Raw genomic sequence first — 144,179 nt, forward strand, 5'->3', positions numbered from 1 at the left:
CTCTAAGTCTTTGAAAATTGAGACATTATTTATATTAGTCAGGGTCCCAGCAGGAAACAGATGGCACACTAAAATTAGCATAATTAGTAGAAAGTTTAACAAAAGGACTATCTACAAAGGTATGGGTAGGGTGTAGGAAAACCAAGAGAGACAGAGTGCAGTAACCTGGGGCTGTTACCACCTCTATACCCAAACGGATAAGTGGAAGGACAGAAATCAGAAAAAGGAAAATGTAATATAGAAAGTATTCCCTTGACAGGAGCTGTGACCTTTAGTTAAGGGACAGCAGCCAGCCTGATGTGATACTATAAGGAGGAAGCCAGGAATAAACACCATGGCCACAGTTTCTTCATTCTTTTTGATATATGGCCAGGGATCTCCACTGCACAAACCCTACCAGAAACCAAGAGGGGAAGGGAACTCACTGATGTAATCCATATAGGTTAACTTCCCGGGGCACAGAGCATGCTATAAAAGGGTGGAGAGTGGATCCCGAGGGATAGCAGAAAATCTCTGGTACAACTGGTACACTATCAATGACACATATATTCAACCAAAATACCATCCAAACCAGTTACTTATGTATGAGTATTTTGGGGTACAGGTTTTCTAGCAGTTGCTTGAATTACATTATGCATAAGTAACTTATCACAGTCTACTAATGTCAATATTTTAACCTCTGTGAAGCTTTCAGCCATTACTTCTTCAAATACTTTTCAGCCCATAGTCTTTCCTCTCTTTTTCTGAGACTCCAACTGTATGAATGTCCTGTTCTTTTTCTTTTTCTTTTTTTTCATTTTCTCACAGGGTCCTGACACTCCGTTCATTTCTTTTCAGTTACTGTTGAGAGCGGGTAGAAGTTCATCTTCCTGCTATGCAGAACCCATTCCTGTACATGTCTAGGAAGAAAAATAATAAATCATTAATTGACATGAATAACCAAGGCAACAAGACAGCTGAGATAGAAAATGAAAAGTCTCCAGAAAATGAACTTAAAGATATAGAAATAAGTGACTTAAATGACAGAGAATTCAAGATTGCAGTTCTTAAAAGCTCAATGAGATGCAAGAAAACACAGACAGGCACTTTAAAGAACTCAGAAACACAATCAAAGAACAAAATGAACATTGTACCAAAGAGATTGAAATTTTAAAAAAGAACCAAATAGAATTTCTGGAGATTAAGAGCTCAATAGAACAAATGAAGAATGAAATAGCCAGCTTAGGTAGTAGAGTTGACCAGATGGAGGAAAGAATCAGTGAAATTGAAGATAGAATCCTGGGAATGACACGGATGGAAGAAGAAACAAACTTGAGACTTAAAAGAAATGAAAGAACTCTACAAGAACTTTCTGACTCCATCAGAAAGAGCAATATAAGAATAATGGTCATACCGGAAGGAGAAGAAAGAGAGAAGGGAACAGAGAGTATATTCAAACAAATAGTCGATGAGAACTTCCCAAACTTGTAGAGAGAAGTGGATCCTCAAATCCAAGAAGCAAATAAAACACCTAATTACCTCAACCCCAACAGGCCATCTCCAAGGCACATTGTATTGAAGCTGTCTACAATTAGTGACAAAGAAAGAATCCTCAAGGCAGCCAGGGAAAAGAAGAGGGTAACCTACAAAGGAAAGCCCATTAGAATATCATCAGATTTATTTAGCAGAAACCCTACAAGCCAGGAGGCAGTGGAACCAAATATTCAAACTATGGAAAGAGAGAAATCATCAGCCAAGAATAATATACCCAGCAAAAATATCCTGTAGATATGAAGGAGGAATAAAGATATTTCCAGACATACATAAGCTGAGGGAATTGTCTAACACGCGACCTGCACTACAAGAAATAATAAAGGAGGCTATTCGACCACCATAAACAGGGATAATTTATGGCAACCAAAACATAAAAAGTGGGGGACTAGAGGCCTGAACTGGAACATGGGGATGGAGAAAGTAGGCATTCTGAAGAAAACGGAATACTCTAAATATCATACTTTAGTTTACATAAACTTAAGGGTAACCACTCAAAAAAAATACAGAACTGAAATATATACTGTAATAAAAGAAGAAACAGAGTGAAACATCATAGAATACCACCACACAGAAATAACAGACAACAACAAAAATGCAAAGGAACAATGGAGACACAGCCTTACCAGAAAACTAAAGATAGAATGATAGGAAATCATCACATATGAATAATCACCTGAAATGTAAATGGACTAAACTGACAAAAAAAAAAAAAAAGGCACAGAGTAGCAGATTGGATCAAAACACTAAACCCAACCATATGCTTTCTCCAAGAGACACATCTCAGCTACAAGGACAAACACAGACTCAAAGTAAAAGGGTGGAAATTGACACTCCAAGCAAATGGAATCCAGAAAAAATAAGGTGTACCAAGACTGACAGCAGATGAAACAGACTACAGGGGGGGAAATGTAACACGTTACAAAGATGGACATTTCATAATGGGAAAGGGACTATACAACAATAAGACATAACAGTCATCAATATTTATGCCCCCAATCAGAAAGCACCGAAATACACCAAGCAACTACTAACAAAACTAAAGGGAGAAATTGACCAATACACAATTATACTAGGGGACCTAAATACAATATTGACAGCTACGGACAGATCATCCAAACAGAAAATAAATAATGAAACAGCAGCCCTAAATGACACATTACATGAAATGGACATAATTGACATATATAGAGTACTTCATCTTAAAACATCAGACTATACATCCTTTTCTAGTGTACATGGAACATTCCCAAGGATACACCATATATTGGGACATAAAAGTAGCCTCAGCAAATTTAAGAAGATTGAAATCATACCAAGCATATTCTCTGATCACAAGGCTTTGAAATTGGATATCAACTGCAAAAAGAAAGCAGGAAAAACTACAAATACATGAAGATTAAACAACATAATTTTGAAGAACGACCGGGTCAAAGAAGAAATAAGACGAGAGATCAAAAGATACACAGAAACAAATGAGAATGAAAACATGTCCTACCAAAATTTTGGGGATGCAGCAAAAGCAGTTTTAAGAGGGAAATTTCCATCATTACAGGCCTATCTCAAAAAATAAGAAAAATCCCAAATAAATAACCTCATGTTACACCTTAAAGAACTAGAAAAAGAAGAACAAATGAAACCCAGCAGAAGAAAGGAAATAATAAAAATCAGAGCTGAACTAAATGAAATAGAGAAAAAAAGACAATAGAAAATTTGAAAAGATTAACAAAATTGACAAACCCTTAGCTAGACTCACTAAGATAAAAACAGAAAAGACACTAACAAACAAAATCAGAAATGAAAGAGGGGAAGTTATCAGGGACACCACAGAAATAGAAAGGATCATCCAAGAATACTATGAAGTACTATACGCCACCAAATTCAATAATCTAGAAGAAATGGACAAGTTCTTAGAAACATATAGACTTCCTAGGCTGAACCATGAAGAACTAGAAAATCTAAACAGACCGATAACCAGTAACAAAATTGAATCAGTCATCCAAAACCTTCCCACAAGCAAAAGTCCGGGACCAGATGGCTTCACTAGTGATTCTTACCAAACCTTCAAAGAGGATCTAATACCAGTCCTGTTCAAACTCTTCTAAAATATTGGAGAAGAGGCAGTACTCCCTGACTCACTTTATGAGGCCAACATTACCCTGATACCAAAATCTGGTGAGGAAAACACAAAAAAAGAAAACTACAGACCAGTATCTCCGATGAATACAGATGCAAAAATCCTAAATAAAATTCCAGCAAATCGAATGCAACAATGCATTAAACAGATTATTCATCACAACCAAGTGGGGTTTATGCCAGGCATACAAGGATGGTTCAACATATGCAAATCCATCAATGTGATACATCACATAAACAAAATAAAGGACAAAAATCATAAAATTATATCAATTGATGAAGAAAAAGCATTTGACAAGATACAACATCATTTATGATTAAAACACTTAATAAAATAGGTATAGAAGGAAAGTACCTTAACATAATGAAGGCCATATATGACAGACCATCAGCTAATCTCATAATTAACGGTGAAAACTGAAGCCCTTTGCTCTATATTCAGGAACACGACAGGGCTGTCCCCTATCACCTCTGCTTTTCAACATAGTGTTGGAAGTCCTCGCCAGAGCAATCAGGAAAGAGAAAGAAATGAAAGGCATCCTAATTGGGAATGAAGAAGTTAAATTGTCACTCTTGCAGATGACATGATGCTATATATAGAAAACTAAAGACTCCACCAAGGGACGGCCCGGTGGCTCAGGCGGTTAGAGCTCCATGCTCCTAACTCCGAAGGCTGCCGCTTTGAACCCACATGGGCCAGTGGGCTCTCAAGCACAAGGTTGCCAGTTCAATTCCTCGAGTCCGGCAAGGGATGGTGGGCTCTGCCCCCTGCAACTAAGATTGAGCACGGCACCTTGAGCTGAGCTGCCACTGAGCTCCCATATGGCTCAGTTGGTTGGAGTGCATCCTCTCAACCACAAGATTGCTGGTTTGACTCCCGCAAGGGATGGTGGCTGTGCCCCCTGCAACTAGAAAACGGCAACTGGACGTGGAGCTGAGCTGCGCCCTTCACAACTAAGACTGAAAGGACAACAACTTGAAGCTGAACGACACCCTCCACAACTAAGATTGAAAGGACAACTTGACTTGGAAAAAAGTCCTGGAAGTACACACTGTTCCCCAATAAAGTCCGGTTCCCCTTCCCCAATAAAATCTTAAAAAAAAAAAAAAAAAAAACAGACTCCACCAAAAAGCTATTAGAAACAATAAATGAATACAGTATAGTTGCCAGCTACAAAATCAACGTACCAAAGTCCATTGCCTTCCTATATACTAACAATGAAATCTCAGAAAAAGAAATACAAAAAACAATTCCTTTTGCAATTGCAGCAAAAAGAATAAAATACATAGGAATAAACTTAACAAAGGATGTGAAAGATCTATATGCTGAAAACTGTAAGACATTTTTGAAAGAAATTGAAGAAGACACAAAGAAATGGAAAGACATTCCGTGCTCATGGATTGGAAGAATCAACATAGTTAAAATGGCCATATTACCCAAAGCAATATACAGATTCAATGCAATCCCCATCAAAATCCCAATGGCATTTTTTAAAGAAATAGAACAAAAAATCATCAGATTTGTTTGGATCCACAAAAGACCCCGAATAGCCAAAGCAATCTTAAGAAAAAAGAACAATAATGGAGGTATCACACTTCCTGACTTTGGCTTGTCCTACAGGGCTAGAATAATCAAAACAGCATGGTATTGGCAGAAAAACAGACACATAGACCAATGGAATAGAATTGAGAACCCAGAAATAAAACCACATAAATATGGACAGATAATTTTTGACAAAGAAGCTAAAAACATACAATGGAGGAAAGACAGCCTCTTCAATAAATGGTCCTGGGAGAATTGGATAGCCACATGCAAAAGAATGGAACTGGACTGCTATTTGTCACCATGTACCAAAGTTAATTCAAAATGGATCAAAGACTTAAGCATAAGACCTGATACAATAAACTGCATAGAAGAAAACATAGGTACTAAACTTATGGACGTTGGGTTCAAAGAGCATTTTATGAATTTGACTCCAAAGGCAATGGAAGTAAAAGCTAAAATAAACGAATGGGACCATATGAAACTTAAAAGCTTCTGCACAGCAAAAGAAACCATCCACAAAATAAAGAGGCCACCAACTGAATGGGAGAAGATTTTTGCAAATAGTGCCTCTGATAAGGGGCTAATATCCAGAATATACAAGGAACTCATGCAACTCAACAACAAAAAAACAAACAACCCAATTGAAAAATGGGCAGAGGACTTGAAGAGACATTTCTCCAAAGAGGACATACAAATGGCAAATAGACATATGAAAAAATGCTCAACATCACTAATCATCAGAGAAATGCAAATCAAAACCACTATGAGATATCACCTCACCCCAGTCAGAATGGCTATCATCAACAAGACAAATAGTAACAAGTGTTGGAGAGGCTATGGAGAAAAAGAAACCCTCATGCATTGTTGATGGGAATGCAGACTGGTGCAGCCGTTATGGAAGGCAGTGTGGAGGTTCCTCAAAAAATGACGAATAGAATTACCATATGACCCAGCAATCCCTCTCCTGGGTATCTACCCAAAAAATCTGAAAACATTTATACATAAAGACATGTGTGCTCCAATGTTCATTGCAGCTTTATTTATGGTGGCCAAGACATGGAAACAACCAAAATGTCCTTCGATAGATGAATGAATAAAGAAGTTGTGGTATACGATTCGGCGGTAAGAAAAGATGAAATACGACACTTTGTGACAACATGGATGGATCTTGAGATTATAATGCTAAGCGAAGTAAGTCAGACAGAAAAAGCAGAGAACCATATAATTTCACTGACATTTGGTATGTAAATCGAAAACAGCTAAAGAACAAGAGAAACAAATGAGAAACAAAAACTCATAGACAAAGACAATAGTGGTTACCAGAGGGTAAGGGGGGTGGGGGGTGGTAGATGAGGGTAAGGGGGATCAAATATATGGTGATGGAAGGAGAACTGACTCTGGGTGGTGAACACACAATGTGATTTATAGATGATGTAATACAGAAGTGTATACCTGAAATTTATGTAACTTTACTAAAAATTGTCACCCCAATAAACTTTAATCTGAAAAAAATAATGTAATGTTGTAAAGGTGGTAAATTAATCACTTAATAAAGCTAGTAGGATGGTTAAAGGACAAAAGTAGTAAAAATATCTATAACCACAATAATTTGTTAATGAATACCCAAGATAAAAAATGTAAATTGTGACATCAAAAACCTAAATTGTATGTGTGTGGGGGGACAAAAGTGTAGAGTTTTAAATGTGTTCAAAGTTGCTATCAATTAAAATAAACTGTTATAAATATAAGTTGTTTTATGTAAGCCTTATGGTAACCACAAAGCAAAAACTCATAGTAAATACTCAAAAGATATAGACATGAAACCTAAGCATATCAATACAGAAAAATCATTAAATCACAAAGGAAGAATGCAAGAGAAGAAGGAACAGAGGAACTACAAATCAGCCAGAAAAGAATTAACAAAAGGGCAGTAAATACATAACTATCAGCAATTACTTTATTTTTTAAATTATTTCAGTTACAGGTGACATTCAATATTGTTTTATATTAGTTTCAGATGTACAAAATAGTGGTGAGACATCTTTATAATTTATGCAGTGATTCCCCCCCCCCATTAGTCTAGTACACCCGTGGCACTATATATAGTTGTTGCAACATTGACTATTCTCTAAACTGTACTTTACATCCCCGTGACTATTTTGTAACTACCAATTTGTATTTCTTTATCCCTTCACCTTTTTCACCCAGCTCCCAACCCTTCTCTTCTGACAACTATCAGTTTGTTTCTTGTATCGGAGTCTGTTTCTGTTTTGTTTGTTCATTTTGTTCTTTAGATTCCATATAGAAATGAGATCATATGGTCTTTGTCTTTCCAAGTCTGACTTATTTCATTATAATAATACCCTGTAGGTCCATTTATGTTGTCACAGCTGGTAAGATTTCATTCTTTTTTATGGCCGAGTAATACTGCATTGTATATAGGTACTATTTCTTTATCCAATTGTCTATTGATGGGCACTCGGGTTGCTTCCATATCTTGGCTATTGTAAATAGTGTGTGATGAACATAGGTGTGCATATATCTTTTTTTAAAAGATTTTTATTGGGGAAGGGGAACAGGACTTTATTGGGGAACAATGTGTACTTCCAGGACTTTTTTTTCCAAGTCAAGTTGTTGTCCTTTCAATCTTAGTTGTGGAGGGCGCAGCTCAGCTCCAGGTCCAGTTGCCGTTGCTAGTTGCAGGGGGCACAGCCCACCATCCCTTGCGGGAGTTGAACTGTCAACCTTGTGGTTGAGAAGACGTGCTCCAACCAACTGAGCCATTCAGGAGCTCAGCGGCAGCTCAGCTCAAGGTGCCATGTTCAATCTTAGTTGCAGGGGGCGCTGCCCACCCTCCCTTGCGGGACTCGAGGAATTGAACTGACAACCTTGTGGTTGAGAGCCCACTGGCCCATGTGGGAATCAAACCGGCAGCCTTCGGAGTCGGCCCCTACATATATCTTTTTGAATTAGTGTTTTGGATTTCTTCAGATAAATACCCAGAAGTGGAATTGCTGGGTCATAAGGTAGTTCTATTTTTAATTTTTTGAGGTACCTCCATACTGTTTTCCATAGTGGCTACACCAATTTGCAATCCCACAGTGGGATTGGTTTCCCTTTTTTCTGCATCCTCCCCAACACTTGTTTGTTGATTTATCAATAATAGCCATTCTGACAGGTGTGAGGTGATAGCTCACTGTGGTTTTAATTTGTATTTCCCTGATGATTAGTGTTCTTGACCATTTTTTCATATATCTTTTGGCCATGTGTATGTCCTATTTAGAGAAACATCTGCTTTGGTCCTCTGTCCCTTTGTTAATTGGATTATTTAGGTTTTTGTTTGTTTGTTTGCTTGTTTGTTTTTGGTGTTGAGTTGTATGAGTTCTTTTTTTTTCTTTTTTTTTAAATTTTATTTTATTAAATTTATTGGGGTGACAATTGTTAGTAAAATTACATAGATTTCAGGTGTACAATTCTGTATTACATCATCTATAAATCCCATTGTGTGTTCATCACCCAGAGTCAGTTCTCCTTCCATCACCATATATTCGATCCCCCTTACCCTCATCTCCCACCCCCCACCCCCCACCCCCCTTACCCTCTGGCAACCACTAAACTATTATCTGTTGTGGCTATTAACCTTTAATCACATGTATCATTAGTAAATATCTTCTTCCATTCAGTAGGCTGCCTTTTCTTTTGTGATGGTTTCCTTTGCTGTGCAAAGTTTAGTTTGATGTAGTCTCACTTGTTTATTTTTTTGTTTTGTTTCCCCAAGGAGATATACCAGAAAAAAAATATCACTAAAAGCAATGTCAGAACTTTACTGCCTATGTTTTCTTCTAGGAGTTTCATGGTTTTCTGTCTTACATTTAAGTCTCTAATCCATTTTGAGTTTATTCTTGTATACGGTGTAAGGAGGTGGTCCAGTTTTATTTTTTGCATGTATCTGTCCAGTTTTCCCAACACCGTTAATTGAATAGACTGTCTTTACCCCACTGTATGTTCTTGCCTCCTTTGTAATAGACTAAATGGCCATATAGCCGTGGGTTTGTTTTGGAGCTCTCTATATTGTTCCATTGATCTCTGTGTCTGTTTTTATGCCAGCACAATGCTGTTTTGATTACTGTACCCTTGTAGTATAGTTTGATATCAGGTATTGTGATACCTCCAATTTTGTTCTTCTTTCTCAAGATTGCTGTGGCTATTCGAGGTCTTTTGTGGTTGCATATAAATTTTAGGATTATTTGTTGTAGTTCTGTGAAAAACGACATTGGTATTTTGAAAGGGATTCCAATGAATGTATACATTGTTTTGGGTAGTATGCACACTTTAACATCAGTAATTCTTTCTATGCATGAGCATGATATATGCTTCCATTTACTTGTACCTTCTTCAATTTCTTTATTCAGTGTCTCATATTTTTCCAAGTACAGGTCTTTCATCTCCTTGGTTAAATATTCCCCTAGGCTTTGGGTTTTTTTTATTTTATGCAATTGTAAATGGGATTATTCTCTTAATTTCTCTTTCTGACAGTTCGTTATTAGTGTAGTTATTAGTGTACAAAATGTAACTGATTTCTGAATACTAATGTTGTATCCTGCTACTTTACTAAATTCATTTATCAATTCTAATAGTATTTGGTAGAATCTTTAGGGTTCTCTATATACCCAGTACCATGTCATCTGCAAATAATGACAGATTCACTTATTCCTTTCCAATTTTGATGCAATTTTTCTTTCTTTCTTTCTTTCTTTTTTTAAGAGATGTTACCTATGTATTACTTTTTTAAAAAAATTATTGGGGTAACAATTGTTAGTAAAATTACATAGATTTCAGGTGTACAATTCTGTATTACATCATTTATAAATCCTATTGTGTGTTCACCACCCAGAGTCAGTTCTCCTTCCATCACCATATATTTGATCCCCCTTACCCTCATCTCCCAAACCCCACACTCCTTAACCTCTGGTAACCACTAAACTATTGTCTGTGTCTATGAGTTTTTGTTTCTCATGTGTTTGTCTTGTTCTTTTGTTGTTTTTGGTTTATATACCACATATCAGTGAAATCATATGGTTCTCTGCTTTCTCTGTATGACTTAGTTCGCTTAGCATTATACTCTCAAGATCCATCCATGTTGTCACAAATGTTCCTATATCATCTTTTCTTACCGCTGAATAGTATTCCATTGTGTATATATACCACAACTTCTTTATCCATTCATCTATTGAAGGACATTTTGGTTGTTTCCATGTTTTGGCCACCGTAAATAAAGCTGCAATGAACATTGGAGCACACGTGTCTTTATCTCTAAATGTTTTCAGATTTTTTGGGTAGATACCCAGGAGAGGGATTGCTGGGTCATATGGTAATTCTATTCGTCATTTTTGAGGAACCTCCACACTGCCTTCCATAACGGCTGCACCAGTCTGCATTCCCACCAACAGTGTATGAGGGTTCCTTTTTCTCCACAGCCTCTCCAACACTTGTTACTATTTGTCTTGTTGATGATAGCCATTCTGACTGGGGTAGGGGATATCTCATTGTGGTTTTTATTTGCATTTCTCTGATGATTAGTGATGTTGAGCATTTTTTCATATGTCTATTTGCCATTTGTATGTCCTCTTTGGAAAAATGTCTCTTCAGGTCATCTGCCAATTTTCAATTGGGTTGTTTGTTTTTTTGTTGTTGAGTTTCATGAGTTCCTTGTATATTTTGGATATTAGCCCCTTATCGGAGGCACTGTTTGCAAAAATCTTCTCCCATTCAGTTGGTGGCCTCTTTATTTTGTGGATGGTTTCTTTTGCTGTGCAGAAGCTTTTAAGTTTCATATGGTCCCATTCGTTTATTTTAGCTTTTACTTCCCTTGCCTTTGGAGTCAAATTCATAAAATGCTCTTTGAACCCAAGGTTCATAAGTTTAGTATCTATGTTTTCTTCTATGCAGCTTATTGTTTCAGGTCTTATGCTTAAGTCTTTGATCCATTTTGAATTAATTTTGGCACATGGTGACAGATAGCAGTCCAGTTTCCTTCTTTTCCATGTGGCTATCAAATTCTCCCAGCACCATTTATTGAAGAGGCTGTCTTTCCTCCATTGTATGTTTTTTGCTTCTTTGTCAATAATTATCTGTCCATATTTATGTGGATTTATTGCTGGGATTTCAATTCTATTCCATTGGTCTATGTGTCTGTTTTTCTGCCAATTACATGCTATTTTGATTATTCTAGCCCTGTAGTACAAGGTAAAGTCAGGGAGTGAGATACCTCCATTATTGTTCTTTTTTCTTAAGATTGCTTTGGCTATTCGGGATCTTTTGTGGATCCAAACAAATCTGATGATTTTTTGTTCTATTTCTTTAAAAAAAATGCCATTGGAATTTTGATGGGGATTGCATTAAATCTGTATATTGCTTTGGGTAATATGGCCATTTTAACTATGTTGATTCTTCCAATCCATGAGCACAGAATGTCTTTCCATTTCTTTGTGTCTTCTACAATTTCTTTAAAAAATGTCTTATAGTTTTCAGCATTAAGGTCTTTCACATCCTTGGTTATGTTTATTCCTATGTATTTTATTATTTTTGCTGCAATTGCAAAAGGAATTGTTTTTTGTATTTCTTTTTGCGAGATTTCATTGTTAGTATAAGGAATGCAATGGACTTTTGTACGTTGATTTTGTAGCTGGCAACTTTACTGTATCCGTTGATTGTTTCTAACAGCTTCTTGGTGGAGTTTTTAGGGATTTCTATATATAGCATCATGTCATCTGCCACGAGTGACAATTTAACTTCTTCATTCCCAATTTGGATGCCTTTTCTTTCTTTTTGATTGCTCTGGCAATGCCTGATTGCTCTGGCAAGGACTTCCAGCACTATGTTGAAAAGCAGAGGTAATAGGGGACAGCCCTGTCGTGTTCCTGAAGATAGAGCAAAGGGCTTCAGTTTTCACCGTTAATTATTAGATTAGCTGAGGGTTTGTCATACATGGCCTTTATTACGTTAAGTTATTTTCCTTTTATACCTATTTTATTAAGTGTTTTAATCATAAATGGATGTTGTATCTTGTCAAATGCTTTTTCTGTATCAACTGATATAATCGTATGATTTTTGTCCTTTATTTTGTTTATGTGATGTATCACATTGATGGATTTGCGGATGTTGAACCATCCTTGTTCCCCGGGGATGAACCTCACTTGGTCGTGATGAATAATCTTTTTAATCCATTGTTGTATTCGATTTGCTAGAATTTTGTTTAGGATTTTTGCATCTGTATTCATCAGAGATATTGGTCTGTAGTTTTCTTTTTTTGTGTTGTCCTTACCAGGTTTTGGTATCAGGGTAGTGTTGGCCTCATAAAATGGGTTAGGGAATACTGTCTCTTCTTCAATTTTTTCGCAGAGTTTGAGCAGGACTGGTATTAGATCCTCTTTGAAGGTTTGGTAGAATTCACTAGTGAAGCCATCTGGTCCCGGACTTTTGCTTTTGGGAAGGTTTTGGATGACTGATTCAATTTCGTTACTGGTGATCGGTCTGTTTAGATTTTCCTGTTCATGGTTCAGCCTAGGAAGGCTACATGTTTCTAAGAACTTGTGCATTTCTTCTATGTGATTGAATTTGGTGGCATATAGTCCTTCATAGTATTCTTGGATGATCCTTTCTATTTCTGTGGTGTCCGTGATAACTTCTCCTTTTTCATTTTTGATTTTGTTAATTAGTATCTTCTCTCTTTTTATCTTAGTGAGTCTAGCCAAGAGTTTGTCAATTTTGTAAATCTTTTGAAAGAACCAGCTCTTTGTGACATTAAGTTTTCTATTGTCTTTTTGTTCTCTATTTCATTTAGTTCTGCTCTGATTTTTGTTATTTCCTTTCTTCCGCTGACCTTGGGTTTCATTTGTTCTTCTTTTTCTAGTTCTTTAAGGTGTAACATGAGGTTATTTATTTGGGATTTTTCTTGTTTATTGAGACAGACCTGTAATGATATAAATTCCCCTCTTAAAACTGCTTTTGCTGCATCCCAAAAATTTTGGCAGGACGTATTTTCATTGTCATTTGTTTCTATGTATCTTTTGATCTCTCCTCTAATTTCTTCTTAGACCCAGTCGTTCTTTAAAAGTATGTTGCTTAATCTCCATGTATTTGTGTTGCTTCCTCCTTTCTTTTTGCAGTTGATATCCAATTTCAAAGCCTTGTGATCAGAGAATATGCTCGGTATGATTTCAGTCTTCTTAAATTTGCTGAGGTTGATTTTGTGTCCCAATATATGGTTTATCCTTGAGAATGTTCCTTGTACACTAGAAAAAAATGAATAGTCTGATGTTTTAGGATGAAGTACTCTATATATGTCAATTATGCCCATTTCATCTAATGTGTCATTTAGAGCTGCTATTTCGTTATTTATTTTCTGTTTGGATGATCTATCCATAGCTGTCAATGATGTATTTAAGTCCCCTATTATAATTGTGCTTTCCTCAATTTCTCCCTTTAGTTCTGTTAGTAGTTGCTTGGTATATTTCGGTGCTCCCTGATTGGGGGCATAAATGTTGATGACTGGTATGTCTTCTTGTTGTATAGTCCCCTTTATCATTATCTAATGTCCATCTTTGTCTCTTGTTACCTTTTCATCCTGAAGTATGTTTCATCTGATAGCAGTATTGCTACACCTGATTTTCTCTGGATACCATTTGCTTAGAGTGTCAATTTCCACCCTTTCACTTTGAGTCTATGCTTGTCCTTGTAGCTGAGATGTGTCTCTTGGAGACAGCACATGGTTGGATCTAGTTTTTGGATCCCATCTGCTACTCTGCCTTTTTATTGGTGAGTTCAGTCCATTTACAGTTAGGTGATTATTGATATGTGAGGATTTCCTGTCATTCTATCTTTAGTTTTCTGGTAAGACTGTGTCTCCATTGTTTCTTCGCCTTTTTGTTGTTGTCTATTATTTCTGTGTGGTGGTATTCTATGATGTTTCCCTCTGTTTCTTCCTTTATTACAGTATATATTTCAGTTCTGGATTTTTTTTGAGTGGTTACCCTTAAGTTTATGTAAACTAAAGTATGATATTTAGAGTATTCCATTTTCTTCAGTACGCTTACTTTCTCCATTCCCATATTCTGGTTTCAGGCCTTTACTCTCCCCCTTTTTAAGTTTTGGTTGCCACAAATTGTCCCTGTTGATGGTGGTCGAATAACCTCCTTTAGGATTTCTTGTAGTGCATGTCATGTATTAGAAAATTTCCTCAGCTTCTGTATGTCTGGAAAGGTCTTTATTCCTCCTTCATATCAAAAGGACATCTTTAGTGGATATATTATTCTTGGCTCATAATTTCTCTCTTTCAATAGTTTGAATATTTGGTTCCACTCCCTCCTGGCTTGTAGAGTTTCTGCTGAAAAATCTGATGATAATCTAATGGGTTTTTCTTTGTAGGTTACCGTCTTCATTTCCCTGGCTGCCTTGAGGATTCTTTCTTTTGTTGTTGATTTTAGACAGCTTCAATACAATGTGCCTCGGAGAAGGCTTGTTCGGGGTTGTGGTAATTAGGTGTTCTATTCGCTTCTTGGATTCAAGGATCCAGTTCTGTCCACAAGTTTGGAAAGTTCTCACCAACAATTTGTTTGAATATATTCTCTATTCCCTTCTTTCTTTCTTCTCCTTCTGGTATGCCCATTATTCTTATATTGCTCTTTCTGATGGAGTCAGAAAGTTCTTGTAGAATTCTTTCATTTCTTTTAAGTCTCAAGTCTCTGTCTTCTTCCGTTCGTGTCATTTTCCAGGTTTCTATCTTCGATGTCACTGATTCTTTCCTCCATCTGGTCAACTCTACTACCTAAGCTGGCTATTTCATTCGTAATTTCTTCTACTGAGTTCTTAATCTCCAGAAATTCTATTTCGTTCTTTTTAAAAGTTTCAATCTCTTTCGTAAAAGGCTCATGCTCTTCTTTGATTGTGTTTCTGAGTTCATTAAACTGCCTTTCTGTGTTTTCTTGCATCTCATTGAGTTTTTTTCATAACTGCAATCTTGAATTCTCTGTCATTTAAGTCACATATTTCTATATCTTTCACGTCTTTTTCTAGAGACTTTTCACTTTCTTTCTGAGCTGTCTTGTTGCCTTGATTATTCATGGCAATTACTGATTTATTATTTCTCTTCCTAGACATATACAGAAGTGGCTTTTGCAACAGGTTGATAGGAAGAGGTATTTCTTTTGTTTTCCCGTACTTGTTGGTAGAATGTTTTATTTTTTTCACCGACTGCAGCCTTTTTCTCTCTCTCATACGGTAGTAGTATGTTTTCTCTGCACTATTCCAGCTTCTCAGACAATGGGGGGATTCCCTGGTAGACGGGCTTCTCCTCTGTTAATAGTTCATTTGGGTCACAGGGCGCAGTGTCCAAGTGGGTATGCAGAGAGCTTCTGAAGTTCCAAAGCTCTTCCTGCACCAGTTTCAGAGCCTGTATGTTTCAGCAGTTTTGTTTACTCCTGCAGGTATCCACCCAGAAAGGTGGGGCCAGGGGCGGGGTTAGTTGTGAGAGGTGGCCCAGAGCAATGGCAGCAACCACCACCACAGCATGCCCTGCTTCCACAGCTCCCTCCCCTTTGCCAGAACTAGTTGGGCTGCAAATCTGTGTCTGCGGTCCATAGTTCTCAGATCAGCAAATATTCTGTTCTCTTGATCTGACACTGCTACTGTTCTGCTTCTAGCACCTGGCATGTGGGGGCGGGGCGAGCTCTGGGAGGGTAGGGAGGGGGCGGCTAGTCTCAGTTCCTAAGTCTTCCGTTCTCTGCTGGGCAGTGAGGGCTTAAACAACCGTTTTCAGCCTTCTTCCCTCAGTCTTTTCTCCGAGGTCTCTGCCGTGAGTGTTGGGTTCAGCCATGTTATATGCTGCCCTCTTAGCCCTGTGGGCCATAAACTGAGCCCTAGCAGTCCGAGTTCTTCCCTCTCCTGCAGCTGTGGTAGTTCCAGGATGCAGCGAGCTCAGAGCACTGAGCTAGGTCTGCGTCCTGCGCCCATGCAGCTCCGTCTCTGCACTTCTCCCTTCCCTTCTCCCCCGCTCATGCGATTCGCCCACCTTTAGGTGAATTCAGTAGTGGGCCTCTTCGTCTTGCCTGTCTGCTGTGCAGGGAGTCCTTTGTGGACTTATAGGTGTTCAATTAGTTGTAAATTCCAGGGGAGATTTACAGAGGCTCACCTCACGTAGCCATTTTGATGACGTCTCTCTCTTTTTTCTTGATGAGTCAGGTTAAACATTTATCAATTCTGTTTATCTTTTCAAAGAACCACCTCTTTGTTTCATTAACATTTTTGTTGTTTTTTAGAACTATTTATTTCCACTCTGATCTTTTTTATTTTCTTCGTTCTCACTTTGGGCTTTGGTTTTTCTTCTTCCATGTTTCCCCGTAATAATACCTAGCCAGACAATCAGCTCTAATGCGTCATTTGGAGCAAAAATTAATATAAGACTCGGTCTTATAGTAAAATATTTATATTATGTTATATTATATTATATATTATATTGTATTATATTATAAAGACCCGGTATTATATTATAGTAAAATAAGACCAGGTCTTATATTAATTTTTGCTCCAAAAGTTGCATTAGAGCTGATTCTTCGGCTGGGTCTTATTTTCAGGGAAATGCGGTTTTTCTAGTCCCTTTATGTGTAATGCTATTAGGTTGGTGCAAAAATAATTGCAGTTTTTGCAATCATTTTTAACCTGTTGAACTACAATTACTTTTGCACCAACCTAATAGATTGCATGAGATTTTTCTTTTTCATGACATAGGCTTGTATTGCTATGAATTTTCCCCCTTAGAACTAGTTTGGCTGCGTCCCATAGATTTTGGGTCACTGTGGTTTCATTTGCATTTGTCTCAAGGTATCTTTTTATTTCTTCCTTGAGCTCATTGAATTGTTCAGGTATTCATTGTTTACTAGCATGTTATTTAGCCTTCATGTGTTTGTGTGTTTTTCATTTTTATTCTTGTAATTGATTTCTAGTTTCATACCATTGTGCTCAGAGAAGATGCTTGATATAATTTCCATCTTCTTAAATTTATTGAGACTCGTTTTGTGTCCTAATGTCATCTTTCTTGGAAAAATGTGCACTTGAAAAAAAATGTGTATTCTGCTGCTTTTGGTTGAAATGCTCTAAAACTATCAATTAAATCCATCTGGTCAAGTGTGTCCTTTAAGTCCCCTGTTTCTGTGATTTTCTGTCTGAAAGATCTGTCCATTGATATCAGTGGGATGTGAAAGTCCCCTACTGTGATTGTGTTACTGTTGATCTCTGCCTTTATGTTAGTCAATATTTGCTTTATATATTTAGGTGCTCCAATGTCGGGTGTATAAATGTTTACTGCAGTGATGTCCTCTTCTTGGATTGATCCCTTTAACATTATGTAATGTCCTTCTTTGTCTCTTCTTATAGTCTTCATTTTAAAGTCCATTTTGTGTAATTTAAGTATTGCTTCTCCAGCTTTTCTCTTGTGTTTTATTTGCATGAAATATCTTTTTCTATCCCTTTACTTTCACTGTGTCTTTTGATCTGAGGTGAGTCATTTATAGGAAGGATATGTATGGGTCTTGTTTTCTTATCCATTCAGGCATATTTGATTGGAGCATTTAACCCATTTACATTTCAAGTAATTATTGATAGTTATATAGTTGTCATTTTGTTGACTGTTTTCTAATTGTTTTTGCTGTTCTCTGTTCCTTTCTTATTCTCTCGCTCTCTTCTCATATATTTGGATGATTTTCTGTAGTGTTGCATTTGGGTTCCTTTCCCTTTAATCCTTGTCTATCTCTTATAGATTTTTGGTTTGCTGTTACCATGTGCTTCACATGTACCCAGCTATGTTTATAGCAGTCTATTTTAAGTTGATGATCACTTAAATTCGAACACATTCTAAAATCACTACCATTTTTACTCACCCCTTCCATGTTTATGATTTTGTCATTATTTTTTTACTTCTTGTGTGTTTGTATGTATCCCTTAATTAACTGTTGTAATTACACATGATCTTTCTACTTTTGTCTTTTAATGCCTGTACTAGCATTATAGTTGAGTTGCTCCACTGCTATTATTATCTGTTTGCCTTGTCAGTGAGAATATTTTTTTCCTTAGCTATATTCTTATTTATATTTTGATCTTTTTTTGATCATCATCATCACTTTGAATATTCCATGCCAGTCTTTTCTGGCCTGCAAGTTTCTGTTCAGAAATCTGCTAACCATCTTATGGGAGCTCCTTTGTAGGTAATTAACTGCTTTTTTCTTGCTGCTTTTAAGATTCTCTGTCTTCAACCTTTGGCATTTTAATTATGACAGGTCTTGGTATGGTCCTCTTTGGGTTCATCTTGTTTTGAACTCTCTGCCCTTTCTGGGCTTGTATGATTATTTCCTTTGTAGGTTAGGGAAGTTTTCAGTCACTATTTATTCAAATAGGTTTCATTTCCTTGGTCTTTCTCTTCTCCTTCTGTTACCCCTGTGTAAATGTTGTTATACTTTATGTTGTCCCTGAGATCCCTTAAACTATGCTCAATTTTGATTATTTTTTCTTTTTGCTGATTGGGTGTTTTCTGCTATCTTGTCATCCAAGTCACTGAGATGGTCCTCTACTTCATCTAATCAGCTCTTGATTCCATCTAATATATTCATTTCAGTTATTGTATTTTTCATTTCTGACTGGTCTTTTATCTTTTCTGTCTCTTTGTGTAAGTTCTCACTAGGTTCATCTATCCTTGTCCTAATTTAATTGAGCAACCTTACAACCAGTGTTTCAACTCTGTATCTGGTAGGTTGCTTACCTCCATTTCATTTAGTTCTTTTTCTGGAGTTTTCTTCTTTTCTTTCATTTGGGACATGTTACTTTGTCTCTTCATTTTGGCTGCCTCTTTGTGTTTCTTTCTCAGTGTTAGGTAGATCTGCTATGTCTCCCAGTCTTGGGAGAGTGGCCTATGTACTAGGTGTCCTGTGGGGCCCTGTGGCAGTTTCCCTGGTCACCTGAGCCACGTGCTCCAGGAGTGTCCTTGTGTATGCCCTCCTGTTGTAATTGAACCTTACTTGTTGTTGGCACGTCAGTGGGTGGGACTGACTCTCAAGCTGACTGAATGTGAGGACTGACCCTGACTACAGTAGATTAACTGTTGTGTGGGGGCTGACCCCATGGAGCAGTATTTGCTTTAGTGGTCTCTGGTGCCTGGCATGTCCACCCTTTGGGTGTGTCATTTGTGGAGCTAATTGGGTGCTGTTCTAGTTACTCTAAAGATGGCCATAGGCTGTGTTGTTTGTTGGGCCTCTTTGGAGCGGCTCCATTGCAGGCCAAGATTAGCTGCTACCAGTGCGTGGCTCAGGGACACCTGATAGAAGCTACAAAGTGATCTGTGATTAGTAACTGCCCATGCTTGGCTTGGAGCTGCCTGGGAGAGGCTATGCTGCAAACCAAGGCTGGCTGCCACTAGTGGCAGGCTTGGGGACACTAAGCAAGATGTACAGGGCACATCAAGTCCAGCCACTACTTGTTTGGGGTTTGTGGACCTTTGCGAGATTTTAGGAAATCTGCAGTCTGGGCTGGGGTGGGCTGCTTGTCTGAACAGTCAAAAAGAGGTTCCGGCCAGTGAGTTGGGTGTGGCAGGTTCTCAGGGAATGACCCAGGTGAGGAAAGCAGTGTTAGCCAGGTTAATGAAAAATCAGATTTGGTGCCTGCCTGTGCCTGCTATCTGTTTGGGGAGGGCTCAACAAAGGAAAAATGGCTCCTGCTAGCACTTCTGCCTGCACCTGCCAGTTGCGTGGGGGGAGTGCTCAACGAAAGAACAATGGCACCTGTCAGCACTTCTCTCCCAGAGAGAGTTGTCCCTCCAGCCCTGGCTCAGAAGCCAGACAATTCATTTACTTCCCATACATCCCTGTCACTTTTGAACTGCTGCCCATTCAATGGAGCATAGACTGACTGAGTCTGTAACTCAGGCCCTTTAAGGGGATGCCTTGGTCTACAGCAGCCCTCTGTCTCACCTGGAGAAAGTGCCCTCTGATTTTCACAGCAAGATGTTGTGGGAACTCCTATTTTTGCCCTCGTACTCCAGGTTAGGGAGTTGGATGTGGGGCTGGGACCAATGGCTCCTCAGAGGAGACCTCTGCAGCTGAGCTATCCCGCCTGATTCTTAACCACCACACGTGGGTTAGGGACCAGTCTGTTTTGTGTCTCTGCCCCTCTTACCAGTCTTAATGTGTCTTCTGCTTTATATTCCTAGTTATAGAAGTTCTGTTCAGCTAGTCTTCAGGTTGTTTTGAAGTGTAGTTGTTCTATAATTTAGTCGTAATTTTGATGTGGTCATGGGAGGAGGCAAGCAGTGTTTATCTACTCCATCATCTTGACCAGAAGTCTCAAATAATGTCATTTTTGTTCAATATTGTTTCTTTATAACATTGACGAGATGCCATAGGAAATTCACTCTTTTTATAGCAGTTATCCTATGGTAAAATTGGTTTCATTATATGTCATTTTGACACAGTTCCAAGAACCTATCGATGATGTTATGTGAGGACTTACTGTAATTGTTCATATTCCAGCAATAGGGCGTGTGTGTGCGCGCGCACACAGATTTATTGTAAGGTATTCACTCATGCAATTTTGGAGTCTGGCAAGTCCCAAGATCTGCAGGGTGAACTGGCAAACTAGAGACTCAGGAGAATTGATGGTGTAGTACTAGTCTGAAGGCAGCAGGCTTGAGACCCAGGAAGAAGCACTGTTTCAGTTTGAGTCTGAAGGCAGGAAAAAAGCCAATGTCCCATTCTAATGCAGTCAGGCAGAAAGAATTCTCCTCAGGGGAGGGCCAGACATTTTGTTCTACTCAGGTCTTCAACTGACTGGATGAGGCCTACATATCAGAGACAGTAATGTTCTTTACGTAGTCTATTTAAATGTTAATCTCATCCAACAACACCCTCACAGAAACACCCAGAATAATGTTTGACCAAATATTTGCGCATCCTATGGTCCAGTCAATTTGACACATAAAATTAACTTATCACAGTTTCTCTATTACAAATGTATGAAACGATTTCACAGAAGGAGGTAGTATAAGTGTGCTGACCCAAGTAACTTTGGAAATAAGTGGAGTCTGTAACACTAAAGGCAAAAGGAAATGTACACAGCACTACACTCTAGCTAATAAAGTCGCTTCCCATGGGGGTATATGAGTTAACAATTCTAATACTGCTACACATATATACTGGAATTGAGCAATCAAGTAAATAGACTGTGGATGGTGGAAGCCAGGTTTCTCATTGTTGGAGTGGGAGATTACAGACAAGCAAAGTGAGAAGGCTAGAATAATCCACAGGGTGATGGGTTAGAGTTGGAAACATCACTATGATTTCATGTTTGGTTCAATATAGAAAAACATGGTCACATAAATGTTTATAGATAGATACATGCATATAAACAAGTTAGTACATACATATATTTCCTTGCCCTGTCATCTGAGAGGGCCTAGAAGCAATGGCACTCCAGTAGCAGTGAGCACAAGTAATACCTAATCTTGGTTTCTAAGGCCATTCTCTAATGAAAAGATCCAGGGATCCTTGGAGAAACAGCTGGTTCTAAGACTAGGGCAGGAAATATAGATGAGCCTGAAGCCTCTCACAGTGCCAGAAAAAAGGATGTGCTAAAAAGAAACAAACAAAAACCACAACAATGGAGGTACGTCAAACGGATACAGGACTCAGCTGAAAGAACTCCCAATACCAAAGTTGGAATAAATTGAGCAAGTAGTATTGGATTATAACTCAAAGTAGAAAATAAATATCCATTAGTCCATACTGTATTAATGATTTAATAAACAAATGGATGAGAGTAGACAAACCTCCCCTACAGAAGAATCCTAAATAATTTATATAGATACTCCACTCTCCAGGAGGTAGAGCACAACTCCCCATTCCTTAAGTGTTGGTTGACTTCCTTCCAAAGAGTACAGCACTGAAAGGGGGGAATATAATGACTTTACAGTGGAAAGACCTGACAAACACGACCTCAGCCAAGTGATCAAAGTCAACATCATCAGTGATAAGTCATGTTGATATCATGTACTCATGATATGATGTGATGAGAAGGGCGTTTACCTCTGTGGTTTTCCTCCCAAGAACATATAACTCCAATTTAATCATGAGAAAAATATCAGACAAACACCATGTGAGGGGTGTTCAACAAAATGCTTGACCAGTACTCCTGTCTAAGTCATCAAAAACAAAGTCTGAGCAACTGTCACAACCAAAAGGAGTCTAAGGAGACTTGACAACTAAATTTACTGTGGTAACTTAGGTGTGATTTTCAAACAGAAAAAAGGACATTAAATAAAAACTAAGGAAATGTGAATAAAGCATGGACATCAGTTAATCATAATGTATCAACACTGGTTCATAAAAATAAATTATGAAAAAAAAATAATGTATCAACACTGGTTCATTAATTCCAGCAAATGAATCATATGATATTAAGAATAGGGGAAACCGGGTGTGAGGTATATGGGAACTCTCTGTACTATCTTTGTAATTTTTCTGTATATCTAAAACCATTCCTAAAAATAAAGTTTATTTTTAAAAAGTTCACTAAACATTGTAATAAGTTTGTACAGTGACAGATGGTTACTAGACTTATTGTGGTGATCACATCACAGGGTATATAAATGTTTAATCACTATGTTGTATACCTGAAACTAATATAATATTGCATGTCAACTTGCTTTAATAAAAAAAAAAGTTCACTAAAAAAGGAATAAGTACAGTACAGTTTGGCTAGAAGAGACGGAGATGTCCAGAGAAGGACAGTTTCTCTGGTGCCCGAGGTCTTCTCACATAGCTTGTGAGACCCTTCACCTAATATACAGACTTTGAAGCCAGACTTCCTGGGTTTGAATTCTGATTTACCACTTACTAGCTGGGTAATCTTGGGCAAGTTATTTAACCTCTTTGTGAACCTCATCTCTTTATGAACCTCAAGTAGGAATTATAGTCCCTACTTTTTTTCATTTTATAATAAAAATTAAATGAGTTAATATGTATAAGTGCTTAAATGAGTGTTGGCACACTGTAAGTTCTATACAAATAGTTTGTGAACTAAAAAAAAATGACTAAAAATTCATTTAGTAATCATTTGTAATCATACAAGGTAGGGTGATGTAGGTTTGGTTGCTATGAACCAGGCAGTGGTTGCCATAGATATATTAGAACCTTGAAAGCCATTGTTAGGACGTTGTCATGCCCTTATAAGTAGGCAGTTGAGCTGTGTTAATCTGGCACTAAGGCTAGAAATCTCAGTACACCTTCCTATCCCTCTACGTATCTTTCATCCATAAAGAACCAACTTCTATCAGATAATTAACCACCTCAGGTAAGTAAACTATATCATTATCTGCATTCTACAGATAGAAAATCTGAAAACGGTAAGTTGAATTTAGGTGATTTCATCCCAGGGTAACCAGGAAAGGCACTGGAAATGAAAGCAAGGACCAGTAATCCTTAGTCCAATTATCTTCCTCCTCAGTTATCTTACTTACCCTTCCTTGGGGAAGTTTTTAAGGAGGAACTTGTGTGATGCCAGTTTGACCTTTCTTGGTGGCACCAACTAATACAGAGAGCCTGAGCTCAAGCTAGGAAACTCTGCCAATTACCAGGAAATAGACATGAAGCTGCTACAGGCCTTATCTCAAAGGGAGATAGCTATCATGGAATCCAGACAATTAGGCTCTGGTGTTTCAAGCTCCAGGTCTTATCAGCTTTATGAACAAAGCTGGAGGAAGGCTGGTTTTGATCATAGGCCATACATAAGGTTTCCCTTTTGTCTGGCATAAGCCAGAGCCATTCTCCAGAAGGTCCTTATGGGAAGCCAAATGATTTCCTAGGAAACAAAATGTGCTCTAACATGAAATATGAAATATGAGTCTCTATTTGGGAATAGCAATTCTCCAAAACAGTGGATGACTCTGCAGAAACCTTTTAAGTTAACCATTGATAAGAGGGCACATATACTGTTCTCATCAGATAGCTAAGCAAAGCCCATCTGAGTATCAGCCCAAATACTTTGCTAACCCAACCAGAGCTTCCCCCAGCTCTAGGCTTCAATATAATCAGTCTTTAGGAAAATGTAAATCAAAACCACAATTAGATACCACTTCGCACCCAGAAGGATGGCTATAAACAAAAAGAGAACAACATATGTTGGTGAGGAGGTAGAAAATTGGAACCCTCCTACACTGTTAGCGGGAATATAAAACGTTGCAGCCACTTGGGAAAACAGTCTGGCAGTTCCTTGAATGGTTAAACATAGAGTTATCACATGACCCAGCAATTACACTCCTTGGTATCTACCCAAGAGAACAGAAAACCTATGTCCACGAAGAAATTTGTACAAAAATGTCTATAGCATTACTCACACGAGCCAAAAATTAGAAACAAGCCAAATGTCCATCAACTGATGAATGAAGAAACAAAATGTGGTCTATCCATACAATGGAATATCATTCAGCCTTAAAAAGGAACAAAATACTAATACATACAACATGGATGAACCTTGAAGTGATTGTCTAAATTATCCTTTTTACTTAGGCTATCACTTCCAAATATGGCTACATTTTGAAATCTCCTGGAGAGCTTATGCAGCTCCCTGGGAATCTTTGAGAGTCGGGTATCTAAACTGATGTTTGAACTCTATTAGACTAGATGATCTCTATGGTCCCTTTACAGTTCTAGGAATTGTATGAAATTTATGACAGTGGATCACCAAAACCCACATTTTTGAAGCAGAGGCAGTAAGAGAACCAAGCCCAGTGGATAGTTGTTCCTTAGAACAAGTCTCCCAATAGGTCCTTCTTGAAATCTAAGCTGGTTATTCTCCAAGCATCATCCCACCCCAAACCCAAGTTTGAATGAAGATATCCCTAACAGGGATGATCTGTGGCTGAAAGGATAGGCCACACCTGATGCCACTATGCCTGTGTGGGTAGCTTTAATAAGAAATCACCCTATTTTGCAGGAATCTGCCACTGGAATTAAGGATCACCAGTCCCTCCCTCTATGGCATTTATAAACAGATGAAGTAATGGTGTCATGCAGGGTGGTATGCAGGGTCTCTGGTCCCACTCCCCACATAAGAACGCAGGACATGGTGAGGCCAAAAAGGAACACCCACGGAGCCATAGGTAGGGGAATCATACCCATATACTCTCGCTGGGTTGGAGACACAGGAAGCAGGAGCCACAGAATCCACAATCCACACTGCCACACTCTGCCGCTTGCTAGCTCAGCCACCATCTTCTTGCTAGCCCCCATATTCCGCTAGCGTAGCCACAGCAGTTATATTAGTGGCCACTGGCTCACTGGTTACAGCTGATGGTCAACTAGCCACAGTTGATGGCCAAGTGAGCACCTTTCCACATGAGTGCAAGAGCCAAAAAACTGCACTCCTGGCTCTGTCTCCACACTCCACCCCTACAGGGTCTCGTCTCACAATCTACGCGACAAGCATCTTCCATGAGGGGCCCTGTGCGAGGAGCCTGGAGGTGAACACAATATCCTACACACAGCCAGGCTGTCTGGGCACAGCCAGGGTTATTCAGGGCACCACCAGTCCTTCTGGGCACAGCCAGACTTCCTGGGCTTCTTAGGGTACCACCACTCTCCCTGGGCACAGCCAGGGCCTCTCAGGGCACTGCCACTCTCTCTGGGCACAGCCAGACTTCCTGGGCTCAGCCAGGGCTCTCAGGGCAACGCCACTCTTTCTGGGCACAGCCAGACTTCCTGGACTCAGCCAGGGCCTCTCAGGGCACTGCCACTCTCTCTGGGCACAGCCAGACTTCCTGGGCTCAGCCAGGGCTCTCAGGGCACTGCCACTGTCTTTGGGCCTCTCAGGGTACCGTGCTGGAACAACAGTGACTCACAGTCAAGGTGCTTACATATTCTTGATGGTGGCCAGTCAAGACACAAAAGCAAACATCTGCCAGTTTCACTACAGGGTGCTATGTTCCCAAGCAAACAGTCTAGCGGTTCATTAAATTAGGGATAGAAGGCAATTCCCCATAGTCCATAGTCATTCGCCAGGGCTGGCCTGGGGGTGAGGGATGACCTTGACCTCACCCTCAGCTCCCACGGAGGACTCAGCAAGCGTTTCCTCCTGGGACTACAAGTCCTGCATCCGGGCTGCCTCAGCAAGCACTTCCCAGCCCACAGGGCCACAACGACCTTCGCTTTCTCTGGCCTCTGCTGGTTGGGGAACCGTCCACATCTTCCCACCCCTCCACGAGGGTCCAGCTCTCCAGCAGCTGCTCCTCCTGGTCTTCTTGAGACTGAGTGTTCATAACGCACAAACTGCTCCACTGCCCTTTGGAGGGCTTTGGCTGGCACCATACCCTGCTCGCTGCGCCATGTGTCATGCAGGGTGGGATGTGGGGTCTCTGGTCCCGCTCCCTACATAAGAACGCAGGATATGGTGTGGCCAAAAAGGAGCACCCACGGAGCCGTAAGTAGGGGAGTCATACCACTATACTCTCGCTGGCTGCTGGGTTGGAGACTCAGGAAGCATGAGCCACAGAATCCACAATCCACACTCCGCCACACTCCGCCGCTTGCTAGCTCAGCCACCATCTTCCTGCTAGCCCCCCATTTTTCTGCTAGCATAGCCACAGCAATTATATTAGCGGCCAATGGCTCACTGGTTACAGCTGACGGCCAACTAGCCACAGCTGATGGCCATCCAATCACAGTTGATGGCCATTTACTACCCGAGTGAGCACCTTTCCACATGAGGCCAAGAGCCTGGAAACTGCACTCCTGGCTCTGTCCTCACAAATGAACTTCTGACAGTCCCAGACTTTCTGTTTGTCAGCACCTATGTAGTCATAAACTGACAGGTTCAGTTTTAATAATGGGGCTGTTTTCTTGTTTACTTATTTCCCTTAATATTACAGAACTAAGTTGAACCATGTTCCGGCTGCTGACCTCCTGCTGGTCTCGACTAAAGACAACTGAAGAGACACGAAGGTAATGTTGTAATTATTTCTCTAGACCTACTTCACTATTTCCTCCAATGTATCTGCCCACACTCCTCAAGGCACAAATGGCTCATTTTTCTTTTCCATGTCTAGGATTGCAACCATCATCATCATCGGATTGAACAATTCAGGCAAAACTGTTCTTATGGAGGCCTTCCAAAGATGTAAGAGCTTAGATACTGGTTTAAGTTTTCCATGGGCCCCAGAGACCAAGAGAAAGAATCATTCCTTCCTAGCCTTACTTTATGGCCCTGAGGTTCCTTCTTTTGAAGATAAGCACTTCTCAACACATACACACACTCCTCTCATCGGGTGTTATCAGCCTGTTTATGTAATGAATGCCACCCTCTCCCTTTACAAGATATCCTAATTGAAGCTCCTCTCATAGTGTCAGTATGAATGAACTCAAACTATGGAAAGCACTGCAGTCAATTAGGAAGGGTAGCATGTTTAAAACAGTGTCTAGTTTCATAGCTCAATAAAAGTAGAATTTAGTCTAGATAAGAGAGACAAGTGTGGATGATGAAGAAGTTTAATAACATGAAACTCTTTGTGACAGTTAATCTAGAGGGTTAGAGCTTGAGAAATGTTGTCAGTTCAGAGACATACAAATTTAATACCAGATCTCCAGTTTAATACTTTGACATTTCAAGAAGCAGTTACACAGAATTTCAGGGAGCTACTATTCTATTTGTGAAGACCCAGCTGACAGCCAGCCAATGAAAGAGCCCAGAAGAGTGGCTGGCGTAGCATGCCCTCCATTGATGTTTATTAAATAAAAGTGGGGGTAGGATGATGTGGCCAAGTTTTATAAAACCTGGGAGCCCTCAGCAAAGTCCAGGAAAGGGCTAACCTGACTCCTCTGGCACTGGCCTACTTGAAAACTGCATCAATTCCTTGAACTATAGCATCAGCCTACTGGGTGATCGGGCCATCTCTAGTTGTCCCCCCAGCAACAGGTCCACACAGTTGCCGGGAGGACTTTATACAAAAATCTGATCATGGCACTTTCCTGCTCAAAGCCATTCAATCCCTCCCCATTGTCATCAAAACACAACCTAAGATCCTTAGTAGCACACAGTGTTCTCCATGATTTGGTCTCTGACTTCTCTTTCAGCTTCATTTCTGATAGTGTCTACATGTGACCATATAAAGCCAAAACAAATGACTCACCATTCCTCTACCATCATACTGATCTAGTTCACATGCTGTCCCACCACCTAGCATTTCATCCTCTCCATTATCTACCTGCATAACCAAATACCGCTCGACACAGTCTAAATTTGACCTCAGGAAAGCCATCCCTAACGCCTAACCCTCCTTCCTAGTTCCCACTCTATGCTGTGCCGCTCTCTATCATGCACTTATCACATCATTGCAAAACTGCAAGTCATCCCCTAGACCGTGAGCCCCTTGAGGAAAAGTAATGGATCTTTTCAGCTCTGAATTTTTAGCCTCTACACTTCTAGTACCTTCAGGTAGGTACTCAGTAAATATTTGTGGAATGAATGTTCTCCCCTAATCTACCACTTTCCTCAGGCCACATGTTGCCTCTTTACAATTTCTCTCTCCCTTCCACCCCCACCCCCAGAGTGGCAGCCCCAAGCACCACATTTTATCCAATGGTTCAGCCTAGTATCTCACCTTATAAATAGCAAACTTGGCTCTTTGCCTTTCCCAATTCTCTGATAAGCAGAAATGGTGAAGAGGTAAACAGCAGGAAAACCAAAGAGCCAGGATAAATCACAAGAGTAGTGATAAAAGTGGGGATAATTTTTAGAGCTCCCACGTGGCCCTGCCTCTAGATTCCCATGCATTCTGGGTGGGGCCTGGGAATCTGTATTTTAAGAACTCTCCAGGTGTTTATAACGGCCAGCCAGCTTTGAGAAGCACTCATCTGCAGTTAGCCATATACTACTTCGTCTGTGAGAACAGTGTCTGCTTTCCATCCTAATTTCTAGAGGGTAGAGCTTGGAGTCTATTTCATTTGCTACTGTAACACTTGTCTCGTGCTTAGTGAATAACTTGGAGCTGAATCATAAGCCCATAGGTCTATGATTGTAACTTCATTCGCAGAGAAGTTTCTAATGGCCAAGAAGCAAAGTGCCACTGATATCACATTCTGAAGAATGTCTCAGGCCACCGCCATCCATGCAAGACTATCACAGTCAATCTAGTAGTAGGTTGTTCTGTACCCAAAATGCAATAGCTCACCCCCACTTCTACCGCAAATGTTTATGAGTGCCAAGAACAGATAATAGCCTAGGAAGGAAATTCCAATCTACAAGTAGTAACTCATGTGAACATCTGAAGATTCCGGCTATAAAATATTTGGGGACATAAGCCATTATTCTCGATGACACCATTCTTTATAACTGTTTTGTCTGGCATGGTCACATGGGGTGAAAAATCCAAGCATGACCACAAGCAGGTACCCTAAACGAGGGCATTTAGAGCAGTCGCTCTCACACCTGGGTATACATTTCAATCACTTGGGGAGCTTTAAAAAGATAGCCATGATGCTTGAGCCCTACACCAGACCTGGGGCATCCAACCCTCAGAGACTGAGGCCTACTGTCATAGTTTTAAAAAATTCCATAGGTGATCCTGGAGCATAGTGAGTGCTGAGACCCAAACAATCAGAATCACCTGGGGAGCTTTCACACCTACTGACCCGGGAGCAGGAGTCTCAGATACTTTGGTCTGGGGAGAGACCATGGAATCAAAATCTTAACAAGTGGCACCAGATGACACTGAGGCACAATAGACATGAGTTTCATTGTTCTCTAGAGCAGTGGTTCTCAAGCTTAAAAGTGCAGAAGAATCACCTGGAGATTTTGTTAAATATAGGGGTTTGTTAAACATGCAAATGGTTGGGTCCCAAGTGTAGAGATTCTAATTCATTTGGTGTAGGGTAGGACTTAATCACACATCCATGTAACTCTGAAGCCGACAGTCCCCAGACTGTGCTTTATGAAACACTCCACTAGGGATACAGAGAAATATAAAGTATCAGGGAACAACTTCTCGTGGCTTATGGTGTTCACCAACAATAGATTACATTTTTGAAGGAACTAGTATGGTTTCAAGTAAAGAGAAAAAAATAACTAGGGAAAATGTTTTGCTCTGACAGGAAAAAATAATATAAAGCTTGCTTGCCTCGATGCAGGAAACAAGATTTTAAAATTACCTTTAGAGTTTTAACTTATTCACTTATTATTTTTAAGTAGCTTAATACAGACATAGCAAATATCACATCAAAGTTGTGACTGGAAATTATGTTACTCAAAAGCTATAATTAGCTGTATTTTAATAAAAATCTTTTTAAAAAGACACACACACACAAAAGATCACTTGCTAACATGAAAACAGGAGTTATAAGAGCACATTAAAACCTAATAATAATTGGATAAAGAAGTTATGGTATATATACACAGAATACTATTCTGCCATAAGAAAAGATGAAGTACTGCCATTTGTGACAACATGGATGGATCTTGAGATTATAATGCTAAGCGAAATAAGTCAGACAGGAAAAGCAGAGAACCATATGATTTCACTGATATGTGGTATATAAACCAAAAACAACAAAAGAAAAAGAAAAACAAAGGAAGAAACAAAAACTCATAGACACAGACAATAGTTTAATGGTTACCAGAGGGTAAGGGGGGTGGGATGTGAGAGATGAGGGTAAGGGGGATCAAATATATGGTGATGGAAGGAGAACTGACTCTGGGTGGTGAACACACAATGTGATATACAGATGATGTATTACAGAGTTGTACACCTGAAATCTTGGTAGCTTTGCTAACAATTGTCACCCCGATAAACTTTAATTAAAAAAAAAGATAATATATACATATATACACATAGATATATATGTATACACATAAATGTGTGTATAATCATACATTTCCAAAGATCTGAAAGCATCTTACTAACTTCTCAGCTAAACAGCTCATTCTGGCAATCCTATGGAAAATGTCATAGGTAGATCTGAGACTAGAAATAAGAAGCTGCTGATTCTGGCCTTAGAACTCCCAGGTATGAGTATAGAAAACCTACAAAGTCATTTTGCTATTTATGTGGGCAGAGAGCTAGGCCAGAACTGTCAGTTCACCAACATGGAATGTATATAAAAACTGTCCTTTTGAGCTGCATTTCTATGGGAGCTGAAGGAGGTATGGGATGCTCTATGGGACTATGCTCTGGCCATGGACTTGAAAGGGCAAATGTATCCTATGAGATAGGAAGAGGAGTTCATACTCTCATCCACAATAACAGGCACCACAAACATTTACTGAACACTTACTGTGTGTAAGCTAATGCAGAGTCCCTCCCTCACAGAGCTTCTATTTTAGTTGGGAAGACATGACATGCACAGAATGAGGTGAAGGACAAGTTTAACAGACCATATGCTCAAAGAGAGAGAGAAAGTGAGAGCTGAGCAGGTCAGAGAGGCTTCCTCAAGAAGCCTTCCGAAGCCTTGAAGAAAGGGTGGGAAAGAAGGGCCTCCTGTTCATCCACTCACTCATTCACTTATCAAATTCATTCAACAAATATGTACTGAGCACCTATATACCAGCTTCTATGCTTGGCATCATGAATATAATGGTGAATAAAACTGGAAGGGTTCCTGTCCTGTTGCATTTTATAACCCAGATAAGTAAATTATTGCATTTATAACTCTGTAATATGTGTTATGACAGTGGTAAGCCCAGAAGAAAGGCACCTTATCCAGACTGGGGGATGGTGATGGAAGTTAGGGAAAAATTTCTAGAGGAAACGAGATCTAAATGGATATGTTTTGTTTTTTTTAAAATAGGTATTGACCAAAGAAAGGGTAGTGAAAGAGTGCTCTAAGCAATGGGAATAATGCCCTGTGAAGGCCCAGGGCAAGAGAGCAAGCCATTCTTGTGGACTGGGGGGAGCGTGAACCAAGGAGCAGAGGGAGGAAGAGGCTGGGTGCGTACCAGGGACACTGTGGACACCAGACAGGAGAGAGATAGGTCTGGCAGGATAGAAGGGCACTCACTGAAGGTTACTGAGCCAGGAGATAGTAGCCTAGGCACAGTGCTGGTTTAGGAAGATGAATCCATGAGCATGGGCAGGATGGCAGTATGCCTCAGCAGGATTTCTGAGGGCAGGCTCTAGTCAATGTCTGTTTAACAAATTCTTCCGTCTAACTATATCCTCGTGCTTTGTGGTTGCTTCTCTTCTCTTCCCCTATGTACAGTGCTCCCGAGTAGGATGGGCAGTTGTGTGACACCTGAACTGACAACACTCCTGCTAGATGAATATGAAGTTTCCATCTATGACCTAAATGGAGATATGAAGGGCCGAGAAATCTGGCCCAACTACTATGCACAGGCGCATGGGCTTGTTTTTGTCCTGGATTCCAGTGACTTGGCACGCATGCACGAAGTGAAGATCATCTTAACACATCTGCTGTCTGATCAGAGAGTGGCAGGAAAACCTATCCTAGTGTAAGCCTCCGACTTTGTGCTCAATTTCCCCTTCCCATTTTGAGCCTTCAAAAAACAAGTAGACAGAGGAAGGCCTCGGTGGTCCCTTTGTCACATCCAGTTAGACCTCCTCATCCCTTTGGCTCAGTGAGGGCGGGGAGTGGCCCAGTCCTCTAGGGGCTGTTTTCAAAAGCCACTTCCTCCCAAGCATCACCATGTTACCTATTTGTGCAAAGGTAATTTTGAAGACAAGCATCAAAGGGAAATGGAGAATAATATCTAGATCTCCTACCCCCATCCCTCAACTTCTCCTGAAGACTGCCTTTCTGAATCTGCTTCTTTTCTGGCATTAGCTTCTGACCCTAAGTTGGTGGCAGAAAGCTACCCCTATTTTGCATAATTTATGCCAATGGCTTCCTCCCTTGGCAGACTACCCAAGAGTTACATAACTAGGACTGATTCCAGGGTGATACTTCAGGTGACCCATTGATTCCCCACTCCCTTTTCGCCATTTTTGTTCCTCATTAGCACCCTCAACTCAAGCATGAACAGAGTTTGGGAGAGCATGTGAAAATTCCAAATCTGTTCATTTCCCAGTTAGCAATTCTAATTAAAGATTGATGGTGTAGCGTAGAAGTGAGAAATGAGGTCTGGGGATGATCTTCGATTCAAACTATTTGTGCTATTCTTTCTTCCACTGAGTTGGCTGGGGAAACTTCTGGCTCATCTCATTGGAAATGTCTTTAAAGATACTTTGGATATATAGCAGTTGTACCAGGATTGGTTCTCCCCTTTTCCCTTCTTTTCTTGCCCTTGGCCTCTATTTCTCTCACTCTTCCTCTCTTCTTCCCACCCTCTCTCCTATGTCATGCTCTAGCCTGGCAAACAAACAAGACAAAATGAATGCCCTGCTACCTTGTGACATTATTAAATATCTACTCCTGGAAAGGCTAGTAAACGAGAACAAGTCCCTGTGCCGAGTGGTAAGTGTCAACCCCTCCCCTCCCTCACCCTCTCGAGCCCAGCCGATGCATCCCTTGGCCCATTCCATAATCAGCCCCATATGCTGGGTCTCAGGCAAAGCCTCTCCCAACTAGGCAGTATCTACAGTAATGATTTCCAACTTGACGGTGATAATACATATCACACTCTTAACACTCTCACATCTGTTTTCTCATTAGGCCTTTAAAATTGCTCTGTAAAGTTGGAAGTTTCAATATCCTCACTTTATGGATAAGAAAGTTAAAGCACAGAGACTCTGGGTGACTTGCCCAAGGTTGTATATTTAACACATTACATACCACAACCACCTTATTAAACAAGCTTAGCTTTTGCAGCGTTCATTTACCTTCTTAGGTGTGAATGCTGAGAGTCTCTTAGGAAGTCTTAGAGCCTCTCTAGGTACAGCAAAGCTTTTGGGTACCTCTGCTCCTTGGCTGAGCATGGTAGGGACTATGGCCCCAAGCATCCCTGGTTCCTGGGCTAGAGCCTTCCCTTCTCTTTTTGTCACAGGAACCATGTTCAGCCATCCAAAACATCCAAGGAAGGAACCACCAGCACATAATTGAAGGACTGCGCTGGCTGTTAGCTGCCACTGGGGCTAAATATGAAGAGCTGTGTCCTCACCAACAGCCACTCACCTCGAGCATCCCAATGTCCAACAGAGTCTTGGGGGAAACATGCTCATCAGGGAGGTACTGAGCTGTCTCTATTACATATACTGATAAGAACACATGCAGCAGTCAATCTTCAACATAAGCAGGGAGTTTTGGGAGGTGCTTGGATTCTGTGTGGTTTCAATCAAATCTCTCAAGATCAGTTGGCCCAAACGGGGCTAAGGCAGTGACCACAAATGTTCCAGCATTATTAAGTACACCCTCTTCTGAGCACAACTGGAGTGGTCACATTAGAGGGATGAGTTGTATAAAGGTAAAGTCAACCTATCAACATTAGAGCTTCTCCAAAATAGGGTTTCTATTCCCTGGTTTGCCTCATGGAGGAGAAAAGGAACATGAGCACCTTAAGAAGCTTATAGGCAATATTCTCTGGATAAATGTCCTGAAGCTACTCCACATTCTCCACTTCCAGTTCTCTGATCCAATAATAAGGAAAGGTGGGAGAGAACAGGAATATGGAAAATTAGAAGAAAATAAAACCGAGATGATCAAGATTTTGAGGAGTAAAGGCTTAAATGTCCTCTTGCTCTATTATCCCTTTCATTGTCCAAAGGCATATGTCAGGAATGGGGTAATAGGTGCATTCAGTTAAGGACCCTGAAGTGTGAGCTTTCACAATTGTGTTGTCTTTTCAATCCCCCAGATTCTCTACCAGAATTGGAATGTCCAAACTAAAAAGACAGCCTGTAGGACAACAGTCCACGGAAGCTAGGCCCCTAAAGCCAATCCTACGGGTAAATGGTTCTTTAAATGTTACTGTTCCAGGGACCAATCTCTAAACTCTTGGGCATCAAATGACTTTTTTTTCTCCATCTTCTCGCTGTACAGAAAGAAGGTTTAAGATTAAGGCCTAAAAAGAATGTATCAGTGACATTTGCTTTAGATGAGCCCATGGAGAAAGGTGAATGTTCTGGGGAAACTGGAGCTCAAAACACCACTAAGCTTAACTACAGTCAGAATCCTGACTTGCAGCCCCCAGCAACTTACGATGATGATGACGACGACGATGACGATGATGATCTTTTTGAAGGTAATGCTGGATCAGTGGTTAGTCAGAGAAGAAAAAATACCTAGGCCTTCCCTCACAATTTATAAAATAGTATTCTTATTTTGAGTCTGAAATTCTTTTCTCATGCTATGGTTGGTGGTCAGGAGAAGTGGATAAAGTGCAGGGAGAATACTTGGGGACCACCATCTGGTAGCCCAGTATGATGCCCCAGCACTAGCTGATACAAGATCTTTGTTTGAATGGTTATAAGGTTATCTTAAAGGTTATGATTTCCAGTGGTGGCAGTACAAATTGGTACAACCTTTCTGGAGAATAGTTTGGTTGGCTGTCTCCCTCTTGCTTGCCCTCTCTCAATATACTGGGGGTGCAAAGTAAATGTATACAAGTGGACACTTTGGTCAACATTGCTCAAGCAGTAGTTCGCTGTAATCAGAAGTGTCTGGATGCTGATGGTAACCACTTTGAGCACCTCTTGTAATTGCAGAAGTCAAACATGACTTGTATTCATCTTTTGTTATCGGTGTATATTGAGTATTACAATTTTAACACAGTTTTTATTTCTTAAAATGTGTATACATTTTTGGCACCCTCTATATATACTGAGAACTCTAAAAATGTAGAAACCCTATGATCAAATCATTTCATTTCTTGAACTGTACAAAAATAATTACACACGTATCCAATAAATGGATTCTTATGGTTGTTCAATCACAGCACTGTGTACCACAGCTAAAAGTTAGGAACAAGCTAAATGTCTAACAATGGGAAATGACTAAATAAATTATGGTGAATCCACACAATGGAATACTATGCAGGCATTAAAAGGGCTATTGTTGACTTATATTTACTGATGTGGAAAATTTTCCACAATCTGATGTTTAGTTAGAGAAAATGGCAAGTCAGAGTATAGCACGTACAGCATGGTGTGTATATATGCATAGAACATCTGGAGGGAAAACACTAAAACATTAGTAGTGGTTTTCTCTATGGGTTAGATACTACATGATTTTGAGAAGTAAACAGCCTAGGTGCCTTCCTATGAATTTTTTGGGCTTTTTTGGAATTTTTCTTTTTTATAATAAGCATACATGATTTCTCCCAATACAATAAAGGCCTTAAAGAAAAAAAGTTGTGAGAACTTGAAGGCCAATTGTTTTTAATGGCCACACCTTCTCAGTGTTCCTTGGGACCCCAGTCGGGGCGATGGTCAACTGTCAATATTATAATGTTACCTCTGCTCTCCAAGGAATCTGGCCATTAAGACTACCCGAGCCTTGGGTTGTTACACCTATATGGCGGGGCCTGGACGTGGCCAGGGGCACTGAGGAGGAGAGAGGGGCTGTTCTGGGGATGAGGGGTGAATATGAGAGTTGAGTGGAAAGAATCTGGTAGAAGAGTAGAGGAGGTGTTTTCTAGATATCAGAAATTACCCCCTAAATCTCTGTTCAAAATTGCAATCCATTTTTCTTTTCTATAACCTCAGAACCCAGGGCAAAAAAGAGACTAGATACCTGGGACGTAGAGAAGATGATGCTGGAAGATGCCTGTGAAGACATCTTTGAATCCTGTGGTTAGTATTCCTTAAACGAAGGGGGGAGGGGAGATAGCAAGAGTTAGAGAAAGTATGAGGCCAGGGCTGAGTGGGGGTTCTGGTGGGGTGCAATCTACACTCCCTTAGAAAGTGGCCTCCTAACCTGGAGTGGTCTGGGAAGGACAAGAAACCCGGAGGTTAGCTTTGCTTGCAGTAACTGGCTGTTTTCTTTCTCTTTAACTTTTAACAGAGTACTAAAGAGAAAAATGGAGGGCAGTCCAAAGAAACATCTAATATCCCTCCCTCCATAAATGGGCTCATCTCTAGAACCATCAGGACTATTTCATTTTTTTTTCCAATTTCTACTTCCTAATACTTCTACAGTCCCCTACATATCCACCTACTCTAACATTGCATCCCTTAGAACTCCCGTTGTTCCTGTACATCTGCATTCTAGCAATCAAATGAATCTTACACCCACCAAGAGGCTCGAGACGACCTTGGCAAAGAAGAACAGAGACCTTACATCTTAGCGTCCAGATGATGCTCCTGATGAAGCCTGTGAGCAATATGTCATGGGCGACCAACTGAAATTGAGCCTCAGAAGTACAAGGCCAGTTTAGAATTACATTTCCTCCCCTAAGGTTCTTGGGTGTAAGGGGACTGGCAGAAATAAATATGACTTTTCTTGTGAGAATTATGGTCTGCTGAATCATTTTCAATTGTGCCTCTAAAAACAACTCAGTTTTAAACTCCCAGCCACTGTCAGTGAAGTCTGGTGGCAATTTCTAACACTTTGGTTAGGTATGCAAAAACTGTACAAACTTGAACACATTCAAACCTCCATCCCAATGATGGTAGCAGTAGTGGAGGCAGTCATTTATTCTTATAGCAATGATTAATTTCACTATCAGTACCACAGCCACCATCTCTTTAGTGGCTCCGGGATGTCAAGCACAGCACTAAGTTCTTCACATTGATTATAATATTCACAACGACGCTTGGGGGGAGGCAATATGCCTGCCTGCATTTTACAGATGAGGTAACTAAGGGGCAGAGAAGTTAAATAATTTGTCCAAGGTCCCAGAGCCTGTAAGAAGCAGAGCAGGAAACTGAATCCAGATCTGACTCTAGAGCTGCTTTAAGCCAGCAAGATCTGCTTATGCTTTCCTCACATTCCATCCAGAAAGAGAAAGCTACATCCAGGAAAAAATGCTGAAGCTTAGCCACGCCCCTGTCAGGAGAATTATGCTGATAGCAGTAAGCGCACCAATAGTAGTAGCAGACACGGTTGACTGAGCACTTCCATTCTGCCAGGTGTTGGGCTAAGGGCTTTACACAGACTACTGCATTTCCTTTTCACAAGCCTATCCAAGAGGTCAGTTCTATTATCTTACAGAGGCAGAAACTGATATTCATAGAGGTCAAATCGTTTGTTCCAGGGCACCCACTAGGAAGCAATGGAACTGGTTTCAAACTAAGGTCCTACTCCATAAGTCATGATCTTAACTCCTACCCTATACAGTCTCACCAGGCAGTATAAACCAAGTAGCTCGTAATTGTTTCTGAGAGATAGAAACCTTGCACAGAAAGGTCAGACTTACAACCATATCTGGAGGGTATGACACTGTCTAAGGCTGAGTCATCTGCTATTACGCATTGCATGTGGCCTCGTCTCCAAGGGAAGCACCTCAGGCACCTTGTGGGTCTGACAGGATTCTGACTGAGACTCAGCTTATTAGTCATGGAACCAGAAGGAACCTTACAGAGTCTCTAGTCCAACCCAGTTATTAAACAGATGATGAACTTGGGGGCACAGAGAGGTTAAGTGACTTGCCCAAGACTTTACAGCTGATCACTGACAGCTGCTCATAAAATGCAGATGTTCTGTGTACCTGAGCCAGGACTCTATTTTCCTTGTCCAAACACAGTCATGCATTGCTCAATGATGTGGATACATTCTGAGAAATGCACAATTAGGCAATTTCGTCATTGTGGACATTGTGGACATCACAGAGTGCACTTCCACAAACCCAGATGACATAGCCCACCATACATCTATGATGCAGCCTATTGCTCCTAGGCTACAAACCTTTACGGCACGTGACTATACTGAATACGTAGGCAACTGTAATATGGTGGTAAGTATTTGTATATCTAAACATAGCTAAACATAGAAAAGATACAGTAAAAATATGGTATAAAAGATAAAGCACATATGTGCACACACATGCACACACACATTGTGGGGGACTGGAGGAAGGCTGTGGAGGGCTGCACTGTCTAAGGGAGAAGAGACATCAGAAGAAGGGAAGGAGTAAGGGAGAGAGGGAAGAAAGAGAAGAGGGGGCACAGATCAAAAGAGACCCAGAGAGATAAAGCCTGAGATGAGAAATTTAAAAAAGGGAGAATGGGAGGAGAGAGAGGGAGGGAGGGAGAAACTGGACTGGGAAGAAACAGAGAGAGACACAAAATAAAAACCGGAAATTGAGTTTGAGAGAGAGAGAGAGAGAGAGAGAGAATGTATATGTGCAGGGGTTGGCTTGGGCGGGCTCCCAGGCCCCCTTCCTCCCCAACCCACTCCTTTCAATCCCTGGCCAACTCCAGGCCCCAGCCTGGGGCAGGCACATGGTGGGAAGAAAGCACGCCGAGCCTCTTAATTTATTTAAACCACCCAGAGCTAGCAGTAAATTCAACATCTCAGTAGGGTCCAGCCTTTTCTTTCAACATTGCAAACAAACTTTTTGTTTATAATCCATTATAATCACATGGGACCACCGTTGTATACACGGTACATCACTGACAGAAACATCATTATGCAGCACATGACCATAAGCTACATCCTCCCTGGGTCTCCTCTGGCCGCTTTTGACCCACCTTCTTTCCTCCAATTTACCTGATAAATATCACTGGAGGATTCTGCTGACAATCATTCTCACTCAGGGATGCAGCAAATATCTCGACTGAAGAAGAATTTTATCAGGCAGCAGACTGTAATTCAACAAACCAAGGTTCTCAAGAAAATTGGATCATCCACATTTCTTTTTATGGCATGTGTGTTTATGAAGCAGGCATATTTTTTCAACCCAGAGGGAAGGGGAAGTGTGACTAAAATGGGGTGGGAGTGCCACCTATGAATGTGGGCAGGGTGCAGAATTTAGCTTGAAAAAAACCTGACAAAATTGAATTTCAGAAACTGGCACACTTTTCTTTGTACAATATATGTGTTTCTGGGTGTCAACCAAATTTTTCTACATAGAATTCACCAATCACAAGAAGTTATTTAAAGAATATCCTCCCAATACTGCCAGCACACCCTCATTTATTGTTGAAAGAATCTTAATTTTGTTACTATAGGCTATCACTATACTTTTCAAACCTCTTATCAAGCTGGGTGACCTAACAATTTCTCCCAGTGAAGACAGGTATAAGGGTACCTGCCTCACAAGCTTGTTGTGAGGATCAAAGGGGACAATCCATATAAAAATGCTTTGCATAGTGCCCGACACATAATCAATAGATCACTAAATGTTAGCTGCTATTATGATTAGGGGAAGAACTTAAGAGGTCTGACAATTAAGTTCGCAAACTTGTTGCAACGATGTTGCTAACTTTTTTTGACACCAGAGGGATTATTCATTATGAATTTGTACAAACTGGACAGTTAACCAAGTTTATTATTTGGAAGTGCTGAAAAGGCTGCATGAAAAAGTTAGACGACCTGAGCTTTTCACCAACAACTCATGGCTCTTGCATCACGACAATGTACCAACTCACACGGCACTGTCTGTGAGGGAGTTTTTAGCCAGTGAACAAATAACTGTACTGGAACACCCTCCCTACTCACCTGGTCTCACCCCCAATGACTTCTTTCTTTACCGAAAGATAAAGGAACTATTGAAAGGAAGACATTTTGATGACATTCAGGACTTCAAGGGTAATACGACAGCTCTGATGGCCATTCCAGAAAGAGTTCCAAAATTGCTTTGAAGGGTGGACTAGGCACTAGCATCAGTGCATAGCTTCCCCAGGGGAGTACTTCGAAGGTGACTATAGTGATATTTAGGAATGAGGTATGCAGCACTTTCTCTAGGATGAGTTCTCAAACTTAATTGTCCGACCTTGTAGATCATTACACAGCTATATCCCTCTTCTGGGAGAGGTACCCCCTTTTCTGCAAAGAACAACACAAAGAGAGATATCTTAGATTCTAAAGTACAAAGAGCATAGAGAATCTAGAGTAACTATAACCACTATCAACCACTGCCTCCCATAGCCTTGTCTGAGAATCCCAAAGCTGCCAAAGAGGTCTTACAAATCTATCTCAGTGCGTGGCAGCCCAGGGATCAAGATTAAGGATAGTTTCTTGAGCCTATAGGGCAAATTTTCTTTTAGGCAAGGAAGTGCTTGCCTTGGAATTTCTCTCCTTCCATTGTCAAGGTTTTAGCTTCCCTCCTTCAGGACTTTTAGAGCCTAGCTCTCAGAGGCACTTCAAGCATATGACCCTGGCCCATCATTCAAGAAGTCCCACGAGGCTTTGGATACTTGTCCATTTTGTCTTGCAAGACAGGCCTGGGCTTTCTGACTAGAGAATTCGATTTGCATAGGTAGAAGGGTCTCTCTGCTCTGAATGGTTTTTCAATTCCTGAAATCTGGTCACTACTCTTCATTCTTATGTTGTTTCTACCTACCCTGTGGTACCCTACCAGCAGGGCAGGCATCCACTGTGATCTGTAGGACACGGGTCATATAGTTAGTCCACAGTAAGAGGTAAAGGAGAATCATGGCAATTTAGGGCTGGAGCATGGAAACCAGTAGTAACTAACTTAGCTATACATACCCTGGAGATTTGAGCAGTACGTAGCCCATACCAGTTGTATTTTAAATATTACTCTTCCTTCCCAGTAACCTACTAGAATCACTCATTTCCAAGGCAGTTGCTACTCGCAAGAAGTAACCAAGTGCACCGAATACCATACCACTCTTCTCAGGAGAATAATGCCAACTAGCATTCTTAACAATGAAATGCCATTGGCCATGGGTGGGGTAGGGGTCAAGCCTGGGCTCATTGCTTTGTCACTCACCACTATAAACCTTTATTGGATGGCCACAACTTGGATTTTTGACAGGAAGGGGTGTAGAGAAGGAGCGCTATCACCCAGCTTTCCAGGCCTTGAAATCATCCCCTCATCCCACTTCATTTTTACAGGTGCACCTAAAAGAACTATAGCCATGACACCCCTGACCTGTACCTTATTTCTTTAGTATAATAATCCATCCTCCCACTCCTCTTGCCTTTTCTTTCGTATCGATCTCTGTGGGAAAAACAAGTGGAGTTGTTATGCCAGGCGAGAGAGAAAGAAGCAGGAATTTCCTGCTGTTTAGCCTGGAGATAGTATCAGGTTAGGGTCGTGGGAGTCAGGGGGCTTGTACTTCTGTCCTTGGGCACATGAACTGGCCGGAAGGCTCTACTGTTGGGTGGTGGGCAGAGCGATGTTTAACAAAGCACTCCAACTGTGCTGTGCAATGATGACTCAAGGAATCCCACGCAATCCCACATTCATGCTAGTTACCACTTCCAGGAACTGTTATGAAATAGAACTCTGGTGCTAAGAGACAGCAGTCGTTTTATATCTGCTCAGAAAAATTAGCCCAGTCCTAAGAACTGTCATGCCATTCGATACAATGGAATGTTACACCACCACTAAAGATGACAATTATGTGCACTGTGCAGGTGAGAACCAGAATGTGAAATAATGTTAAGTGAAAACAGCAAAATAGAAAATAGCAGGCACACATGCTGATCACAGCTATGGAAAACATACCTAGAAGGGTTCGTCCTTAAAGCATCTAAGAGAATGAAGAGCGCCAGAGTCCTATTTTAGATTTTACCCCCCTCTGCCAATACCTTTTGTAATAATATTTATTTTTAATTGTCATGCTGATTACACTACGTTACTAAGACACCTGCCTTTTAACTGACACAGGAGTTACCTCTGCAGGTCATCTGATTCAGGGAATGGAGAACAGAATGCAAAGGGGGATGGCGCTTTAAAGTGGGCTGGATCCTTCCACTTCCCACTCCCTGTCTCATGTTCAGGGCACAATTACCATTTCAGGTTTAGCACTATAATGAGAAATTCCTTTCAAACACCTAACCGATCAAACTCTAAGATGGGAGTTAAGAAAACTTACATATTTGGACCTCTTTTAAATCAGGCTGCTATGTTTTCAACCAGGTTAGCTTGTATGGAGAGAAAGGAACTGTTTTTGGATAGGCTGCCAGAAGTTCCTTTTTGTAAAAGAATTGCCACATGCTACACCGTCCCCCTTCTCACCTTGTCAAAGACAGTGCTTTCGGTGAGTCAAACATCTAGCACATATCTGGGTATCTGGATGAGCACAACTCTTGTTGTGCGGGAGACCCTGCTCACTGCGCCATTTGTCGTGCACGGAGGCCTGCTCACCGCGCCATTTTTCAGGCAGGCCGGCCTGCGGGGTCTCTGCTCCCGCTCCCCACACAAGAATGCAGGATATGGTGAGGCCAAAAAGGAACACCCACGGAGCCATAGGTAGGGGAGCCATACCACCACAGTCTCAGGACGCGGGACCTGCCGTCCGCCTTTCCGCCAACCGACCGACCGACTCTCCTCCACTCTCTCGACACTGTTCCTCTCCTCTCTTCCACTCTCTACGGCTCTGCTCAGCTCTTCGGCAATCCTCGGCAATCCTCGGCAGTCCTCGGCTCCCCTCCATAGCAGCAGCAGCCACACCAGCAGCCAATCGGCCAACCGGCCACAGCTGACAGCCAATCAGCCACAGCCAAGCCAGCACCTTTCCACGTGAGGCCGAGAGCCTGTAAACTACTTTCTGGGGCTCTGTCCCCATAGCTCTCTTCCTGGAGCCCTGGCCTCAACATCTGCCCAGACTTGGTTTTCCTAGAATTAGCTTTCAATGAGTACAATTAGTTTTTAAAAGACTATGTTTAGTATTTTTAACTTCATATTTTGAGATAATTTTAAATGTACAGAAGAGTGGTAAATATAGCACAGAGTTCCCATCTCCCCTTCACCCAGCTTCCCTAACGTTGACATGACATCTAACCCTGGTACACTGATCAAAACTATGACATAACATTAGCACAATGCTGTTTACTAAATGACAGACTTTATTCAGATTTTACCAGTTTTTCCCACTAGTGTCCTTTTTCTGTTCAGAATCTAATCGAGGATCCCAGGTAGCATTTACAGTATGTTTAGTTACAAAAAAAAAAAAAAAAAAAAAATGAAAACCCACCCCTAGAAACAAGTTTCCTTTTAGGAGATGGAAAGGGTAATATTACTAGATGTTCTGGGCAATTTATGATCCTGAGTATAAGGCACGGTCTCAGCTCCTGCTCCCCGCACAAGAACGCAGGACATGGTGAGGATGAAAAGGAACACAAATGGAGCCCTGGATAGGGGAGTCATACCACTATATTCTCGCTGGTGGCTGGGTTGGAGACACAGGAAGCAAACATCCACCAGTATCCCAATGAGGGGTCTTCCTGCACCCCAGTCTTGCTGGTGGCCAGGCGAGACACAGGAAGTAGGATCCACATGACCTGCAATCTACCATCCACACTTGCTAACCCCACTTGCTAGCCACAATCCTCCACCAGCTTCTCTGTCAACCAACCAACACCACTAGTGTAGCCACACTAGTGTAGTCAGTTATATTAGTGGCTAATGGCTAACCAGTAACAGCTGATGGCCAACTAGTCACAGCTGATGGCCATCTACAACCCGAGCCAGCACCTTTTCATGTGAGGTCGAGAGCCTGGAAATTGCTCTCTGGGACTCTGTCCCCACACTGAGCTATGCTACTCAAAAGGGAACCCCAACACTTCAGTACCAAAGCCCTTCATTCATGACACCTCATCACGGTTATTTTCAGAAAACATGTCTTACATTAGCACTTCTCATAGTAGTACAAAGGGAGTTGACAAGCGAGCTATTTTAGCAACCAATATTACGAGGGTGACAAAATGATAGGGATGGCCTTATCTCTTTTCCATGCCTCATTTTCCTTTAAGCTGTATTTAAACTTTTTACTTGAAGCTGTGCTATTTGACTGGAACATAAATGCTGAGAAACTCCCACATCAACCGGGAAGGGACTCTTTCCAATGTGTGTTTGGTTTTTGTTTGCCTGAAATTTAGTATTGAAATCATATAGAAAACAACTTGATTAGGTTCTTTTCGTTTGCTAATCTCAAGAGAGGGAAGGAAAAGCAGGTCATGGTGTCACCGGAGGCCAAAGGAGTCTGGGGCTTGTGCTGCCTGCGCCACTCAGCCAACAGACCAACACAGGAGTTGGATCATAGAATAAGCGTTTATTGTCAGAGCACCGGTGGTCTGAGAAGGCAGTGGGTTAACACCTCCAAAAACTGCCTTCACATCCTCAAACCGGCTGGGGGTATTTAAGGGAAAATCAGGGCATTCTCCCAGAGGCTGCATGATGTCGCAGAGGTCTGATCTCCTTTCATGATGCCCCCTCTGTCCCTCTGTCATCATATCTCTTGTGCACCAGTGGTCAGGGAACGGTGGGGGAGTAATGTGGAAAAATGCTAAGTGATAGAATTTGTAATTAGCAAGCATCTACAAGGTGATCTTCTAAGACAAGGAGCCAGAACCGGGACAGGGCCTCCTGGAGGCATTCTGAGCTCAGCCACAGGGGTGTGAAGCCCACCTGGATGAGGGTGGGGCATCCCAGAGCATTCTGAGTACAGGGGGCCCAGCTGGGCCCTGCTTCAATGGCATCCATTTATTCCTTCAACAAATAACCAGATTATTAAGAATAACCCCCACTTAACGGATACCTACTATGTTACAGGCAGCTTGCAACATGCTTTACATATACTGGTTCACTGAATGAGTCATAACAATCCCGTGAGGTAAACACTACTATTACCCCTTTTTTATAGGGAGTGGGGTAAGGAACAGAGGGTTGGAGAGGTAGCTAGCCCTAGGTCACACAGCATGTAAGTGAAGGAGCCAGGATTGAAGGCCAGGTCAGCCTGATTCCAAAGCTGCTCTTCTTGGTCAGTATGCTTGTATGGATGGAGTCCCAGAGAGCAGTTTCCAGGCTCTTGACCTCTCGTGGAAAGGTGCTGGCTCGGGTAGTAGATGGCCATCAGCTGTGATCAGAGTACCATCAGCTGTAACTAGTTGGCCATCAGCTGTAAACAGTTAGCCATTAGCCACTAATATAACTGCTGTGGCTACGCTAGCAAGCATGGTTAGCAAGCAGATTGCAGGTGGCGCAGATCTTGTTGATCCTACTTCCTGTGTCTCGCCCGGCCGCCAGCGAGACTGGGGTGCAGGAAGACCCCTCATTGGGGTACTGGCACATGTCCGCTTTTGTGTCTCGACCAGCCGCCATCGAGAATATAGTGGTATGACTCCCCTATTTATGGCTCCATTGGTGTTCCTTTTTGGCCTCACCATATCCTGCATTCTGGTACGGGGAGCGGGAGTTGAGTCCCTGCATTACAATGCTATACTGCCACTCTGAGAACCTGCCACATTTCAGATACTGGGTTGGGTGCTAGACAGAGATACAGCAACCAACAGGATATAGCCCTTATCCCCACAAGCCTTACAGTCTAATTGGAAGAAAGAGACTATTAAACAGCCAAGTATAACACAGCCCTCTCTTTTTCTCAGGTATCCCTTGGACTGGTTACAAGCAAAGGTGATCAGTAAAATGCAAGCAGTGAATGTCAACACCTTTAAATATTTAAATTCTGGGGCCGCCCGGTGGCTCAGGCGGTTAGAGCTCCATGCTCCTAACTCCGAAGGCTGCCAGTTTGATTTCCACATGGGCCAGTGGGCTCTCAGCCACAAGGTTGCCAGTTCAATTCCTCGAGTCCCGCAAGGGATGGTGGGCTCTGCCCCCTGCAACTAAAATTGAACACGGCACCTTGAGCTGAGCTGCCGCTGAGCTCCCGGATGGCTCAGTTGGTTGGAGCACATCCTCTCAACCACAAGGTTGCCGGTTCGACTCCCACAAGGGATGGTGGGCTGTGCCCCCTGCAACTAGCAACGGCAACTGGACCTGGAGCTGAGCTGCGCCCTCCACAACTGAGATTGAAAGGACAACAACTTGACTTGGAAAAAAGTCCTGGAAGTAAACACTGTTCCCCAATAAAGTCCTGTACCCCTTCCCCAATAAAAAAAAAAAATCTTTAAATATTTAAATTCCTTCTTAGGGCCTCAGAACAAAGACCTCTCCCCTTGACTGTACCCTGAGGATCTCAGGAATGGTGAGGATATTGATATGTTCCTCCATTGTGTGGCTCTTGCTAGATGTTGGCATTGCCACCTGTCGTGCGGGAGACCCTGCTCACTGCGCCATTTGTCGTGCGCGGAGGCCTGCTCGCCGCGCCATTTTTCAGGCGGGCCGGCCTGCGGGGTCTCTGCTCCCGCTCCCCACACAAGAATGCAGGGTTCCAAAAAGGAACACCCACGGAGCCATAGGTAGGGGAGTCATACCACCACGGTCTCACTGGAGGCTGGGTTCACCGGACATGCGACCTGCCGTCCACCTTTCCACCAACCGACCGACTGACTCTCCTCCACTCTCCTCGACTCTGTTCCTCTCCTCTCTTCTGCTCTCTTCGGCTCTCCTCGGCTCTGCTCGGCTCTTCGGCAATCCTCGGCAGTCCTCCGTAGCCGCAGCAGTTATACCAGCGGCCATTCGGCTAACCGGCCACAGCCGACGGCCAATCAGCCACAGCCGACGGCCATCCACCACCCAAGCCAGCACCCTTCCACGTGAGGCCGAGAGCCTGTAAACTACTCTCTGGGGCTCTGTCCCCACACCACCTCATTTAGTTTCTTTTGTGGAGAAACCATGGGAAATGTAATGTGGAAATACATATAATGATGGAATCAAATCAGCTGACAGAAAACTTTTAATTCTGGGACATAATAATTACATTCCATTTCAATTGTCCTTTTGCACTTCCATTAATTGGTGAGCTCTAAGGTAACCTTGATTGGTTCATGACTATACTTTACAGGCATGCTATTTTTAAACATATTTCTTAGGAAAATGACGATGACCCTGTAAATTATAAATTGGCAATATGATTTTGAAGGTAAATGGTTGGAAGACTTGAATCTCAGCAAACGACAATCATTCTCTTCTCTCTCTCAACCCCAAACAACTAAATACACTAACCCTGCAGTTTACAGTGCTGGGTGCATATTGGAATCACGGGAAACTTCAGAATTACCAATGCCTCTGTCCCACCCCTAGAGATTGTGATGATCTAATTAGTCTGGGGTGTGGTCCAGGTTTTGGAAGGTTTAAAAGATCCCCAGGGGATTTTAATGTGCAGACAAGTTTGGGGACCACAGCCCTAATTGGAGGATCATAACCCTGGCTTCACATTAGAATCAGCTTGGGGGATCTTTAAAAAAATCCGGATTCTGGGCCACACCCCAGACCAATTAAATCAGAATATCAGGGAGTAGGGCCAAAGCCCTAGGAACTGGGATTTTTTTTAAAGGTCTCTGATGAGTCCAACTTGCAGCCAAGACTGGTAACCACTGCTATAGGTGAAACTCCAAACCAGCAATAAAGGCAATTGCAAAAATTTGTACTCAGAGGTTCAGCAACTCTAAGATGAGCTTAATGAGAAGACAGTTCTGGAAGAAAGGTAGGAAGTAGGATGAGGACAAACCCTTAACATTTTCGCTGTGACATTCATCCATAATCGAATGATATTTTCATGCCTCTGACTGCAGCGTTCAACTTTACCCCACGAGCTCAGTGTTCCAGAAAGGAAGTTTAGGAAAGCAGATGTACATTTTTCTATATTTTTGTGTTTTTCAAGAATGAATAACAATAGGAAATTTTTATACTTTAATCGTTTAATAAAATGTAGCACCTTAACTGTATTTACTTAAAAATATAAATACTGCATTTTCTGTGGATTTTTGACACATTTTGGAGAACAAACTTGAAATCAATCCAGTGAAAAGGTTAAAACAACGGTCCTACTTTAATATTAAAATGAACTCACTTTGACATGTGCTAACTGACAGAACGGTACACCAAAGCTGGTCCCCAAAGTCCCCAAAAGCAGTACCAGCAGCTGAATCTGGTGTCTGAATAGTCAGTACAGCCAGCTGGACGAAAAGGTAATCCTGGAACTGAGAATCAAGAGGCCTCAGTTTTACTTTCGACTCAACCACACACTAACTGCCTGATGCAGGGCCAGACAAACATTTGTGAGGTTTCCGCATCTTCATTTGTAAACTTAGGACGATCGGGTGAGATCATTAATGTATAAGTATTTTGAAAGTTTAGAGAGTCCTGTGAATGCAAAGGATTATTAAAATATTGCCACCATGAAAAAAAAATGAGCTCACTTTTCTCTTGTCATGTATGATGGTTAATTTTAAGGTTTAGCTAAGATGACTAGCAATTGATGGTATCTAAGCCCCACTCTATCACACCCACCAAAATAACTGCAGAAATGGGAAAGGGAATTCTTTAAAGGGATGAAAACTTTTGCAAAGGGCTTCAAATCAGTGTTCAGAGACCCTGGGTGGCTCTAGATAAAGAAGCAAAAAAAGCAACCTACAGGCCTCCCTCGAGATATTGCGGGTTCTGCTCCAGACAACCACTATAAAGCGACTCATAATCTTTTTGCTGGTGGAAGGTCTTGCCTTCAATTTGTAAAAAAACACAACATCTGCAAGGTGCAATAAATCAAGGTGCAATAAATCAGGCTATGCCTGTATTTTGCCCATTACCCAACTAGTTAGCTTTTATCTGAAACTTGATGTGCACTTTTACTCATCAAACCTAACACTGGGCTCGGAGACAAAAACTCCAGGCTGTGATTTGCATCCTTACCTGCACATTAGACTTATCTGGGGATCTCTTAAAATAATGACGCTAGGGCCACGCCCAAAATGAATTAAATCAGAATCTCTGAGGGGATGATGCCCAGGAACCTTTTTTAAAAGGTCCCCAGGTGACTCTAATGTGCAACCAAGAACAGTCACTCTAAACCAGTGGTTTTCAAACTTGAGTGGGCACCAGAATCCCTGGGAGGGTATATTAAAACACAGATTGCTGTGCCCCACCCTCCAGAGTTTTTGATCCAGTTGAGGTGGAGCCTGAAAATTTTGCATTTCTAACAAGCTCTTAGAGATGTCGATGCTGCTGGTGCAGGGGCCACACTTTGAAAGGTAAAGACCACCTAGACCACTGGCTCTCAACCTTGGCTGCACATAAGAATTTTTAAAATACTGATGCCTGAGCCCCTCCCTAAACCAATTAAATTGGAATGTTCAGGACCTAGGGATTAATTTTAAATTGCTTTCCCGTTGATACTAATGTACAGTAAAGTTTGTGATCCCCTGCCCTAGACCTAGATATTTTACAGCTGGAAGAGGTCATTTAGTGCAAACCCTTAAATCTCCTGGGAATTCACAGCTACTTCAGCTACTACTGCTCCATATGTCCCAACCCCAATTTCCACTGTTCTTCCTTAATCATTGCTATGTATTAAGAAGAATCAGGGCTACTTGGAAATGATTTATCCCAGCTGGGGCAGGGAAGTTTGTCCAGAACCTAAGAAAGTGCTCAAAGACTTGCGGAGGCCTGTCAAAGGAACATAGGAGCCTGCCTGAAGGGACTCCCACCGGCCAAACCAGAGAAAACTAGAGCGTTACAAAGAAAATAACTGAACTGAATGTAAAACATTGAATTTAAACAAGAAACACATTACTACAAACTGCCGGTTATATTAATCACGGGGATGTCAAGTATAGAAGAGGGAACAGAGTCAATAATATTTAATAAGTGTGTATGGTGTCAGATGGGTATTAGACTTACTTGGGTGATCACTTCGTAAGGTATATAAATGTCTAATTACTATGTTGTACACCTGAAACTAAGATAATATTGTATGCCTACTATAATTAAAAATACATTCTAAGTAAAAGAAAAACATTGAGTCAAGTGATATTAAAAAATAAACAAAACTACTTTGCTACTCTTGGTAATTACTATTGTATCAACATCTTGCTCTGAAAATTGGTATTCAAGAGGAAAGAATTAGGATTTAACCTGGTCCTTTTGGTTCATATCTTACAGATGAGAAAAAGCTCATCTTTACAAAAGAATGCCAGCTAAGAAACAAAGACTGGATGATAGAATTAGGAAATCACCATTCTGCAAATCCCAATTAAATCACCAAGTCAGAAAATACATTTTAAAAATCAGAAAAACAAATTTCCTGAGTCAGGAAACAGTAATAGACAGATGGTAAAATCTTTAGGTGAGAGGTTATTGGGGAACAGGACAGTCACATGGTACCAAGGTATCACCCCACATACCTCTTGTTAATTATACAGGGAAAATTACATGGCAAGTTCTGAGGGCCAGCACCTTAAGCATCACCTTTATTAAGAGTGGACAACTGATAGTAGGTGCCTCCTAATGGGATGTGACATAAAGTTCTGGCATTACTTATGAAGCATTCTTGCCAAACATGGTTTAATCTGACTGTAATCAAGCCTCTAGACCCAACAACTTCCAGTTTACAGGAAATTCAGGGGCTGGAAGAAGGAGCTAAAGACCACCACAAGGAAACAAACCATCCTGGTTTGCCCAGGACTGAGGGGTGTCCTGAGATGCAGGATCAGTGCTAAAACCAGGAATGTCCCCAGCAAACCAGGAGAGTAGGAGAGTTGGTCACAGGTCACACTACAATCAGATTCCTAATGTGGAGCAGATTTGGTCTCTAAAAGTCAATGGCATTAAAAAAAAAAAAAAAATAGATGCCTGATCACTGTGCTGTACATCTGAAGCTGAAGCGGAATAATAATGAATGTCAACTATAATTATATATATATAATGTGTATAATTATATATATATATATATATATATATATATATATATATATAATACACACACATACATACACACATATATATAGTCACAGTAAGTGGAGTACAGCATTAGGAATAGAAACAGTGGAAATGTAATGGCTGTATGCGATGTCAGAGGGATAGTAGATTGCGGAAAGGGGGTTATCACTTTGTGAGGGGTATAAATGATAAATGTCTAACTATTTGTTTTGTACACCTGAAACTAATAAAAAAAAAAGCAAACCTAATAACCAAACAAACAAACAAAAGGAATGAAGCACTGATACAAGCTACAACATGGATGAACATTAAAAACATTAGGCTAAATGAAAAAAAAAATAGGAGGAAGAATTTTCTAAATTAAAAGAGACTAAAGAGGTGGAGGAATGCGTAAAAAAAGGTGAAAGGGATTAAGAGGTACAAATTGCCGGTTATAAAATTAGTCATGGAGATATAATATACAGCATAGGGAATATAGTCAGTAATAACTACGTACGGTGAAAGATGGGTACTACATTATCAGGGTGATCACTTTGTAAGGTTTACAAATGTCTAAGCACTGTGTTGTACATCTGAAACTAATATAATACTGTATGCCAACTATAATTAAAAAATAAATCAGAAAAATAAAGAAATGCTGTAGGGACAGAGTCCCAGAGAGCAGTTTCCAGGCTCTCGACCTCACGTGGAAAGGGGCTGGCTCAGGTAGTAGATGGACATCAGCTGTGATCAGGTGGCCATCAGCTGTGGCTAGTTGGCCGTCAGCTATAACCATTAGCCATTAGCCACTAATATAACTGCCGTGGCTATGCTAGCAAGTGTGGATTGCAGCTAGCAAGTGCGGTTAGCAAGTGGATTGTGGATTGTGGATCGTGTTGACCCTACTTCTTGTGTCTCGCCCGGCTGCCAGCAAGACTGGGGTGCAGGACGACACCTCATTGGGGTACTGGCAGGTTTGCTTTTGTGTCTCGACTAGCCGCCATCGAGAATATAGTGGTATGACTCCCCTATCTATGGCTCTGTTGTTCCTTTTTGGCCTCACGATATCCTGTGTTCTTGTGCGGGGAACGGGAGCTGAGTCCCTGCATTGCAAATGCATAAACAAACAAATAAATAAAAAAGAGACTAAAGAGATACCACACACAAATGCAACATGTAAACTGGCCATAAAAGACATTCAGTGGACAGCTGGGGAAATCTGAATATAGAGCAGTGCTACTCAGCCATAGAGGTAAATGAACTATGCCACTAAGCACACTATTTAATTCAGCTGACATTTTTGTGCTAACAAGACTTTCTCGAGGAAGGATGTAACACACTGATTTACACTCTGGTGCAAGTTCCCTATCTCCCTGTAAGCCATCAAGCAGTATACAGAACACACTTCAGGAAGCACTGGAGTAGATAGATATTCAATGATATTCATGAAGATCGGTGAAGTACTGTTATTTATTTTTTAGCTGGGCTTATGGTATTATGGTTATACAGAAAAATGTCCTTATGTTTAGAAGATGTATGCTGCAATATAAGTGGTAAAGTGTCATTATGTCTAGAACATACTTTCAAAAGGTTTACCAAAGAACAGATACACAGATAAAGCAAATAAGGCAAAATGTTAACATATGTTGAATCTTGTTGGTGGATATACTGGTGTCCACTGCACTACTCTTTCAACTTTCTTGTATGTTTGAAAGTTTTCATAATAAAAATGACGGAAGCAAAATGAAACAGGGAACAGATTCTATGTTTGAAAACTGGGAACAAAGACAACAGGCCTTTTGCCATATAGTATTCAAACGAGTCCAAAGAGAGATTTTCTTTTTTTATGGTAAATTTCTTTCTTTCTCTCTTTCTCTCTTTCTCTCTTTCTCTCTTTCTCTCTTTCTCTCTCTCTCTCTCTCTCTCTCTCTCTCTCTCTCTCTCTTTCTTTCTTTTTTAATTGAGGTAACTCTGGTTTATACCATTAGGTAAATTTCAGGTATGCAATATTATAATTTGACATGAAGTTTTCTGACAGCTTAAATGAATGATTTAATACTATTTGTATTTTGTATTGGTTTGTAAATGTGTTGTTTCATTTCAAAAAATAGAGAAAAGCAAGGAATACTTAGAAGGCTTGTCTGTATCAACTAGCTAACAGTGTAATAATTCATATGGAAATATGCACATTAAATATCACTGTCGACAGCCAAAAACAAAGTGATGGAAGCATGATTCTAAAACCATCTGAATTACAAGATATAACACTAACAGAATTATCAGGAAGCTGATTATCCACAGCCAATCTTATATTTATTTAGTAGCTATTCCTTGGGGAATATCTAAGTTAAAAAAAGAAAGATGTGTAGAGTTAGCTAGAAGAGATAAGGAAAAGCATATTCCAAAGGATCCAAGATGGCAGAGTAGATTAAACACTGCTTGCTTCCTTACATGCACACATTAAAATTACAACTAAATTATAGAACAATCAACCTGGAGAACCATCTGAAATCTAGCTAATCATAAGTTTTACAACTAAGGATATAAAGAAGAAACCACATCGAGACTTGTAGGAAGGGAGGAAATGTGAAATGGGCTGGCCCCAAAGCTCCATGTGGTGGCTGACAATCAGGAGGGATATCTCAGCCATGGAGGTCCTCTCCTCCCTGGAGGAGCAAGGGACCCAAGCCCCACATCAGGCTCCCCAGACCAGAAACTGTTGCCGGGGAATGGCACCCACAACATCTGGCTGTGAAAAACAGTGGGGATTCTAACCACCTGGGTGGGATGGGAGGCTGCAGGAAACCCAGACGTTCTCTTAAAGGGTCTGCACACAGACTCACTCACTTGCAGGTACTCACCCTGGGCTCCTGCAGAGGAACGGAGACTTGGGGTGTGTCAGAGGCATAAAGAGGACTGAATGAGACATGTGGTTTCAGGGCGAGGGTTGGAGGACAGTCACCATGTTCTCTGTGTGGGGTCCTTTTCCCGTGCAGCTGGCAGGCAGGCACCATCTTTCCTGTGTTGAGCCCCACCCCAACATGGACAAATCTGAATCTGAATTGGTCTAGTGAGCTTTGCTGGGACCCCACCCCACCCAACTCCCTCAATGCTGGAGGTACTTTTTTGACTCGCTGCCAGCCCCATCAGCATTTCACTCTTTCTTGGAAAACTATCAAAGACTGTGGGCCCAAGGCAGGTAGTGATTGGCCTCGGTGTGCTCTGAGACTTGTGCTAAGTGTCTTCAGGCTCAGGACTAGTACCAAACCAGAATCTACATGACCCAGTGAATACAACTCTTCCCACTCTAGTGACTCCCTGAGACCCTGTTTCACCCAACTTGTGTACCACGGGAGGCTTTATTAGTGGCTGAACCTTAAGGGAGCTGGCAGATAGCAGCAGACCTTGGGGTGTCCTGGCCTTTTGTGGAGCTAACCCAGGCCCGGTACTGGTGGTAGCCATCCTTGGTTCACAGTGTAGCCTCTCCCATGCACTTCCAGGTTTAGCACAGGCAACGAAAAACTACAGATTTGTAGCTACTCTCAGGTAGTCCCTGCCTGGTCCCAGGCAGTGGGTGACCTGGGCTGGCACCAGAGCCCTTCCCAAGAGGCCCCAGAACCAACGTACTTGGAGGTTGGATTCAGACCACAACAGACTACTGCCCAATTAGCCCCACAAGTGGCACGCTCAAAGGGTGGTCTCAACAGGCACCAGAGTACACTGGGGTAAATCCCACTCATTGGGGTAAGCCCCCACACAGCAGCCTATAAGCTGTGGATGTGGCCAAACCCCATAGCCAATCAGCCTGAGGGTCAACCCACCCACTGACGTGCCAATAGCAATGAAGGCTCAACTATAACAGGAGGGCACACACAACCCACACAAGGGTCACTCTTGGAGCAACTGGAGCAGGTAACCAGGGAGACTGTGCCAGGACACTACAGGGCACCTACTACATAATGCCACCCGGCCAAGACTGGGAGACATAGCATATCTACCTAATACATAGAAACAAACAGAGAGGTAACAAAAATGAGGAAACAAAGAAATGTGTCCCAAATGAAAAAACAGGAGAAAACTTCAGAAAAAAGAAGTAAACGAAATGGAGGCAAGCAACCTATCAGATACAAAATTCAAAACAATGGTTACAAGGATGCTCAAAGAACTTAACAAAGAAAACTTCAACAAAGAGATAGCAAGTAAATGAAAGAACACAGAAACCCTAAAAAAAGAACCAGATAGAAGTGAAGAATACAGTAACTGAAATGCACTAGAAGGAATCACCAACAGACTAGATGAAGCAGAGGGTTGAATCAGCGATTTGGAACACAAGGTAGCAGAAAACACCCAATCAGAACAGCAAAAACAAAACAAAACAAAACCAAAAAAACCCCACAATCCCCCCAAATGAGGATAGTTTAAGAGAGCTATGGGGCAACATCAAGCATAATAACATTTGCATCGCAGGGAAATGAGAGAAAACAAGGGACTAAGAACCTATTTGAATAAATAATGACTGAAAACTTTCCTAACCTGGCGAAGGAAATAGATACACATACAAATCCAGGAAGTGCAGAGAGTCCCAAACAGGATGAACCCAAATAGGCCCACACCAGGACACATTATAATTAAAACGGCAAAGGTTAAAGACAAAGAAAGCATCCTAAAAGCAGCAAGAGAAAGGCAACCAGTAACTTATAAGGGAGCTCCCATAAAACTGTCAGCTGATTTATCAACAGAAACTTTGCAGGCCAGAAGGGATTGGCAAGAAATATCCAAAGTGATGAAAAGAAAGGACCTACAACCAAAACTACTCTACCCAGCAAGGCTAGCATTTAAAATCAAAAGACAGATAAAGAGCTTCCCAGACAAGAAAAAGCTAAAGGAGTTCATCACCACCAAACCAATATTACAAGGAATGTTAGAAGGACTTCTTTAAGACAAAAAAATCAAAATTATGAATAATACAATGTCAATAGCTACATATCAACAATTACTTTCAATGTAAATGGATTAAATGCTCCAATCAAAGGGCATAGGAGGGCTGAATGGATAAGAAAATAAAACCCTTACATATACCACTTACAAGAGACTCACTTCAGATTGAAAGACACACACAGACAGAAAGTAAAGGGATGGAAAAAGATATTTCATTAAAACAGAAATAAATGAAAAAACAACAGTTGGGTTAGCAATACTTATACGAGACAAAATGGACTTTAAAACAAAGGCTATAAGAAGAGACAACGAAAAACCCAGCAATCCCACTTCAGGGTAGTTATCTGAAGAAACCCAAACCGCTACTTTGAGGGGACATGTACATCCATATGTTCATTGCAGCATTGTTTACAATGGCCAAGATGTGGAGGCAGCCTTGGTGTTCATCAATGGATGAATCGATAAAGAGGAGGGGGTACATATATACAATGGAATATTGCTCGGCCATGGAACGGAATGGGTTCTTGCCATCTGGGGTGGCATGGATGGACCTGGAGGGTATTGTGCTGAGTGCAGAGTCAGACAAAGTCAGATGCAATGTGATTTCACTTATATGTGGAATCTAAAGAAGAAAATAAACAAACAAAACAGTAACCAGTTCATAAATACAGAAAACATTTTGATGGTTGCCAGATGGCAGGGGATTTGGAGGTGTAGTGAAAAAACAGGAAGGGATTAAGAAGTACAAATTGGTAGTTACAAAATAGTAATTGGGATATAAAGTAAAGCATAGGGTATACAGTCAATGATATGGAAATAACTATGTATAGTGCCAGGTGGGTACCAGACTAGTCAGGGGGATCACTTCTTAAATTATATAATTATCTAACCATTACGCTGTACACCTGAAATTAATATAACATTGAATGTCACCTGAAATTGAAAAATTTAAAAAGGGGGGAAATGCTGAAGGGAAATAACAGGTCCAAATTTTCAGGTATAAAACAAGTAAGTCACGGGGATGTAATATACAGCATGGGGAATATAGTCAATAATATTGTGATAGCGTGGTACAGTATCAGATGGTTGCTGGACTTATCAGGCAATCACTTCTTTAGGTATGTAAGTGTTGAATAACTATTGTGTGCACCTGAATCTAATATAATATTGTGTGTTAGTTACCTTTTTAGTAAAAATCTTAAAAATAAATCAAAGTAAATAGCATATTCTAAGCTGAGAAAAACCAAATGTGAAAAGGACCAGAATGGGAAAAAAATTGTCTTTTTGGGGGAAAGAAACTTAATGTGTACAGAGGAATGAGGCTGCCCAGATTATGAAGGGAGTTTGAGGCTGCATCAAGAATTTGGGACTTTTTTCAAAAACCAGTAACAAGCCAATGACAGACAGATTTTAAGCACTGGAGAAACACAATAAGATTGGAATTTTAGAAAACTCACTCTGGCTATAGAAAATGAAATGGATGAGGACAAGAGTGGATACAGCAGCAGCAGTGGGAAGATGGCACTTTCAATAACAATCCGGTGAGAAAGGATGGTAACCTGCAGGAATGGAGACTCAGTGATACACCGGATGGGGGCAGGGGTAGAGGAGAGGGACTCAGAATGCCCAGGCTTCTGGCTTGAGTGACTGATTGGTATATTCATCAACATTGGGAATATATGAGCAAGAATAGGTTTGGGGGAAAGATGTGTAGCATTCAACATGAAATATGCTGAGTTGGGAGTACCTAGAATATATCTAGGTGGACTCTACCTTGTAGGCAGTTGGATACAAGAATGAGGAAGATAACTCTGGTTCCCAGCCTAGGTAAGTAATAGATGGTATTGCCATTTACAAATACAGGGAACAAAGGAGGAGAAAATGAAAGTCACTTTGCAGTTAATTTTTTTTTAAGTTATAAAATAATATAATCCCATTACATAAAACGAAATATAGGGAAATGTAAATAAAACTTATATGGCTATCATAAATCAATACCTCTATACTTTAGATTATTTCCTTCTAGTATTTTTAAACGGATTATTTATATAGTAGCTTTAACAGACATATTTTTCTGAGGAGGTTTCTCTAGAAGTATTTAGGATTGAGAATGAGAATTAAAAATCCTAGTTGACCTGATATCATTTTGTAAATCAGACAGTGCTTGCTAAGTTACACCTCCTTAGGCTGTGAAAAGATCCAAAACATAATCTAAATTGTTGGGCAAGTATCCAAGAATAACTCCAGAGTTGACGAAATCATGGAATAGAGAATATTTGTTTTAATAGCCAGTTTTTAATAGTATATTCTGGATTGTTAGGGGATTCTGGAGCTTTCTGCCTCCATACTACACAGCACAGTTACAGGTATTCAGTCTCTTCTTTGAAGCTCTCCTTGCCCATAGGTTCTCTTCTAGACCAATTCTCCCTCCACAGGTGAGAGCTAATTGGTGCTATTGCTCCTAGGAGTAACTACATTTTTAAAAGGTATTCTAGAAACCTCAAAATCTAGAAAACCCAAAGGAATAAATCTCTACTGAGTTCAAGCAGTCAGTCTCCCTGCAATCACGGCATAGCTTACTCTACTTTTTTTAAAAAGCTAGACTTGTTTCTAGTTCTAATCCTTAGCTACCTCATGAACGCAGAACATATCTAATAAAATCTCTGGATAAATACACAGACCTGAGTCAATGTGAAATTATTACCAGCTGCTGAGAAAAGCTCAGTGGTCACCACACCACAGGCAGAGTCAGACAGAGGAGACAAAACTAAAAACTAGGACCAAGGGAGCCATGACAGGCTGACAACAAAAGAAAGGTCCAGATCCAGGGCCAAGAATTGGTCACAACCAAACACCCATGAGAGCAAGGGAACCTGAAAACTAAGGTTATAAATCTGCCTCAGATAGGTCTACTACTTTCTTCCTGCTCATAATCCAAAGATTGGTTCCCCCCAATAATGCTCTCAGGGTCTGCAATGCAGCAATATGCCAAACCTGGAAGTTACTGAAACTTCAGCCTTACAAAGAGCCTGTCATCTTGTAGGAGGCTGCTTAGCGAATGAAGAGGAGCAGCAGCTCACAGTGTGGGATGGGGGAACAGGTCCACAGGCATAGCTTGTCTCAGGATGAAAGGCTCACCCAGGAGCTTCTTAGCAGAGTCTGGAGGACAGCACAGCCTGTAGAAACAGATCACAATGTCAGGTCCTAGAAGCCAAGAAGAAATTCCAGGAACACAATTTCTTAAAATTCAAGCCCTGCCTCTTTGTTCCCATAACCCCCTGTGTTTCTCTCTATAACAGTATTTATCATATTTAATGTAATTACCGTTTTTTTAAACCATCTTTGTCACTGGAATATAATCTTTTTGAGGGTAGAAATGAGGCAAAAACTGCTTATTATTCATCTGTGTGTTCTCAGTGTGTAACACTGAGTAGGGATTCGATGGTGAATCTAGCAAGGGGACCAAGTCATATACTTTTCTGTATGATTTGCACCCAATAGGTAGTTAATAAATATTGCTGAATTCAATTACTCTCCTGAAAATTTTCAAAGTTGATTACTTTTCCACCTTATTTCAAAGGCAGTTAAGCAAAAATGAAAACAATTCACCTATAAATTCACCATTCAGAGAAGCATAACCACTGCTAACTTTTTAGGATGTATCTTTCCAAATATGTATATTTAAACTGTTTTTTTAATGGAGTCACACTGTATATATTGTACATGCTGCTTTACAATACGTTTCTTCAGTTAATGATACATAACAAGCATCTCTCCACTATATTATATGTAGAGCTACCTCACTTTTATTGGCTATATGGTATTTCATTAAGTAAATTGAACACAGTTTAGTTATCTGATTCCTAGCTATTGGAAACTTAAGCTGTTTCTAACTTTCAGCTACTTCAAAAAGTCCCTTCATGAATATTCTTATAGTTATATTTTTGCACACATTTTGAGTTACGTAGTGGAACTGCTAAATTGAAGCACGTGTATTTTTTTAAGGCCCTAAGATACATACCACTAAATTATTCTGGAAAAAGTTGTACCAATTTACAGTCAAACAAACAAAGCAGAAAAGTTATTTCCCTGGCAAACACTCAATAGTTTAAATAGCACTGTCCCATTAAAATAAGGAACAAGTTTGTTTTATTTGTTCATTTGTTGCTTTTATGTTTAACCAAAGTTATCCCAATAAATGTAATTTTAAAAAGTGAACTGTAAGGTAAACTTTGGACTTTAGTTAACAATAATGTATCAATATTGATTAATCAATATTGGTTTATATAATTTTATGAAATGTACAACACCAATGCAAGATTTTAAAATGGGGGAACTGTGGGCAGAGTGGGGAGAACATGTGGGAACTCTGTGTACTTTCTGCTTAGTTTCTCTGAAAATCTAAGACTGCTCTCAAAAGAAAGCCTATTGATTTTAAAAAGTAAAAAAAGTCAAGAACAAGGCAAGATTTTCACTATCACTCCTACAATGGAACATTTTCTTATCTAAAGCAGTAAGGAAAAAAATGTATTGGAAGGAAAGAAGGAAAACTGTTTTTATACGGTGATCATATGGCCAGCTACCAAGAAAACGCAAGAGAATCAACTGGAAAACAAATGAAACTAATAAAAGAGTAAAGTAGTTGGACATAAGATTGGCAATAACCAGTTAGAAATGTCATGAAAAAGGTCCCATTCATAATAGCAATAAAAACTTTACACTATCTTGTATTAACCTTAAGAAGACACAAACACATACACACACACACACACACACACACACACACAGAGGGTGCCAAAAAATGTATACACATTTTAAGAAAGGAAAAAGCTATATTAAAATTGTAATAATATATACCGATAACAAAAGATGAATACAAGTCATGTGTATGCATTTTTTGGCACCCCCGGTATACATAGAGAGAGAGCTTTAGAGAATTACATAAGACTAGAGTAACTGAAGAGACATATCACATACCTGGACAGGAAAAATACTGTAAAGAGTTCAATTTTCCCTAAATTAATTAATAAATTCAGTGTACTTCCAATTACAATCCCAAAAGGATAGTTTTGATAAGTTGAATCTAGAGCTCTGTTAGAAAATATATGAAAATGTTAACAGCACATATCCTTTAACCCAACAATTCCACATCAGGGATTTATCTAATATATATACTATCACATACACTTACTCATCACATATACATTGCACATACGTGCAAAGACATACGTACAAGGATACTCACTGCAACACTGTGCTAACTAGATTAGAAACAACCTTAAAATTCATTAGCAAGGGACTAGTTAAATGGCATGTTTATACAAGTTAAAACTATATAGCCTATTTAAGAAATTAAGTAGACCTGTAAATATTGATGCAGATTCTACATTATTGTAGAACAATCTACAAAATCTATTCTTCAGTGAATAGCCTGGTGCAGAACAGTGTTTATAGTCTGTTTCTACTTGTTAAAAAAGAGAGAGGGATGGTATATATACATACACGTACGTATACACACATGTATAGTGCCAGAGTATCTCTGGTAGGCTACACAAAAAACTGGCAAGAATGGTGACATCTGAAGGACTAGGGGTCAGGAGTAAAAAAGAGACTCATTATTCTCGGCATACTCTTTTGTATTGTTTGAATTTTTTCTACCATATGCACATACTGTTTTTTTCAAAATAAATATTTCTTGTCTTTTTGAGGCTATGTCTATTGTTTTACTCAGTAGGAGTGTTAGCAGAATTCTAGGTTTACTCTTAATCATTGCATTTTAAAACTTGTTTTGTATAATGCATATTTTCATTTTATTCAAAAATGCAATCACATAAAAAGGTATATGGTGAAGTGAATCCCATCTCTGCAGTTCTCCCCCAGAATAAATAACTACTATTATCAGTTTCTTATATAACTTACCAGTTTCTCTATGCATATACAAGCAAATAAAAATCTATATTCTTCTCCTCCGCCTTTGTCCTTTTATACAAAGACAGTTTACTGTTAAACAATTCTGCACACCTTGTTATTTCCACTTAGTAACATACCTTAGAACCAAAATCACAAGCTACAAAAGAAAATACAGTCTGGACATCTTCAAAATTAAATACTCTTGGGCTTCAAAGGACAGTCAAGAAAATGAACAGAAAGAACCCAGAGAATGAAAGAAAACTTTTACAAATTATGTATCTGATAAGGGAATTGTATATAGAATATATAAAGAAATCTTAAGACTCAATAATAAGAAAACAACCCATAAAAAATAGGCAAAGGATCTGAATAGACATTTCTCCAAAAAAGATATACAAATGGCTAATAAGCACATGAAAAGATGTTCAGCATCATAAGCCATTAGGGACATGCAAATGAAAACCACAAGGAGATACTACTTCTCACCCACTAGGATGGATATAATAAAAAAAAAGACAGACAATAACAAGAGTTGGTGAAGACGTGTAGAAATTGGAACCCTCATACACCACTAATGGGAATGTAAAATGGGACAGCTGCTTTGGAAAACAGTCTGGCAGTTCCTCAAAAGGTTAATACAGAGTTATCATATGACCTAGCAATCCCACTCATAGGTATCTACCCAAGAGAAATGAAAACACATCTCCATACAACACTTGCACACAAATGTTCATAGAAGCATTATTCATAAGAGCCAAATGGCAGAAACAACCCAAATGTCCATCAACTGACAAATGAATAAAATGTGGTCCATCCATATAATGGAGTATTATTCATCCATAAAAAGGAATGAAGTACTGATACATGTTACAGCATGGATGAACCTTACAAACATCATGCTAAATGAAAGTAGCCAGATGCAAATAACCACATATTATATAACTTCATTTGTATGAAATATTCAGACTAGCAAATCCATAGAGAATGTAGATTAGTGGTTTCCCCAGGAAGTTAGGGAAAATTGGGGAGTGACTGGTGAAAGGAGCAGGGTTTCTTTTTGAAGTGATGAAAATGTTCTGGAATCAGATGGGGTGATGGTTGTACAAACCTGAGAACATACCAATAACCACTGAAATGTACACTTTAAATGGATGAATTTTTATGATGTGTGAATTATATCTCAATAAAGCTGTTATTAAAAAATAACATACTTTAGAGATCTTTCCATATCAGTATACAGAGATCATCTTCGTTTTTTTTCTTAAAGCCCCACAGTATTACATTGTATGGATGCGGCATCATTGATCTAACCAGCTCCCCAGTGATAGACTGTTAGGATATTTCACTACTATTATAATACTGCAATAAATAACTTTGTATCTATGTTACTTTACACGTATGTCAGTCTATTTGTAGGATAAAGCCTCAGGAATGGAATTACTAGATCAAAAGGTATGTACAGATTTATAATTTTAAACTGTATTGCTAAATTTCCTCCTATAGGGATAGTACCAATTTACACTCCGAGTAGTAATTTTTTAGAATTCATGTTTCCCATAGTATTGCTAACAGTGCATTATCAAACTTTTGATCTTTTGGGAGAGGGGGGCTCTAGAAGAGGGGTAAACGGGGTCTACTATATGGTGATGGAAAGAGAACTGACTCTGGGTGGTGAACACACAATGTGAGATATAGATAATGTATTGCAGAATTGTACACCTGAAATCTATGTAACTTTACTAACAATTGTCACCGCAATAAACTTTAATTTAAAAAACAAAAACAAAAAAACTTTTGAATTTTTGCCAATCTGACATGTAAAAAGGGTATCTCAGTGTACTTTTAATTTGCATTTCCATTATAGGGAATAGACTAAGCATACGTTCATGGTTCATAAACACACTTATAATATTTTCTTTTTGTATCTTCTGTTCATTTTTCTTTTGAGCTGTTGTTCCTTTTTTATTGATTACCAGGAATCTGTTATAAATTAAGGGAAAAAGTCGTATGTAATATCAACTGCAATTTTTTTCCAGGTTTTTTTTTTTGTGTGTGTTGTCTCCTGTCTTTGCTTTTGGTGCTTTTTATCATGCAAGTTACTGATTTTTAAACTGTTTTACTGAGCTCTAATTCACATATCATACAGCTCACCCATTTATAGAGTTCATTGGTTTTTAGCACAAAGAATTGTGCATCTATCACAACAATCAATTTTGGAATATTTTTATTCACCTAACAGGATAGTATGCACCCTATTTCTCCCCAAACCCCCATCCTCTGACCTAAGCAACCACACGTCTACTTTCTGTCTCTAGAGATCTTCCGAGTCTGCACGTTTCCTATAAATTGAATCATACAATATTCCTTTTGTGTCTGGCTTCTGGATACCCTTATCAGATGAATGATTTGCAAATATTTTCTCCCATTCTGGGAGGTGTCTTTTCATTTTCTTGATGGTATCATTTGCAGCACAAAAGGTTGTTTAAAACTTTGATGATGTCCGATTACACACACACACACACACACACACACACACACACACTTATTTTTATTTGTTATTTGTTTTTTTGATGTCATATCTAAGAAAGCTTTGCTTAACCCTAGGTCACAATGATTTATTCCTATGTTTTAGCTCTTGCACATTTAGTTCTATGATCCATTTTGAATTAATTTCTGTGCGTGATGTATTGAAGGGAGAAGTTACTTTTTATGTAGCTAAATTTAACAAACTTTTATTACATGGCTTCTCAATTTTCAGTTAGAAAGGGATTCTGCACTCTAAGATTATAAAGAAATTCTATGATTTACGGTTTTCCCTTTTTACATTTAAGTCTCTGACTCCTTTATAACATATCCTGGCAAACAGTATGAGATACACATCTAACTTTTTTTTTTTTTTTTACCATGGCTATCCAGTTGTTCATCACCATTTATTGAATGGTCCATCTTTTTCCCATTGATTTGAGGTACCACCTTTATCATTAATCAAAAACATTTTAAACAGTACGGTAAAAATAAAATAAAGTACAAATGGAAGACTAAAAGTACAAGAATAGACAAGAAAATAAGATTCTGAAAACAAATTGGCCTCATTCTATTATTTTGGGTAGAAAAAGCTCTTTAACAACTTTTTCAATTTTTCTCCATGGTTACTAGTCCACTTAAGTTTACTTTATCTTTTGGAGCTCTTTTGGAATTAATATTAGCCATTTGCATTTTCCCAGGAAATCACCCATCTAAGTTTTGAAATGTATTGCAAGGGAGTTGTATAAAGTATTTTTAAATCATTTTTTAAAAGTCTTCATATTTGTAGTTATGCTCTTTTTCTCGTTTAAGACTTTATATTTTTATATTTTATTCCTTTATATTCTTAATTAGGTTTATTTATCCATTTTATTTTATTCCTCCTATAATGCCTTCCTGTTTATTTGTCAAGTCTACAGGCTTTTTGTTTTGTAGTTCATAAATTTCTGGATTTTTTTAATGTTATTGATTTCTTCCTTCTGATTCCTTTAGGTTTATTGTTCTTCTTCTTCTTTTTTTTTTTTAGCTCATTGTCTTGAAAGCTCAACTCATTTACTTTTAAATCTCACTTATTTTATCCAGTCATATAATCTGTACTTTATATCCACCTATGTGGTTTGAAAGAAGAAAATAACATTTCAAAAACCAAAATAATTGACCAGGGCCAGAACTGAAGTGAAGCAAGAGGCATTCACTTTGGGTGCAAAATTTAAGAGGGTGCAAAAAAACTCAGTAATCAAGACAAATATTTTGATACAGTATTTCAGAAAATCAAATTGGAAAACTACAGCCTGGCTTCCTACTTTTATAAATAAAGTTTATTAGAACCAGGGCTAGGAATACACTAAGGTGAATGAGGCAGGGTTTAGCAAGTGTAGGAATGCATCTCACCTTTCCAAAAACCTACATATTTTGTTTATCATGGATTTTTGTACTAATTTTGACTTCTGAAAAAAATTACATTAAAATTTTACCTTGATTACTGCATCCCTTAAATTTTACCCCCAAAGTGAGTTGCTTTACTTGGCTCACCTGAGACCCAGTCCCATAATTGACTCTTGGTGGCAGTATAATCCCTTTTTTCTATTTCTTTACACTTCCCTGCAATTTCAAAATTCTGCACAATAAGCATGGATTAATGTGATTATTAGGAAAAAATATTTTGAAAAAGAAGTCAAGATTTACAGTCAAGATGACAGAGTAGGTAAACAATGTGCTTGCCTCTTCTCATGACCACATGAAAATTACAATTAAACTACAGAAAAACCATCATTCAGAATCGCCTGAAATCTAGCTGAACCAAAGCCCTACAACTAAAGACATACAGAAGAAACCACCTCAAGACTGGTAGGAGGGGTAGAGATGCAGAACAGGCTGGTCCCACATCCATGTATGACCACTAAAAGTCAGGAGGGATATCTCGGCTGTGCACATACACCCCTCCCAAGAAACGAGCAGTCCCAGACCCATACCATGTCCCCCAGCCCACAACACTAGTGTCTGGAAGAGAAGTCCCCTAATTTCTGGCTGTAAAAACCAGCAGAGATTGTGGCTGAGTGAGACAGAGGGCTGCTGGAGTCCCAGGCATTTCTCTTAAAGGGACCACAGACGGACTTACTCGCTGATGGACTCACTCGCTCTGAACTCTAGCACAGGGGAAATAACAAGAAATGTGCCAGGGACATACAGGAAGGAATGGAGTAATCTGGCTTTAGGGAGAGGGCTGGAGGGGCAGCATTCTCCCAAAGAGAAGTGCTGGCAGAATCCACTGTTTCTTTGTTGAGCAGTCCCACCTCCCGGTATGCAGATGCAGGCTGGCACCATATCTGAGTCTCTATCAACCTACCTAACACTGTTCATTCACCCACCCTTGGTGATTTCCTGAGACCCTGCCCCACCCAACTTTCGGGCCTACTCAAGCCACTACCAGTGGCTTTTCCATATAAAAGGCCAGTCTTGGTTCATGCTGTGGACTTTCCTAAAATCTCTCAAAGGTTCCCAAAACCCAAACAAGCAGCATCTGGGTTCAGCGTGTGCCATAACTCTTGCTGAGCAGCCCCAAGCCTGGCACTACCAGCAGCCAACCTCGGTTCAAGGCTTGGCCTCTCAAGGCACCTCCAAGCCCAGCAGGGAAGGCAGCCATCTGCGAACTGCTTATGGTTCATGCCGGGTTACCATGGGCAGGGCACAGGCTGTGGCTGAAGTTGGCCTAAAGGAGGTTTCCACCCAAAAGGCCCTGGGATGGCACGCCTGGTGGCCAGCTTTGGACCAAGTCAAAACATCATCCAGCTGCCTCCAAGGACAACACACCCAAAGGGCAGACTGGGCAGGCACCAGAGCCCTCCTGAAGCAAATCCTGCTCTGTAGGGTCAGCCCTTGCACCACAGATCCTCCACTGTAGTCACAGCCAGTTTTCACAATCATTCAGCCTGAGGGTTAATCCCTCCCAGTGACATGCAAACAGCAACCAAGGCTCAACTACAACAGAAGGGCACACACGACACACATAAGAGACACACCTGGAGCACCCAAGTCAGGGAGACTGCAACACTAGGCCCCACAGGACACTTACTACATGAGACCACTCTATTAAGTTCTGGAGATATAGCATCCCTACCTAATACATAGAAACAAACACAGGGAGGCAGCCAAAATGGGGTGACAAAGAAACATGTTCCAAGTGAAAGAACAGAACAAAGCTCCAGAAAAAGAACTAAACAAAATGGAGACAAGCAGTCTACCATATGCAGAGTTCAAAACACTGGCTATTAGGATGCTCAGTGATGTCAGGGAGAACTTCAACACAGAGATAGGAAACATAAAAACGAACCAGTCAGAAATAAAGAACACAATAACTAGGGTGGCTGGATGGCTCAGTTGGTTAGAGCTCAAGCTCTGAACAACAGGTTGCTAGTTCGATTCCCACATGGGCCAGTGAGCTGTGCCCTCAACAACTAGATTGAAGACAATGAGCTGCCGCTGAGCTGCCAGGGGGTGGGGGGACAACTGGATGGCTCAGTTGGTTAGAGCGTGAGCTCTGAACAACAATGTTGCTGGTTCAATTCCTGCATGGGATGGTGGGCTGTGCTCCTTGCAACTGAAGATTGCAAATGGTAACTGGACTTGGAGGTGAGCTGCACCCTCCACAACTAGACTGAAGGACAATGACTTGGAGCTGATGGGCCCTGGAGAAACACACTGTTCCCCAATATTCCCCCAATTAAAAAAATAATAACTGAATTGAAGAAGGTATCAGAGGGGATCAGCAGTAGATTAGATGAAGCAGAGGATCGAATCATTGATTTGGAAGATAAGGTAGCAGAAAACACCCAGTCAGTAGAGCAAAAAGAAAACAGAGTCCAAAAAAATGATGACAGTTTAAGGGGCCTCTGGGACAACATCAAGTGTACCAACATTTGCATCACAGGGGTACCAGAAGGAGAAGAGAGAGACCAAAGAACTGAAAACTTATTTGAAGAAATAATGGCGGAAAACTTTCCTAACCTGGTGAAGGATGTAAACATACAAGCCTAGGAAGTGCAGAGAGCCCCAAACAAGATGAACCCAAAGAGGCCAAAACCAAGATACATCATAATTAAAATGCCAAAGGTTAAAGGCAAAGAAAGAATCTTAAAAGCAGTGAGAGAAAAGCAGTTAGTTACCTACATAAGCTCCCATAAAACTGTCACATGATTTCTCAAAAGAAACTTTGCAGGGCAGAAAGGACTGGCAGGAAATAGTCAAAGTGACGAAAAGAAAGGACGTACAACTAAAATTACTCTACCCAGCAAGGCTAGCATTTAAAATGGAAGGACAGATAAAGAGTTTCCCAGACAAGAAAAAGCTAAAGGAGTTCATCACCATCAAACCAATATTATAAGGAATGTTAGAGGGACTTCTTTAAGACCAAAAAAAAAAAAAAAAAATTATGAATAGTAAAATGTCAATAGCTACATATCAACAATTAGTTTCAATGCAAATGGATTAAATGCTCCAATCAAAAGGTATAGAAGGTATAGGTCATCAAAATGGCGGTGTGAGGTGAGTCTCTGTAAAGCTCCCCTGGAATTTACAACTAATCGAACACCAATAACTCCACAAAGGACTCCCTGCACAGCAGACAGGCAAGACAAAGAGGTCCACTACTGAGTTCACCTACAGGTGGGCGAATCGCACGAGAGGGGGAGGAGGGAAGGGAGAAGTGCTGAAACGGAGCCGCACGGACACAGGACGCAGACCTAGCTCAGTGCTCTGAGCACGCTGCATCCCGGAACTACCGCAGCTACGGGAGGGGGAAGAACTCGGACTGCTAGGGCTCGGCTTATGGCCCACAGGGCTGAGGGGGCAGCATATAACACGGCTGAACCCAACGCTCACGGCAGAGACCTCGGAGAAAAGACTGAGGGAAGAAGGCTGAAAACGGTAGTTTAAGCCCTCACTGCCGAGCAGAGAACAGAAGCCTTAGGCACTGAGACTAGCCGCTCCCTCCCTACCCTCCCAGAGTTCGCCCTGCCCCCACATGCCCGGTGCTAGAAATGGAACATTAGCAGTGTCAGATCAAAAGAATAGAATATTTGCTGTGCTGATAACTGTGGACCACAGACACAGATTCGCAGCCCAACTAGTTCCGGCAAAGGGGAGGGAGCTGTGGAAGCAGGACTGGCTGTGGTGGAGGTTGCTGCCATTGCTCTGGGCCACCTGTCACAACTCACCCCGCCCCTGGCACAACCTATCTGGGCGGATTCCTGCAGGAGTAAACAGAACTGCTGAAACATACGGGCTCTGAATCTGGTGCAGGAAGAGTTTTGGAACTTCAAAAGCTCTCCGCATACCCACACGGACACTGCGCCCTGTGACCTTGGCGAACTATTAACAGAGAAGCCCGTCTCCCAGGGAATCCCCCCATTGTGTGAGAAGATGGAATAGTACAGAGAAAACATAGAACTACCGTGTGAGAGAGAAAAAAAAGGCTGCAGTCGGAGAGAAAATAAAACATTCTACCAACAAGTACTGGAAAACAAAAGAAAGACTGCTTCCTATCAACCTGTTGCAGAAGCCATTCCTGTAGATGTCTAGGAAGAGAAATAGTAAACCGGTAATTGCCATGAATAACCAAGGCAACAAAACACCTCAGAAAGAAAGTGAAAAATCTCCAGAAAAGTAAGTTAAAGATATGGAAATATGTGAATTAAATGACAGAGAATTCAAGATTGCAGTTCTGAAAAAACTCAACGAGATGCAAGAAAACACAGATAGGCAGTTAAATGAACTCAGAAACACAATCAAAGAACAGCATGAGCATTTTATGAAAGAGATTGAAATTTTTAAAAAGAACCAAATAGAATTTCTGGAGATTAAGAACTCAATAGAAGAAATTAAGAATGAAATAACCAGCTTAGGTAGTAGAGTTGACCAGATGGAGGAATGAATCAGTGACATCGAAGATAGAAACCTGGAAATGACACAGATGGATGGAGAAAGAGACTTGAGACTTAAAAGAAATGAAAGAACTCTACACGAACTTTCTGACTCCATCAGAAAGAGCAATATAAGAATAATGGGCATACCAGAAGGAGAAGAAAGAGAGAAGGGAACAGAGAATATATTTAAACAAATCGTTGATGAGAACTTCCCAAACTTATGGACAGAACTGGACCCTCGAATCCAAGAAGCAAATAGAACACCTAATTACCTCAACCCCAACAGGCCTTCTACAAGGCACATTGTATTGAAGCTGTCTAAAATCAACGACAAAGAAAGACTCCTCAAAGCAGCCAGGGAAAAGAAGATGCTAACTTACAAAGGAAAGCCCATTAGATTATCATCAGATTTTTCAGCAGAAACTCTACAAGCCAGGAGGGATTGGAACCAAATATTCAAACTATTGAAAGAGAGAAATCATGAGCCAAGAATAATATATCCAGCAAAGATATCCTTTAGATATGAAGGAGGAATAAAGACCTTTCCAGACATACAGAAGCTGAGGGAATTTTCTTTTTTTTCTTTTTATTTATTTATTTATTTTTTTATTAGTTTCAGGTGCACAAGACAAAGCAAAACTTAGACGTTTATCATTTATATCCCTCACACTGTGTGAACCCCCCTACCCCCATCCACTATCCCTCTGTACATTCCCCAAATTAATTTTCGAAACCCCGTGGCCATCTTGTGGTTACCGACTATTTTCTAAAACTCTCACCTTCCCCTTGTCCCCACCCCCCCGCCCCTCTAGCAACCCTCAGTTTTTCCTCCATGTTTCCAAAACTGTCTCTGATTAGTTTATTCACTTCTTCTTTTCTTTAGATTCTGCATATAAGTGAAATCATATGGTATTTGTCTTTCTCTGTCTGACTTATTTCACTTAACATTATGTTCTCTAGGTCCATCCATGTTGTTGCAAATGGTAAGATTTCTTTCTTCTTTATGGCTGCATAATACTCCATTGTATAAATGTACCACAGTTTCTTAATCCAGGCATCTACGATGGGCATTTCGGTTGTTTCCATGTTGGCTATTGTGTATAGTGCTGCAATAAACATAGGAGTGCATAAAGATTTTTGAATTGGAGTTTTGGATTTCTCGGGATAGATACCTAGGAGTGGGGTTGCTGGATCATAAGGTACTTCCATTTTCATATTTTTGAGATACCTCCATACTGTTTTCCATAGTGGCTGCACCAATCTGCATTCCCACCAACAGTGCACCAGCGTTCCCTTTTCTCCACATCCTTGCCAGCACTTGTTGTTTGTTGATTTATTGATGATAGCCATTCTGACTGGGGTGAGGTCGTATCTCATTGTGGTTTTTATTTGCATTTCTCTGATGGTTAGTGAGGTTGAGCATTTCTTCATATGTCTCTTTGCCATCTGTATGTCCTTTTTAGAAAAATGTCTCTTCCATGCCTAAATGGCCATTTAATCTATGACAATGGCAGCAAGAATATACGGTGGGGTAAACACAGTCTATTCAATAAATGGTGCTGGGAAACCTGGACAGACACATGCAAAAAGATGAAGCTGGATCACCTCCTTACACCACACACAAAAATAAATGCAAAAATGGCTTAAAGATTTAAATGTAAGATCTGAAACCATAAAATTCCTAGAAGAAAACATAGGAAGAAACTTCACAGACATTACCCGGAGTAAGATTTTTACTGATATATCCCCTCGTGCCAGGGAAGTAAGGGAAAAAATAAACACGTGGGATTACATCAAACTAAAAAGCTTTTTCACAGCAAAGGAAACCATCAATAAAACAAAAAGGGATCCTACTGAATGGGAAAAGATATTTGCCAATGATATATCTGATAAGGGGTTAATATCACAAATTTATAAAAAACTCACTCAACTCAACTCCAAAAAAACAAACAACCCAACTAAAAAAAAAAGAGAATTTTCTAATACACGACCTGCACTACAAGAAATACTAAAAGAGGCTATTCGACCACCATCAACAGGGACAATTTGTGGCAACCAAAACTCAAAACGGGGGAGAATAAAGGCCTGAACCGGAATACGGCAATGGAGAAAGTAAGCGTGCTAAAGAAAATGGAATACTCTAAATATCAAACTTTCTTTTACATAAACTTAAGGGTAACCACTCAAAAAAAAAAAAAAAAAAAATCCAGAACTGAAATACATACTGTAATAAAAGAAGAAACAGAGGGAAACATCATAGAATACCACCACACAGAAATAATAGACAACAACAAAAAGGCAAAGAAACAATGCAGACACAGCCTTACCAGAAAACTAAAGATAGAATGACAGGAAATCCTCACATATGAATAATCACCCTAAATGTAAATGGACTGAACTCACCAATAAAAAGGCACAGAGTAGCAGATTGGATAAAAAAACTAAACCCTACCATATGCTGTCTCCAAGAGACACATCTCAGCCACAAGGACAAGCATAGACTCAAACTGAAAGGGTGGAAATTGACACTCCAAGCAAATGGTACCCAGAGAAAATCAGGTGTAGCCATAATGATATCAGATGAAACAGACTTCAAGGTGAAAAAGATAACAAGAGACAAAGATGGACATTTCATAATGGTGAAGGGGACTATACAACAAGAAGACATAAAAGTCATCAATATTTATGCCCCCAAACAGGGAGCACCGAAATATTCCAAGGAACTACTAACAGAACTAAAGTGAGAAACTGACCAAAACACAATTATACTAGGGGACTTAAATACATCATTGACAGCTATGGATAGATCATCCAAACAGAAAATAAATAACGAAATAGCAGCCCTAAATGACACATTACATGAAATGGACATAATTGACATTTATAGAGCACTTCATCCTAAAACATCAGACTATACATTCTTTTCTAGTGTACAAGGAACATTCTCAAGGATAGACCATATATTGGGACATAAAATCAGTCTCAGCAAATTTAAGAAGATTGAAATCATACCAAGCATATTCTCTGATCACAAGGCTTTGAAACTGGATATCAACTGCAAAAAGAAAGCGGGAAAAAACACAAATACATGGAGATTAAACAACATACTTTTAAAGAATGACTGGGTCAAAGAGAAGTTAGAGGAGAGATCAAAAGATACATAGAAACAAATGACAATGAAAATACATCCTACCAAAATTTTTGGGAGGCAGCGAAAGCAGTTTTAAGAGGGAAATTTATCTCATTACAGGCCTATCTCAAGAAACAAGAAAACTCCCAAATAAATAACTTCATGTTATACCTTAAAGAACGAGAAAAAGAAGAACAAGTAAAACCCAAGGTCAGCAGAAGAAAGGAAACAACAAAAATTAGAGCAGAACTAAATGAAATAGAGAACAAAAAGACAATAGAAAAAATTAATGTGACAAAGAGCTGCTTCTTTGAAAAGATTAACAAAATTGACAAACCCGTGGCCAGACTCACTAAGATAAAATGAAAGAAGACACTAATTAACAAAATCAGAACCGAAAACGGGGAAGTTATCATGGACTCCACAGAAATACAAATGATCATCCAAGAATACTTTGAAGTACTATATGCCACCAAATTCAATAACCTAGAAGAAATGGACAAGTTCTTAGAAACATATAGCCTTCCTTGGCTGAACCATGAAGAACTGGAAAATCTAAACAGACTGATCACCAGCAACGAAATTGAATCAGTCATCCAACACCTTCCCAAAAGCAAAAGTCCAGGACCAGATGGCTTCACTAGTGAATTCTACCAAACCTTCAAAGAGGATCTAATACCAATCCTGCTCAAACTCTTCCAAAAAATTGAAGAAGAGACAGTACTCCCTAACTCATTTTATGAGGCCAACATTACCCTGATACCAAAACCTGGTAAGGACAGCCCAAAAAAAGAAAACTACAGACCAATATCTCTGATGAATACCGATGCAAAAATCCTAAATAAAATTCTAGCAAATCGAATACAACAATGCATTAAAAAGATTATTCATCATGACCAAGTGGGGTTCATCCCCAGGGCACAAGGATGGCTCAACATCCGCAAATCCTTCAATGTGATACATCACATAAATAAAATAAAGGACAAAAATCATATGATTATATCAATTGATGCAGAAAAAGCATTTGACAAGATACAACATCAATTTATGATTAAAACACTTAATAAAATAGGTATAGAAGGAAAATACCTTAACATAATAAAGGCCATATATGACAAGCCCTCTGCTAATCTCATAATTAATGGTGAAAAACTGAAGCCCTTTGCTCTACGTTCAGGAACACGACAGGGCTGTCCCCTATCACCTCTGCTTTTCAACATAGTGTTGGAAGTCCTTGCCAGAGCAATCAGGCAAGAGAAAGAAATAAAAGGCATCCAAATTGGGAATGAAGAAGTTAAATTATCACTCGTGGCAGATGACATATGCTATATATAGAAAACCCTAAAGACTCCACCAAAAAGCTATTAGAAACAATCAACGAATACAGTAAAGCTGCTGGCTACAAAATCAACGCACAAAGTCCATTGCTTTCCTATATACTAACAATGAAATCTCAGAAAAAGAAATTCAAAAAACAAGTCCTTTTGCAATTGCAGCAAAAAGAATAAAACACCTAGGAATCAACTTAACCAAGGATGTGAAAGACCTGTATGCTGAAAACTGTAAGACATTTTTGAAAGAAATTGAAGAATACACAAAGAAATGGAAAGACATTCTGCGCTCATGGATTGGAAGAATCAATATAGTTAGAATGGCTATATTACCCAAAGCAATATACAGATTCAATGCAATCCCCATCAAAATCCCAATGGCATATTTTAAAGAAATAGAAAAAAAAAATCATTAGATTTGTTTGGAACCACAAAAGACCCCGAATAGCCAAAGCAATCTTAAGAAAAAAGAACAATAATGGAGGTATCACACTTCCTGACTTTGGCTTGTACTACAGGGCTACAATAATCAAAACACCATGGTATTGGCAGAAAAACAGACACATAGACCAATGGAATAGAATTGAGAACCCAGAAAAAAAATCACATAAATATGGACAGATAATTTTTGACAAAGAAGCTAAAAACATACAATGGAGGAAAGACAGCCTCTTCAATAAATGGTGCTGGGAGAATTGGATAGCCACGTGCAAAAGAATGAAACTGGACTGCTATTTGTCGCCATGTACCAAAGTTAATTCAAAATGGATCAAAGACTTAAGCATAAGACCTGACACAATAAACTGCATAGAAGAAAACATAGGTACTAAACATATGGACCTTGGGTTCAAAGAGCATTTTATGAATTTGACTCCAAAGGCAATGGAAGTAAAAGCTAAAATAAACGAATGGCACTATATCAAACTTAAAAGCTTCTGCACAGCAAAAGAAACCATCAACAAAATAAAGAGGCCACCAACTGAATGGGAGAAGATTTTTGCAAACAGTGCCTCCGATAAGGGGCTAATATCCAGAATATACAAGGAACTCATGCAACTCAACAACAAAAAAACTAACAACCCAATTGAAAAATGGGCAGAGGACTTGAAGAGACATTTCTCCAAAGAGGACATACAAATGGCAAATAGACATATGAAAAAATGCTCAACATCACTAATCATCAGAGAAATGCAAATAAAAACCACAATGAGATATCACCTCACCGCATTCAGAATGGCTATCATCAACAAGACAAATAGTAATAAGTGTTGGAGAGGCTGTGGAGAAAAAGGAACCCTCATCCACTGTTGGTGGGAATGCAGACTGGTGCAGCCGTTATGGAAGGTAGTGTGGAGGTTCCTCAAAAAATTACGAATAGAATTGCCATATGACCCAGGAATCCCTCTCCTGGGTATCTACCCAAAAATCTGAAAACATTTAGAGATAAAGTCACGTGTGCTCCAATGTTCATTGCAGCTTTGTTTACGGTGGCCAAGACATGGAAACAACCAAAATGTCCTTCGATAGATGAATGGATAAAGAAGTTGTGGTATATATACACAATGGAATACTATTCGGCGGTAGGAAAAGATGATATAGGAACATTTGTGACAACATGAATGGATCTTGAGAGTGTAATGCTGAGCGAAATAAGTCAGACAGAAAAAGCAGAGAACCATGTGATTTCACTGATATGTGGTATATAAACCAAAAACAACAAAAGAACAAGACAAACAAATGAGAAACAGAAACTCATAGACACAGACAATAGTTTAGTGGTTACTAGAGGGTAAGGGGGGTGGGGGGTGGGAGATGAGGGTAAGGGCAATCAAATATATGGTGATGGAAGGAGAACTGACTCTGGGTGGTGAACACACAATGGGATTTATAGATGATGTAATACAGAATTGCACACCTGAAATCTATGTAATTTTACTAACAATTGTCACCCCAATAAATTTAAAAAAAAATAAGAGGTCCAAATTTCCAAGTATAAAACAAATAAGTCATGGCAATGTAATATACAGCATAGGGAATATTGTAGTCAATGATATAGTCAATAATATTGTGATAATGTGGTGCGGTGTTCAGATGGCTGCTGGACTTATCATCGTGATCACTTCTTTAGGTATATAAATGTTGTATAACTATGGCGTACCTCTGAAACTAATATAATATTGTATGTTAACTATATTTTAATAAAAATCTTTTTTAAAAAGAAGAATATTCAGGATCCTGATTTGAGAAGCCATGATAGGTTTCTCTAGATTAATAGTAACTTGATCGATCCAAACAACGTATGGAGTTTAGTTCATAGTAATGTATGAATGACAGCTTCTTAGAATGGTACATTCTTGAAGTGTACCATGGTAATATAAGATGATAACAATGTGGCAAAGTGGGTGTACTTATCTTTACAACTTTTCCGTAAATCTGAAATTATTCTAAAATACTCGATGATGTTCCTTGTGGTTTCACCATGGGGTTTGCAGGAAGCAAAACACTAGTGTGCGGATGGCCCTGCAGTTTCGAATGGCTTGAACTATCTGGTAATTTGAAGGAAGAAAGACACTAAGACACTGCTATTGATAAAATTAAACTATCATGGTCAAGGTTATCACAAACTCTCAACTGGCCAGCATGTAGGATTGGTGAGGAACTGTGGAAAAGCAGGTTCAAAGCCAGGCCATTGGGAGCACTCTTAGCATGGTGTGAGAACGAGGGACTAAAGCTGGTAGACATCATGGGAACATCCAATTAGTTCTGTAGCAGGAAAGCTATTCATCCTTACGCAGTCCCGCGCAGGCTGGGTTCACCACAGCAACAATTAGCTGCCTATCTTCCTTTGACTTTAGCAGCTGTGGCAAAATCTTCTCTGATCAACCAACATGGACCTCACAGTTGGTGATGCCTGCAGAACAGAGGCCCACATGACATAACTCAAAACTCAAGCCCAACTTTAGTGGCAGGGAGCTTCCACTTTACAGAAATGTACAGGAGCCAGGGCTCTGCCATTTCCTTTGGATCTAGCATACCTCTGAATAACAATGAAAAAAATGCTTTTGGACTTGCTTTGTTTTTTACAATGTGCTTTCCCTTACAATATCTCAATAGGTATTTCAGCTTGAGACTAGACAGTGTTATTTTAAAACTTTGTGACTCACACAGCACGTAAGTACCTATACGAAGAAGAGAACCTTGACTTTTACCCAAGTGCTTTCTGTTATATTGGAGGTTTTCACAGAGCCTCAGGAGTTGTATGGAGCGGAGATAGAGGGGACAAGGGGGATCAGTTTTCCACATTGCAGTCTGAGATAAGATTTTGTTCAAAGAAAAGATTCTGTTGCTAAAAATAGCCTGAAACCTATTGTATTGTGTTATGATGCCTTATGAGTGTAAGGTCAAGAGGCTCTTCTATATTATCCAAAGTTTTGCTAAGTTCTCTTCCTATCAGCTGGGCCTGTTCCTTCCCTCAGACTCTGCTTCTGGATAGAAAAAAAAGGTTAGCTATTGGGATCACTTCCAGAAGGCCATTCAGGACCCATCTCTGACCACTGCAGAACAGCATCCCTTCCTCCCCACAGGTCATGGACACAGTAGATGCCCTTTCCCACACAACCCCTCCCACAGCACAGAAACAACTGCAGCTCCTCATTTCTCCCTCAACTGTGAGCACTGCACCATTGGAGGCTGAAGTCCACCTGGTGTCCTCTACCACCTGCTTCACCACCTCAATGCCAAGTACCTGGGAGGCATATTGAGCCAGAGAGAGGCCAATCACACCTGAGGAGGTAAGAGAGGATAAGAGGAGGGTATTTTAGGGTTTTAAACCAAGGAGGTTATGCCTGTGCCACTACTGCCACCTCCCTACCTCGGTGCCGGGTGGATGGGGTTTGGGAGCAAAGCAGCATGGAGATTCTGCCCTGGGTTGCCACTTGCCAGTCCCACAGCAGATGTCAAGGAGGATAGTGTTAGAGGTGATTCCACTCAGATCCCCAATGGTCCAATACAGCATCTCTGCACCAGCAGTATTAACCTGGAAAAAGGAGTCTGGAGTGATACGGATCTTCAAGGCCAAGAGATCTTCAAAGAGGTCAGGTTCCCCAAATAGGAGCTGGTAGGAGGACTGCTGATGGCTGCAACAGGTCATGGTGCTAGGAAAGAACAAAAGAAGGAAGCAATGGAATGGTAGATTATTCTACCTCTAGTGGTTGGTGGGAGGGGCAGGCTCCAGCGTCTCAGCTAGGAGACACAGCCTCCTTGGCATGGCCCTGAGAACTCAGATGGAGTTCCCCTCTCGGGGGATAGAGGCACATGCAGACACGCTCTCATCTACAGTGTGGCCTGGGTTCCTGGACCTAGCTGGTCATGAGGGCCAGTACCACTTAGCCCATATCCTCTGTGATCAGCAGCCCTACTGCCCCCATCCACAACCCAGACTACGGCAAGCCATCAGTCTCCTTGCTGTTTGGCTGCTCAGGTTTACCTTTCCTGGAAGTAAAGTGATATCAAGTCACAGACTGCTCCTGGCCCTTCGGTGAAAAATTCCTTTATGGTCTCCTCTGAACACAGAGCTCCCCCTGCCCAGACCACAATATCACGAGTTAAGCAAAGACTCATCTCACATATTTTCTCTCCTAGCTCTATAATAATCAGCCCTGCAGTAGTCAGACAAGATGGCACATTTCTCAAATCCTATTATAAATAACACTTAACATAAAGCAATGTTCTATAGGACAAAAAAGCTATTTTTACATCTCAGTAGAAGCACTGCTTTGCTTATCGGCTTTTGACAAATCCTATGCAAGAGACACACATTTTCTCTAGTCTGAGCCCCTTTCCTAGTTCTCTAAAGAAAGTGTGAATTGTTCTTGCTGTAAACAGGAGCTAAACTAAGCTTTTCTCCCATCACAAAGAAGCAATAACCTTTCAATTCCCGTCATACTTCTCCACTTCAAACATCCTAACCACCCACCCAAACACCACTTCAGAGGACATGAGTGCTAGGAGAAAGAAAAGTACTATAAAGAGAGTGAGCATGGTAACTAAATCCTTTCTTTGAATTCAGAACATTTTAAAATTCTTACATCACTACAGAGAACCTAACCATTAGCTTGACACACAAGAATATATGACAGTAAAATATGTTGGAACTATAGAGTTAAAAGGCCAGGAATCAATGACCTGAGTTCAAGCCCTAGCTTGGCTATTTCTTAGCTTTTTAACCTTGGGTACTTCTGTGCCTCATTTGCCCATCTGTGCAATAAGGGTGAGAACACTTTTCCTTCTCTTGCCTACTTTGTAAGTTGGTGGAGATGATCACACAAGTATAAGAATGTTTTAACGTGGGAATGTTTGAAAGCTCTAAGTGCATTGTAAATGTAAATGGGTTATTTGGGTTATGAAATGTTATTTGGGTTACAAAATTCTGACTATATTCTAGTCTCCATCGAATTGGGTTTCCAATTCAGTAGAGCACCTACTAATTTCCATGGGCAAAGTTCTTGTGAAAATCCTTAGGGGTCCTCACATGATAATTAATTTGGTTACCTTGCCTCAGTTTCTGCAGTGTGATAATGCCAGCAGCATGGTTAAAGAGTATCCTTCCACGTTTCCCCCAAAAATAAGACCTATGCGGTCTATAAGCCCTAGCATGATTTTTCAGGATGACATCCCCTGAACATAAGCCCTAATGCATCTTTTGGAACAAAAATTAATGTAAGACCCAGTCTTATTTTCAGGGAAACACAGTAGTCATCTCCTCCTCCTCACCCCCAACCCCAATTCCTGACCCACACAGATGTTCTGTGGATGTGTAGTTTCTGCTATGTGCACTGAAACGCCCCCAAACCAACTAAAGCATAGTAACAGTAAGGGTTACTACAGAAGCTGCTCCTTAGCATCCTGCCTTAATTCCTGAGGGTGGAAAGTGATGATGCCTACTGTGTGCCCTTGGCTACTGGTGCAGACTGTGAGCTCATGCCAGTGTCCACCTTCATGAAACAGAAGGCGGGTTTCTACTGGGGATTGTTGAAGGAGTACTTCGTAGTATTAGGAAGAGAACAGTATTATTGCACAGGCAAAACTTACAAGTTCCACATGTGATTCATGCTGGGTGATTATTACTGCTGAATTGTAACCCCTTCCAAAATTCATATGTTTAAGTACCTCAGAATGTGACCATATTTGGAGATAAGGTCTTTGAAGAGATGATTAAGTTAAAGTGAGGCCCTAATCCAATCTGACTAATGTCCTCATAAGAAAAAGAAATTTGGTCACACAAAGAGACACCAGGATGCAGACACAGAGGAAAGACCATGTGAAGACACAGTGAGAAGATGGTCATCTATAAGCCAAGGAGAGAGGCCTCAGAAGAAACCAAGTTGCCAGCATCTTAATCTTGGACATCTAGCCTTCAGAACGCTGAGAAAAATAAATTTCTGTTGTTTTAAGCCACCCAGTCTGTAGTATTTTGTTATGGCAGCCCTAGCAAACTAATATAGTGAGACAAGAAACATGATCCCTACCCTTTGACCTTCCAGAGGGATATTATCCATTGTATTCCAAACAGTAAGCTCCATGAAGGCTTAGAGTTGTACCCTTAGTCTGGCACATAAGAGTTGCTCAATAATGATTACTGAAAGAAGGTGTGAATGAATGAACCAGACAGGTATTTTATTTGTATGTAGAATCTCAGGTTATTCTATATATAGTATGGAATACAATAATCTTCCATTTATGTTAATTTCTTCTGGCAGCAATTCCTAATATACTACTAAGCTGCTATGATTTCATTCTTACTTATAAATTCCTGATATAAGCCCATCATTTAAAAAAATTTCTTCATATAACCAGGTGCCAACTACACCGTAATTTAGTTGGCTCCTTCATTTCCTCCTGATGAATACAAGTCAAATGCAATCCTAATTTAGTTGTTGAGATGTCAAAAATTCTTCAAGCCAATCTTTTCAAACACGAGCTTGTTGCTACCACAACAGGACATTCTGTCTGATTTACTAGATCATTTAGTTTTCATAATACATGTGTTCTAGGTCCACTATAGTTTTCAAACAATACTGAAATTATGCATGGAAGGGGAAGTTATACCAAAACACAGGGCTGCCTGAGAGGGTAAAATCAATTAAGGCTGGACTTGGTCACTTTTGGTATAATTTCACATAAACGCAATATAAGATATGCTTAGCTATCCTGAGTATATTTTTCAAATTTTGAAGTTGGTGATTTAAAGAAAGACTGGTTCATCTCTTGTTTACTGGCTTGTTGACAAGGAATGTTGTTTTGGAAGCAAGATTCAAATGTCACTGAGGACCTGGAAGGATGGGAAATTGAAAAAGTGAGTCTGACCTAGAAGGTAATGGGTAAGTGAAAATGAAATATAGCTTCTCCATTGTATGAGCTCAGGCCTTGGTTTCTTCACTTATAAAACAGAGACTGAAATTTTTATTCTTATATAGAAATGCCGAAGTATTAAGAGTGAGGGGGCCTGTGATCAGATTATAACATATAAATATATCAAATCAACACACTACAATTTAAAATTACACAGTACTATATGCCAATTATATCTCAATAAAAACAAAATTTAAAAAAGGAGTGAAGGGGCCTTCTGGTTAAAAATAACAGAATATTTCTTGCAAAAATCCTAGTAAAATGAAATAAAGGAATAAAAAATATATAAGCTTATTTAAGCTCCTTGCTCCACCAATTCTCCCTTCTCTCCTCCTGCATCATCATTTTTCTCCCTCATTGCTGGATCTGTCCCATCAATATACAAGCATGCTCTTACCCTCCCATATTTAAAAAGAAAGAGGATGAGTGAAAAAAGTAAAAGGATTAAGAAGTACAAATTGCCAGTTATAAAAAGTCATGAGGATGTAAAGTACAGCATAGGGAATATAGTCAATAATATTGTAATAACTATGTGTGGTGTCAAATGGTTCCTAGACTTATCAGGGGATCAGTTCATAAGTTATATAAATGTCTAATCACTATGTTGTACACCTGAAACTAATATAATATTGCATATCAACTGTAATTGGAAAATAAATTTATATAAAAAAGGGAACCTTCTTGACCCCTCTTTCCCCACCAGCCACTGTTCACTTCCCTCCTCCTTTTTGTAGCAACTTTTCAAAACATTGTATATACAGTTGACCCTTGAACAACAAAGAGTTTGAACTGCAGGGTCCACTTGTATGTAGATTTTTCTCAATAAATATGTACAGTACTGTAAATGTATTTTCTCTTCCTTATGATTTTCTTAATGACATTTTCTTTCTCCAGATTACTTTATTATAAGAATATAATATATAATATTAGGTTGGTACAAAAGTATTTGCGGTTTTTGCATTTTTAACCCTTTAAACCACAATTATTTTTGCACCAACCTAATATATATAGAAAATATGTGTTAATTGACTATTTATGTTATCGGTAAGGCTTCTGGTAAACAGTAGGCTATTAGTAGTTAAGTTTTTGAGGAGTCAAAAGTTATATGCAGATTTTCGACTGCACGAGGGTCTGCACCCCTAATCCCCATGTTGTTGAAGAGTCAAATGTATTCACAGCTTCCCATTCCTCTCCTTTTATTCATCCACTCGAATCAGGCCCCCATCCTTCCACCAAAAAGTTCATATTAAGGTCACCAATGACCTTGTGATGCAGTTCAATGGTCAATTCTCAGTCCTCATCTTACTAGCCCTGGCACTCGTAGGTACTCACTCAGCAGCATTTGGCACAGCTGATGAGCTCCCCCTCCTCAGTTCACTGTCTTCACTTGTCTTTCAGGACCCCATTCTCCTGACCTCCTCTGACCTCACTGGCTGCTCCCTCTGTCTCCTTCACTTGCTCCCCCTCTCCTCCCAGACTTTTTAAAATAGGAGTGCTCTTAGACAAGATACATTTTTTAAAAACTCTGTCTCCCCCCCACTAAAATGTAAGTTCCAAAGGGAAGGAATATTTTCTTCATTATTGTATCCTAAGCACTTAGAATAGTGCCTGGGACTTGTAAGTACTCAATGGTACTTGTTGAATGAATAAATGAAAGAAAGAACAAAGATAAAAGATGACAACAACAAACTACCATATTTTGCTGTATATAATGTGAACTTTTTGCCCAAATTTGTGAAGAAAAAAAACAAGGGTGCGCATTATACATGGGTAGTACTAATTCCATAACTACATAAATGTTTTTAATTCTTTTATTTATGCTTATGACTTAAAAGTGTAATAATAAATAAATAAATGCTAAAATTGAGGGTAAGGGGGATCGAATATACGGTGATGGAAGGAGAACTGACTCTGGGTGATGAACACACAGTGGGATTTATAGATGATGTAATACAGAATTGTACACCTGGAATCTATGTAATTTTACTAACAATTGTCACCCCAATAAATTTAATAAAAAAATAAAAAATAAAAATAAAAATAAGCTTTAAAAAAATAAATAAAAAAAAAATAAAAAATAAAATTCCTTTATAATACAAAAAACAAGTACCTAAATACAAACAAATAAAAATTTGAATTAAAAAATTAAAATGGGGGGTCAGTTGGTTCAGTGGTTAGAGCATAATGCTCATAACACCAAGGTTGCCAGTTTAATTCCCACATGGGCCAGTGAGCTGCACCCTCCACAACTACATTGAAAACAATGGAGGGGTGGAGGGTGGGAGATGAGGGTAAGGTGGATCGAATATATGGTGATGGAAGGAGAACTGACTCTGGGTGGTGAACACACAATGGGATTTATAGATGATGTAATACAGAATTGTACACCTGAAATCTATGTAATTTTACTAACAATTGTCACCCCAATAAATAAAAAAAAAGAAAACAATGGCTTGACTCCACTTCTTGTAAATATATATATATATATATATATATATATATATATATATATATATTTGTAGTTCACATTCATTATTGTTCAACTTCAGCTTCAGGTGTACAGTGCAGTGATCAGGCATCTACATCATCCCTGAGGTGGTCTCCCTACTGGGGCAAGTGTCCATCGGATACCCTACAAAATCTTTACAACTATTACATTGTTTTGTACACCAGAAACTAATAAATAAATACACATTTAAGAAAACAAAACAAAAGATGGCTTGAGCTTGGAGCTGAGCCGCTGGTGGGTGGCCAGTTGGCTCAGTGTTTAGAGTGCAGTGACCATAACACCAAGGTTGCCGGTTCAATTCCCACATGGACCAGTGAGCTGTACCCTCTACAACTAGATTGAAAAACAATGGCTTGACTTGGCGCTGGGCTGTGCCCCCCACAACTAGATTGAGAACAGCAACTTGGCATGGAGCTGATGGGTCCTGGAAAAACACACTGTTCCCCAATATTCCCCAATAAAAATTTATTAAAAAATTAAAATGGAAGATTTATTTTCCCTGAAAGTTTGGGCCAAAAATGTGAGTGCACATTATACACAGGAGCATATTATTCACGGCAAAATATGGTAAATAAAGTCTTAGAAGATGGAAAGCAGACCAGAGTAACAACTGACTTACAAAGATGAAGGAAGCTACATCTGGATTGCCTACAAAGGGAGATCTGATGAAATGTAAGGCTTATGTGTTCCACACAACCCTGGAAAGGCTCAAACTCAAAGGTGCAAGGTACTGGAAGAGGCAGAGATGAGGCAAGGTACAGGGCTAAACAGCAGGGTTTGGTTGAAAGTATGGACACAAAAGTGGTAAACACCCTCATCCTACCAAGAATATCTATCTAGCAGGAGAGTGGAGTGTTGTTTTTTTCCCTCAGTAGAAAATGAACCTACAAAATCTCTGAATTTGGAGATACCAGGCACAGTGGTGGTGGAGGAGGGGTGGAAACAGCGAGTTTCAATTAAATCTTCATTCTTAATGGTGGGAACTGCACCTCCCTTTCCACACCCCAATTCTGGAAGGCCAGCAACCAGCCAGGAAACTTGGAGATGATTTTCTCATGAAACTTAATAGCCTCAGAGTAAAGATATCCTGAGACAGACACATGGGGGGGGGGGAACAAACCCCCCCACACACACAATCACCAGAAGTAAAGCCAAGAATCAACAAATCCACTCAAGCTGAACTGCTGATCAGTTTTTTAAGGCCTCACTCTTAAATAAGAACAGCTAGTCAATTATCACCAAATGTTTGATAAAGGCTCCATGTGAAAGACAATGCCCAAACAAACAAACAAACAAACAAGACAATGCCCAAAACAAAAAGGAAAAAATTCCTTACGGATATAGGAAATACACAATTCAGAGAACAACAACAAAAAACAGACATACGCACACACATCATTACTAAACTATATAACTAAAAAAAAGACAAGGTGTTATACAAAATGAACAATCACAAAACAAGAAAAATATTTTGAAAATTAAAGGTAAGATAGTAGAAAAATTCAATTAAGATGTTGGCATTTATGTCAAGAAAATTTCACAAAAAAGGAGAACAAAAGGCAAATAAATTGAAAATAGGAGAGGAATGTGTAGCAGGTTATAAAATCAATCCATGAAGTCCAAAATCCAACAAATATGTGGTACAGAGAGAATACAGAAAATGAAAGAAGGAGGTAAGAAGTAACACAGGAAAATTTCCTACATCTGAAAATATTTGTTTCCAGAGTGACAAGGCCTAGAAAGTACCCATCACAATGAATGAAAAAAAGGCCCACGTGGTCATGAAGTTTCAGGGATAAAGAGATTCCCTAAAAGCTTCTAGAAGAAAAAGAGGGGAGGGAATATCTACAAAGGATCAGGACTTAAAGTAGCATTTAGACTTACATTCGTGATCAGATGACAATGAAACCATGTCTTCATATTTATAAAGGCAAATGATTCAAAGTCAGATTTTGAAATCTAGAAAAACCTCAGTCATATGTCAGGAAAGAAAGAAGACACTTACAGACATGCAAAGACTATAAAACTTTACCTCCCAGGTACCCTTCTTCAGGAAACTAATCGAAGGCATACTCTAGCCAAATGAGGGTGTAAACCAGAAAAAGGAAGACAGGGAGACTAAGAAACAGGGGAGACAAGACAGGAGAGCAGCAAAAGGAGTCCCAGAATAACAGCCATGCAGATGGCCTCGGGAGCCTATAGGATGGAAGACTCGAAGGAAAAGGTCTTCAAGGAAAACACTGAACTCAAGTTTTTAAGCATATGGAGAATATTGATGAATGTTTGACAGAGCTCTTAGAGTACCTGGAAAAAAATTAGTATAAGGTTTACAGAAAACTAAGCCAATGGAAAAATGAGGTAATTATTCATGCCAATTAAAATAAAAAGTTGTAAAATCCGTCATACTATGCCACTATAAAAAAATGAAGTATATTATTATATGAATAAAAAAGGTGCAGAACAGTATCCATATTAAACTAACATTTAGCTAATAAAAGGGGGTTACAAATATTTTATCATGTATTAAAATAAGCAAAAATGAATAAAAATTGTTACCTATAGGAGGAGGGAGGAAACTGGCTAGAGGGAACAGAGGGGAAAGCTAGATGTCTCTAAATGTACTGTTATTCTGTAGATTTGATCATGTAAATATTTTACAAAATTTTAAAACAAAATTTAATCAAAATGAAAGAGAAAAAAATCAATCCCTAAAATTCGATAGCAAGCAAAATGAAAAAAAAAATAGCTGTGTATCAAGTATCAAATTATTGGCTGACCTACAAAGAGAAGAATTATTTCAAAAGGCCCGATAATTTGACAAAAAGAACTGGACAGAAATCCTGAGCTCTTTTCAGTAATCATTTTTTAGTACAACTATTGGTACTGAGAATAGATAAAATAAGACTGGACACATATTGATAGTTGTTGAAGCTGGGTAATGGATACATGTGGTTTGTTATACCTTTCTCTACTTTAATATGTTTGCAATTTTCCATGATATAAAATGAAAAAAAAACTACAATAAAGGAAAATAAAATTTTAGTATACCTGCTTAACACAGGAGTGAGTATCTATATTCATAACCATATAAACACTGAGACGTCACAGAAATTGCAATGTGAGGTGAGCCTCTTGCAATCTTCCCTGGAATTTATCACAAATTGAACAACTATAATTCCACAAAGGACACCAGGTGCAGCAGACAGGCAAGACTAAGAGACGCGCAACTGAACTCATCTAAATGTGAGCAATTAGGGTGAGCAGGGGAGGAGGGAAAGGGGAAGTGCAGAGACCCAGACTGTACAGGGGCAGAATGCAGACGAAGCTCAGAAATCCAAGCCCCCTGTACTCCAGAGCTACCACAGCCACGGGAGTGGGAAGAACTCGGACTGCTACCACTCCCATTATGGGCCACAGTCCCACTTGAGGGTTCAGCATGTAATACAACTGAACCCAAGACTCACAGCAGAGACCTCGGAGCAAAAACTGAGGGAAGAAGGGTGAAAACAGTGGTTTAAGCCCTCACTGCCAAGTAGAGGATGGAAGACATAGGCATGGAGCCTAGCTGACTCCTCCTGATCCTCCCAGAACTCGTCCCAACCCCACTCTCCGAGTGCTAGAAGTGGAACTGTAGCAGGGTCAGATGAAAAGAACAGAATACCATTTGCAATTCTGAGAAATGCGGCCCAAAGCCATGGACTCGAAACACAACCAGTTCCGGCAAAGGGGAGGGAGCCTTGGGTGCAGGACAGGCTGTGCTGGTGCTTGCTGCCATTGTTCTGGGCCACCACTCAAACCACACCCTGCCCCTGTCCCCACTTATCTGGGAGGATCCATGCAGGAGTAAATAGCCGCTGAAACACACAGGCCCTGAATCTTGTGCAGGAAGAGCTTCGGAACTTCATAAGCTTTCCACAACTGCCAATGGAGGGGGTGTCCTGAGATCCATGCAACCTGCTCGCAGAGGAATCCCCCCCATTGTGTGAAAAGCCAGACCAGGGCAGAGAAAATATAACACTACAGCATGAGAAAGACTTAGAGGCTGAAGTTAGAAAGAAAATAAAGCGTTTACCAACACCTATTGGAAAGCAAAGGAAAGACCTCTTCCTAACAACCTGTTGCAGAACCCACTCCTGTAGAGGCCTAGGAAGACAAATAACAATTCACTAATTACCATGAATAACCAAGGTAACAAAGCAGCTCAGAAAGTAAATGAAAAGTCTCCAGAAAATGAACCTAAAGATATGCAAATATGTGACTTAAATGACAGAGAATTCAAGATTGCAGTTCTGAAAAAACTCAACGAGATGCAAGAAAACACAGAAGGCAGTTTAATGAATTCAGAAACACAATCAAAGAACAAAATGAACATTTAACCAAAGAGATTGAAATTCTAAAAAAACAAAAAAAACAAATAGAATTTCTGGAGATTAAGAACTCAAGAAAAGAAATGAAGAACGAAATAACCAGCTTAGGTAGTAGAGTTGACCAGATGGAAGAAAGAATCAGTGACATCGAAGATAGAAACCTGGAAATGACACAGATGGAAGAAGAAAGAGACTTGAGACTTAAAAGAAATGAAAGAACTCTACAAGAACTTTCTGACTCCATCAGAAAGAGCAATATAAGAATAATGGGCATACCAGCAGGAGAAGAAAGGGAGAAGGGAACAGAGAATATATACAAATAGTTGATGAGAACTTCCCAAACTTGTGTAAAGAACTGGATCCTCAAATCCAAAAAGCAAACAGAACACCTAATTACCTCAATCCCAACAGGCCTTCTCCAAGGCACATTGTATTGAAGCTGTCTAAAATTAACGACAAAGTAAGAATCCTCAAGGCAGCCAGGGAAAAGAAGACTGTAACCTGCAACGGAAAGTCCATTAGATAATCATCAGATTTTTCAGCGGAAACTCTACAAGCCAGGAGGGAGTGGAACCAAATATTCAAACTATTGAAAGAGACAAATTATGAGCCAAGGATAATATATCCAGTAAAGATATCCTTTAGATATGTAGAAGGAATAAAGATCTTTCCAGACGTACAGAAGCAGAGGGAATTTTCTAACACACGACCTGTGCTACAAGAAATAATGAAGGAGGCTATTCGAGCAGCATAAATAAGGATAATTTGTGACAACAAAAACATAAAAGACGAGAAAGTAAAGGTCCGAACTAGCATAAGGAAATGGAGAAAGTAAGCATGCAGAAGAAAATGGAATACTCTAAACATGAAAATTTCTTTTATATAAACTTAATGGTAACCACTCAAAAAAATCCAGAACTGAAATACATAAAATAATAAAAGAAGAAAGAGGGGACAAAATCATAGAATACCACCACACTGAAATAACAGACAGCAAGAAAAAGGCAAAGAAACAATGGAGACACATTCCTAACAGAAAACCAAAGATAGAATGATAGGAAATCCTCCTATACCAATAATCACCCTAAATATAAATGGACTGAACTCACCAATAAAAACACATAGAATAACAGATTGTATCAAAAAACTAAACCCAACCATATGCTGCCTCCAGGAGACACATAACAACTACAAGGAAAAATATAGACTCAAAGTGAAAGGGTAGAAATTGACACTCCAAGCAAATGGTATCCAGAGAAAAGCAGGTATATCCCTACTGATATCAGATGAAACACACTTCAGGATAAAAACGGTAACAAGAGACAAAGATGGACATTTCAAATAATAAAGGGGACTATAAAACAAGAAGACATAAGAGTCACGAGCATTTATACCCCTGGGGCAGCCGGATGGCTCAGTTCCTTAGAGCACGAGCTCTGAACAAGAGGGTTGCCAGTTCGATTCTCACATGGGCCAGTGAGCTGCGCCCTCCACAACTAGACAGAAGGCAACAAGCTGCTGCTGAGCTGCCAGAGGGGCAGCCAGATGGCACAGTTGCTTAGAGTGTGAGCTTTCAACAACAAGGTTGCTGGTTCAATTCCCGCATGGGATGGTGGGCTGCATCCCCTGCAAATAAGATTGAAAACTGCGACTGGACTTGGAGCTCAGCTGCATACTCCACTACTAGACTGAAGGCCAACAACTTGGAGCTGATGGTCCCTGGAGAAACACACTGTTCCCCAATATTCCCCAACAAAAAAATAAAATAAAAATATCTATGCCCCCAATCAGGGAGCACCGAACTATACAAAGCAACTTCTAACAGAACTAAAGGGAGAACTTGACCAAAACACAATTATACTAGTGGACCAAAATACAGCATTGACAGCTATGGATAAATCATCCAAACAGAAAACAAATAATGAAATATCAGCCCTAAATGACACATTAGATGAAATGGACATAATTGACATTTATACAGAACTTCATCCAAGAATATCAGACCATACATTATTTTATAGTGTACATGGAACATTCTCAAGGATAGACCATATATTGGGACATAAAACTAGCCTCAGCAAACTTAAGAAGACTGAAATCATACTAAGCATATTCTCTGATCAGAAGGCATTGAAATTGGATATCAATTGCAAAAAGACAGCAGGAAAAACCACAAATACTTGGAAATTGAACAACATACCTTCAAAGAACGCCTGGGTCAAAGAAGAACTAGGAGGAGAGATCAAAAGATACATAGAAACAAATGAAAATGAAAATACATCCTACCAAAATTCTGGAGACGCAGCGAAAGAAGTTTTAAGGTGGAAATTTACATGATGTCAGGCTTATCTGAAGAAACAAGAAAAATCCCAGGTAAATAACCTCACATTACACCTTTAAAAAACAGAAAAAGAAGAACAAATGAAACCCAACATCAGCAGAAGGAAGGAAAAAATAAAAATTGGAGAACTAAATGAAATAGAAAACAAATGGACAATAGAAAAATTAACGTGACAAAGAGCTGGTTATTTGAAAAGATTGAAAAAATTGACAAACCCTTGCCTAGACTAAGATAAAAAGAGAAAAGGAACATATAAACAAAATCAGAAATGAAAGGGAAGTTATCACGAATGCCACAGAAATACAAAGGATCACCCAAGAATACTATGAAGGACTATATGCCACCACATTCAATAACCTAAAAGAAATAGACAACTTCTTATAAACATGTAGCCTTCCTTGGTTGAACCATGAAGAACTGGAAAATCTAAACAGACTGATCACCAGTAAGGAAATTGAATCAGTCATCCAAAACCTTCCCAAAAGCAAAAGTCCGGGACCAGATGGCTTCACTAGTGAATTCTACCAAACCTTCAAAGATCTAATACCTGTCCTACTCAAACTCTTCCAAAAAACTGAAGAAGAGACAATATTCCCCAACTCATTTTTTGAGGCAAACATTACCCTGATACCAAAACCTGGGACAGATAACACAGAAAAAGAAAATTACAGGACAGTATCTGTTTTGAACACAGATGCAAAAATCCTAAACAAAATTCTAGCAAACTGAATGCAGCAAATCATTAAAAAGATTATATGGGCCAGCCCGGTGTCTCAGGTGGTTGGAGTGCCGTGCTCCTAACGCCAAGGTCGCCAGTTCAATTCTCAGATGGTCCAGTGAGCTGCACCCTCTACAGCTAAGATTGTGAACAACAGCTCTTTCTGGAGCTGGGCTGCCGTGAGCAGCCGGAGGTTGGCATGAGCTGCTGTAGGCTGCTGAGCGCTGCCACAGGCTACCATGTGCTGCCATGAGTGGCCGGTAGCCAATGTGAGTGGCCGGCAGCAAGCATGAGTGGCCGGCAGCCAACATGAGCTGTTGTGGACGGCCGTGTGCTGCCATGTGCGGCCAGTGGCAAAGCGTGACTGGCTGGGAGCCGGTGAGAGCTGCCATGAGCTGCTGGGAGCAGCGGACTGATGACTGGTGACCCACTGCCTCAGCTAAGGGGGAGAGGAAGGCTCATAATACCTGCATGGGCCAGGGAGCTGTGCCCTACACAACTAGACTGAGAAAAATGGCTTGAACTGGAGTCAGGTGGAGGTGGAAGAAGAGGGGAAAAAAGGAAGATTATACATCACGATAAAGTGCAGTTCATCCCAGGGGCACAATGATGGTTCAACATACACAAATCAATCAATGTAATACACTACATAAACAAAATAAAGGACAAAAATCGTATGATTATATCAATAGATGCAGAAAAAGCATGTGATGAGATACATCGATTTATCATTAAAACACTTAATAACATAGGTATAGAAGGAAAATACATCAAGATAATAAACGCCACACATGACAAAACCTCACCTAATATCATAATAAATGGTGAAAAACTGAAGCCCTTTACTCTACATTCAGGAACACGACAGGGCTCTCCCCTATCACCTCTGCTTTTCAACATAGTGTTGGAAGTCCTTGCCAGAGCAATCGGGCAAGACAAAAAATAAAAGACATCTAAATTGGGAATGAAGTAGTTAAATTGTCACTCTTTGCAGATGACATGATGCTACATATAGAAAACCCTAAAGACTCCACCAAAAAGCTATTAGAAACAATCAACGAATACAGTAAAGTTGCCTACAAAATCAACATACAAAAGTCCATTTCATTCCTATATACTAACAATGAAATCTCAGAAAAAGAAATACAAAAAAATCCCTTCTGCAATTGGAACAAAAAGAATAAAATACCTAGGAATCAACTTAATCAAGGATGTGAAAGACCTATATGCTAAAAACTATAAAACATTTTAAAAAGAAATTGAAGAAGGCACAAAGAGATGGAAAGACATCCCGTGCTCTTGGATTGGAAGAATCAACATAGCTAAAATGGCCATATTACACAAAGCAATATACAGATTTAATGCAATCCCCATCAAAATCCCAATGGCATTTTTTAAAGAAATAGAACAAAAAATCATCAGATTTGTTTGGAACCACAAAAGACCCCGAATAGCCAAAGCAATCTTAAGAAAAAAGAACAATACTGGAGGTATCACACTTCCTGACTTTTGCTTGTACTACAGGGCTACAATAATCAAAACAGTATGGTTTAGGCAGATAAATAGACACACAGACCAATGGAATAGAATTAAGAACCCAGAAATAAACCACATAAATACGGACAGATAATTTTTGACAAAGAATAAGAAAACATACAATGGAGAAAAGACAGCCTCCTCAATCAATGGTGCTAGGCAAAGTGGAGAGCCACATGCAAAAGAATGAAAATTGACTGCTATCTGTCACTATGTACCAAAATTAATTCAAAATGGATCAAAGACCTAAACATAAGACATGAAACAATAAACTGCACTGAAGAAAACATAGGTACTAAACTTAGGGTTCAAAAAGCATTTTATGAATTTGACTCCAAAAGCAAGGGAAGTAAAAGCTAAAATAAATGATTGGGACTATATCAAACTAAAAAGCTTTTGCACAGGAAAAGAAACCATTGACAAAATAAAGAGGCAACAACTGAATGGGAGAAGATTTTTGCAAACAATGCCAATGATAAGGAGCTAATATCCAAAATATATAAGGATACTATACAACTCAAATATATCATACAACTCAACAACAACAAAAAAACAAACACTCCAATTAAAAAATGGGCAGAGGACCTGAAGAAACATTTCTCTAAAGAGGACATACAGATGGCAAACAGACATATGAAAAAATGCTCAACCTCACTAATCATTAGAGAAATGCAAATAAAAACCACAATGAGATACCACCTCACCCCAGTCAAAATGGTAGTCATCAATAAATTAACAAACAAGTGCTGGCGAGGATGTGGAGAAAAGGGAACCTATGTGCACTGTTGGTGGGATTGCTGTTTGGTACAGCCACTATGGAAAACAGTATGGTGGTATCTCAAACGTCTGAAAATGGAACTACCTTATGACCCAGCAATTCCACTCCTAGGTACATATCCAGAGAAATCCAAAACTGTAACTTGAAAAAATTTATGCACCCCTATATTTTTTACAGCACTATACACAATAGCCAAGACATGGAAATAATCGAAATGCCCATCGGTAGAAGACTGGATTAAGAAACTATGGTACATTTATACAATGGAGTATTAGGCAGCCATAAAGAATGAAATCTTACCATTTGCAACAATATGGGTGGACCTAGAGAACATTATGTTAAGTGAAATAAGTCAGACAGAGAAAGACAAGTACCTTATGATCTCACTTATATGTGGACCCTAAAGAAAAGAATAAATTAACAAACTAATCAGAAACAGCCCCAGAGATATAGAGGAAAAACTGAGGGTTGTTAGATGGGAGGGGGAGGTGGGGATCAGGGGGAAGGTGAGGGGATTAGAGAGTATAATCGGTAACCACAAGATTGCCATGGGAATATGAAAGTCAGTTTGGGGAATATAATCAATAATGTTTTAAAGATTTTGTAGGATATCCGATGGACACTTGTCTTACTAGGAAGACCGCTTCGGGGATGGTGTAGATGCCTGATCCCTGCACTGTACACCTGAAGCTGAAGCTGAATAATAATGAATGTCAACTATATATATATATATATATATATATATATATATATATATATATATATGTATGTATGTATGTATGTATGTATGTATACACACACACACACACATACACACATACAAGAAGTGGAGTACAGCATTAGGAATAGAGACAGTGGAAATGTAATGGCTGTATGCGATGTCAGAGGGGTAGTAGATTGGGGGAGGTGTGTTATCACTTTGTGAGGGATATAAATGATAAATGTCTAACTATTACATTGCTTTGTACACCTGAAACTAATAAAAAGAAGAAAGAAAAAAAAAGTAAATATTGGAAATGCATGAAATTGCCAGATGCACTACCCCCACCTTTGATGAACTTGAGGTCTTCAGCAAATAAAAGTTTGGAATTCTCCCCACATAAAAATGAAAAAAATAAAAAATAAAAGGCATTAACCACTGCAAAAACAACAACAATGAAAAAAGAGCTTCCCAGACAAGAAAAAGCTAAAGAAGTACATCACCACCAAACCAGTATTTCAAAGAATGTTAGAGGGACTTCTTTAAGACAAAAAAATAAAATAAAAATATGAATAATAAAATGGCAATAACTACATATCCATCAACGACCACCTTCAATGTAAATGGTATAAATGCTCCAATCAAAAGATAGGGTGGCTGGGGGCCGGCTCGGTGGCTCAGGCAGTTGGAGCTTTGTGCTCTTAATGCCGAAGGCTGCCAGTTCGATTCCCACATGGGCCAGTGGGCTCTCAACCACAAGGTTGCCTGTTTGACTCCTTGACTCCCGCAAGGGATGGTGGGCTCTGCCCCCTGCAACTAAGATTGAACATAGCACCTTGAGCTGAGCTACCGCCGAGCTCCCGGATGGCTCAGTCAGTTGGAGCGTGTCTGGTGCCCTCCACAACTAAGATTGAAAGGACAACAACTTGACTTGGAAAAAGTCCTGGAAGTACACACTGTTCCTCAATAAAGTCCGGTTCCCCTTCCCCAATAAAAGTTTTTTTTAAAAAAAAAGATAGGGTGACTGATGAATGGATAAGAAATCAAGACCCTTATATATGCTGCCTACAGGAGACTCACTTCAGATTGAGTCAGGCACAGACTAAAAATAAAGGGATGGAAAAAGGTATTTCACACAAATGGAAATAAAAAATAAAAAACCGGGGGTACCAATACTTACTACAGACAAAATAGACTTTAAAACAAAGGCTATAATAAGAGAGAAAAAAGGACTCAGTAATCACACTACTGGGTATTTATTCAAAGGAACCCAAAACACTACTTCAAGGGGACATGTGCATCCATATGTCCATTGCAGCATTGTTTAGAATGGCCAAGATGTGGAGGCAGCCTGGGTCTCCTTCTATGGATGAATGGATAAAGAGAAGGTGGTACATATATACAATTGAATATTGCTCGGCCATGGAAGGGAATGGGTTCTTGTCATCTGCGGTGGCAGGGAGGGAACTAAAGGGTCTTCTGCAGAATGGAGTATGTCAGACAGAGAAAACCAGATGCAATGTGATCTCTGTTATTTGTGGAATGTACAGAACAAAATAAATGAACAAAAGAAGACAAAAAAAAAAACACTGAATATTAATTTAACCAAAAATTGTGCTATAAAGATATAAGAGGAAGGGTAATTTGAAGGGGATACAAAATAAGAGAGAGAAATTCTTATATGCCATAATTGGAAGTCACATATAATATGTAAATTTAATAAATTAAAATATATCAGAATGATGCACTATTTAGAAATATAGACTACTGGAAGAAATATCTAAAATAATTGCTGTTGTTTCTGCAGAACAAGACTCAAGAGTAAGGAGGGGTGGGGCACAGGGCACCATTTTTCTTTACTAACCTATTAGTATCATTTGACTTTTAAAACAATGTACTCGTATTTCTCTGACAGTATTTTATTTAAAGACCACTTCTTGGTGCTCTGGCTGACATCTCCCATAAAATTTACATTTTGACTCAAGCATCAAAAGTAGATATTTAAACCTCAAATTGGGAGAGACTGGGGTTATTCTATCATGTTAATGGAATGGAATGCCACTACCAGTAACAAGGAAATGGAAACAAAGGTGTAAACAAACTGAGAACAAACCGGTGCATTCCATCTATCTACCCATCCATCCATCCATCCAGTATTATAATTACTACAATGGGCATCTGGCTTGTACCTACTGGATTGGATCTTAGGTCCACAACAAATTTTGCAGGGAGGGGGAATTCGTCTGGATAGACATGGAGGGTAGAAAGTTGCCTAACAGAAGGTGGAAGAGCTAGATACTTGGGTAAATATTGCTAAGAGGTATTTTTTCACCAAACACTTGACAGGCACACATTATGTGTATGAATCTGTGTTATATGCTAGGCTACAGTTAAATAACACACAGCTGCTACCTCCACAGTCCAGGGTGGGAAGCACCAACGACACAACAGTGCAATATGGTGTAACAAGTGCTACAACAGGGGATATGCAATGGGAGATGCAGGAATACAGAGGAGAAAAATCCCTAATCAGACTGCAGAGTCAGATAAGGTTTTCCACAGGATCTGATGCTTTGAAATGAATCTTAGAGGGCAAGTAAGAAGCCAGGTGAATAAAATTGAAAACATTCTAGAGAGAGGACAGCCTCAGGCAGGAGTCAGATAGTCTGGCAGGGTTAATTCTAGTTCAGTAAGAATGGAAAGAGGAAAATATATGAGGATGTGGCAGGAGGTGAGGCTAGGGACCTCACTGGGAAGATCCTTAAGTGCAAAGGTGAGGCATTTAAAGTTTATTTTAAAAGCTACTGGGCAACTACTGCAGAATTCTAAGCAAGAGAGTGGTATGATCTTATTTGCATTTTAAGTACAGCTCTGGCTACAGTATGGAGAATACACAAGGCAGAAGGCTGGAAGCAGTGGGGCCAGTTTGGAGGCTATTGCAGTAGTCTAGGCGAGAGAAGATGGAAGCTTGGATTAGAGTGCTGGTGGTGATGATTACAGTGGAAATGGAGAGAAGAGGGTAGAGTCAATGTATTTTGTAAAGGAAAACTGACAGAACTTGGACATTGATTAGACATAGCTGAGGAGGAAGGGGGGATTAAAACAGAGGAGTCTATGATAACACGTTTCTAGTACATGGTGCTACTATTTACCAAGGTGAGGAAAAAAGAAGCACATATGGAAAGGGAAGAGGGTAACTAGTTTAGGGCAATGGTTCTCAACTGGAGGTGATTGTGCCCCCCAAGAGACATCTGGAGACATTTTTGGTTGTCACAACTAATGGCATCTAATGGGTAGAGGACAGGGATGCTGCTAAACATTCTACAATGTACCTAACAGCCCCACACAACAAAAAATTATCTAGTCCAAAATGCCAATACTGCAGAGGCTGAGAAACCTTGATCTACGGCAATGCTGATTTGAAGAGTTCTACAGGACAGCTAGGTGAGGACATTCAGTAGCCATGGAAATGCGCCTCCTAAAGCTCAAGAGGGAGCGGGAATGTAAATACAGTTGAAGCTCGAACATCACAGGTTTGAACTGTGCAGGTCCACTTATATGTGGGGCTTTTTCAATAAATATATTGGAAAAAATTTTTGAGATTTACAATTTGAAAAAACTTGCCAATAAATCTTATGATTTTTAAAGAACATTCTTTTCTCTTACTTTATTGTAAGAATACAGTACATATAATACATACAACATACACAATGTGCTAACTGACTGTTTATCTTATCAGTAAGGTTTTGGGTCAACAGTAGGGTATTAGTAGTTAAGTTTGGGGGGAGTCAAAAGTTATACATGGATTTTCAACTTCATGTGTGTGAGTGGGGGGGGGGCTCAATACCCCTAATCCCCGCATTCTTCAAGGGTCAACTGAATAATTTTAAGAATTGTCAATTTATAGGTGGTCATTCCAGTCATCAGCTATAGTTAGGTGCAATCTCCCACTAATACATTCAGAAGGAAGGCCAAGGACAGAGTCCAGGTGGATACCAACACTTATAGTGGGAAATGAAGAGGAGAAAAAAATCCCATGAGAAAAACTAAGAAGTGGACAGCAAGATAGGATGAAAACCATCAGAGAATAGTAGCACAGAAATCAAGCAAAGACAGTGTTTCAAGAATGGAAATGAGAACAATAAGTGGTGCCAATTGCAAACAAAAGTTGAGCAAGTTAGGAGCAGAAAGTTTCCACGGAATTTGACAAAATGGAGGTCACTGATGATTTTCCAAAATCAAGTTTTTTGGAGTGTTGGGGGCAGAATGAAGAACCATCAGATTTTTTTTAAAGATGGGAAATATTTAACATGTTTATGAATTTAAAGAAAGGAGCAGATAGAGGTAGGGGAGAAGGATGTAAAGAAACATGAGAGTGTATATAATGAAGGAGCAAGACCCTGAGGAGGGAAGACATGAGTTCAAGATGGTATTTCAAGGAAGAAGAGCGCTGGACAGGGGAGGACCGACAGCCTTTCACTGAGATAGGAGGGAAGGAAGGCTAAGATTTCAGCAAAATTGGTAGACAGTAGGAGAAGCAGCTAAGGGAGTTCTCATCTGATGGCCTTAACCTTCCAGTGAAGAACCAGGAATGGTCATCTGCCAAGAGCAAGGGTAAAGGCAATGGGGTAGGAAATTTGACGACAGGTAAGAATTTAGAAGAGTCACTGAAGACAATGGGAGAAGTTGACAAGGGCCATGTAGGAAAACTTCTGGGGAATGATCAGGGAATGATCGTAGCAGGGAAATCATGGAGGTCAAGATGTGTTCTCTCAGAAGGCACCATACAAGTGCCATAAATCTGAATCATTAGGAGGGTGGGTGCTGGTAAGAATTAACAGGTAATAAAAGTGTTAGTTGGGAGTCCTGTTCAGTCCTCACAAGTAAGGTTTTTGCCTTTTTTTTTTAAGCTCCATGAGGGCAGGCACCATGTCTGTTTGAGTCTCCTCCATTGGATCCCCCACACCTAGCACAGTGCCCGACACAATAAACAGTGGGTGCATGAAACTGAAGAACATATAAAGGTCTCAGAGGCCAGCGTCATGATGTAGATACCTTACCACCACTCCTACATCTCTCATGAGTTTTCTCAATTCTGTTCTGCCGAAAACACCAGCCTTCCAAATATTTCAGATACCTGCTACTTGCTGTACTGACCTCATCATTATCTCATCTCTCTTTCTTAATACTTCCCTCCTATTAAAATTCCATGGATGTCTGACATTTGCGGTAATGGACACAGTTTTCTGTCCTCCTGTCCACCCTCCCTGACAAGAAACATTAGCAATGTTCTCTCCACCTTAAGAGGTATGCTTTCAGAACAGAGTCCCTCCTCCCCTGTAGCACTAGAAGCAGCTCTATTATTAAAACGTCAGGGACGCTGCTGTTCCAGACCACAATGCCCCAGGTCATCTTCAACCAGCCCTTGTTCCTTATTACCTGTGCCACTTGACTGTGTTTCTCGGGGGTGTTTTTCAGATGGTTAGACCTTACGCAGACAATGTTCCTGTCTATGGAAAGAAAAAGAATTTGATTTATACTGTTTTTGTTCTAAAAGATTATTTAGAAAAAAATGTCTAGCAACTCAAATTCCCTCAAATTCAAAGAGGCATATGCAGATATGGAGACGCAAAGTACCAACTTCAAGCTTAAAGCTGTTCCTTCATAGAAAACCTGTTACCTAGTCTAGCCGTTAAGAAGCTGATTCTTAATGGAGCTAGGCTGAAATATTTTCTCTCATGCCACAAATGCGTAGTATGACAATGTCTGCTTTCTACTCAGATTTTAAGAGGGAAATAAAATGTAATGGGATTTGTTTTTCTGTTACTGAATAACAGAATGCTGATGTCATATACTCATTTAATTCCGCACACAGGTGGGAAAAAGCCAAGTGCCTGCCCTAATGAACTGTAGTTTAAAGGCGTATAGATATTAAACAGTGTGACTAATATAAAAGGATGCTGTTTCAAGTGGATTAATTGAAAATGGGCAAATAGAAAGTTCAGGAATGGAATCTGGGAATGGACACTGGAATTAAGTCTTAGAAATCTGCCATTGTGATTTCCCTCACAGCACTCAGCTCCCCTACCAATTCTTTCAAGGCAGATTAATCACAGAAAGCACTAATTTGCAGGGATATGGGGATGTGAAACAGAAAAATCAATTCTAACAAGGAGGAGACTGCTCCTAGTATGACAAGTAGCACATGATGAGGAGTATATGAGAGAGCAGCAGCAGCAATATTGAGATTTACTAAGCACTTACTAGGTTTCAATCATATGGGTTTTAGAGGAAGAAGAGATGAGAATTGTGATTCCTAGGACTATGTTATAATGACTACCCACCAAAAAGTATCCACAATTAATGTTGTGATGAAGTTTGGCACCAAAGACTTCCAATTCACCCTTGTCCTTGAAAGCTACCATATTCCCCACTCCTCTCCACTCCCACTGACACTGTTCTCTGAGCCCTGCCCTTGCCTCTGTCCTTGGTGTGTTATTTCTACTAGTCATGGCCTTCAACTGACCTCTCCAAGTTCCCAGGTAGTACCCCACAGTCTTCGGATTGCCATCTGGACCTCAGTTCACAGAGAAGATGGATTTATTTCGGTAGCCATCAATGACAGGCTGGAGAAGACAGAAGGACAGGAGAGAGACAACAGGTCAAATGAAACCAAGGAGGACAACAGTACAGGGAACAAACAAATGTTCTCTAGACGTGGACCAATAAGTGATGCTTGCTTGGAAGGTATGGCATAGGTCAAAGTCTGTGGCTGAGAAGATCAAGACACTCCATAAACACTCCACAGTAGAAAGGAGTTCCAATTTTGCCATAAAGCAGGTGTCAGCAAACTTTTTCAGTAAAGAGCCAGACAGTAAATAATTTTAGGCTTTGCAGGCCATATGGTCCCTGTCACAACTACTCAACTCTGCCATCTTAATGTAAAAGCAGCCACAAACAATCCATTACCAAATGAGCTCAGCTGTTCCTATAAAACTTTATTTACAAAATCAAGCAGCAAGACAGATGGGGCCTATGGGCCATAGTTTGCCAACCTCTGCCATAAATTGAATTTTACCACTCTGAGGCCTCATTACATTTCCAAAGTTGGAATCTTTCTAAGGAAGTAGTAGTGCAGTGGTTGAGAAAGTAGGCTTTGCATCAGAGAGGCCTGAGTGTGAATCTCAGCTCTGATACATTCTAGATGTGTGTCCTTGGGCAAATTACTTAAATCTCTCTGAGTCTCAATGCCTTCATCTGTAAAATGATAGCGCCTATCCCTCGGAATGATTATAAACAGTAAACGAGATAATAAGACATACTAATCAGTTAGCATAAGGCCTCGTCACCAACAAGTAACCAGCAAGCACTAGCTGGCATTATTAGCTATGAAGAGGACTTAGTAAATAAAGGATAGGGAGACGAGGGCTTACAGAGGGTAAAATAGGATGAAGATGACAACACAGCCCCTCCAATTTGGGTGCAGCTGTTGTCACTTTGACTCCATTGAGCATTTGGAGGCAAGACTCTAGTCTTTGTAAAATTTTCTTCTGAGCTTCAAATTTTACCTGCAAAAGAATATAAGCAATGAAACAAAAGACTTCTGCAATATTACCTCAAAGAATAGAAAACAAATAGGGTAAGAAAGGGTTGTCCCACAGAATCTTGGGTCATGGTCTCAGCAGATAAGGAATCCAAAATGATGGAACAGCAAAAGACCTAATAAAATATTGGGAAAAGGTCAAGAGAGAGCTCTTGTGTAAGTTCATCATTTTATTTGACCTTTCAGACTGAACACTCAAGCTGTGTGCCAGTGCTGTCCAGTAAAATTTGCTGTGATAATGGAAATGTTCAATTTGGTGTTCTGTTCTGTGTAATATGGCAGACACCAGCCACATGAGGTTACTGTGGCTTGTGTGACTAAGGAACTAAATTTTTAATCTTATTCGATTTTAATTAACTCAATACAGTCAGCTCTGCCACAATGTGACATAAGTGTTCCTACACCATACTATGAAAAAGCACACAAAAGAAATCACAGGGCTCATGGGAAAAATGGGGTTGGGCACTTACATTCTAAAACTTTATCAGTAATACACACAGAAAAGATAGGAACCTAATAAAAAGAGTAGTACAGTTTCACATGCTAAATGGTTAAAAAAAAAAAAAGTATAAGTAATATAGCAAGGATGGCCTTTTTCCCTAACAGAGACCTAAAGTTTGCTAGTGGAAATAGCTGTCCACTTGTGAGTTATCATGAAGTGGAGGAAGGAGGGTCGTGTGAATGGGACGGAAGGTTCTAATGGGTGTGACTCATAACACACTCAGGAAACTGAGGAAGCTGTTAGATGTCTGAGGTGTGTGCGTGTGTTCATTTTCTGGATTCTCATGCAGCTCAGTTCAGCTGGGTGCAGTTTCCTTCTTTCATCTCGTGTTTCTTGTGGATGAAATCACTGCTGAGCAAATATGAAATTTGCATTATGTTCAAATTGTTCCCTAATACATCAATCTGTTAGAACAAATTTTCATTTTGAAAACAAGCATTATAGCAAAAGTGACTGTGTTTAATTTAAATAGCCCCATGTAGCTAGTGGCTACTGTGTTGGAATGTGAAGCTATATATGAAGCAGCAAGAGCACTTGCTACTCACACACACAAAGTTATAACAAAAAAGCAAGTAAGAAAGGAAACAGACATTTATATATGTGGCTCCAGAGTTTGGAAGACATAACTGGTCTAAAGTTAAAATTTCAGAGTCATTAGCATATTGAATTTAAGGACCCATTGGGGCATCTGGGTAAAGCTGTCCAGTCAAGCTACTTACAAGTCTAACTCTATTCACCTGGTGGAATGGAGTGAAGACTTAAGCTGGGTACCAACCTTGAGCTGTTCTTCATAGCTCAGCCTCCAGAGTGGCATCACATCGGCCAGCCTTGAATAAAATAATTCAGGCACTTCATTAATTACATAACTATGTACTGAGCACCTACTATGCATAAGTACTTCCTGCCACCATTTTCCCTGGCATTTTTCTAATAATTGAGAAGACCTAACTCTCATGCCCCTGGGGAGATAGAGTCTGGAAGAAGAGCCCATTTTGTGCTGTCTACTTAACAAAGCAGAACAGATGGGCAAACCTAATATAAGAAAAATCCAGGTTTATCAGGAGGTAATTAGTCATATTACAAAAGGCTTCACTGTTGGGTTCCTTTAAATAGCCCACCTCTGTAATGATTTTAAAATATAATTTGATTTAGAAAATAACATTTGTTACATAAAATTAGGTATATTTGTGTTTGCATGGTTGCAATGGGACTATTCATTTCTAATCCATCTAATCTCTCTCTGGGTCCCTGGTTTTCAGTACACCTGCCCTGAACCTCTTTAGAGACAAGGTCCCAGTTTAATATCTCCTTTCTGTGGAAAAGCACATATAAAGGCAAGGAGAATATTTTCTGCGATCCCAAAGCATTTCCCCCAAATTTTCCTCAGATGTCTTCAAGGTTGCCCTGGGTATCCTACCTGAGGAACCCTTTTGAATCCTTGCCATGCCACTTTAGTTACATCAGGAATACAGAATTTCAGTAGGCCCAGAGATTCAGACTTGCTAAGGGGAAATGACACCAGCCTGGGCCTTATCTTTCCTTCCAGGAATCATCCAGTGGTCCAAGATGGCTTGCTTTCTTCCGTCTTTTCGGTCCTCTTTGACACTTCTTAGAGATCATATGAGTGAAGTTTCCCTTACGTGCTGAGCCCAAGAAGAGCTATGACCATCCTGGAGGTTTTCTGAAATGCCAGGGGAGCAGCCCTGCTTTGGAGAAGAGACCCACTCTGGAGAAGAAACATCTTGCGCTGTGCACTGGGACTCTTCTCTTAATATGTGGCAACCACAAAAACACTGAGATTCACCTGCATGAAAGGTGGACAAACAGAAGTTAGGAAACGGGAGCACAACTCCCAAACTCCTTTGTTCATTTACAAACCTTTACGGAAGCCCAACGCCTAGCATGGTGCCTGGCAAAGAGTCAACACTTGGTAAAAGCAGGCCTGCTGAACAGAACTGAACTACTGCAGATCAGGCACTGGCTTAGGCTCTCCAAATAAAAAGATGAGGAAAATATAGTTTTTGTCCTCCAGGAAAGAGTTCAACTTTCTGGATATAAGTCAATGGCTAGTCCCTCTCCATATTGTACCCTCCCACCCAACAACCAACCAATCAACTAATCTTCAGGAAGTACTGACTATGTGCAAGGCACTGTAACACACTACATACTGGAGGGGTTACAAAGGTTACAGTCTAATTGAGATCAAGTGCAGACACAGGAAAAGGTGATAGTAAATAACACCATAAGCTTGGTTCCTGTTGAGTGCTCAGGAACGGCTCCTCAGAGCAGGGAGGTCTTGCACCAGGTCTTAAATGATAGCAGGGAGGTGAATCAGATGTTTGGAGGACAGTGGCTTAGACTGATCTGGCTAAAATGGTAGTTCATTTTAAGAAACAGAGGAAATAAGGCTGAAAGTTTACATCAAAGTGAGATCTAGAATTTTAATATCTAACTAAAACATAGACTTCATTGTGAAGGCAACACTGAGTTGATGGAGGCTTTATGTTGAAAAATGAAGATGAAATAAGGAGGTTAATAAAAAGCAAGTTCATGTTTGAGGCATGTCTTTGAAATGGTAGGGGGATATCCAATGGAAACATCTACCAAGTAGAGGAACAGTACTACACATCAGGAGAGAAGTCAGGACTAGAGATTTGATCAAGTGTCTATTATAGGTAATAGATTTTTTAAAAAAGAGCTTTCAAGAGGAGAGCAAAAGGCTCATGACTAAACCTGGGAGAAAGGTAGTGTTGGAAGAGCAAGAAGAGACACTGGTGGCTCAGGAGAACCAGGAAAGCGGAGCTTGGAGGCCAAGGGAGATGCCTTTCAGGAAGGCACTGACACATCCAGTAAGTCTGAGGCCAGAAAGAAGGGAAATAAGATGATGGGAAGCGGCAGGCAGCAGGCATAAATGAAGGTTTGAGAGGCTAGGCATGCATACCCTCAAGTCAGGCAGAGTTGGGCAGTCCCCTGGCCCCTCCACTTACTAGCTGGGCAGACTTTGCAAAGTTCATCATTCCCTCTGATCTTCATTTTCTTCATCTGTAAAATGGAGATAACAATAGTAACTATCTCATATAGTGGTTATAAGAGTTAAATAAAGGGTAATTAATAAAATGTACCATTTGTAAAGCTCTGAACACAGCGTCCAGCACCTGGCAAAAATTCAGTACGTTATAATTATAACTGTCATGATGTCTAAAGGCAATATGGGACTGGTGGGAGGGTGGCAATATTGAAGGAGGGAAGCAGGGGGACGGAATAGTGGGAGTAACTCTAAGGCAAAAGCTGAAGAGTTAGAACAGGGGGAGGGCCTCACTTTGGAAAGAGGAAGGAATCCCTCCTCCTCCAACACAGGACTCTGTGTTGTTGCCTGTCTACCTTATCTTGCCTGATCACTCATCACTGTGGAACTGTTTTGAGTACCCAGGACTCGTGAATAGACTTGACCAGATACCGTACTGATCTTCTATGAAACTGCATTTTTGCCCTTGCCCTCTACCTTAGATTTCCTCCCAATGTTAAGTCATACCTTAATTCAGAATGATATACAAAAGGTTCCAAAAAAAGTATACACATTTTAAGAAAACAAAACTGTATTAAAATTGTAGTGCTCAATATATACTGATAACAAAAGATGAATACAAGTCACGTTTGCAATTACAAGAGGTGCTCAAAGTGGTTACCATCAGTGTCCAGACACTTCTGATTACGGCGAACTGCTGCTTGAGCAACGTTGACCAGTGTCCACTTGTATACATGTTTTTGGCACCCCTGGTATATTTAAAAGTTCAGTATATGTAACAGGTTTTTTAAGTAAGATTCCATCATGTCTCCCTCTATTACTGTGAAATTAGTATGCCATGATCACTATATAACTTAGAAGATGCTGCTATGGGTGCTATATTTAGCCCATACATCATTTTGTATGTTTACAAAGTACTAAAAAAAAATAATTGTCACAATATGGAAGCATTTGGGGGGTGATTTTTAATTTATAACATAATAAATTTAAGCTGGCCCAACATTCAGGTGTTAATGATGGTACCCTCTACCCAACTCCCAGGAAGAGGCAAGTCGTTAAGAACAGAGTCTGGAGCCATGTTCTAATCCCAGCTCTGCTTCTCACTAGATCTTTGACTTTGTGCAAGTTACTTAAGCACTGTGAATCACAGTCACCATGTATAAAAATAGGACTGATGACATCTACCTTTCAGGATTGTGGTGAGAATTAAACGAGCTCATATATATAAAGTGCTCAGGACTGTGCCAAACACAGCAAGTGTTCAACATGTGTCATTGCTCTTCCTTAGGCTCAGATTTGAAACATGCCAGTTAACTTATTTGTACCTAACGTGTCCAACCTCCAAAATTAGAGAGAAGTAATAATGTATGCAAGTGATGTGAGGATAAGCACAATTATGTGGGAAACTTAAAAAACAACACACACAGACACACACACAAAAAAAAAAACTTTCCTAATGTTCTGCTTTAGTGCCTGCTTGAGCACAGTGAACTTAAGGCCTGCCTGCCCTGGGCCACCTGTTAATACTATCAAAAATGTATGACCTATGATAGACATTTTGCCAAGGTGAGACAAATGTACATATTTAATATTTTTTAAAAAGCAAAGTCCAGTAAGAGGAAATGAGTGAAGGAGACAAAGAATAAAGAATGCTTTGGGGGGGTGGGGAGGAGAAGGCCCAGACTACAGGGGGAAGGAATGGTGCTGGTCCAGGAGAGGGGCCCTGTCTCTCCAACTGGCAGGGAAGGATGAAGGAAGCTCCAGGCCCATTTGGGGGTTGGCAGAGGAGGGATAGGGGAGCTGAGGAATTTGAAGACAGGTTTCCATACCTCACGACATTTAAACATTTTCGTGAGTGTGTGGGTCCTCTCACTGGTGACTGCCAACATGAGACAGTGCTCCACTTGCCCTAAGACAGAACAGAGCAATTGTCACAAGGAGCAGAAGGTCCCTTGTCCATCTAGGTTACTTCCTCCAAATTATCAGTTATGGTCTAAAAAATAGGCTGGTATTTCAGGATACCAACCAACCATCTCTCCCGGTAAAGAGCCTTTCACCATATTTAGTAATTTCTGCAGTGAAATATATGCTTTCAAGGCAGCAGAGTAATACCAGTCAAAGTGAGTTATGTTTCTTTGTTTCATGTCAGAGAGGGCATTCGTTCACAGTAAAAGAGTATTTTCTGTTTGTAGTCTTTCCTGTTTTAAATAAATACTCGGGTTGGAAAAAATGTTTCAGATTGCTCTATGTCTAACTCAGGAATTGATTGGAAAGGGGCCCACGGTCCAGAACTGCTAGATGGGAAGGCAGTTTAACCTCTACGGCTGGAACGGCTAACCTTCCTGAAATGCTTAGAGAAGTTCAAATCAGATACTACCTGGTATAGGTAGATTCATGCAGGGCTGAGGATCTCCTCGGAGAAAAATGTTCACCCACTGGCAAAGTCCTGCTTACAATCTCTGTTCACCCTTCCTTCTGTTGACCTGGCCTCAGACATGATTCCTGGCTAAATCAGACAGACAGAAGGGTTTACTGCTCCATCTTGACTGCAGCCCACCTGCAGTCAGGTCCTTCCTTACCAGACCAGACCCTTTCACCAGCCTCTCCATGTCCCTTTTCTTTAGGCAAGTTCTGCCCACCACATCTGTTGTAAGGATTCAGTTGGAAAGGCTACCACTGAACTTGGGCGGGCTGCAGAACCGGGGAAGGCCTGAAACGGCGAGGTGAAGAGGTTGAGGCGGAGGTCGGAGCACCGGCGGACTCAAGGCTGGACCAACCTTGTACAGCCAGCGTTGGGTTGCGTCCCCGTCCCCACCCCCACCTGCCTTCTCAATTCCCAGCCCGGCTGGCAGTTTGGCACAGTCAGCAGTTTTCTGCACGGTAAGAGTTAAATCGGGTTTTCCGGGCTCTCCATGGAACCCCCTTACCTTCGTAACTAATAAATCCTCTTACAAACCTGAGGTGACAAACGAAAAGGCCAGCGAATAGCCTGGATCGTAGCCGCTGGGGAGAGTCACTTCCTGGTGCACAGGCGCGACACACACGCAGCCAGACCATGGCCGGCGCAGCGAAATAAGGGGCTCCTCCCAGGCGCCAGCCAGTCCGCCCCAGGCAGCTAGTGTCGGGAAGCCTCTCTCCCTACTTTGCCCAGCACGCTTCTCTAGAGACCTCCCTCAAAAACACTCATTGCCCGGCGCCTTCCCTCCCCACGTTCTCTTCCACTCCGCTCTCCTGCCGGCCTCTCCCCAAGTTCTCCTCCTCTCCCCGAGACCCCGCCCACCGCCTGCTCTTCTCATTGTCCCATTGGTGGGTCTGCATACGCCTCGAAAATCACAAAGAAATTCACACTACACTAATAGTGTTGCCCATCTCTGGTGAGCTGTGGTTTAACTCTTTCAACCAACAGTATAGTTTTCTAATGGTAGAATTGCAAACATCAGATCCATAATAGGTTGGAAGATTGGGTGGATGAAGGGAGTTTTCTCAAATTGCAACCTTTACAAAAGTCAGCCCTATTTGGGGACAAAGTCTTTTTCTGGCATTCGTTTTCCCTCTATTTTATACTTTGCACCTGAAAAGTATTATGTTATTATGAAAAGGTACTATAAACCTAGTGTGGGGACAGAGCCCCAGAGAGCAGTTTCCAGGCTCTCGGCCTCACGTGGAGGGGTGCTGGCTCGGATGGCCGTCAGCTGTGGCTAGTTGACTGTCAGCTGTAACCATTGAGCCATTGGCCACTAATATAACTGCCACAGCTATGTTGGGGAGTCGAGGAGAGTCGAGGGAAGTCAGAGAGTCGGTTGGTTGGCAGAAAAGCGGACAGCAGGTCGCCCGTCGTGTGAATCCAGCCTCCAGTGAGACTATAGTGGTATGACTCCCCTACCTATGGCTCCGTGGGTGTTCCTTTTTGGCCTCACCATATCCTGTGTTCTTGTGTGGGGAGCAGGAGCTGAGACCCCGCAGGCCGCCCCGCGTGACACCTGGCTTCTTAAGTGGATCCCAGGCAGACCTACTAAATCCTAAAACCTCAGGGAAATAAATTTTTTCTTCAACTACAGAACTCAGAAGGAGGCCAGAGTCCACTAATTCATTTACCAGCTCCGGCACTACATTCAATGATTCCTCTAATGTTTCCAGTGGTCAGGAGCTCAGCCAAATAAGTAAGATAACACTAAAGGGTGCACACATGTGTGTGCTATAAAAAACTGTTTCAATGGAATAAAATGTACAGCAAAGTGAACCTACATTTAATGACACTTAATTTTTATGCCTGTGAGGACAGAGCCAGGAGTGCAGTTTCCAGGCTCTCGGCCTCATGTGGAAAGGTTGCTACCTGAGGGTAGTAAATGGCCATCAACTGTGATTGGATGGCCATCAGCTGTGGTTAGTTGGCCGTCAGCTGTAACCAGTGAGCAATTGGCCACTAATATAACTCCTGTGGCTACGCTAGCAGAAAATGGAGGCTAGCAAGCGGATGGTGGCTGAGCTAGCAAGAGCGGATTGTAGTTAGCATGGTGGATTGCAGCAAGCAAGCGAGATTGGTTGGCAGAAAGAAGTGGACAGCAGCTTGCAGATAGTGTGTGTGGGGGCAGAGCCCCAGAAAGTAGTTTACAGGCTCTCGGCCTCACGTGGAGGGGTGCTGGCTCGGGTAGTAGATGGCCATCAGCTGTGACTGATTGGCCGTCAGCTGTAGCCATTGAGCCATTAGCCACTAATATAACTGCTGCGGCTACGAAGGAGAGCCGAGGAGAGTGGAGGAGAGTGAAAGAGAGTCGCCGGTGGGTTGCAGACAAAAGGGACAGCAGGTCGCACGTCCAGTGAACCCAGCCTCCAGTGAGACCGTAGTGGTATGACTCCCCTGCCTATGGCTCCGTGGGTGTTCCTTTTTGGCCTCACCATATCCTGCGTTCTTGTATGGGGAGCGGGACCAGAGACCCCGCAGGCCTCCCCGCACGACAGTGTGGCTCCTGCTTCCTGTGTCTCCAACCCAGCCACCAGTGAGAATATAGTGGTATGACTCCCCTATCTATGGCTCCATGGGTGTTCCTTATTGGTCTCACCATATCCTGCGTTCTTATGTGGGGAGCGGGACTAGAGACCGTCCTGAGGGAGACCCTGCTCGCTGCGCCATTTGTCATGCGAGGTGACCTGTAGGATCTCTGCTCCCGCTCCCCACATAAGAACACAAGGTATGGCTAAGCCAAAAAGGAACACCCACGGAGCCATAGATAGGGGAGTCATACCACTATTGTCTCACTGGCTGCACTATAGTCTCACTGGGGGCTGGATCCACACAACCTGCAACCTGCTGTCCACTTCTCTGCCTGCCAACCAACCGACTCACCAACCAACACAGCCGCAGCAGTTATATCAGTGGCTAATTGGCTAACTGGTTACATCTGATGGCCAACTAGCCACAGCTGACAGCCATCTACTACCCGAGCCAGCACCTTTCCATGTGAGGCCGAGGGCCTGGAAACTGCTCTCTGGGACTCTGTCCCCACAAGACCCCACATGCCACCCCGCATGAGAATGCCTAATAGTAATTGGGCTTAAATGGAAAGCACTTCATAGTCAACATTTCAGTTATTTATTTATTCAAAGCATAACATGCCTGTTTTGTGCTAGGTGATGCATTAGCCCTAGTGAGTGCCACAGTAAATTAAACATGGACCGGTACCTCAAATAACACCAAACATTAAGTCAGCTAGACCAGGGCTCAAAACCCTGTCTGCCACTTATAAACTGTGTGCACTTGGGCAAGTTACTTAATTGCTCAATACCTCAGTTTCCTCATCTGTAAAAATGTCCATAATAATTGCACCCACTTCACAGGGTTGTGATAAAGATTAAATAATTTCATATATACAAAGTGCTTAGAACAGAGTAACCACACACTCAGTAAATGTTAGCTATTATCATGTTAAAAGAGTTTTATATACTGTATGTGTATACACACATGGGCAGTGTGGGGACAGAGCCCCAGAAAGTAGTTTACAGGCTCTCGGCCTCACGTGGAAGGGTGCTGGCTCGGGTGGTGAATGGCCGTCGGCTGTGGCTGATTGGCCGTCGGCTGTGGCCGGTTAGCCGATTGGCCGCTGGTATAACTGCTGCGGCTACGAAGGATTGCCGAGGAGCCGAGCAGAGCCGAAGAGAGCGGAAGAGGAGAGCCGAGAGAGAGGAACAGAGTCGAGAGAGTGGAGAGTCGTCGGTCGGTCGGTCGGTTGGCGGAAAAGCGGACGGCAGGTCGGCATCCGGTGGGCCCAGCCTCCAGTGAGACCGTGGTGGTATGGCTCCCCTACCTATGGCTCCGTGGGTGTTCCTTTCGGCCTCACCATATCCTGCGTTCTTGTGTGGGGAGCGGGAGCAGAGACGCCGCAGGCCGCCCCGCCTGAAAGATGGCGCAGCGAGAAGGCCTCCACACACGACAAATGGTGGAGCGAGCAGGGTCTCCCGCACACAGGCAGACACATGTATATATACCTTAAAAAAGAGAGAGAGATCTTTTACTTCCCATTCTAAAGGCTTCAGCTGGTAAATGCTTGATTCAGATTCTAACTGCTCTCATGGCTCTTGAGCAAAATATGAGCTCAAACCACTGTTTTGTGTTTGTTAGCCTGCAGAGCTCTATCAAGTTAGACCAGGCTAGAGAATGAAACTTCAGTTCTCTTTTCCCTTTCTCTTCTTATGATCCCCAGCTCTACTCCTTTCCTCACTTCTTCTTCCCCTTTCTTCTCCCTGTGCCCTTCTGCTCCTTTATAACTTCTCATCATGATACCTTTGTTTTGCTATGCACAGAGCCAAGTGCCTGGTAGGAGCTCAAAAAACACCCTGTGGAGACAGAGCCAGGAGTGCAGTTTCCAGGCTCTCAGCCTCATGTGGAAAGGTGCTGGCTCGGGGAGTAAATGGCCATCAACTGTGATTGGATGGCCATCAGCTGTGGCAAGTTGGCCGTCAGCTGTAACCAGTGAGCCATTGGCCACTAATATAACTGCCGTGGCTACACTAGCAGAAAAATGGGGGCTAGCAAGAAGATGGTGTCTAAGCGAGCAGGAGAGGATTGCAGTTAGCACGGAGGATTTAGCAAGTGAGGTTGGTTGGCAGAGAAGTGGACGGCAGGCTGCAGATAGAGTGGCTCCTGTTTCCTGTGTCTCCAACCCAGCCACCAGCGAGAATATAGTGGTATGACTCCCCTATCCATGGCTCCATGGGTGTTCTTTTTTGGCCTCACCACATTCCTGTATTCTTATGTGGGGAGCAGGAGCTGAGACCCCGCCTGCCGCCCAACAGGACAAATGGCGCAGCAAGCAAACTGCCAGCCAAAGCTCTCCGAAGGGTGGTGGAGCAGTTTATAGGTATGAACACTCAGTCTCAGGAAGACCAGGAGGAGCAGCTGCCAGAGAGCTGGACCCCCATGAAGGGGTGGGAAGATGTGGACAGTTCTCCGACCAGCATTGGCTGGAGAAAGCAAAGGTCCTTGCGGCCCTGTGGGCTGGGAAGTTCTTGCTGAGACAGCCCAGATGCAGGACTTGTAGTCCCAGGAGGAAACGCTTGCTGAGTCCTCCGTGGGAGATGAGAGTGAGGTCAAGGTCGTCCCTCACCCCCGGGACAGCCCTGGCGAATGACTATGGACTATGGGGAATTGCCTTCTATCCCTAGTTTAATGGACCGCTTGACTGTTTGCTTAGGAACATACCACCATGTAGTGGAACTGGTGGATGTTTGCTTTTGTGTCTTAATCGGCCGCCATCAAGAATACGTAAGCACCTTGACTGTGAACCGCTGTTGTTCCAGGACGGTATCCTGAGAAGCCCAGAGAGAGTGGCAGTGCCCTGAGAGCCCTGGCTGAGTACAGGAAGTCTGGCTGTGCCCAGAGAGAGTGGCAGTGCCCTGAGGGGCCCTGACTGTGTCTAGGAAGTCTGGCTGTGCCCAGAATGACTGGTGGTGCCCCAAGAGCCCTGGCTGTGCCCTGGGAGACTTGTGGTACCCTAAGAAGCCCAGGAAGTCTGGCTGTGCCCAGAAGGACTGCTGGTACCTTGAGAAACCTGGCTGAGCCCAGGAAGTCTGGCTGTGCCCAGAGAGAGTGGCAGTGCCCTGAGGGGCCCTGGCTGTGCCCGGAGAGATTGGTGGTACCCCAAGAAGCCCAGGAAGTCTGGCTGTGCACAGAGAGAGTGGCAGTGCCCTGAGAGGCCCTGGCTGTGCCCGGAGAGATTGGTGGTACCCTAAGAAGCCCAGGAAGTCTGGCTGTGCCCAGAGAGAGTGGCAGTGCCCTGAGGGGCCCTGGCTCTGTCCAGGAAGTCTGGCTGTGCACAGAGAGAGTGGCAGTGCCCTGAGAGGCCCTGGCTGTGCCCGGAGAGATTGGTGGTACCCTAAGAAGCCCAGGAAGTCTGGCTGTGCCCAGAAGAACTGGTGGTGCCCTGAGAAACCCTGGCTGTGTCCAGAGAGCCTGGCTGTGTCCAGCATATTGCATTCACCTCCAGGCTCCTCGCACAGGGCCCCTCGCGGAAGACACTTGTCGCATAGATTGTGAGGCGAGACCCTGTAGGGATGGAGTGTGGGGACAGAGCCAGGAGTGCAGTTTCCAGGCTCTCAGCCTCACATGGAAAGGTTACTACCTAAGGGTAGTAAATGGCCATCAACTGTGATTGGATGGCTATCAGATGTGGCTAGTTGGCCGTCAGCTGTAACCAGTGAGCCATTGGCCACTAATATAACTGTCATGGCTACGTTAGCAGAAAAATGGGGGCTAGCAAGAAGATGGTGTCTAAGCGAGCAGGAGAGGATTGCAGTTAGCATGGAGGATTTAGCAAGTGAGGTTGGTTGGCAGAGAAGCGGACGGCAGGCTGCGGATAATGTGGCTCCTGCTTCCTGTGTCTCCAACCCAGCAGGCAGCAAGAATATAATGGTATGACTCCCCTATCTATGGCTCCATGGGTGTTCCTTTTTGGCCTCACCATATTCTGCGTTGTTATGTGGGGAGCGGGAGCTGAGACCCTGCCTGCTGCCCCACATGACACACCTGATGGATTGAACTGAATCCCACTTAGTCTACTAAAAGGAAAAGGGAGTATCTTAACTCATCCCCAACCCACCTGTTCTGAGCATCCAAACAAACTTATTTAAAACAGGTCTGTCTGTTGGAGAAGGCAAAACCCTGAGGGGTAAAGAGAGAAAAGAGATTAAGGAAGCTATAATGTAATCATTTAGCCATTAACCCTTTTATATTTATTTAATCTGATAAAGCAGTTTCCTCTATAAAAGAGAAATCATTACATTTGTAAGAGGTGAAAGAAGTACCCCATCTTACAGAAAATGTTATACTCTTCAACCAGAAAGTTAATAAATGGTCATGTCATAGGTGATAAGCAATACTGCCAAATTAAATAAGAACTGAAACCAAGATAACCTTTTCTTAACTTTGTTATCAGCAAACCAAATCACAACAAAGTGAAGTCTCTAGAAATTTGTCAAGCATTACCGTTTTGGTCCAAACCAAAGATTTCTGAGAGGCTACAGCATTATCTCTCAGAAATAACATGTATTAAAATCACTTGGCAATTAGGGCTAGTTTGGTTCCATTAACCACGTTCTTTGTTTTTGTTCTTTGAGTATGCTTTCCTTTCATCCACGACTGTGTTAGAGGCTATGAGGGGTAGACACACAGACCATGCCCTCGAGATTGTGTGACCTGATGGGAAGATAAGATATATAAAGTGAGAATACACAACAATGGGCTTTGGTATTGCTAGGAAAGCAGCGATATTCTTGGTAGTCAGGGAAAGAAGAGAATATGAGAAATGAGTTGAATGCATAGGATTTGATTAAGCTGAAAGGAGGTGGGAGCTGCAACATGAAAACAGGAATTAGCAATATGTGTCCAAGGCCCATGAGGAGGCAGGTCTGGCTAGATGGAGGAGTGTTTCCAAAGTCATTGGCGATCCAGCTGATCAGATCAATAGATCTGGCAAGATAATAAAGGGCCTGGAGTGCTAGGATGAGTTTGATCTAGTTTCCTTAACAATGGGCAGTTAATGAAGTTTTTCATGAGTTGTTTCTGGAAAAGAACTCTTAGGAGCTACGTGTAGGATGGATTTTAGGGCGCACTGCCCTGGAAGCCGAGGGAGACTGCTGCAGTCATCCAGATGGGAAGTGCTAAATCTGTACCAAGGCAGGACATACTGCATTCTGTAAGAATTTCTCAAAATGTGGACGGGGCCCATCTGTAACACAATCAGCTGGGGTGACTGTAACAAATGCAGGCTCCTTAGCCCCACCCTACACCTATATGATTGAAATCCTAGGGGCTTAGGCTCAGAAATATCTGGGTTTGTAACAAGCACACCAGGTGATCAGCATTTCAGCCCTACTACGATGCATCAATTGAAATACCAGATGAATTAATTGCAGGTCAAAAAAATCAAATCAGGGGCCGGCCCGGTGGCTCAGGCGGCTGGAGCCCCGTGCTCCTAACACCGAAGGCTGTTGGTTCAATTCCCACATGGACCAGTGGGCTCTCAACCACAAGGTTGCCAATTCGACTCCCACAAGGGATGGATGGTGGGCTGCGCCCCCTGCAACTAACAACGGCAACTGGACCTGAAGCTGAACTGCACCCTCCACAACATTGAAAAGACAACAACTTGATTTGGAAAAAGTCCTGGAAGTACACACTGTTCCCTGAATAAAGTCCTGTTCCCCTTCCCCAATAAAAATCTAAAAAGAAAATCAAATCATAAAAGCCCTAAAATAAAAAATAGATGATTATGCTAAAATGTGGATATGGGGGGACATTCTAAACTGAAAATGTAGAAAAAAACTACCATGTAGTTAGATTTTACTACATAGACCTTAAGAACTTGTATATGACAAAAATGTAATTAACAAATTAAATCATTAAAAAACAAACAGAAAAAAGATACACACGTATGGCCAAGGCTCATTATCTTTTTTTGTATAAATAGCTTATATAAACTGATAAGAAAAACATGACTCCAATAGAAACCTTGGCAAAGGCATGGAGAGATAATTACAGGGAAAAGAAATGTATTTGGTTTAAAAGCACTTTGTTCTACCTCACTGGCAATGGCAGACTGGTGCAGATTTAAAAAGCACTGGGGAGGCTGGATGGCTCAGTTGGTTAGAGCATGAGCTCTGAACAACAGGGTTGCCGGTTCAGTTCCCAAATGGGCCAGTGAGCTGTGCCCTCCACGACTAAATTGAAGACAAGGAGCTGCTTCTGAGCTGCTGCTGGAGGGGTGGCCGGATGGCTCAGTTGGTTAGAGTGCAGGCTCTCAACAACAAGGTTGCCGGTTCAATTCCCACTATGGGATGGTGGGCTGTGACCCCGCAACTAAAGATTGGAAACAGCGACTGGACTTGGAGCTGAGTTGCGCCCTCCACAACTAGATTGAAGGACAACAACTTGGAGCTGACGGTCCCTGGAGAAACACACTGTTCCCCAATATTCCCCAATAAAAATTTAAAAAAAAAGCATGGATGTTTCTTAAATTAGACCATGGACAGTGAGGCAGGATGCTCTCACACATTGCTGGCAGGACTGTAAATTGATACAACCTTCCTGGAAAGCAATTAGAATCAAGAGCCTTTAAAAATTTCATACTATTTGCCCTAGAAATTCCACCTCTGGGAATCTATTCTAAGGAAGTAGAGATATGGAGAAAGATATATGCCCAAAGGGTCTCATGGTTAAAAATAAACAGCACCAAGATAGATGTAGGGACGGAGTCCCACAGAGCAGTTTCCAGATCTCATGTGAAGAGGTGCTGGCTTGGATAGTAGATGGCCATCAGCTATAACCAGTTGGCCATCAGGTGTAACCAATTAGCCGTTAGCCACTAATATAACTGCCGTGGCTATGCTAGCAAGCACAGATTGCAGTTAACAAGTGGATTGCAGATCGTGTTGTGTCTCGTCAGGCTGGGGTGCAGGAAGACCCCTCGTTGGGGTACTGGCGGATGTTTGCTTTTGTGTTTCGACCAGCCGCCATCAAGTATACAGTGGTATGACTCCCCTATCTATGGTTCCGTTGTTGTTCTTTTTTGGCCTCGCCATGTCCTGTGTTCTTGTGCGGGGAGCGGGAGCTGAGTCCCTGCATTACAATAGAACATTAGAAAAATGGGGAATGGTTACATAAAGTACAGAGGGTGTGTGGGGACAGAGTCCCAGAGAGCAGTTTCCAGGCTCTCGACCTCAAGTGGAAAGGTGCTGGCTCGGGTAGTAGATGGCCATCAGCTGTCACTAGCTGGCCATCAGCAGTTACCAATTAGCCATTAGCCACTAATATAACTGCCGTGGCTACGGTTGGCAGAGAAGTGGATGGCAGATTGTGGATCCTGTGGCTCCTGCTTCCTGTGTCTCCAACCCAGCCACCAGCGAGAATATAGTGGTATGACTATCCATGGCTCTGTTGATGTTCCATTTTGGCCTCACCATATCCTGCGTTCTTGCGTGGGGAGCGGAGCTGAGTCCCTGCATGACAGGGTGCCAAAAAAATGTATACACATTTTAAGAAAGGAAAAAACTATTAAAATTATAATACTCAATATATACTGATAACAAAAGATGAATACAAGTGACGTTTGACTTCTGCAATTATAATAGGTGCTCAAAGTGGTTACCATCAGCACCAGACACTTCAGATTACGGCAAACTACTGCTTGAGAAATGTTGACCAAAGTGTCCACTTGTGTACATTTTTTGGCACCTCCGGTATGGTATGTCCATAGACTACCATGTTTCCCCCAAAATAAGGCCTAGCCGGATGATCAACTCTAATGTGTCTTTTGGAGAAAAAATTAATATAAGACCTGCTCTTATTTTACTATAATATAAGACCTGGTATAATATTGTCATGCGGAATGAAAGGCGGGGTCTCTTCTGGAGTCTCTAGTCCCGCTCCCCACATAAGAACGCAGGATATGGTGAGACCAAAAAGGAACACCCACGGAGCCATAGGTAGGAGAGTCATACCACTATAGTCTCCCTGGCGGCTGTGTTGGAGACACAGGAGGCAGGAGCCACACGATCTGCAACCTGCCATCCTCTTCTCTGCCAACCAACCAACCCCACTTGCTAACTGCAATCTGTCCTGCTATCTGCAATCCGCTCTTGCTAGCTCAGCTACCATCTTCTTGTGAGCCCCCATTTTCTGCTAACGTAGTCATGGCAGTTATATTAGTGGCCAATGGCTCACTGGTTACAGCTGATGGCCAACTAGCCACAGCTGATGGCCATCCAATTACAGTTGATGGCCATTTACTACCCAAGTGAGCACCTTTCCACGTGAGGGTGAGAGCCTGGAAACTGCATTCCTGGCTCTGTCCCCACTAATATAATATAATATATTATATAATACCGGATCTTATGTTAATTTTTGCTCCAAAAGATGCATTAAAGCTGATTGTCTGGCTAGGTCTTATTTTCGGGGAAATACGGTATTACAAAGCCACTAAAAATAACATTCATGGTATGGTGTTAGAAGTCAGGATATGATTACCTCTAGGGTGTGAGGAGTGGCTGGTAAGGGGCATGAGGGGGCTGCTGAGAGCTGACAATATTCTATTTCTTCATCTGGGTGCTGGTTATACAGGTGTGTTCACTTCGTGAAAATTTATTGAGTTGTACTCTGGATATGTGCACTTTTCTGGATGTATGTTATACTTCAATAAACATTTAACTTAAAACTGTGCCTTTGAAAGTTTGTAATGACGTGGAAATATGTGTAGAAGGCAACCTTAATTTAAAAATGCAGGATAAAGAATTGTGCATTCAGTATGATCTGAAATTTGTAAATAAAATATGCACTAAAAGGCAATCAATAGTGAGCTTGGGAGTGATTCATTTGTCAATTTCTTTTCCATTTTTGTACTTTGTAAATGTTCTACAATGCACAGGCATTACATTGATAATAAGAAAAAAAGTAAGATATCAGAGAAAAAAGTGAATTGATGAATCTTGTTGAAACCCCCGTAGTCCAGACTGTAAAACTGAGAACAAGATTTTATCAGTTCCTGTGGAAGGGATTGAGATTCTGAAGGACTAATTTACACTGAGTGGATTTATAGGAAACAGGCTTACAAGCTGAATGCCGGTAAGGACTAGTTTCTAGTGACTGAAATATTTTTATCTCCTATCTCGGGTTATATCTACCAGCTATTAATGTACCCGAGAAACCAAACTAGCAACCAGAAGGTCACTTGCAATTTGAACATACGGGTCTGAATGGTTTTGAGGGCTCTTTGACTGGAATATTTGTAACACATCTACCAGACCAATGTTCCTGTAACTTAAACAGTGCTGGATAAACACTGACTCTCCATGTTCTTTTTTCCACCATCTCTAACTAGTTACCAGAATCTTCTGTCATTGCAATATTACCTGCCTCCTATCTTCATTACATGTCACAGTTGCCAAGGTAACAGCTCATCTTACATGAATTACATTCCAGGTTGGTAGCTCCCAGGTGAGATATTGGGAAGCATCTTAATTTCATCTGCAGTATATCCACAAATTGTATTTATAAGAAGTCGCTTTGGGGAAGAGTTACAGATGGTTAGTTTCAATCACTGTGAAAAAGTTTTTTCAGTTGAAGTGTCTATCATTTCCTGATTTATGTGTCTAATTTTTTTCTAAACTATATCTCTTATGTTTGGAGATACATATTACTTTTGAGGCCCTTCAGTTCATGATAAACATCAAGGGTTTTGATAATAGTACTTAGGTGAATGGCACTAGCACTTAAAAATTAGGGAAGTCAGAAAGGGAGTTTTTGGAAGAGGGAGGTGATAGTGGAGCATCGAGTGAAGGCATGTGGAGAAAGAGTTAACATACCGTAATAGGAAAGCTGTAATGTTGTATATAGGAGGAATCGCCCTGGAAACTATCACCAAACTATCTAGCTACCTTTATGTTCTGATTTCTAGGATAACAGATATTTACTACCTCAGATTTACATGGCTAGTGCTGATATTCATTTTCTCACTTAATAAGGTTCCAACTCTTTGCTTTTTATAGTGTTGAAATTTGCAATTCAATGTTAATAGCATTCCAACCATGGCCGCTCATCCCTCAGAGTTAGATATAGAGAAATAACATGGGACATCTATTCCATGCCCTGCTCCACACTGCAATGCCATCAGTACATGAACTTCGACTTCATGCCTGGGATTCAACACCAAAGGCACAAATTCTACAACTACCTAGAGGCTGTAATTTCAATCTTTTCTAAATCACCACCCTCAGCCACTCATCACTACTTTGTTTCCTGATGCTACGCATTTGGATTTCTTTTACGAGCCATTATTAGGTTGAATGGAATGGTAGGACTAGATTGCTTTTAAGGTACCCCTCCCCTTTTATGTTCAATGATTCTGTGAAGAAACTGGTAGATGAAATACTTTCTGCTCATCCCCACTGAGCTGTTCAACTAACACATGATTTGGTTTCTGATCTTATAATTAGGATCTTTTCCAAAGGAATCAAATCACATTGGAAATGAAAGTGATTATCCAGAACAACCCTGTCATGCAGGGTGTCATGTGGGGTCTCTGGTCCTGCTCCCCGCAAAAGAACACAGGATATGGTGAGACCAAAAAGGAACACCACCAGAGCCATAGATAGAGGAGTCATACCACTATATTCTCTCTGGCGGTTGGGTTGGAGATACAGAAAACAGGATCCACAAGATCCGCAACCAACCACCCTCACTTACTAACTGCAATCCATGCTTTCCAGCCACCATCTTCTTACTAGCCCCCCCATTTGCTGCTAGTGTAGCCACAGCAGTTATATTAGTGGCCAATGGCTCACTGGTTACAGCTGACGGCCAACTAGCCACAGCTGATGGCCATCAAATCACAGTTGATGGCCATTTACTACCTGAGCCAGCACCTTTCCTCATGAGGCCGAGAGCCTGGAAACTGCACTCCTGGCTCTGTCACCACAAACCCCTATATAATAATAGAGTATTCAACGTTTATTGAATCCTTGCTCTGTGCCTTGCACTGTGCTCAGTGCTCTATCCCATGCAAGTACCTTATTCTACAGATAAGAAAATTGGCAGCTGTATTTTACAGATGAGTTAACTACTAAGAGTTAGAGAGGGATCAATAACTTGCCTAAGGTCAAACAGTGACTGGTAGAATCAGAACTTTAACTGTCTGATGCCTGCATCTCCACTTTCAATCTTTTAAATTTTAACCAGCATTTTCAAATTTCAGTGTGCATCAAAATTCCCTGAAGGGCTTGTTAAAACATCTCTGGTCCCATCTCCAGAGTTTATGATTCAGTGAGTCTGGGACAGGGTCTGATATTTTGCATTTCTAACAATTTCCCAGGTAATGCTGACATTGTTGAGGAGAGGACCTGCACTCTTTGCTCCATGGCCTCTGGTCAAAGGCAAAAGAGCCTACAGCTTTAATGGAGCACAGAGGGCTTGCATTCTCCTCATCACTCAGTGGTCAGGGGTCCTGGGATGTGCAGGTTCCAGTCACTGCCTCTGCCACTCCAGGAAGACGAAATGACTGGCTAGAGACTCCACCCTCAGAGAGAAAACAGATCACAGGCTGTGCTCATAGAACATAATATGTCTGTGGGGACAGAGCCCCAGAGAACAATTTCCAGGCTGTCGACCTCACGTGGAAAGGTGCTGGCTCGGATGGAGGTTGGCCGTCAGCTGTAACCAGTTAGCCAATTAGACACTGATATAACTGCCATGGCTGTATTGGTTGGTTGGTTGGTTGGTTGGTTGGTTGGTTAGCAGGCAGAGAAGCTGCTGACAGATTGAGCATCATGTGGATCCTACTTCATGTGTCTTGCCCGGCTGCCAGCGAGACTGGGGTGCAGGAAGACCCCTTGTTGGGGTACTGGCCAATGTTTGCTTTTGTATCTCCAACCCAGCCACCAGCAAGAATATAGTGGTATGACTCCCCTATCTATGGCTCCATTGGTGTTCCTTTTTGGCCTCACCACGTCTGCGTTCTTCTGCAGGGAGCGGGACCAGAGTCCCTGCATGACACATGGCGCAGCAAGCAGGATATGGTGCTGGGCAAAGCTCTCCAAAGGATAGTGAAGCAGTTTGTGCATGTGAAAGCTCAGCTTTGGGAGGCCCGTTAGGAGCTGTGCTGGGAAAAGGAGGTGCTGTCTGTCTGGGAGACTCAAGTCTCTGGATGGCACGCCGCCCTGTTGGCCATGACAGGCGTCGCTTTCCTTTTGGTAGTTTGCTGCTGCCATAGGCTCTGAGGGTTGTGGACAACTTATACCGAGCCCTCCACCCAATCAAACGCCTGGCACGGCAAGCAGGATTCTGGCCAGGTAGGAATGGCGTCTGACTCTGGGCAGGGGAACAGGTGGCCCCAACACAGTGTATGGTAACCGGTAGCCACTGTTTTCAGGAGGTGGACCCCCGAGGAGGGATGGGAGGACATGGATGGCTCTCCAGCCAGCGTGGAGAGGCCCTGCAGGTTCTAGTTGAGTGTTTGCAGGAGGAGGCGAAGGGTACAGCCAGCCATGTGGGCTGGATGTTCTTCACTGCATTGCATCATATGATGGAAGACGCGCTTAATGAAATAACTCAAGTTCCAGGCCAGCAGCCCTGGGGGGAGGTGCTGGAAGCTCGGGTCCACCTGTTAGAGGAGGAGCCCCACAGTGGAGACTCTGAGGCAGAGACAGACAATGTGAGTGGAGAAAATGTAGCCTTCAACCCCCAAGCCTAGCCCATCATGAAGCAAAAGATAAAGCATGAGCAACCTATGGGCCCCGGAGGGCGTTTCTGCCAGGAACCCAGCTGTGACTGAGTTCACTACCTACTCCCCTTACATTCCCACTGAGTTGCAGGAGCTGGGGAGGCAGTACAGACAGCGCCCTGGAGAGCCAGTCTTGGCTTGGCTACTGCATTTATGGGATGAGGGGCAGACAGCATTCTCTGCTCCCCAGGCGAGATGGAAAAGCTAGCCTTCATGACAGTGCATCCGTCCCTGTGACAATGGTTACAGAATTGCCATAGGTTGGCCCAAGACCAGGGCAACCACACTCTAATGGAGTGGCTCACTGCTGCAGTACGCACAGTATGTATAGGGAGAGGCTGGCAAGCTGCCACACACTTTGTTAAATGGCAGTCATATACGGAAATTACTCAAATCATCTGTGAAATGGGTATGAGACATGCTATGTTCAACCCTGATATGCGGGGGATGAATGACGAGCATTTTACAACCAGCATGAGTGCTCTGGTTTTGGACACTGCCCCTACAAGTAATTTTGGATCCTTGGTTGCCATTCTTACACGCTATGTGGGGCGGCAGATCCATGAAGTTACCACTGCTATAGCCACCCTGGGGGAAGTTGAAAGCCATTGGCAAGGGAAGTTAAAACAGGAGATACGAGAAATTAAAACCTAGAAGCCCAAATCAAAAGTAAGAGGGCGAGGTCGTGAGCCTCAGAAAGTAACACGTACGCAGATGTGGCATGACCTCATGGCAGTAGGGGTTGATCAGGAAAAAATAGACCTATAAGCCAATGCACTCTTGTTGCAACTTTGGAAACATTCGCATCCAGAACAGCAATTCTAGCAAAGCCCAAAGTGGAAGTCCAGGAAAGTGCGACCGGTGTCCCTCCAGGACTTCATGTGGCCGCTTGAGTTTGACTCCTTTCAGCTTGATTGGGGGATGAAAGGTACCTGGTCAGAGGGGATGAGCAGGGACAAGAGGCCCCACGTGGAACTGTCCATACATTGATCCCCTTCTAATGTACAGATGGTTTTGGCCCTAGTTGACACTGGCGCCGACTGCAATCTTGTTTATGGGAACCCAGAACTCTTCCCCAGCCCAGCAGTCTGCATTGATGACTACAGGGGAAAGACTGTGACAGTAAAAGCTGTTTCCTTACCACTGGGTATAGGAAGGCTTCCTCCCACCCCCTTACCTACAAGGTATATGTCTGCCCCATTCCGGAATATATTCTGGGAGTGGACGTGCTACATGGCCTCAGTTTACAGACGTCGGTAGGAGAGTTCCGTCTCCGGATCCAGGTGGTGAAAGCGGTGACACGCGGGCATGCTCACCACCCTCCTCAGGTGTTGCCACAGCCCTGGCACGTGGTTACAGTGTGACAGTACCGCCTGCCAGGAGGGCAGGAGGAGAATGGTTGTACAATATTGGAATTGGAGAAGGCACATATTGTGAGGCCAACGCACAGTCCCTTTAACCCCCAGTATGTCCTGTCAAGAAGCCAGATGGGACCTGGCGAATGACTGTGGACTATAGGGAGTTAAATAAGGTGACGCCACCTTTGCATGCTGCAGTGCCTTCAATTCACGATTTGATGGATCGTCTGACTGTCCGCCTGGGAACTTATCACTAGGTAGTGGACTTGGCCAATGCTTTTATCTCCATTGACATTGCACCCAAGTGTCAAGAGCAGTTTGCTTTTACTTGGGATGGGCAGCAGTGGACTCTTCAAGTCCTTCCACAAGGATACTTGCACAGCCCCACTATTTGCCATGGGCTCGTGGCCCAGGATTTGGCACAGTGGGATCACCCGTCCTCGGTGTCCTTGTTTCATGATGTCAATGTTATTTTATTAACATCTGATTCTCTTTCAGATTTAGAGCAAGCAGCTGCCTCTCTTCTCCGCCTCCTGAAGTCATGTGGCTGGATGGTGAATGAGGAAAAAGTCCAAGGCCCTGGCTTATCTGTCAAGTTTTTGGGTGTTGTGTGGTCGGGTAAGACAAAGGTCACACCTGAAGCAATTATTGATAAAATACAAGCATATCCCCGGCTGACCAAGGTCTCTCAACTGCAGATGTATTTGGGTCTGCTGGGGTATTGGCGGGCATTTGTACCCCATTTTGGATAAATGGCAAGGTACTTATATAACATGATAAAAAAGGGGGCCTCATGGGATTGGACAGAGGCTACAGAGCAAGGCTTTGTTGCTGCAAAACAGGCAGTGGAGCAGGCACAGGCTCTAGAAGTGGCAGACCCTGGTCGTCTGTTTGAACTTGATGTTCATGTAACCCAAGAGGGGTACAGTTGGGATCTCTGGAAATGGCAAGAGCATCTCCAGTTCCCAGTGGGATTTTGGTCCCAATTGTGGAAAGGAGCAGAAGTCCGCTACTCTCTAATAGAGAAACAACTGGCTGCTGTGCACGCAGCCCTAGTGGCCACAGAAGCCATCACAGGAATGGCACGGGTGTTGGTTCGAACAACCTATCCCATCCAGTGGTGGGTCCGTACGTGGACCCAGGGACCCAAAACGGGGGTGGCACAGACCACCACCCTTGCCAAGTGGGGTACCTACTTGGAGCAAAGCAGCACCCTTAGTTCAAGCCCTTTGAGCACAGAGCTACAACAGGTCCTGGGGCCTGTGGAGCTTGTAGCCCAGGCTGAGCCAAGTGCTCTGCCTAGAGGGGAGGACTTGGAGCCCTCGCCCTACAAAGAAGGACAGTCCCCAGTACCTGAGGATGCCTGGTATACTGATGGCTCTAGCCAGGGAGCTTCAGCCATTTGGACGGCTATTGGTGTGCAGCCCAAAACAGACACCATTTGGTTTGCTACTGGGACAGGCCAGAATAGCCAGTGGGCTAAGCTACGGGCTGTGTAGATGATAATCAGCCACGAGCCTGGGCCCCTAGTTATTTGTACTGACAGCTGGGTGGTGTTCCGGGGCCTAACATTGTGGCTCCCTACGTGGAAACATCAAAACTGGTTGGTAGCACACCGTCCACTTTGGGGTCAAGCCATGTGGCATGACCTCTGGGACCTAGGGCAGAGCAAGGAGGTGACCCTAATGCATGTCACAGGTCACTCCTCCTTAGTGTCCCCAGGTAGTGAAGAAGCAGATGCCCTAGCATGGGTCCGATGGTTAGAACAGGCCCCTTCCACTGATGTGGCCCATTGGCTGCATAGGAAATTGCAGCACGCTGGAAGCTGAACCATGTGGCAGGTAAGCAGACGCTGGGGTCTGCCTTTGAAATGGCAGGAGGTAGCAGATGCCTGCTATGATTTTGCCCTCGATGCCCAGGACAGCCCCTAAAGGCGGAGGCTCCCCCGGGAGACACAGCAGATTACACGAGGGAGGGTGCCCCTCACTCGCTGACAAGTGGATTACATTGGACCCCTGCCTAAGGCCCGCAATGCGATATACGCGTTTACAGCAGTGGACACTGCTATAGGGTTGATGTTTGTTTGGCCGTGTCCAGCTGCGGATCAGCAGCATACAGTGGTCACTCTTACACGGCTATGTGCCCTCTATGGGTGCCCCCAAGTCATTGAAAGTGACAGGGGCACTCATTTTACAGGGCAAACAGTGCAGCGCTGGGCTGCCAGGATGGACGTGCAATGGTTGTATCATACCCCGTACAATCCACAAGCAGCTGGCATGATTGAATGCTAGCTTTTGAAGCGAGGCCTCCGGGTGTCAAAACACCCTCTCAAGACGCACGAGTGGGCCACGCGTCTGTGAGATGTCTTGAGAATCCTGAATGAGAGATCACGTAAGGGAGGGTCCGCACCAGTAGAAGCTCTGCTACATCGAACGGCCGCTCCTATTCAATTACGAGTTACCACAAGTGAGACTCTGCTAACGCCAGGCTATGGCAGAAATGGAAACATTTTGCTGCCAGCACCCACATGCTTGAAAGCAGGGGAATGGCAGCAATGGACTTGGCCCTGGCAGGTCAAAAGCCCCCACTGTCGATGGTTGGGCCTGATAGCCCCATGGAGGGCTGGTTTGACCCATGATTTGCAAGTGACTCCAGGGGTGGTGGCCGAGTGGCCACCGCAAATGACTGTAGTATACAGAGGTCCCGATGCCGGCACCATTTTGCAGGGGACTTTTGTGCTCTCGCTATGGCCTATTATGGGGTCCCCTGTTCTGTTACATGTTGAAACTACGCAAGGGACCGCAAGTTCTGCCATAAATGTTTGGTACCACAAACCAGGAACGGTGCCAGTGGCAGCGACCCTCCTTTCCCAGGACAAAAAGCTAGCATGTATCTTCTCAGATGGAAGGGATTTGCCATTGTTGGTTCCTGACTAGTACTTCTTTCTTTCCGTAGGTACCTATGGGCTAATACGGCACAGGGCCCCTCACAGAAGACACTTGTTGTGTAGATTGTGAGGTGAGACTGTAGGGGTGAGTGTGGAGACAGAGTCCCAGAGAGCATTTTTCCAGGTTCTCGACCTCACATGTAAAGGTGCTGGCTCAGGTGGTGGTTGGCCATCACCTGTAACCAGTTAGCAAAGTAGCCACTGGTATAACTGCCGTAGCTGCGCTGGTTTGTTGGTTGGTTGGTTGGTTGGTTGGTTGGTTGGCAGGGAGAGAAGCAGGCGGCGGATTGCGCATCGTGTGGAACCTATTTCATGTGTCTTGCCCAGCTGCTAGCGAGACTGGGGTGCAGGAAGACCCCTTGTTGGGGTACTGGCCGATGTTTGCTTTTGTATCTCCAACCCAGCCTCCAGTGAGAATATAGTGGTATGACTCCCCTATCTATGGCTCCGTGGGTTTCCTTTTTGGCCTCACCATATCCTTCGTTCTTATGTGGGGAGCAGGGCCAGAGTACCTGCATGACAATGTCTCAAAAGAGCTGGACGTATCTGGGTTAGGCTTAGTGTCTTACTCCTGACAGCTACAAAAAGTTGATGCGTGTACAATATGACTTTGGTTTTCTTTTGGAAGCAACTGAAAGAGTTTAAGGTGAAGCGCAGTACTTGCTCTCAGGTAGGTAGGTAAGAGTTCAACTACCTAATTAGTTGGGATTATGATATAACTGACACATGCAGTCCGTGTAGGGTCTCGGTTAGCACTACTTGTGAAGCTGAGAAAGCCATTACTGTGCAAACACTCCTCAGAGCTTGTTTCTCACACCTACCTTATAAAGAACATATGTTGCCTACAGTAGACAGAGACGTTAAGCTGAACATAACACTCACCCTACCATAACCTTGTTTCTCTTTTCACCTTTCACTCATTTCCCACCATGTGCCTTGTATTTCCCTGAGATCAGCTGAGGTAGCTGCGTTTTAAGGCAACAAAGCAGAGTGGAGTGTTCATTAGTGTGGTTGAACATTAGAATCACTTGGAAAGCTTTTGAAAAATACCCATTCTGGGGATCCCACCCCAGGCCAATTAAATCAGAATATCTACAGATGGGCCCTGCTTATATGCATTAAAACAAGTTTCCAGGTGATTCTAATACCAGCCAAGGTTAAAAACAAATAATGGTCCAAAATGATAGGCTCTGCTATTGTAGAGACTCCATTTCTAGCTCTTATGAGAAGATGGTCTACCCACTCTGAGCCTCAATTTCCCCATGTGTAAAAATTGGCATATCAATACTGTGTTTCCCTGAAAATAAGACCTAGCCGGACTATCAGCTCTAATGCATCTTTTGGAGCAAAAATTAATATAAAACCCGGTCTTATTTTACTATAATATAAGACCAGGTCTTATTTAACATAACATAAGACCAGGTCTTATGTTAATTTTTGCTCCAAAAGACGCATTAGAGCGGATGGTCTGGCTAAGTCTTATTTTCGGGGAAATACGGCAGAACACATTGGACTTATTTCACAGGGCTGTCTTGAGGATTGAATGGTCTGGCATATATAATGCACTGTAATTATATAATGCCTAGCACAGAGTGATCACTTATTAGATGGTAGCTAGTGATAAAATTAAGACACCCCACTTCAGCCTACAGAGCAAGTCATAAGGCTGTGACCCTATGGGAGGTGTGGATGCTGTAACCACTCTGTTGTGGATTTCACGGTCACTATGACAGTGTAAATGACTCTGTAGAACATCTACCTTGCAAACCTCTTCCCTAACGAATGGGGAAAATGGTGCTTCTTTGGATAAGACACCAAGTAAAAGCAAACCAGAAACAAAGTAACACTAATACTCTAAGATAGCAGCCCACAAAGTAACCCGAGGAAACAATGAACCACTTGGGGTTCTCAGAGCACACTTTGAGAAACACCAAAAGAATGCACGATGGACTGCACTCTAACTGGTGGCTCCATTAGCAGTAACCCCAGAATTTCTAGAGAATTCAGGGGTCACAATACAAAAAACTTAAAATCTATTACCTAATGTCTTGCCAGATTTGCACATTCATAATAACTCCTCACTCTCTGAAGGCATGTGAGTTTGTGACCCCTGGTACCATCACCACCCAGAGATTTCTACGGTTGAAGCAAAAACCTACAAATATGCAAGTGGTAGGATGTATGTGACAAAAGATATCAAGAACAGAATTTCTCATGTCCTAAGAGACAACAAATAGGGAGACCTCTTTGTAGGGACCGGGTATTAGATCTCACTTCAGTTTCAAGTTCAAGTTAAAAAAAAAATATCCAGCATTCTATTTCACCTCAAAAGCCAAATAAAGACCAAGAATATCCACCTCAAACCAATAGCCAACATTATGATAAATAAAAGTTAGTAAAATGTAGTAGTTCATAAAATGGGCTTTTGGTTTCAGACCTAACTAAATACCAAATCCCAGCTCAGGAACATACAGACATGTGACTTTGAGCAAGTTACTTAATCAATGCCTAATAATGACAGTTCCTACTTTTTTGGTTGCTGTAAGGAATGAATGACATGATGTATGTAAAGCATTTATAATGATACATGGTAAGCCCTCAGTAAATGATAGCTCTTTACTAACTAAAATCATTTTTACCAGCTTCAAGACAAAGCTAGGCTGCTGCCATTTAAAAGTGCTTACTAGTGTTCTGAGTAACCAGTATCTTTCTTACACTTGGGCAAGAGGGGCTTCTGCTCTGGGACCCATGATTTAGACGATCCCTCGCATTACAAATACCAGAAATAAATTTATTAAAGAAAACATGCACTTATGTTGCTCAGGATCCAATGCCCAACACTTAACGCTAAACCTCTGCTTTGGTGATTAACATCATTCAAACATAAGGGGAATACTTCATACCTCTTTCCCTATGTAATTGAAACAAAAGGCAAATGCATCCAAATACCATGAAGGTTTGTGAGTTATGCTGCTGCTGATGTCAGACACTGTTTTGGTGTGCAGGGAGAATCTGAGCAGCAGAAGTGCTTAGTAAGAGAAAAGACAAATTAATTTGTCAAGTCCTTCCTGTCTCAATAACGATAGATTCTTCCATAGCAACAATTGTTTCCCAGTAGTAACAAGCGTTGGCTTTCTTGCTTCTCTTCGTGTTCCAAGGAATTCACGATTCCTTGACATGTAGTAAGTGGGCCTCCATTTGTACTCTTGCCCCAGGCCAGGCAAATGTTAGAAGCTCACCCATAGCTAACACAGCAAGATGTGAAAAAGAAATGTGGTATGACTATTGGAAGGGAGACAAAATCGTCATTATTTGCAGCTGATTCACTTGTCTATCTAGAGAACACCCAAGGGAATCAATTGAAACACTCATAGATTTAACAAGAGAGTTCAGAATAGAATTCAGCAAAGTGGCTGAATACCAACCAATAATTTTCCTGTAAGCCAGTAACAACCAGTTAGAAGATATAATGGGGGAAAAATCCATTCATGATGGAAAGAAAAAAATAAAATCCCTAGGAATAACTTTTTAAAAAATGAATAGGCTATACACAAAGAAAACAAGTATATTTATATACTCTCAGCAACCAGGATTTGAATAAATGGAAATTTATGCCTTGTTTTTGGATGTGAAAGCTATATTTTGTAAGATATCAACTTTTAAAAATTAATTGTATGTTTGATTCAATCCAATCAAAATCCAAAGTTATTTTACCTTGATAAAGTGACTCCAAAATTCATCTAAAAGAATAAATAAGGTAGAATGGGAAAAGTATTTTTTGGATAAAGACTAATAATGATGGGAGACTTGGCTTTTAAGATACCAAAATGTATACATAAATTATATTTAAAACATCACACTATTATCACAAGAACCAACAAACAAACCCATGGGACAGAATAGAAAGCCTTGAGACTGACTTAGTAAAAAGATAAGAATCTGGACTGACGTCATAAAAATGGCGGTGTGAGGTGTGCCTCTTGAAATCTCCCCTGGAATTTACAACAAATTGAACTATAACTCCACAAAGGACTCCCTATGCAGCAGACATGCAAGACTAAGAGGGACACTACTGAAATCATCTAAAGGTGGGAAAATTGTACAAGAAGGGGAGGAGGGAAGGAAGAAGTGTGGACACGTGTCCGCGCATACACAGGACACAAACCTAGCTCAGTGCTCCAAGCCCGCTGCATTCCGGAACTACTGCAGCTGAGGGAGAGAGAAGAACTCAGACTGCTAGGGCTCCACTTATGGCACACAAGGCTGAGGAGACAGAATATAACACAGCTGAACCTAACGCTCATGGCAGAGACCTCGGAGCAAAGCCTGAGGGAAGAAGGCTGAACACTGTGGTTTAAGCCCTCACTGCCAAGCACAGAATGGAAGCCTTAGGCAATGAGACTAGCCGCCCCTGACCTACCCTCCCGGAGCTCGCCTCTCCCCCAACTGCCCATTGCTAAAAGCAGAACAGTAGCAGTGTCAGATCAGAAGAACAGAATATTTGCTGTTCTGAGAACTGTGGTCTGCAGACACAGATTCGCAGCCTACCTAGTTCCGGCAAAGGGGAGGGAGCTATGGAAGCAGGACCGGCTTTGGTGGTGGTCGCAGCCATTGCTCTGGGCCACCTCTCACAACCAACCCTGCCAATGTCCCCACCTATCTGGGCAGATTCCTGCAGGTGTAAACAGAACTGCTGAAATGCACGGCTCTGAATCTGGGGCAGGAAGAGCTTTGGAATTTCAAAAGCTCTCCGCATCACCACACGAACATGGAGCCTTATGACACAGGCAAACTGTTCACAGAGGAGAAGCCCGACTTCCAGGGAATTCCCCTATTGTGTGAGAAGCTGGAATAGTGCAGAGAAAACATAACACTACAGTGTGAGAGTGAAAAAAAGTCTGCAGTCAGAGAGAAAATAAAACATTCTAACAACACATACTGGAAAACAAAAGAAAGACCTCTTTCTATCATCCTGTTGTAGAACCCACTCTGTAGATGTCTAAGAAGAGAAATAATAAATCATTAATTGCCATGAATAACAAAGGCAACAAGACAACTGAGAAAGAAACCGAAAAGTCTCCAGAAAAGGAACTTAAAGATATGGAAATATATGACTTAAATAGCAGAGACTTCAAGATTGCAGTTCTGAAAACTCAACGAGATGCAAGAAAACACAGACAAGCAGTTTAATAAACTCAGAAACACAATCAAAGAACAACATGAACATTTTACCAAAGACATTGAAATTTTGAAAAAGAACCAAATAGAATTTCTGGAGATTAAGGGCTTAATAGAAGAAATGAAGAATGAAATGGCCAGCTTAGGTAGTAGAGTTGACCATATGGAGAAAAGAATCAGTGACATTGAAGATAGAAACCTGGAAATGACACAGATGGAAGAAGAAAGAGACTTGAGACTTACAAGAAATGAAAGAACTCTACAAGAACTTTCTGACTCCATCAGAAAGAGCAATATAAGAATAATAGGCATACTAGAAGGACAAGAAAGAGAGAAGGGAACAGAGAGTATATTCAAACAAAGAGTCGGTGAGAACTTCCCCAACTTGTGGAAAGAACTGGATCCTCGAATCCAAGAAGCAAATAGAACACTTAATTACCTCAACCCCAAAAGGCTTTCTCCAAGGTACATTGTATTGAAGCTGTCAAAAATCAACAACAAAGAAAGAATCCTCAAGGTACCAGGGAAAAGATGGTAACCAACAAAGGAAAGCCCATTAGATTATCATCGGATTTTTCAGCAGAAACTGCACAAGGCAGGAGGGAGTGGAAACAAGTATTCAAACTATTGAAAGAGAGAAATTATGAGCCAAGAATAATATACCCAGCAAAGATATACTTTATATGTGAAAGAGGAATAAAGACCTTTCAGACATACAGAAACTGAAGGAATTTTCTAATGCACGACCTGCACTACAAGAAATAGTAAAGGAGGCTATTCGACCACCATCAACAGGAACAATTTGTGGCAACCAAAACAAAAAAAGGGGAGAGTAAAGGCTTGAAACAGAATATGGGAATGGAGAAAGTAAGCATGCTGAAGAAAATGGAATACTTTAAATATTAAACTTTCTTTTACAGAAACTTAAGGGTAACCACTCAAAAAAAAATCCAGAACTGAAACATATAGCATAATAAAAGAAGAAACAGAGGGAAAAATCATGGAATACCACCACACAGCAATAATAGACAACAAAAAGGCAAAGAAACAATGGAGACACAGTCTTACCAGAAAACCAAAGACAGAATGACAGGGAATCCTCAGATATCAATAATCAACCTAAATGTAAATGGACTAAACTCACCAATAAAAAGGCACAGAGTAGCAGATTGGATCAAAAAACTAAACCCAACCCATGCTGTCTCCAACAGACACATCTCAGCTACAAGGACAATCATAGACTCAAAGTGAAAGGGTGGAAATTGACACTCCAAGCAAATGGTATCCAGAGAACATCAGGTGTACCCATACTGATACCAGATGAAAGAGACTTCAGGATGAAAAAGGTAACAAGAGACAAAGATGGACTCTTCATAATGGTAAAGGGGACTATACAACAAGAAGACATAAAAGTCAAAAATATTTATGCCCCCAATCAGGGAGCACCGAAATATACCAAGCAACTACTAAGAGAAATAAAGGGAGAAATTGACCAAAACACAATTATACTAGAGGAGCTAAATACATCATTGAGAGCTTTGGATAGATCATCCAAACAGAAAATAAACAATGAAATAGCAGCCCTAAATGATACATTAGATGAAATGGACATAATTGACATACATAGAGCACTTCATCCTAAAACATCAGACTATACATTTTTTTCTAGTGTACAAGGAACATTCTCAAGGATAGACCATATATTGGGACATAAAAGTAGCCTCAGCGAAATTAAGAAGATTGAGATCATACCAAGCATATTCTCTGATCACAATGCTTTGAAATTGGATATCAACTGTAAAAAGAAAGCAGGAAAAACCACAAATACATGGAGATTAAACAACATACTTTTAAGGAACAACCAGGTCAAAAAAGAAATAAGAGAAGAGATGAAAAGATACATAGAAACAAATGAGAATGAAAATAGATCCTACCAAAATTTTGGGGATGCAGCGAAAGCAGTTTTAAGAGGGAATTTACATCATCACAGGCCTATCGCAAGAAACAAGAAAAATCCCAAATAAATAACCTCACGTTACACCTTAAAGAACTAGAAAAAGAGCAAACGAAACCCAAGGTCAGCAGAAGAAAGGAAATAATACAAATCAGAGCTGAACTAAATGAAATAGAGAACAAAAAGACAATAGAAAAAATTAATGTGAGAAAGAGCTGGTTCTTTGAAAAGATTAACAAAATTGACAAACCCTTGGCTAGACTCACTAAGATAAAAACAGAAAAGTCACTAATAAACAAAATCAGAAATGAAAGAGGGGAAGTTATCACGGATGCCATAGAACTGCAAAGGATCATCCAAGAATACTATGAAGGACTATACACCACAAAATTCAATAACCTAGAAGAAATGGACAAGTTCTTAGAAACATATAGACTTCCTAGGCTAAACCATGAAGAACTGGAAAATCTAAACAGACCAATCACCAGTAACAAAATTGAATCAGTCATCCAAAATCTTCCCACAAGCAAAAGTCTGGGACCAGATGGCTTCACTAGTGAATCCTACCAAACCTTCAAAGAGGATCTAATACCAGTCCTGCCCAATCTCTTCTAAAAAATTGGAGAAGAGGCAGTACTCCCTAACTCATTTTATGAGGCCAACATTACCCTGATACCAAAATCTGGTGAGGATAACACAAAAAAACTACAGACCAATAACTCTGATGAATACAGATGCAAAAATCCTAAACAAAATTCTAGCAAATTGAATGTAGCAATGCATTAAATAGATTATTCATCACAACCAAGTGGTGTTCATCCCCGGGGCACAAGGATGGTTCAACGTCCGCAAATCTATCAATGTGATACATCACATAAACAAAATAAAGGAGGAAAATCATATGATTATATCAATTGATGCAGAAAAAACATTTGATAAGATACAGCATCCATTTTTGATTAAAACACTTAATAAAATTGGTATAGAAGGAAAATACCTTAACATAATAAAGACCATATATGACAAACCATTAGCTAATCTCATAATTAATGGTGCAAACATGAAGCCTTTTGCTCTACATTCAGGAACATGACAAGGCTGTCCCCTATCACCTCTGCTTTTCAACATAGTGTTGGAAGTCCTCACTTGAGCAATCAGGCAAGAGAAAGAAACAAAAGGCATCTAAATTGGGAATTAAGTATTTAAATTGTCACTCTTTGCAGATGACATGATGCTATATATAGAAAACCCTAAAGACTCCACCAAAAAGCTATTAGAAACAATAAATGAATACAGTTAAGTTGGCGACTACAAAATCAACGTACAAAAGTCCATTGCATTCCTATATACTAACAATGAAATCTCAGAAAAAGAAATAAAAAAAATCATTTGCAATTGCAACAAAAAGAATAAAATACCTAGTAATAAACTTAATCAAGGATGTGAAAGACCTATATGCTGAAACTATAAGACATTTTTTAAAGAAATGGAAGAAGACACACGGAAATGGAAAGACATTCCGTGCTCATGGATTGGAAGACTAAACATAGTTAAAATGGCTATATTACCCAAAACAATATACAATCCCCATCAAAACCCCAGGGGCATTTTTTAAAGAAATAGAACAAAACATTCATCAGATTTGTTTGGAACCACAAAAGACCCAGAATAACCAAAGCAATCTTAAGAAAAAAGAACAATGCTGGAGGTATCACACTCCCTGACTTTAGCTTGTACTACAGGGCAACAATAATCAAAAAAACATGGTATTGGCAGAAAAACAGAAACATAGACCAGTAGAATAGAATTGGGAACCCATAAATAAAACCACATAAATATGGAGAGATAATTTTTGACAAAGAAGCAAAAAACATACAATGTAGGAAAGACAGCCTCTTCAATAAATGGTGCTGGGAGAATTGGAAAGCCACGTGCAAAAGAATGAAACTGGACTCCTGTCTGTCACCATGTACCAAAATTAATCTAAAATGGATCAAAGACTTAAGCATAACACCTGAAACAATAAACCGCATAGAAGTAAACATAGGTACTAAACTTATGGATCTTGGGTTCAAAGAGCATTTTATGAATTTGACTCCAAAGGCAATGATAATAAAAGTTAAAATAAATGAATGGGACTATATGAAACTTAAAAGATACTGCACAGCAAAAGAAACCATCGACAAAATAAAAAGTCAACCAACTGAATGGGAGAAGATTTTTGCAAACAGTGCCTCTGATAAGGGGCTAATATCCAGAATCTACAAGGAACTCATGCAACTCAACAACAAAAAAATTAACAACCCGATTGAAAAATGGGTAGATGACCTGAAGAGACATTTCTTCAAAGAGGACATACAAATTGCAAATAGATATATGAAAAAACGTTCAACATCACTAATCATCAGAGAAATGCAAATCAAAACCACAATGAGATATCACTTCAACCCAGTCAGAATGGCTATCATCAACAAGACAGATACTAACAAGTGTTGGAGAGGCTGTGGAGAAAAAGGAACCCTCATCCACTGTTGGTGGGAATGCAGATTGGTGCAGCCACTATGGAAAGCAGTCTGGAAGTTCCTCAAAAAATTACAAATAGATTTACCATATGACCCAGCGATCCCTCTCCTGGGTATCTACCCAAAAAATCTGAAAAGATTTATCCATAAAGACACGTGTGCTCCAGTGTTCATTGCAGCTTTATTTTCGGTGGCCAAGACATGGAAACAACCAAAATGTCCTTCGATAGATGAATGGATAAAGAAGTTGTGGTATATATACACAATGGAATACTATTCGGCGGTAAGAAAAGATGAAATAGGACCATTTGTGACAACATGGATGGATCTTGAGATTATAATGCTAAGCGAAGTAAGTCAGGCAGAAAAAGCAGAGAACCATATGATTTCACTGATATGTGGTATATAAACCAAGAACAACAAAAGAACAAGAGAAACAAATGAGAAACAAAAACTCATAGACACAGACAATAGTTTAGTGGTTACCAGAGGGTAAGGCGGGAGGGTGGTGGTAGATGAGGGTAAAGGGGATCAAATATATGGTGATGGAAGGAGAACTGACTCTGGGTGGTGAACACACAATGGGATTTATAGATGATGTACTACAGAATTGTACACCTGAAATCTATGTAATTTTACTAACAATTGTCACCCCAATAAATTTAAAAAAAAAAAGGTAAGAACCTGATGTACAATAAAGGAAGCATCACAAACCAATGAGGACTCTGAATTAGCTGTCAGTATAAAATGTAAAAAACAAAACAAAACATAAAACAGCTTTAATAAAATATAGGCAAATGTTTAATCTTGAGATTGGGAAGACATACCTAAGCATAAAAGCAATGGAAAACATTATAAAAGTATTGCTAGATTTGGCTCCAATTTTATTAGCAAACCCAAACTGGAAAAAATACTTAAAATATGATTGATATCTGTATGATATAAAGATCTCTTATGAATCAATTAAAAAACACCAATACTCAAAATAAAGGAAAAGAACATAAACAGAAGATATACATATAACCTATAAATAGATGAAAAATGTTCCAACACATCAATATTCCATGAAATAAATTTTTTTTAATGAATGAAATTGGCGAAGATGAAAAACACACTGAAATTTTCAATGCAAATTTGATGTGGTGATGCATACACACTTCCATACTGCCGATGGGAGGGTAAATTCCTTTCTGGAAAGCACATAGTAATATGTATCAAAAGTCTTTTAAAATGTTTTAAATTAATTAAAGTAGCAGCAGAAGCATACTGAGGCACAACAAAGGTTTAGGTTGACTACCCCAAAAGGTGGCAGCCCTGCTCTGGACTCAGGGAACTGATTCACTCCTTGCTCTGTTTCCTCATCCATAAAATGAAGACAATCAATAGTACTAATCTTACAATACATGCAAGTCACTGAACATAGTGTCTGGCATCCTTTAAATGATAAGTAAATGTTAGATATATGAAAAGTTTATAATTCAACTTCTGGGAATTTATCCTAAGGAAAAATTTAGGAATTTAGGCAAAGTTTTATGTACAAGAAAGTGCATCACATCTTTATTTGCAGAAGTGAAAACCATGGAAACATCAGTATCTAGCAATAGGAAAATAGTTAAATGAATTATAGTACATTTAAATGGTGCTGAAGTATTATGCAATCATTATTATTTGTTTAAATTTGAACTGCATCCAAATTTTTGTTAAACTCACTCGGTGTTTTTTAATTTTGTTAAATTTATTGGGGGTGACATCGATTAATAAAACTATATAGATTTCAAGTGTACAATTCTATAATACATCATCTGTATATTGCATTGTGTGTTCACCACCCAAAATCAGGTCTCCTTCCATCACCATATTTTAGACCCCCCTTTATTCTTTTCTAAGGCAATCATTTTTAAAAGATTGTATTTTTGAAGACAGTCCAATGATACAGAAAAATGCTAAGCAGAGGAAAAAAAACAGGGTATAAAACTGACTATAGTAGGATCAAATTTTGAAAAATGAATTCATATCTATTTTGCACATAGAGAGGTATTTAAGAAAAAGGTCAATTAAAATATTGATCAAAATATTAACAATGTTTATCTCTGCATGTTGGGATCATGAGTTATTTTTTTCTATATTACTTGTTAGTCAGTATTTTATACAGTTTATAATGAATACTATTATTTCCATTATCACGCAATTTGAAGGGAAAAGTAGTATGCATGTACATATATTTTTTTTATCAGTTGCTTAACTATGTGAATGGGCTTCCCTAAGTACTCATTTGACTGCCATACTCAATGTAGGACATTTGGAAAACAAATTATAAAGACAAACATTTCATTTTGTTTTATTCTTTCCAGTATTTCTTTCTTGTATAAAGAAATTCCTCTCTAAAAAACCCTATTCTCTACAGAATAGGCCCATTGGGAGCAGGGTCTTTGACTCATTTATCTGTATAGTCCCACGGTGCCTAATTCCCTTGTTTTCACTTTGTAGGCACTCAGTAATTTAATTCAGTAATTATAATCAGAAAAGAGTCTGAAATTTTTCTACCATAAGATGTAAATGACTGCTAAATCTTAAAGTGTTACCATTCCTAGGGATATTTGCATTTAAATTCATCAATTTTTTCCAACGAAGATTTATTAGGATCTGGTGCACAAAAGACGCTATTCTAGAGACTATGGGGAGATATATAGAAGTTGTTCCTACCTTTTACATGCTTATAATCTAAACTAACTGAAGTGGAAGGCAGAAGAAGCAAGAAGAGAAGTGTATCCATTGAGGTATCATTATATGTTAGACACTTGCTAGGCAATTTGCTTACATGGAATTCTTACAACAAATCTTTGAGGCAGAATTTTGATCTACATTTTATAAATGTGGAAATGGAGGCTCAGGTAAGTTAAACGACTTATCCAAGTTCACAGAGGTAGTGATAGAGCTGGGCTTTAAACCCTGGATCTTCTGTATCTAACTCCGAACTATCCCCTCTCCCTTACTGAAATGAACACTGCCTCTCAAAAAGTCGTGTGTGTGTGTGTGTGTGTGTGTGTGTGTGTGTGTGATTACAGTATCAGGTAAGTGCCCTACTAATGATGCAAAATATCATACAGAGAGGCAGTAGAGCAAAGGTTAACAACCTGGGCTCTGGAAATGACTGCCTAGGTTTGAATTCTGGCTCTCCATTTACAAGTGCATACTCTTGGGCAAGTTGCTTACTTACCTTCAATGTCCCATCCATAAAATAGGAGCTCATATCTAGCTCACGGTGTTGCTGTAAAGATTAAATGAGTTAATACAAATAAAGGGCAGTGTCTAGCACTTTGTAAACAGTCAATAAATATTGGTTATTATTACAGGAAATCAGAGGAGGAAGAAATCAAATCCAGCTAGGGATGAATCAGAGAAGGCTTTGTGGAGGAGGTGACATTGAAGAGAAAGTTGAATGTTAGTGAAGAGTGCTGGGGTAGGGAAAAAGAATGTAAGGGAGGTGGGAAAGCTCAGGTTGCATGGGGCCATGAGTAGATTGGAGATGAGGGGTGGCACATGGCAGTGGGAGCTATTGGAAGATACGCCTCCATAGAGGGGCAGAGATCAAAATGTGGACGGTCTTGAATGCCAAGTTTAAAACTCTGCAGTTAACAACTGGGCAATGGGAGCCATGAACGGATTTAGAGGAAGAGAAAGCCTTCATTGGCAGCAATCAAGCCTGACAACTTTGCAGTTTTATCCTTGAGTGTCATCAACTGCAGAAAACAGCACCTCTGAGGACTAACGATTTCATCGAGGCAAAGGAAAGGGGAGAAAAAGAAAGAGGTTGACGAAAGGCAGTGATAACTAGAGGACTACAGAGATGAAAAGTGTTCCTGGTGTAAAGTGGTAGAAAGGCGGTCTTCCCTGATACTTATTCCAGAGACAGTTCAGGGACTGAGCTCGAAGCATACCCTACCTTTCCCCCATTTAACACTACTTGAAGTTTCCACCTCAGTTTAGGGCTTCATTTAACCTCAAGACTGTGCTTTCAGCCAGGGAGGAGCAAACGAAGGGCATTAGGACCCAGCGATTGTTGTAGTGAGAGAGGTTGAATCTGGATCTCTCAATTTTTCTCTCAAGCTCCCTCCTCTCCCTTTGTCATTCTAGCTGCCTGCCGCCTCCGCAGCGTCCCTCTCGAACTCTCTGTGCTAACTGCCTGCGCTTTAGACTGACAGGGTGCGCAAAGCAATAGGATTAGTTGGGACCTGCCGTGGTGACCCCATGGCATCCCCCAGAACCATAACTGTCGTGGCCCTCTCAGTGGCCCTGGGACTCTTCTTTGTTTTCATGGGGACTATCAAGTTGACCCCCAGGCTCAGCAAGGATGCCTACAATGAGATGGTAAGTGAAGCGAACGGGTGATGAGGAGCGCACCCGCAGGGGATCGCGAATACCTTTCCCCTTCTTTCCTTCCCAATCCGCGGTCCCATCCCCATAACCCCCACCCCCACCACGGACCCTCCTGTCTCCCCAACAACTTTGCAGCTTGGAAGGAGCAGCTGGACGAGAGCGATTTCATTTGTGGGCTATACCAGGAGCATCTGTTCTGGATCTAGCCACTGAATGCTAGTTGGGGGAGGGGTTGCCCAGCGAGTACCCCCTCACATACCCCGAACTAATCCAGGAGGCTGAGACCTGAGTAACACCTGTCACTGGCAGGAACCTTTCCCTTCCCCTTCTTCCAGCACACCCAAAGTCCGGGCAACCAGTCTGCAAGTCTGATTCCTTCCCTTGAAGCTAAGAGTTAGGCAAGCTGGAGTTTATTTATTTTCAGGAAGAACAAAGGGGAAGGAGGGAAAGGGCTGAGGGAGAAAGTGCCAGTAAAAGAAGCAATTTTTAGGGGCGGGAAAGGTATTCCTCATCCCAGACGGAGAGCTGATGGTATTCCCCTAGCAGCCTGGGCGCGTGTCTGTATCCTTGAGACAAAGCAGTCTTGGCCCAAATAAAGGTCGCCGAAGGCTTGCTTCTTCCCCTTCTCTCAAGGGAGGGCTGGATGTTTTGGTTTATTTTGTTTTGTTTGTGGGCTAATCTGCACAATCTGCCAAGTCTGCTTTATCTCTTGCAAAATAGTCTATAATCCCCACCTTTCCTCCTGTGGATGCCCAGGGCCAGGCCCTCTGCAGGTTTTCCCCTCTGCAGAGTTAGAATCACGGAAGGTGACTGGCCAAAACATCTCCTCTGCAACCTGGGGGCTGGGCTGCTCTCCCCAGTTGGGCGTGAAGAGGACTTGTTCCTCTGCCGTGGAGTATCAGGAGACGGCAGGGGACGTTTCCTTTTGGTCTCTCGCCTCTCGCCTTCACTCTGCCTCTTCATTTCCCCACCCCAGCTGAAGGGAACCT

At 41.2% G+C, this 144,179-nt stretch overlaps 3 protein-coding genes across 3 annotated transcripts in view; 2 read left to right on the forward strand and 1 right to left on the reverse strand.

The window, feature by feature from the left end:
• Positions 1–27,059: 27,059 nt before the first annotated feature.
• ARL13A (ARF like GTPase 13A) lies at positions 27,060–37,479 on the forward strand. Its single transcript, XM_019716621.3, has 8 exons — positions 27,060–27,243; positions 27,348–27,418; positions 32,491–32,740; positions 33,597–33,702; positions 34,232–34,413; positions 35,039–35,129; positions 35,224–35,442; positions 37,393–37,479. Exons 1-8 carry the CDS (start codon positions 27,185–27,187, stop codon positions 37,477–37,479), a joined length of 1,065 nt encoding a protein of 354 aa, XP_019572180.2. The 5' UTR covers positions 27,060–27,184.
• A 14,483-nt stretch (positions 37,480–51,962) lies between these two features.
• Positions 51,963–105,867, reverse strand: TRMT2B (tRNA methyltransferase 2B; the record flags this gene model as incomplete). The annotated part of the gene is given in 14 exon segments (XM_074323302.2): positions 51,963–59,876; positions 59,878–59,964; positions 78,057–78,103; positions 78,105–78,157; positions 78,395–78,514; positions 79,285–79,386; positions 79,543–79,757; positions 80,090–80,298; positions 81,547–81,651; positions 101,399–101,472; positions 102,489–102,588; positions 103,396–103,530; positions 104,843–104,894; positions 105,587–105,867. Coding segments are annotated over 14 exon segments (1,617 nt in total), but the record flags the coding sequence as incomplete, so codon positions are not given.
• A 37,062-nt stretch (positions 105,868–142,929) lies between these two features.
• TMEM35A (transmembrane protein 35A) overlaps positions 142,930–144,179 on the forward strand; it is a 12,110-nt gene continuing 10,860 nt past the window's right edge. Inside the window, exon 1 of the mRNA XM_019716609.3 lies at positions 142,930–143,181. Coding sequence (XP_019572168.1) covers positions 143,062–143,181 — 120 coding nt within the window. The 5' untranslated portion in view covers positions 142,930–143,061. The remainder of the gene's footprint in view (positions 143,182–144,179) is intronic.

Source organism: Rhinolophus sinicus, chromosome 18, assembly GCF_057876585.1.
Source record: "Rhinolophus sinicus isolate RSI-liver-muscle chromosome 18, RSI-T2T, whole genome shotgun sequence".
Taxonomy (NCBI): domain Eukaryota; kingdom Metazoa; phylum Chordata; class Mammalia; order Chiroptera; family Rhinolophidae; genus Rhinolophus; species Rhinolophus sinicus.

What these genes read in the sequence shown, in the direction of transcription:
- ARL13A (XM_019716621.3), top strand. Translation starts at nt 27,185, where the DNA reads ATGTTCCGGCTGCTGACCTCCTGCTGGTCTCGACTAAAGACAACTGAA. An exon ending in GCAGGAAAACCTATCCTAGT is followed by an intron (nt 32,741 to 33,596) that starts GTAAGCCTCCGA and finishes GTCATGCTCTAG; the next exon opens with CCTGGCAAACAAACAAGACA. An exon ending in GAAACATGCTCATCAGGGAG is followed by an intron (nt 34,414 to 35,038) that starts GTACTGAGCTGT and finishes TCAATCCCCCAG; the next exon opens with ATTCTCTACCAGAATTGGAA.